Source organism: Gymnoscopelus microlampas (genome assembly GCF_963454915.1).
Source record: "Gymnoscopelus microlampas genome assembly, chromosome: 11".
In the NCBI taxonomy this organism is placed as follows: Eukaryota; Metazoa; Chordata; class Actinopteri; order Myctophiformes; family Myctophidae; genus Gymnoscopelus; species Gymnoscopelus microlampas.
In genome coordinates this window covers 21,410,502-21,554,680 of record NC_139948.1, presented here as the reverse complement: position 1 = coordinate 21,554,680, position 144,179 = coordinate 21,410,502, and the positions used below count along the sequence as shown (strand labels likewise).

At 42.9% G+C, this 144,179-nt stretch overlaps 1 protein-coding gene across 1 annotated transcript; it reads left to right on the top strand.

Moving 5' to 3' along the window:
* Positions 1 to 56,279: 56,279 nt before the first annotated feature.
* Positions 56,280 to 141,413, top strand: LOC311055265 (ras-related protein Rab-26-like; the record flags this gene model as incomplete). Its single annotated transcript, XM_084071390.1, has 9 exons — positions 56,280 to 56,444; positions 60,945 to 61,055; positions 95,088 to 95,129; positions 98,568 to 98,634; positions 113,231 to 113,283; positions 137,652 to 137,717; positions 138,677 to 138,733; positions 140,304 to 140,380; positions 141,314 to 141,413. 9 exons carry the CDS (start codon positions 56,280 to 56,282, stop codon positions 141,411 to 141,413), a joined length of 738 nt encoding a protein of 245 aa, XP_083927516.1.
* Positions 141,414 to 144,179: the final 2,766 nt, after the last annotated feature.

Here is a 144,179-nt window from a genome sequence, read left to right as displayed (position 1 = left end):
ATCTGGTATGTTCTTGGAATGGGTCATCTTTTTTTGAATAGGCCTGTACTTGAAGCATGAAGTGTGTTAAAAACCTTGTTCTTTGCATTATATAAAGTACTATATGTAAATACATTGGTAAAAGTTAGTTTGATATTAAGTTTGACTCTTTTCACAAGAGCCATTTTCTATTTTATAGGGTTGTCCGATATTGGCTTTTTTGCCGATAACCGATATATCGATATTGTCACACTCTCAATTACCGATACCGATATCAACCCATACCAATATATCCGGGGATTACTGTGATTAGGGTAAGCTCAAATTTCATATCACACACACCATACAGTAAGAACCCCTGTAACAAAAAAAAAAAAAAAAATCAAAAAAATCAAAAACCGATACCGATATTTTCCGATATCGATTTTTATGCTAATATCGGCCGATAATATCGGTAGGCCGATAATATCGAACATCCCATATATATTCTGCAAAAGGCTTTTCCCACAAGAACCAAACTTGTAGTTGGCTTGCCACAGCCCTAGCTCCTCCTAACTAATGATCATTGGGTATTACTGTTATAAATCCTGCGTATAGTTTACTTCCAAAAACTGTACATTTAAGTGTTAAAAATCTGTATTTTCTGTGGAAACATCCAGAAGCTCATTACTCATTACTGGATTATACTTTTTTCACCACCCACTTGTAGTGTCTCACCAAAGCACTTCTCTCCCTATCCGTCTGTTTCCCTTGCCAAATGGAAATAGCTTATTTTTTTTTCAAAATACTTCTCCTATTAATAAAACTGCTTCACAATAACAATGCTGGCGTAACTAATTAGCTGCATTTCACATTCTCTTGACTATACTTCCAAACGTCCTGCTTGTTGAGGCGCATTCACTTTGGGTGCAAAGCAGTGTTTGTTTTTTATTTGACATTCAGTCAAAGTGATGGAATCCTGATACGTCAGTCTGTTGCTATCCACCCGTTTGCCAGAGAGATGCTTGCAGCGTACAATGTGAAACCAAAAAGGTACACAGGCATCCCTGCACATGTCTAACCACATCCGGTGGTCTAGAGGAGTGATGTCGACTTCTTAGACGAATGAAGAACAGAAAAAATGACGTGGCACTGCATCTTTTAGTTATTTAGCTCTTCAAAATCTCAAGTGTATAAAAAAAAAGGTCAGCACTTGCCAATTTTAAACTAAAGGCTAATGCTTATCACACATTCCTGCTTGTCAAAATAAATGTAATATACTAATTTGCCACATTGCAATGGATCACTGAGAAATAAATTATAAACCCACACGAAACTGTGCTAACAGAGCCATTTTCAAATAAATCTGCACTTAATCCTGTTTGGGACTAGACGTAAAACAAACAAAAGAGGTAATAACAAAACAAATGAACCAGATTTGGTCTTTTCTCTGCGTCACTCATTTTCTTCTCGTTGTGTGGGATGTGTGTTTGTTGTCTGAAAACACATCTGTATGGTTCAGATGCAGTAGGAGTTGTCTTCTGGACATAATCACGTTTGACACTCATTTCATTTACTCGCCTTTTATCTGTCTAATTTGAATTTGACGATTCCCTTATAAAACAGTCATTCGTGTCTACCTTTACATTTTGTTGTTGTTGTTTTGCAGCGTGTGTGTGCGTGTGTGTGTGTGTGTGTGTGTGTGTGTGTGTGTGTGTGTGTGTGTGTGTGTGTGTGTGTGTGTGTGTGTGTGTGTGCCAGTGCGTGCATGCGTTTGTGTGTGTGTGTGTGTTCTTAAGCCGTTTTTATGCAATCATATAATAATTGACTGCAAGGCAGGCATCATCTGGTTTTTGACCTGACATTTTCCCACAAGGCCGACGATAAATATATGATCAGTGGACGTGTGGGTGGATGTACATGTGTACCGCGGGTGCTGAGAATTCAGATTGGAACATGCCTTCGTGTATTCAGTTTTCCCTTTCATATATTCATGCATGGTCACAATTTACTTTCCTTTTTTTCCTTTTCACAAAACAAAGTGAAACCATAAATGCAAATGTTGAACACAATAATCAGACGTGTAGGCAGTGGTGGAAAAAGTACTCAGATATTTTACTTAAGTAAAAGTATCAATATAGAAATACTCCGCTACAAGTAAAAGCCCGGAATTCTAAATTTACTTGAGTAAAAGTACAAACGTATTGGTATCAAAATGCACTTGAAGTACCAAAAGTAAAAGTAATAAAATGTTTGAAAATAGCAGATCTACAAGCTCACAACGCGTCGCAATGCGACGCGTTGTGAGCTTGTAGATCGGCTATTTTCAAATAGCCTAAGAATAGGGCTAAAGTGGTTAATGTATGTTTTATAATGATAATTGACAATTTCAAAGTAACTAGTAAGTTTTCAAATAGTTGTAGTGGAGTAAAAGTACAATATTTGCCTCTGAGACGTAGTGGAGTAGAAGTAAAAGTACTGAAGATTGGAAATACTCCAGTAAAGTAAAAAATACCTCAAAATTGTACCTAAGTACAGTACTTGAGTAAATGTACTTAGTTACTTTACACCACTGATGCTGGGTTCGATTTGCTATTGGGGGATGGGGTTGGGGGGGTGATCCTCCATGCTTCTGCTTTAATTAATATCCCCTCTCTGGTCATGATTTATTTTTGCACCGTAGGGCATGTGTTTTTATCCCTGCTGCTTCTGGTCAGACTGAATTCAATATATCTCCTTTTTGGAAATGTTTATTTCCTTTTGGAATATGTTGTTGTTTTTTGTGTATCACAACAACAGCTAAATTAGAAATGTATGCTGCCACATTAATCCTGGTGTCTGTAATGTGTCCCTTTTTAAATGAAAAAAAATGGCAAAACAGCAGATCTACAAGCTCACGAGCACACGCAAGTTTGTAGGTCGACAGGTTTGTAGGTCGACAATTTGACGCGATAAGATATACATAGGTCTTGAGTGGTTGCGAAAACGTCTCCCCTCTGTTTATTTGTTTTTTTCCTACCGATCGAACCCTCCCACTGAGCATTTTTCGGGCTATTAGACGTCTAAAATACGTCTAAGGGCTAGGCTAAAACGGGGTTATAATTGGTACTAACAGTGAAAGTTGTTTAGCGGTCTAGGCTTAGCCTAGACGTTGATTAGCTGTTATTTAAGCGTCTATTTATAGACCGTCTATATTATAGCCGTTGAAATCACGTCTATGATATAGACGTCTATATACAGACGCTTAAAAAACAGCTAATCAAGCCTAGACCGCTAAAAAACTTTCACTGTTAGACCAATTATAACCCGGTTTTAGACGGAGGTCTAATAGCCCATTGGTTCTCAAAGTGGGGTCCGGGGACCCCCAGGGGTACTTGAGGGGGTTCCAGGGGGTCCCCAGCTAAATGATGGACAGGGACCAAATGGACCCTTATGGGTCTGTAACTCTGAGAGTGTACAAATGGAACCAAATGGACCCTAACGGGTCCATTTGGTTCCATTTGTACACTCTCAGAGTTAAATTAACATTGATTTTACAATATGAATTGGGGTCCCAGAGACATACATGCCATTAAATGGGGGTCTGTAGCCCTAATGCATGTCAAACTGGGGGTCTTTGAAATTTAAAATGGTTGAAAATCACTGCTAGAGAGCTGTAAAAATCTTCTATTATGGGGGTCCCTGGCTTATCTTTTCAAATGGGGGTCCGCGGGCTAATAAATGTCTATTTGGGGGTCCTTGGCACGAAAAAGTTTGAGAACCACTGTAATAGCCGACTATGGCTCAGTGGGCTGCGTGTACTAAAGGTATAGTCCGGTCAGCGGTTGATCCCTCTCTCGCATGCTCTCTTCTCGTACACGTCTGTGTGACGATACCGCTGGGACGGAGCAGCAGATGGCTTTCAAAAGGCCTGCCTTCCCAAAACAGGATATAGATGATGATGAGTAGGCCTGCCGATCCCCGGAGCAAGGGGATCAAATGGTTGTTCTTCTTCCACCCCCGACTGCTCCCTCCGTCTCTCTGCAGGGTGGGGTCTGGGGCGGAAGGACGGACGGACGGACGGACGGACGGACGGACGGACGGACGGACGGACGAAAGGCAGTGGTGGAAGAAGTACTCAGATGTTTTACTTGAGTAAATGTAGCAACACCACAATATAAAAATACTCTGTAACAAGTACAAGGCCTGTGGTCAAGGTAAAGGTACAAAAGTATTGGCACCAAAATATACTTAGGTACCAAAAGTACTAACATGTTTGAAAATAGCAGATCTACAAGCTCACTTGTAGATCGGCTATTTTCAAATAGGGCTGATGTGGTTAATGTATGTTTTATAAAATAATAATTTGTATCTGCAAAGTAACAACATTTTTTAAATAATTGCAGCGAAGTAAAAGCATAATATTTGCCTCTGAGATGTAGTGGAGTAGAAGTACTGAAAATTGGAAATACTCCAGTAAAGTAAAAAATACCTCAAAATTGTACTTCAGTACAGTACTTGAGTAAATGTACTTAATTACTTTACACCGTTGGGAGAGGGGCGGAGAGAAGAGGAGCTCTAGCTGTGCTCGAGAGAAGCTCGCGACCTCGTGGGAGGGAGACCTTTGTTTGTTTCCAGGTCACTTGAATATCCCCACCTGCGGCATCATCGATGTCATTCGCTTCCTACTGTATCTGGATATGATTAACGTCCCGGATGTTAGCCGATATCGTTTGTTCATTTCACAGAACGCTTTCTGCTGTATCACGACTTGAATTACGGCCCCGATCTTGTCCAAAGCCATCTCTCTCCGTCGCTCTACACCTCATTTTGACCCCTCGATGCAGCGCTCTTTAATTACTGTCACCGTTGCATATATAATGGTGGATCAGAGCCCTGAAACCATGTTCAGGCAAACTGCGGTCGCAAATGCATACTTCTGGTTTAGGGCTTGGAAGAACCCCTCTTCTGCTTTCCCTCAGAAGTCCAGAGCCAACATCAAGCGCGGAAATATATTATTGACATGGATTTGTTTTGCACCGTTCCTTTTTAACATATTTCCCCCATAAATGTGTCAGAAAATGGGGGACATGTGTCTCGGCCGGGAACCCGGATGATGGATCTGTCCTCTCCAGTGCACTCACATGTGTTTCGGCGTACGCACAGCTGTTGTTGTGTTGGAACACAATGGCACTGGAATTAGCATTAACACTAAAGGCCTCGATGGCACGGCCCAGACAGCTCAATATCGAATTCCTCTGCCCATGCGGCGCGTTAGCGAGCGGCCGGGGCAACGCGGCAGGAACACGGCCGATGGGGAAGGGCCCAGTGGGCTTTGACTTGAGGAGGAGTCATTTTCACATTAGCAGAATCACATTTTGAGAGAGCGAGAAGGAGATGCGGCATTCCTGGGCCTCTTTATTCGATTAGCTGTAATGTCATAAATGCAAGAATGTACTCTGATAAATAGTCAAAGTAGCCAATGAATTAGTTATTCCCGTCAGCAAATACCCACGCTGGCTAAGCCCCCCCCCCCCCCCCCCCTCCCCTCCATCCACGCCCTCTCATCCCACAGTCCACATTGCCTCCTCAATCTGCAATATGGAGCATAATTATACTAATTTGTTTCAATTGCATTAGAGAGGGCCTGGCGAAAAGAAAGACTGTCTTTCTGGAGCCACAGCCTTGACCATGCAGTCCGTCTGAGAGAGAGAGAGAGAGAGAGAGAGAGAGAGAAAGAGAGAGAGAGAGAGAGAGAGAGAGAGAGAGAGAGAGAGAGAGAGAGAGAGAGAGAGAGAGAGAGAGAGAGACTCAGGGGGAACAACCTGACCCCTGCTCACCCACTCCTCATTTGCCTACTCTCCTCTCTCCTCCTTCACTCCCTCTAGCTCTGTTCCCCTCTATTCCTATTCCACATTCTCCTCCCACACCCCGTTGCTCGATTTTGATGTATGCCTGTTGAATAATCTCCTCTGGAGAAGGAGTTATGTACCAACCAAACACATTGCCAGCGGTGCTACTGAACACCGATTGTACGATACTGAGAATTGGCATTTCAATCCACTTCACTTTCCCCTTTTTTGTTTCCATTACTCTTTTTTTTTTTGACAGCTTGCATGTAACATGACTTTGCGTGTTCTGACATCAGTTTATAAGTCGCGAGGGACCTTTAAACATCCCTTTCAGCTGTTGCTGAAACACCCCCATACTTCTAACCCCGCTCACCTCTGCAGCGCTCCCAGAGGGAATGTTTGCTCTTTGAATGTCATGCGTGTTCCAGGATTTCACTTGCTGTCATTGTACGGTTAGATTGCACTTTATTTACACGGGTCATGGTTTTTATAGAGCATCAAATGCATGTTAATCACTTGAACCTTAGCGTCCCTGTTCTGGGGGTGAATATTACGTGAACATAGCATACCTACAAGCTCACAACGCATCGCGTGGTAGATTGGCTATTTGCAGCAAAGATATTTTGATGTAGAGGGAAAAAGGATGGGGCGTAGCATAGATCCCCGGAGGACTCCGATTAATGAAGTATAGGGGTTAAACTTAAGTGGTTAAAGGCCTACAGTATGTACTGTACATCAGACTGACCAACAAACCCATCACTCTTGTTAACTTATGTTATTATTTTTATGTGTATATTTCTTACACCTGAGAATATTTACATCTGATATTTACATCTGACTTTGTATGTATGAGTATGGCATAAACAGCTGCAACTGATTGCAACACAAAGCTGCAACTAATTACACTAATTTAAGAGAGAGGGAGAGAGACAGCAGCAGCCTGCCCGGTCTTTAATTAACAGTATTTGCAACACCTGGCTGGGTGTGAGGCACCGCCTATTCACACTGCAGGGTGCGACATATTTTTTGTATTATAATACAGCATGTGTATCTATTCCATTGCATAAGCGCCTGCTGGTCTCTCTTGCATGTTGTTCTGTCCCAAGCAGAGCCACTTTCACCATTCTCCAGGCCACAGCGTTGCCAGTGGATCTTATCAGCATGTCCTGCTGGGTGAGGGACCCGGGGTGGTGGTAGTGTGTGTGTGTGTGTGTGTGTGTGTGTGTGTGTGTGTGTGTGTGTGTGTGTGTGTGTGTGTGTGTGTGTTGTGGGGGGTGAACAGCCTCAGTTATGAATGACACCATTGTCCTGTTCAGCTCGCCAACACACAAAATGAATAAATCAAAAGAGGGGAGACCAGGGATGGAGTGGGGTGCGGTGCAGCGGGGTGCGCTGTGGCGGGGTGGAGTGGAGTGGAGTGGGGGGGCTATCTGACATCTGCATTCTGGGCATTGAGCTATGGAGGAATGCTCTTGTCGCCCACCCTCAAGTCGCAATGTCGCAAAATAATTTTTAATTCATTTATGTAGTGATTTGATCTGACCCGACCTCAGCTCTGATCTACGAGCCACCTCTCTGCGTCACCTCAATCATTCCTGACCTCTTTGTCATATTATCATCAGAGGAATTTGTTTTGGTATTTTGGTGCAGAGACATAGAACAATAACGTGATCACATTTGACATACAGTAGGATAATGAACAGACTAGACAAGCATGACTCACACAGTGACTATAAAGACAAATACTCTGCCACTTCAAAAGAGACTATTACCCGAACAGACGCGAGTCAAAACGTCAGTCAACCCCGCAAATTAATAAAACGTGTAGACCCAGTCGAGTGCTCCGCCATTTTATTTGGGTATAGTGTCTTTTGAAGTGCCCAGGTATTTTCTTTTTATATTCCTTTGTCCCACTGTTGTGCGCCGAGCCCTTCCATACCCACAACTTGCGTGGACTTCTCTTTATGACTCACATAGTGTAACAGAACATTACGTCAACACGCCACACTGTAACGACAGAGTCGACAAGACGACAATGACATATAGGCAACTCTCACAAAGTGATTAGTAGCCTACAATCATTCGGCAAACACAAGCATGAGAATAGATACATCCCTTTGTCCCAAAGATGTGAATCATGGAGTCCTTTTTACCTCTGTTTTTGTTTACAACAAAGACCAATGTGATTGCATGGGCTTCAAACTAATGTGAGCATCAATGAACTGCAAATAAAAGGGGGGGGGGGGTCATTTTCATGACATCTCTGGAAATTGAATCAGGACCGAGTTGGTTTGGGAATCCTGGCCAAACATGACCTCAAGCTGCCTGTGCAGGAGGCAGCTTTTCCCTGACTTTTTATTTCTATGAATTTGTAATAATCAGTTATGTATTGGCTGACAGTTGTTGAGAGAGCTATTTGTTTTCATGTTTGACAACAACATGCAGCTCCACTGGCCACTTACAGGGATGTGGACAGCTCTCCTCTTTCTCTTGATTCAATCAGCGAGTTGATCTCTAATTAGCACTTTGAAAAACAGCAGCTGTCGACGAAGATGTTTTATAAACTGGTTTATAAGGGATTCAAACTGTCTTTCCATATTAGTCCTCTGACCAGAAATAGACTTCTTTTACGTCAGCCAAACATCTGGCTTTGGACAAGACATGGATTCATGCCTCCAAAGTCCTGCTAATATCTTCAGCACTGCACATATTTAACAGAAAATGCATTTGACGTGTTGAGGAATTGCGAACGTGCTCAAAGCATCGTGTCACATGGTCAATGGAGGTCATTATGCAGGCAAAAATGCAGCTAATTTTCCTTGCAAAATAGCATGGCTCTGTGGATTCAGTGACGCACGGCATTGCGGGCATTTCTTTTTCAGACTGGAGGTGCTACATGTACAGGTCAGTCAGCCTCTCTCTCTGACCTCCTCCATCGCGGTCTTTTCAGCCGGTGCACACGCTGGTACCGTTGGCTTTGGTCAGCCAACAGCTAAACAGCAGCTGCCGACCCTGCCACTTAAAAACGCTATTCGGTTCCACATAGTAGCACTTTGCTGCAAAATCTCATCCCAGGTGTGTGTGTGTGTGCGCGCGCGTGCGTGCGTCTATGATTGGTTTCTTCACAATGGCAGGCCTGTGTGACCCCTTGCATCTGTGTTTGCCTGGACAGGCTCTAGTGTCCTTGCTGCTCTTCAGCGCTGACAGCCCTCTACAGGTGCCAAACACATCTGGAGCCTCACACAGCCCATCATCAGTCCCAGCGTGCAACATCTGTTCAGGCCCCTCGTAGGTTACATGAAACGCCACCAGTAGATAGAGGAACGTGAATGCAATACAGTTAAAAGAATCTGCATAATCTTAACAAAGTGACTTAAAGACACCATTCTGAGCATGTATGGCGATTTTAGAGTTTTTTTTTTTTTTGTGGCAGATCCACAACTGTGTTCATTATTCGACGGGGGCCACAAGTTCATGACCAGGGCTCTGGTCATTAATGAAACTCTGTGTCTGGGCATGGAGTCTGAACAGTCATCACACTGTTATTCCATCTAACACACACCCCGGCATCATTCAGTATGAAACGCGTCCCGCGCACATAATCAATGCTCTGTCCCCCAGCAGCTTATCTTTGCTAACTCTGGACGAGCAAAATGTTTGGTTGAATGGACCTATTGAGGGACATTTTGGTAAGCTAAAAAGAACATTTGTGTTTCACTCGGTGACTTCTGAAACAAACGTGTTGTTCTTGCGGTCAGAGTTGTTAATTTGCGTTTATAATTGCGGCTTGCTGCTGAATCCAGTTCCTCAGCAGTACACATACAGAATAGATATGTATGATAGGTATGGAAATAAGAGATACATTCAGGAGTAACATGTAATATTAAAAAGGGGGAAAAAAAGAGTCAGCAGAGAGAAATTACGGAAGGAGTGGCCTGGGATCAATACCATTTTCAGGTTTCTGATCCGGTCAGGCGGCCGGAACCGGCACAAGCCGGAACCAAGGGGGGCGTGTGCATCACCCCAAAATAATTCCTCGCGATCAAGGGCATTTTAATTTGAGGTCTTAACCAATAAAACCCTTGATGCAGCGTATAGTTTAGCTTGTAGAAATAGTTTGTTTGGTATATCCATCCTTTATTCCAACGCGTAGCGACTGGTGAGACTAAACTAGTAGTTATACTCGATTTAGCATTTAAATGCTAACAGGGGGAACCAAAACAATGTGCCACCGAAAAAACGGTACCCGCACACCCGGAACCAGAGGATTTTTTTCCTCTTTTCTTTTCAGTAGACGTGGCCGAGACCGGATCACACAAGCCATTTAATAACGAATACCAGGCTTTCCTCCGAGGTGGAATGTCTGGTGACGCGAGGTTAGGAAAGGAGTAGCAGAAACCAGGTATGCTAGACATCTTACTTGACCCTTCGGCACTTGGACTGCCTGGGAATTAGTGTGAGCTTTAACAGGTGTTGATATGTGTAGTCAAAGTCACTACCAGTATATTAAATAGGTAAAATATATCCAAAATTGACAATCTAGTAGTGTGGTGTAGAACAGAACGGTCAGTCCACAGTGGATAGTGAGAAATATACAATCTATATACCCTTGTACAGTGGTGTAAAATAACTAAGTACATTTACTATAAAAAACATTTTTTTTCAAACATTTTTGTACTTTTACTTTCGGTACTATAAGTACATTTCGATACCAATACCTTTGTACTTTTACTCGAGTCAATTTTGAATTCCGGACTTGTACTTGTAACAGAGTATTTCCACATTGCAGTATTGACACTTTTACTTAAATAAAACATCTGAGTACTTTTTCCACCACTGCCCTTGAACAAATCTGCGTACGTACAATATTGTCATAAATAAGGACATTAAATCATCACACCCTCACTGGGCCATTCGTACACACTCAGAGGTTCAATTATCACTCATGGTTTTATGGTGAAGGGGGGGGGTGGGCTCCAGCCCAGCCCAGGTATGCAAATAAGTCATGTGATCTGGTGTGTGTGTGTGTGTGTGTGTGTGTGTGTGTGTGTGTGTGTGTGTGTGTGTGTGTGTGTGTGTGTGTGTGTGTGTGTGTGTGTGTGCGTGCGTGCGTGCGTGCGTGCGTGCGTGCGTGCGTGCGTGCGTGCGTGCGTGCGTGTAATGCACATGGCGCAGATAGCATTGGCACCTCAGGCACACGACAAAGAAAGAACCCAAGCTCACAGAGTTCAGGCTGACCTGTGTGTGTGTGTGTGTGTGTGTGTGTGTGTGTGTGTGTGTGTGTGTGTGGTGAGTCAGAGACACGGTCGGGCGTGCACGAGGTTAACCGGTTCACAGGTATTACTGTGCACTTCCTCCTTCACCCCGGCGTTGGCTCATTTGCATGAACATCTGAGGAGGAACCACTGACTGGGACTGACAGTTTGCAACAATGCTGACCAATCGGCTGCACTGCAACGTTCCAGTGGTGTTAAAAGTAACTAAGTACATTTACTCAAGTACAATTTTGAGGTCCTTTTTTTTTTACTTTACTGGAGTATTTCCAATTTTCGCCGCTTTTACTCCACTACACCTCATAGGCAAATATTGTACTTTTTACTCCACTTTAATTATTTGAAAACTTTAGCTACTAGTTACTTTGTGATTATTATTACAAAACACACATTAAACACTTCAGACCCTATATTTCGGCCATTTGAAAATAGCCGATCTACAAGCTCACAATGCGTCGCGATGCGACGCATTGTGAGCTTGTAGATCTGCTATTTTCAAGAGATTTGCATACATTTGAAAACTTGTGAAATGGGACATTCTGCATAATGAGTACTTTGTACTTTTGTACTTTAAGTATATTTTGAATTTTTTGATACCAACACTTTTGTAATTTTACTCAAGTACATGTTAGAAATGTGAGTACCACCACTGCAAAGTTCTGATTGTTACCCACTTACACCCTCTAGTCTTTGAGAACCGGACTTGAGTTACACCTGTACTTTTTCCCGTATGCACCGCTATTTTCGCCATACGTGCCCCCCCCCAGAATATTAATGCTGAGGTTCAAGTGGTTCATTTAAATGTGAGAGTGTACAAATCGACCCCTTTTTCCATAAAACAATAACAGCAATAAACAGTTGTTTGTCTTAGTTGTTTGAATGTTTATGGACCACAATGGAAACAAGCCCTTGGATTTTTTGTGATTATCCATTTGGCTTTTTTTTGTTTTCAACAAATCAAAGTATGCCAAAATCAAACTTATTTTGCCATGACATAACCACAAATAAACCTATTATATCAATATGTAAGATGTCCTTAAATGTCCAGATTTTTTTTTATTAAATGCTGGTTAGACCTATAGTCCCTAACGTCAAATGTAGTAATGTAATTGCTGACTTTTCTTTTGTTTATTTTTTTAAATAGTTTTTTTCATCTTTTACATATTTTTGAACAGCCTCGGTAATGTTGTTGGTTGTTGTAACAGCAGCAGGGTGTTCCTTCTTAACCACAGCGCAGTGTGTTTATGTTATAGGGCTGACCATGTTATTCCAGCTTCAGGTCCCAGCTCCAGGTTCTGTGGGTCAGGGCAGAACATGACCGATCACTGGACGAGAGCAGCCGCAACACACGCACACGCACACACACACACACACACACACACACACACACACACACACACACACACACAGACACACACACACACACACACACACACACACACACACCACCTTCCCTCTCGCTGGGTGGCCTGTGTTTACAAGCTCCAGAAGCAGGTCATCGCCGTGCCGAGAACACGGCTGTTGCCGGGGGGACTGTTACTGGGTCAGCCCTGGAGGAGTGACAGTGAATGTTTCTGGTGTGTGTGTGTGTGTGTGTGTGTGTGTGTGTGTGTGTGTGTGTGTGTGTGTGTGTGTGTGTGTGTGTGTGTGTGTGTGTGTGTGTGTGTTGGGACATCCTGTGTGCAACAGTGCGGGGGGAGCATAAATAAGGGTGAGTTGACCGTTGACCCCGACCACATGTCCCGGTCTGTTGGCCGATCATCCGCACTTCCGCCTGCGGGACCTCTGTGCTCCTCTCCCTGGGCTGGAGACCTGCCTGTTGTTCATCAGCACTCTTCCTCCTCATCATCATCATTGATGTTATCATCATCATCATCATTGATGTTATCACCATCACCGTTGTCATCATAGTCACTGTTGCCGTTTTTTTCCCTCCTTATTATCACTAGCCCTGGGTTTTCCGTAACGCACTGTTGCAAAATAAACGGAATAACGGAATAAAAAACCCCAGTTCACGGTCCCATAGTGCGGTTTGGAATTATTCGACAAACATGGACTGGCGCCCATTTTCGATCCCAGTTGTTATGATTCGAAGCGCATACTTCCAAGAATGAGAGGACCCATGAAAACCACGATCGGTATCTTGACCGTCGACAACCATTTGACCCCGGGACTCCCTGGGAACGCCATCATTCCAGTCTTCTCACTCACAGGGCAGTGCACACAGTGAAATCCTCAGTGTTCATTCGTCCCATTTGTACACTCTCAGAGTTAGGTTAATGCTCAGGATTTTTACAGTGTTCTCCCTGGCCCGAGGCACGGATGCCACAAGGCCTTCTTTGACAAAGCCTTAATGAGAGAACTATGGTAAGGAATTGCTACCAACGTGCAGAGGTTCGCTTCCTTTACCCCTTCTCCTTATCAGGCCAGTGAATCACAAATTATTCAATTATATATATCTCCTCTTCTCGAGGATTATGTCCACTCCCGGTAATGCACCCTGTTCTACTAATGTGGTTAAATACAGTTAAATTATATAATCACCGACTCTGCAATTAGTTCATGTGCTCGTCCATAAAGGGCCTTGTATGTGTGTTGGCAGCGAGCGCCCTACTCCAATATCCCCCGATTCCTGTAATTAAACGCAGGGGCCTGCGTTTTGGCTTATTGGATTTATTTTGACTGATTTGGGCCTTGGCATTGACTGATGGGTCGGACAGAGGTGGTGGTGTTTTTTAGTCTTTTTTTTGCAGAGGAAGACGGGGGTTCTGGCGAGACGTGCACGCACATGTGCACGGCCGGGGTGAATCTTGTACTTTCGCTGTGCCACACAGCCTCGGGTCATTCCTGATATATACACAGTAACTCTCCTGGAGATCAAAGGCCATTGATCAACATTTTTTGAATGGATTTTTATATCGGCGGTTGTGATTGGTCGACGGCATGTCATGTGCGACTGGCCTTGTGCGCTCGCCCGGTCCGGCTCCTTAATGTCCTTTAGAGACCACTGTGTAAAGCCAGTGTTAGTCCAGACAAAATGAGTGTGTGTATGTGCGTGTGCGTGCGCGCGCGTGCGTGCGTGCGAGTGTGCGCGTGTGAGTGCGTGTGTGTGAGTGCGTGTGGCATGAGTGCGTGTGTGCGTGTGTGTGTGTGCGCGAGCACGCGTGTGTGTGTGTGTTTGGAATGGCATTAGCAGTGTTTATTTGGTCAGAGGTGTCGGGGGCGGATTAGCTGGTGTGTTACAGGTGCCGTAAATGTTGTTGGTTCGGACACGGCTCATGAACAGCATAATGACTCCAGGTTCTTGTTACTCTCACCATTGGCTGGCTCTGTCATGGAGCGCTGGCCCGGTGCACCGCCAGGCCCGGGCCCAGGGCGAGGTAACCGGAGACTAAGCAGAGAGGAGCAGAGTGTTCCAGCCATACGCCTACTGGCAGGAGCCGGGAAGCAGGCCAGTTATGGATGGGAGGGATGGAGAGAGAGAGAGATGCTGGGTAGGTTTGGAGAGAGAGCGAAGGGATCGGGGCGAACAGGAAGGGAGTTACTGAGCAGTCGGGCTGGGCAATTGACCCAAAATCTATCGAAAACCGATATTTAGAATATAAACCCACTCTTGCTCATGCTGGTTAATAGATTCTTCTTTTTTTGTACGTTTCTTATATAATCAACAAATCAACATTTATAATCAACTATTATAGTCCCGATTAACCACGTAACCTTGTATTATACGTCATTGTAAAATGGAAATGGAAATAGCCAATCTACAAGCCCACAACGCCATACATCGCAACGCATAGTGAGCTTGTAGATCTGCTATTAACGCGTCTAAAAAAATTGCGTTAATAAATCGCAATCGAGGGAAAGGTTTTAAATACTTGTGAATTGGGACGAAGGGAAAGGGAGTTACTGAGGAGACTGAAACACGTTGCTGTATTAAAAACGAGTTCTACTGTGTATGCTCAACCAACAGCACCCCCACGTACACACACACACACACACACACACACACACACACACACACACACACACACACACACGAAAACGCATACACGAACACACGCGCACACAACAAGCCGTGTTTTTGTTTTTTTCATTTCGTACAATACACAGTAAAATGCTCAGTTAACTCAAGTGAAATAAAGCCTGAACCAAATGTGGCCGTAGGGGGATTCGTCTACTTTGTTTACAGAAGAGTAAGGAAGGGAGAGAGGGAACGAGATAAGAGGAAGTGACCAAAGCAACATTATGAAAAAGATTTAGTACAGAGAGGTGGCCAGGAATGAGAACATGAGAGAGAAATGAAAAGACAGCAGAAGTAGAATGGTGTGCTTGTCTCCATGGGGGGTTGGCGGGGGGGGCGGGGGGGGTGTTGTTGAGTCCATGCTGTTTGTTTTATTGCCCCCTGGGGGAGAAGGGGAATGGAACATTTTCTGTTGGATAGAGGGGGAAGCTTTTGCTGTGCAGTCCTCCACCACATGGCCTAGCTGTATTGATTTGTGTGGACGGTCCTTAACACTTTGAATGTACTGTATACGTATATCTCTGCTCCGTGTCTCTCGTTCTCCCCTCTTATGGCTGATAGCACCTCCATGGTCTGTCTGTTCACTTTGTACTTCAGAGTCTGGACTCTCTTCACTGCAACTGTGTCACCTTCAGTGGTGGAAAAAGTACTGAAATTCTTTACTTAAGTAAAAGTACCAATACTACAATATAAAAATGCTCTGTTACAAGTAAAAGTCCAGAATTCAATATTTACTTGAGTAAAAGTACAAAAGTATTAGCATCAAAATGTACTTAAAGTACCAAAAGTAAAAGTACTAAATATTTGAAAATAGCAGATCTACAAGCTCACAACGCGTCGCGATGCGACGCGTGGTGAGCTTGTAGATCGGCTATTTTCAAATAGCCTAGGTATAATATAGGGCTAAAGTGGTTAATGTATGTTTAATTATATCATAATTTATATCTGAAAAGTAACTAGTTATTTTCAAAAAAAATGTAGTGGAGTAAAAGTACAATATTTGCCTCTGAGATGAAGAAGTATTGGAAATCGGAAATACTCAAGTAAAGTACAAATACCTCAAAATTGTACTTAAGTACAGTACTTGAGTAAATGTACTTAGTTACTTTCCACGACTGAATTTCCATAGAATTAGCTGTGCACCGCCATGCTCCCTGAAGATATACCCTGCTGATTTCGGTGACCTCATGACCTTTCCTCTAATAGCAAGTAGCGAGTGGTGAAACTTGCCGAGTTCACTCTTGCTCCCCAGAGGATGAACCTATGTCCCTGTGACCTTTCCTCTAGCACCACTCTCAGGGCAAGATGTAAACTTATTTTGTATGTTCAGCCCTTGTTTTTGTCGCATTCCCTAAGCCAATAATTTGACCAGCAGCGGTTCCGGTATAGGAGACGCAAAGAGTCTCCTTTGTGTCTGCCTACCGGTCCGCTGGTCACCAATGTATTGGCTTAGGAATGCGACAAAAACCTAAAAATATCCATGAATTCAAGTCTCCATGAGGTGACTAATCGATAGGATTTTTTTTTTTTTTTTTTTTGGTGAACTATCCCTTTAAACGCTGCAAGAATACTCCAACTGAATAAGAACTGTTATTAGCTTGGGAAGGGCTTGCTGTCCTCAGAGGTTCTGAGTTCAGAACACCAGACCCTGCCCACTCAGTATATCTGCCTGTATAGCTCAATGAATCTGCGTAGCAACACCGTAGCTCGGTCCGTCGCTTGAGCCACTGGAGCTGTGTGGGAAATCTGGCACAGAGGTTTTGCCATTTCTTGCACTGGTTGTGTTTATGCATGAATCATGATCACTCAGAGGCGGATTACAGAGGGGTTTGCACCTCCTGGAGGTTGGCTCGTGAGACCAGTGGTTGGAAAAGGTACTCACATTGTTTACTCAAGTAAAAGTATCAACACTGCAATGTAGAAATACTCTGTTACAAGTAAAAGTCCAGAATTCAAAATTTACTTGAGTAACAGTACAAGTATCAAAATGTACTTAAAGTACCAAAAGTAGAAAGTACTCGTTAGGCAGAATAATGTCCCATTTCACAACTTCTCAAATGTATAAAATGTTTAAAAAAAAAACATTTTAAAATAGCCGATCTACAAGCTCACAATGTGTCGCATCGCGACGCATTGTGAGCTTGTAGATCGGCTATTTTAAAATGGCCGAAATGTATATAGGACTGAAGTGGTTAATGTATGTTTTGTAATGATAATCAAAAACTACAAAGTAACTAAAGTTTTAAAACAATTATAGTGGAGTAAAAGATACAATACAGACAATATTTGCCTCTGAGATGTAGTGGAGTAGATGTAAAAGTATTGAAAATTGGAAATACTCTTTGGATGTCGGTATAGGGGTACGCTGCAGGCCTTAAGTCGTGTTTCCCTTCCAGGCCTCCCATGCACCTTTACTAAACCTACCTTTTAGGTTCCTTTTCGGTTCCCTTAGGCCTACTCCCATTTCTATTTGAGTAAATCCAACACAAATTGCACATGATGAGCACCGTTCCAGTGCTTCCTGGGTGAGATGTGCCACTTGGCAGGAGGAGAGGCCATGCCTGTATGGCAAGACAGACATGGTTGTCCTATGAGGTATTGCCTCGGGCAAAGCAGACAAGGGGTGAAAAACTCAGGTGCAAGTTTGTAACCGGCGTGTTTATGAGGCACTCTGCCGGGTGTAATCCAACTTTATTTATTACTACAGACCTCAACCTCATGCTATAAGTAATTACTTATGGGTGCCCCTGCCCTGTAAAAAGCCGGTTTCTTTTCCTGTCTGGTTGCCTAATGCCAGCCTCTGCACTCCTCCTCCTCCTACTACAGCGTGTGTGTGTGTTTTAATGCACCTTGTGAGTGATATTATATATAATTGTGGTTCGCAGCACAGTTGTAAAAATGCATACATATATTATTAAGGATCATTAGGGCTTTGATTGCGGAGGTCTATTCCTCGGTGACACCCAGCCCCATAGTCCCCATAAAGCCCTCTCTGGGCCGGGCCGGTGGGGGGGGGGGAGGTTTTTAAGTGTCACACGGCACTCTAATAGCCACTTCCTTAATCAAATGACTGGGCAAAAAAACACTGTAATCATTAGCACCGTGGCGAGCCGAATCTACGACGCGGGCTTAGCACTCATTAGGGCGGGTTAGGAGCTTTAGCGTTGACTCTGACGCGGAGAGCGTGGTAGAGAAGGTGGAGGAGGACGATGGGAGCTGTGATGTAAGAAGTACTCTGGTTGTTTAACTTAAGTAAAAGTAGAAATAGCACAATGTAGAAATACTCTGTATTGAAAATGTTACTTGAGTAAAAGTACAAGTTGAATTGGCATCAAATCAAAATGTAGCCTAAACTCGTTGCGTGAGCTTGTAGACCGGCTATTTTCGAATACACAAAGTATGAAGTAGGGGCTTAAGTGGTCAATGTCTGTTTTGTTTTTAAGAATCAAAATCTAGACGGTAACTAACTTAAAATAACTGTAGTGAGTAAAAAGTACAACAAGTGGAGTAGTAGTATCGCAAAATGGACAAGTACTCTAGTAAAGCAAAAGTACCTCAAAATTGTACTCGTGCACAGTACTTAGAGAGTAGAAACACAACTGTCACACATTCACCTGGGTCTGGTTGCAATCAGGCAGCTGAGGGAGGGCAGTCCAATTAGGGCCCAGCCAAGCACTGCACCAGCTTGCTCCAACAGGGCTTGCGTCATCGCCCACCAGTGTGTACACACACACACACACACCATGTGCAAGCACGTCTCGGTCCCACACATGGCACGCATACACACCAACAATAATAGATGCGTACACGGTAAAATCCTCCATGTTCATTTAACTCTGGAAATGTAACCAAATGGTGCATTTTTCTTTTTACATTTGTACACTCTCAGAGTTACAAATGAATAAATTACCATAGGATTTGACTCTGTATGCAAAATAAATCTATGCTTTTATAGAATTCAGTCTTACCCTCCCACACTAACACACAAAGCAAAATCTGGAAAGAAACTTTGTGAGTTAACTACTATGGAGTAGGGTGTGGGTATGGCTTATTATGCCCCCGAATCACTCGGCGACTTTGTGCCATGTAAATGTATTCACTTATATAGCAACAATAACAGCTGGTATGGGATGAAAACACGGAGATGCTCGTGAAGCCAAGTAAACAAGCACAAATCCCTCCGTATCTCTGCCATGGCAGAGCCGCCGCACATTAGAGGCCAAGCGGTAACTTCTTAGCGGGGCTTTTATTCTCGGTCACTCGTCTCTCATCTGCTTCTGCTTTAATGGCCATTTAAAGTAGCGATCGGGCATTTCGTATCACATCAAGTGGTGAGATCATGTTCACTTATAGTGCTCTTTACTGTAATTGAGGGGGGTCAATACCCAGGTCACCCATTTAACCCACGACACATGGACTGTGATCCAGACTCTCACACACACACACACACACACACACACACACACACACACACACACACACACACACACACACACACACACACACACACACACACACACACACGCACACACACACGCACGCACGCACGCACGCACGCACGCACGCACACGCACGCACACGCACACACGCAATCCTCACACAAATGTGCATAGCTCCACGGCATCCATTTCCATATGCAAGTTTGTATACACATAATGTACACACAGCAAAACAAATACACTGCAATACAGAAGAATAAAAAAAAAACTTGCACATAGACACAAGTCACCCATACTGTACATTAACGCGTTACGCACACATACAGTAAATACCACACGTATGCTGCAGCTGCTGCAGGCCTGAGAGAGCCAAGTGTACATCTGTCCCTGATACATCCATCAGTGCCTCCACATCTGTGTACTTCAGCTCTCAGGGCTTTTGCTCTAGCCCCCCCCCCACCCCACGCACGCCTTGCCTCAAAACTGGGCCTGGCCTCGTGCCGGGCCTCCCCTGGATCTTCCAGCTGAGTGATACATGCTCTAACCTCAGTGTACTTTACGGTGCAGGAGTCCTGTTGCCTATTTAAAGTATTCCTGGAGGGAACGCGATACGGTGGGGCTTTTTATTTTAGACGTGGTTTTTTGATTGAGAGGGAGACATGGCAACTGGCTATACAGCCTCGAACCTCTAATGGCCGTGTCGCGGAATGTCTTTTCATGGCGACACATGTTCCGAGCCTCTTTTTTTTGGCGTGTTCTTCTCCATGAAGCGGCAAATGCCGTCCAATGAATTATCCTGCATCTGTCTTAAGACGTGACTCTCGCTATACTCGCGAGCTTCCTCGCGGAGTGGGGGTTGGGGCGGGGGAGGGGCGGGGTGGGTTGAGGGACTTGCATTGATGTCGAGGTCGACGAAAGGTCCGCGTCTCGGGAAGGTGACTGACGCAACCAGAGCGATGATGCCATTCCAGGACACGAACGGTTTAACCACGTAAAACCCTATATATACTCTAGTAAAGGGGTCTTCAACAGGGGGTCCGTGACCCCTAGGGGGTCCTCAGAGTTACTACTACAGGGGGGCCACCAACTCTTTGTGTGACAGGTTGTTTATGTTTTACATTAACCACTTGAACCCTAGCATCCCTATTCTGAGGAGAACTGTAGCCAAAAATAGAAGATCTACAAGCTCACAAGGCCTCGCGCTGCGAGGCCTTGTGAGCTTGTAGATCGGCTATTTTTGAGGTTTGTTGTAGAGGGGAAAAAAGAGCAGACCAAGTAAAAGCCAAAAAAAAAATACAACATAGAGGGGGTCCCTGCTTCATCTCTCTCTAAGCTAGGGGGTCCTTAGCCTGAAAACGTTGAAGACCCCTGCTCTAGTACTTCCCTCTACACCAAATATCTTTGCTGAAAATAGCCGATCGACAAGCACACAACGCGGCACAACGCGACACGTTGTGAGCTTGTAGATCTACTATTTTCGCATCCCCCCCCAAAAAAATAGAGTGCTGCTATAGGGTTCAAGTGGTTAAAAATTGTTCAAAGGGCAGGGGAACCGACATCTTTTTCCGCTCGGGGTGCACTGCACATGGAGACGAGAGGCAACCGAAACGGAACGATGTGCGACTGTGGATATTTTGTTATGTCTGAAAGTGTTGTGTGTTTTGTGGCTTTTTATACACAGAGGCTTCGTTCGGATCCTGTGGCAATGTTGTTGTCTTGGTGTCCTCAGTGACAGCACACCCTCCCCCCCAACCCCCTCCCCACTCACCCACCCTCACACACACACACACACACACACACACGCACACACACACACATCTTCACCCCTAACTCACCCCCACCCCGAGGTCGTTAGTCATGGGCGGTGGGGCGGGGGGGGGGGGGGGGGGGGGCGGAGTAGAGGCAGTGAGAACACAGCGGAGGGGACAGGGCAAGAATGGAACCTATTGTTAAACCCACGGGCCAGAGGGTGCTGCCTCACCCGGGCCAAGTATCGACCTTCAAACTTCGCCTGCAGTGACGTACGTGTGTGTGTGTGTGTGTGTGTGTGTGTGTGTGTGTGTGTGTGTGTGTGTGTGTGTGTACACATGTGTAACTGTGTGTTGGCATGCATTCATGGTGTGCATATGTATCTGCGTTCGTGTGTGTGCGTGCGCGGGCGCGTGTGTGCGTGCAAGCGTAGCCGTGATGCACCAGTATGACTGCTAATATATCACCACGGGTAATGGCTCGTTTAGCGTCGCTCTGTTCCATCCAGCATGTGACACAGGCTGACACCACCGCATGAGCATGTGGAGCTTGTCACAAGCTCATTTGTAAACTTGTTGTCTTCCTAGCCTGACCATATCATTGCTATTGTCTGTTTATAGGTATTTCCATATGCCTCGGCCTCTCCATATACAGTCTGACGCGTGCATGCATGTGCATATGTGCGCGTGGGCGTGTGTGTGTGTGTGCGTGTGTGTGTGTACCCTAGAGAGGGCTTGTCGTAATCTATATTTATGTACTTGTGGTCAAATTAATACAGATTACCATAATCATATCTGTCTGTGACATGACATTGATTTCCGGCCAGATCTGTTTTTTTTTTCTCTTTCGGCAAACCCCACCACTCCTCCTTGATTCCCCCTTCTTTAAATTGGGCCCAGATTGTCGAGGGCCCATCCAGCGAAGCGAGCACACCTTGTTTCAGAGGAGCCCGAGCCAAGGGTAAAATCAGCCTTTAATAAGTATGTAAGGGAAAAGACGCGCCCTGCCAAAATGGCAGCGATCCCGTCCACTGTTCAGCTGGCAAACAGACAGCCAGGGAAAAGGAGAGAGAGGAAGGGGTTGGAATCCTAGCGAAAGAAAAAGTATACGAAAACGGTTTCCTTTCCCAGACCTCCTGTTGCAGAGGGAGAGAGAGCAAGTGTGAGAACGTGAGGAGAGGAGTGTGAAGAAGGCTTAACTGAACCGTCATATTCTGTCGTCGTTATATCCCTCTTTCTGTCGCATATGGCGCTCCTTAATCCTTAAACGCCATTATTTGCGATGTCGTTATTTACCGCATCAGAGCCGTGCCATCTGCGCACTTCTCATTGGCCGTTCCATATACAGTACAGTACAGTATACACCTCCACACTGAACGTATAGCCAACGGTATATAGCAAACGTCGTATGACAAGTTTAGCCACTTTAAACCGGAGTCCCCCAGGGGTCTATATCTCTATGCCTATAAAACAGCTGATCTACAGCTCACGTGGTGAGCTTGTGGATCGGCTATTAAGGACCCCCGGATGCTAGGGTTCATGTGGTTACGAACTGCATGCCATAAAGCAGTGGTTCTCAAAGTGTGGCAGCGGTGGCCTAGTGGTTAGAGGGGCGGCCTTGATACCGGAAGGTCCCTAGTTCGATTCCCCAATTCATCACATCAATCATGAATCACCGCTGAATAGCCCTTGAGCAAGGCTTCCATGCAGGGTCCGGCTGGAAACAAGCTTCGTGCTTAGTCCGACACCCTGGGTAAACAACAAACTTTGCTTTGCTTTTTGGGGACCCCCAGGGGCACTTGAGGGGGGTTCCAGGGGGTCCACAGGTAAATGACTATAATACTCAGAACCTTATTGGACATTTACGGGGCTGTCACTCTGAGAGAGTCCAAACGGAACCTTAATGGACCCTTACGGGTCCATTAAGGTTCCGTTTGGAGTTATGGGGATCCATGGCGCTAATGCATACCAAACGCAGGGTCTTTGGAATAAATTAAAAAAACACTGGCGTAAAACGCCAAACTGCAGTTGGGCGATTTAGTGCTGTGACCCAGGCCTGTCGCCCTCTCAATTAACCGCCCGCCATTGCTCCACTGTGCTTTACGCCATTGGTTCTCAAAGTGAGGTCCGGGGACCCCCAGGGGTCTTTGGGGATACCAGAGGGTCCCCAGCAAAATGTGTTAATATAGAGTCACAATCATTTTAACCACTTTAAGCATTATGTTATACTTTGGCTATTCAAAAATAGCAGATATACAAGCTCATAGCGTGGCACCGAGTGCCGCGCTATGAGCTTGTAGATCTGCTATTTTTTGTAAATCGTGACAATTTATTCAAATCTTTTAATATATATATATATGTATTTTAAAGCGAACATGTTTAACTCAAATATTTGCTTCTGGGGGGTCACTGTCAAAAAAATATGAGATGGTGGGGGTCCGCAGCCAAATAATTATGTATCATTTTGGGGGTCCTTCACATGAAAAGGTTTGAGAACCACCGTGCTTTACACAGCGACGCTGGTATAGTGTGTGTGTGTGTGTGTTGTGTCATATTGTGGAGATGTGAGTCTGAGCAGTGTGCAGCTTGGCAGAGAGCAGGCGCACTGGAGGCCACAGCCGGACCTGGCGCCAGCTCCAACGAGACATGAGTTACAGCCCCGACTTCCCCGAAATCAAATAAATAATCTGTCTCTTATTTATTTACTTAGGCTCTCGCTGTGATTTATAGCCCTTCAATTATTCTATCGGGGTAAAGAGACTTGCTTGAGCTCTCATCACATTTTGCTCTCCTTCGTTACACACAGAGACACACACTCACACACACACACACACACCCCATATCACTGGTCGTGGTCAGACACACACACACACACACGCGCGCGCACACACACACACACACACACACACACACACACACACACACACACACACACACACACACACACACACACACACACACACACACACACACACACACACACACACACACACACACACACACACACACACACACACACACACACACACACACACACACACACACACACACACACACACACACACACACACACACACACGCTCACCTGTCACCTGGTTTAACACTTTATTATTTAGTCTGGACATTTCACCATTAAAATAATTGCAGTGGGATTGTAATGGTGTAAAAATAATTGTCAGAATATTTATGCATTGCCAGGGTGTGTGCAGCTCTCAGACAGAAACAAAACCAATCTACCAACCTACTTATTACACGCACACACACACACACACACACACACACACACACACACACACACACACACACACACACACACACACACACACACACACACACACACACACACACACACACACACACACACACACACACACACACACGCACACACGCACACACGCGCACACGCGCACACACGCGCACACACACATGGTAGCAGCAGTGGTAGGGCTATCAGAGCCCGTTTGGCCATGTGTTGAGTGTAATAATGGTAAAGGTAACTACGTGGCTCAGCCCATTGCGCTCCAATAAAGGCTCCCCAAGTGCTAGGTGTGGAAAGGCGTCTGGCGCGGTGCCTGACCGCAGCACTCAAAGAGCACTTTGTCTGCCGTGCCTCACACACACCCACCGTACCTGCCCATGTTGTGGAAACAGCCCGACGTTGTCACACAGTTGATTTAATAAAATTGGATCCCTAATATGAGACTTCTTGCGTTACAGGGGTGCAACGGTCGTAATGGAAACACATATACTTTGCTCTCTCTCTCTCTCTCTCTCCTCCTCCCCCTCCTTTTGGCTTTAACAGCCCCCCCCCACCCCTTTCCTAGAGTTAGAAGGAGAAAAGTGAGGGGGAGACCCCGGCCCCCGCCATGGTAAATGGATACTTCCCCACTGTGAGCCCAGTAGTCTGGCCATAATATGGAGCGAGAGCAAGCCCCAACGCAACGCACGTCCATCACATAAGGCCCCCGTATCATGAAGCCCATACAGCCCTGGCTGTTGCCGTGGCTTACAGGGTCGTTAAACGATGATGGGGAAAACAGAGCAGAGTTGGAAAAGGAAAATAAAGGTAGCAGCGTTTTCGGGGGCCGAGGTGCTGCACTGCGGTTTTGTAAGTTGGTTTTGGGATCTGTGGGGAGCCTGTGTAGTCTCCCTGTTAGCTGAGCCTTAAGGTGTTCCAGGATACATGTTTACAATGGTTTGTCACAGGGCAGTGTTGTGTAACGTGTGAATGTGGTGATGTGTGTGTTTTAGCCATTTTTGGCCGACACCTTGCCCCATGTTTCTTTGCGGAAACCTACATAGCCTTAATCCTCAGTGTTAATTTAACTCCATATGGACCCTATTTTGGTTACATTTGTACTCGTCTTTGGAGTTAAATTAACGGTAATTAAACTGTGTATGTGTTATTATTATTTGTCAGTCTTAAACTGCAAAAGTGTTAAAGGGATTTGTTGACCAGCGCGACCGGTAGGAGACACAAAGGAGACGCTTTGTGTCTCCTACCGGAACCGCTGCCGGTCATCAAATTATTGTCTTAAGAATGCGAAAAAACTAAAGAAATATCCATGAATTCAAGTCTCCATGGGGTGACTAATCGATTGAAGAAATGTCATTTTGAGGGTGAACTATCCCTTTAATTGAACTCTGAGGGGGATACCATGGGGTCCACTTTTACACCCTCAGAGTTCAATTAACACTCAGGACTGTGCAGTGTTGATTTCTGCTCCATCAATCAATGAATCCTTTATTTATGGTTCATTTCACACACTCGAATGCAACACATAATGGTTCCAGTGGTGGAAAGTAACTAAGTACATGTATTCAAGTACTGTACTTAAGTACAATTTTAAGGTATTTGTACTTTACTAGTATGTCCAATTTCCAATAATTCTACTTATACTCCACTACATCTCAGAGGCAAATATTGTACTTTTACTCCAGTCCAAGTATTTGAAAACTTTACTTACTAGTTGCTTTGTAAATTTTGATAATTATTACTAAACATACATGAACCACTTCAGCCCTTCCTACTGTACATTTCGGCCATTTGAAAATAGCAGATCTACAAGCTCACAATGCGTCGCATTGTGAGCTTGTAGATCTGCTATTTTCAAAAGATTTTTACACATTTGAAAACTTGTGAAACGGGACATTCTGCATAATGGGTACTTTCTACTTTTCGGTACTTTAAGTACATTTTGATACCACTTACGTAAGTAACAAATGTGAGTACTTTTCCCACCATTGAGTGCTTCATATAATAGAACATGATAAAATGAATCTCTATGTCCTCGTCCTGTGGGTCAGAGACCTACTACTATGTCCTCGTCCTGTGGGTCAGACCTACTACTATGTCCTCGTCCTGTGGGTCAGACCTACTACTATGTCCTCGTCCCGTGGGTCAGAGACCTACTACTATGTCCTCAACCATAACATGGTGTGCATTCAGGAGGTTGAGTGATGCAATCATGCCTCTCCCATGGGACGATGGAAAGGGGAGGGGCCAGTGGACCAGCGGGATAAACAGTAGACGCCCTGGTGACGCGCGTGTGTCCGTGTTTCTGCGTGTGTTTGTTTGTTTACCTGCCAGCTGAGTGTTGACGCTCGGCAGCGGGGCTATTGCCTGGGGACTGTTAAGGCAGAGGGTGCGGTGTCAGTATGGTGGAGAGTGTGTGTGTGTGTTTGGTGTGTTTCCTGGCTACTGAAAGAGCACACACACACTGTGGGTGTGACAAGAGGGCCCTTATTTAGAGAGAAAAAAAAGGAGAATTCCGTCAGGTCGGTCGTGACTCGTGTCGCACAAAGACGCACATTGAGCGGTTGAGAGACGTGTGCGTGTCAGCTAATGCTTTATTTATTATACTTTGTGTAACATCGCGACACGTTTGTGAGCTTCAGCAAGCGACACGTCGTTACTTCAAAGTACTGTAAGAATCAGGCTTAAAGGGATAGTTCACCCCCAAAATGACTTTTTTTTCTATCGATTGATTAGTCACCCCATGGAGACTTGAATTCATGGATATTTTTTAGTTTTTGTTGCATTCCTAAGCCAATAATTTGATGACCGGCAGTGGTTCCGGTAGGAGACACAAAGAGAAACCGGAAACGCATGCCTATACCGGTCCGCTGGTCATCAAATTATTGGCTTAGGAATGCAACAAAAACAAAATAAACATCCCTGAATTCAAGTGTCCATGGGGTGACTAATCGATAGTAAAACATTTTAGGTGAAAACTATCCCTTTAATGGTAAAGCATTTACACTGGTAAATGGTACATTTATATATATAGCACCTTTATCCAGAGCGTCTGGCTCAAGGACAGTTGAACCGGGGATCGAACCCAGGAACCTTCCCATCATTACTCTAACCCCCCCCCCCCACACACACACACACACACACACACACTGATAGCTGCAGGTGATGAAGGAGATGACTTGCATCACGCTTCTCTCATCGCGTGTGTGTTTCGAGGCAAACACGATTATACGGCTTGGCTCTCGATTTGGTATGTTTACCTATAGTCCAGGGGCCAACACTGATATTTTCACAAATTGGTACCACCTAAGGTGACCGTAAAGTTTTTGTATTTTTGTCTTCCTACATGTCTCTAGTTTAGATTTTGGTATGATAACCCTTCCAATCTTGTAGCTTAATGGCAGTTATCACTACCTACCGGCTAATGTATCCGGTAGGAGACACAAAGTAGAATCTTTGTGTCTCCTACCCCGGGCATCAAATTATTGTGACAAAAAACAAAATATATCCATGTATTCAAGGCTTCATGGGGTGTGCAATTGATAACTTCTCAGATTTTTGGTGTTTGCAAAAAGACTGCTTTCCATAAGCTTGTAAAAGTTGACCCTCCTTTGGTCTAGGGTGGTCATAGCTGAATGGGTAGAGAGTCCCCCTGGGAAACTTAAAGGAGGAGTTCACCCAAAAAAATATTTATTTTCTATCAATTGCACACCCCATGAAGCCTTGAATACATGTATATATTTTGGTTTTTGTCACAATAATTTGATGCCCGGGGTAGGAGACACAAAGATTCTACTTTGTGTCTCCTACCGGATACATTAGCCGGTAGGTAGTGATAACTGCCATTAAGCTACAAGATTGGAAGGGTTATCATACCAAAATATAAACTAGAGACATGTAGGAAGACAAAAATACAAAAACTTTACGGTCACCTTAGGTGGTACCAAAATATGGCTTGGCCCCTGGACTACTAGGTCTACGGGAACCATAGCCACCAAAAAAACGTTGCGAGTTTTGCCCAATTTATACCGTGATGTCGACGTAGGCCTTGGCTTTGAGTTCCAATGAGCCGAAGGAGTGGAAGCCGTGGGGGAAAGGACATAGCATTGGTTCCGGCGGGGGACAACACATGCGCTACGGTCATTTACGCCATGACATGATTACAATGTGGTGGAGGAGGCTTCAGGCATGCTATAGTTCCATAAATGCCCCTAGAGCTCCCCACACGCTGCACTATCTTTAAAATGGACTCCTCTAAAGTGATAGTCACTACAGCCAGACCACTCCATGGGGCCCTGTTGTTTGCCTCTGCGTGTGGTGGTGTGTGTGTGTGTGTGTGTGTGTGTGTGTGTGTGTGTGTGTGTGTGTGTGTGTGTGTGTGTGTGTGTGTGTGTGTGTGTGTGTGTGTGTGTGTGTGTGTGTGCGCGTGCGTATATATACTGTATGTGTGCTTGTGTGCGATTCTGTGAATGGCTCTGCAAAGCAAAGTAAAGCAAAGTTTGTTGTTTACCCAGGGTGTCGGACTAAGCACGAAGCTTGTTTCCAGCCGGACCCTGCATGGAAGCCTTGCTCAAGGGCTATTCAGCGGTGATTCATGATTGATGTGATGAATTGGGGAATCGAACTAGGGACCTTCCGGTATCAAGGCCGCCCCTCTAACCACTAGGCCACCGCTGCCACGCGAGTGCGTGCATGTAGGTGTGTCTTATGTGTGACTGCATGCGTGTGCTTGTGTGTGTGTGTGTGTCGTGTTCAGCGTACGTGCATGCGTGTACGTGCATGCGTATACGTGCGCGGGCGTGTGTCCATACATCATGCATTGCATTGCACACATCTCCTGCCTCGGGTTCCAGAAAAAAAAGGGTTCCTGGAGGTTACAGACCTTGCGGCTCGCTACTTGGAGGTTCACTTCCATAATTACGTTCTGCAGGGTTATTCGTGTACTTTATGAGTCTGAACTTGTGACCCCTGGATGCATCGTGGAACAATTTATGATTTCTTCTCCCTCCACCCCGCCCCCACCCTCCTCCCACCCCCTTGTACATGATAAACATCTGCAAATCTGCCTGGGGGCTGACGACGATGACAGCTTACAGCTAAGGAGTTAAAAAATGAAACAGCAAAATCTTCCCCTTTCCTTTCCTTTCGCCCCCCCCACCCCCACCCCACCCCTCTTATCCCACTCTACTTCACTCCCATGTGTTTCTTTAGTCTTTTTTTTTCTTTTTTTGGAAGTGGGGGGGGGGGGGGGGGGGGGTGGTGTTGGAGGGGGGGGGGACCGATCCCGCTGCACATCTGAGGTTTATTTGCCCCCCCACCCCCACCCCCCCCCCCCCCCCCTGGGGAGTGCGGTGAGGCTCCGCGTCTCGAGGAAATTGCCAGCGCTTTCTGGTCGGCTTGGCATACACTCAAACACACACACACACACACACACACACACACGAACGCGCGCTCGCACGCTCGCGTATACACTCCTCATCTGGCTTCACCTCCTCTCTCTCTCTCTCTGTCACAGTGGCAAAGTTTGTCCACTTCTCTAACTCTCGACACCCCGCTCCGTCCTTTGGGCTTGCGGCACGTTCTTTTTTTTCTCCCACCGCCCGTTAGTTGGGAGCCGCGCGAGGCACGCACGATTAACAGAAAAAGGCATTATCATGTAGCTGTACACTTATACATCGCATCTCAGGGTCAACACTATGTCTCGTGTGCTCTGGAAACCCCCTTTGCACTGAATGCTCCGTCTCAATTCCCTGTGTTTGTGTGATCGCTGCTTTCCTAAACACGCCTGGACGCGCACGGGCGGCATCTATGACTTTACAGCTGAAGGTGGCCTGTAAACCATTGGTTCTCATAGTGGGGTCCGGGGACCCCCAGGGGTCCTTGAGGGAGTTCCAGGGGGTCCCCAGCTAAATGATAGATTAGGCACCAAATGGACCCTTATGGGTCTGTAACTCTGAGAGTGTACAAATGGAACCAAATGGACCCTAACGGGTCCATTTGGTTCCATTTGTACACTCTCAGAGTTAAATTGACATAGATTTTACAATATAAATTGTGGTCCAAGTGATAGAAATGCCATTAGATGGGGGTCCGTAGCCTAATGCATGTCAAACTGGGGGTCCTTGAAATTAAAATGGTTGAGAATCATTGCTAGAGCTGTAAAGAATATTCTCTTATGGGGGTCCCTGGCATATCTTTTGAAACGGGTGTCCGCGGGCTAATAAGTGTCAATTTGGGGGTCCTTGACATGAAAAAGATTGAGAACCACTGCTGTAAACACCCCCCCCCCCCACACACACACACACACACACTCTCACACACACACACACACACAAACTCGCACGCATGCATGCACAGATGCATGTTTGGAAAAGAAAAGATTGGGAAAATGGTGACCATATGTAAAGGTCTCACAGGGCGTCCCTCTGTGAGCTGAACCAAACCCAAAAGGTCAACGCTGAGGAGGTCAGTGGCTTCATAGGGAAAAAAATACCCAGACGTGTAACACAAACACACACACACACACACACGCGCGCACGTGTACAGGTTGTCACTCCCGTACCACACAGCACGGCGGAATTGTCTTTGTTTGAAATGGCAGTGAGCAGACAGACACCGCGAAGAGTAGACGGGTTGAGAGTTTTTTGCCTTCTCCTTGTCAGATGGGCACATTGGCATGTTGCCAGTCTTAGCACCTCACTCCCTCGTCCTCTCTCTCTCTCTCTCTCTCTCACACGGCACACACACACACACACACACACACACACACACACACACACACACACACACACACACACACACACACACACACACACACACACACACACACACACACACACACACACACACACACACTCTCTCCTCTACTTCAATCACATGACTCCCAGATGGCGAAGGAGAGACACAGAATGACGCCACCCCCACAACCCCATCCCTTTTTCCCAACTCCCCAGAGCCCCCTCAGCCCCCCCCCCCCCCCCGGACACACACACACACACACACACACGGCACACACACACACACACACACACACACACACACACACACACACACAAGTAGCTCCTTCTATCTATTTACCACCTGGCCATATTTGGGGTCAAGAAAGCCACTTGGGGGGGGGTGGGGAGGTCTGGGGCTGACTGAGTGAGGGTGGAGGAGGGTTATCAGGGGGGGGTGGGGGGTGACCCCCAAGACAGGTGGCTCCCTCCGGGTGACCCGGAAGTACTTATCCCCTGATCCCTGACGACCCCCTGGCAGGAAGTGAGTCGGTGGACGAGTGACCCCTCCCCCCCCCTCCCCCCACACACAAGCGGTCCTTCCTGTCCCCTCGTTGCATTGCAGGAAGGAAGGAAGGATGCGGTCTGTTGTCCTCAGGCGCCGCTCACTAGCTCCCCTCCGCAAGCCCAACAAGAAAAACGCTGTTATTGATTCCAGGCTCGTCTCTCTCCTCGCAACCCCCCCCCACCCCCACCCTCTCTTATTTTTTTTCATCCCTCTCCTCTCCTCTCATCTTTTCTCTCTTCTCTCAGCTCGCCCCGCCGCTCTTTTTTTCCCCCCCTCTCCCGCTCCCGTAGACGTCGTCGTCTATGCCTTTCTAGTCGTATGTCTTCTCGTCTGTGCCCGTGTGAGACGTAAGTAAACAATGTGGACACTGGCAGACCACAGTTGTCCCCCCCCGTCCGTCCCCCCCCGTTCCATTACACCCCGGAGACTGACGAGAACTCTCGGTTTTTATAGCCGCTCGTTTTCATTGTTGCCATCCCCCCTGACATTGATTTGTTTATTTGTTTGTTTGTTGCGTTATTGGCCATACGTTAAAGAGACATTAAAATATGCCAAGAGCCATTTCATGTGGTGCAGAAACCCCACGGTCAGGCTTCTGGGTTTTTGTCTGCCTTCAAATGATGCACATGCACACATGAATTACAGGACGCCATTTGGTGGCAGTTAGCTTGAAGGGGGACTTCCAGTTCGGAGAGACATCACTAACGACATCAAATGCTTTTTCTTGTTTTGTTTTGGCTTCAAGTCGTCTGAGAGCAGGAACCGCTCGGAGAGGGGGGAAAAAGAGACAAGGTGAGGAGGTCACGACGAACCTCTCTCTCTCTCCCACACCGTACATCGACTGTCGAGGGTCCGAGGGTGAAGGTGAGAGGTTCACCTCCCTTTTAGGTGTGACTTTGCGTTCACTCTGGCCCTTTGAACATTTTGAACACAGGCCTTTCACTTGTAACAGAGTATTTCTACATTGCAGTATTGATACTTTTACTTAAGTAGAAAATGTGAGTACTTTTTCCACCACTGCGCACACACACACACGCGCACCGGTTACCTGCAAACAGCACGGGTGAATTACTTGTATCATTACTGTCGTTGGTGTCGAGCAGAAACCTTGTATCTCCATATTTCAACTTTTCTGTAAATGAATGCCCTACCGCCTCACACAAGAGTGTCGTGCAAAAGTAGTGAAAATAGCGGCTCACAGCGCGTTGTGAGCTTGTACATCGGCTATTTTCACTATTTTAAGATGTATTTTTTTCAATAATAATAAAGAAGGTTATGTTTTTACACTCGCACTCTTAGCTCTTCCACAGGAAAAATTGGATTCTAGAGCAGTGGTGCATTATATGCAACTATATACAACAAGTTCAGTTTATAATTTACTACAGCCTATCAGTACAGCCCTAATACAGAGAGAAATTAGATACCCTAAATCTTATTTGATGTTAGTAAATGAAAAATGAACATTTACAGAGTGATAGAGTAGTGATAGAGGCAACATTGCACACACAGTGTGCCTTGAGCACACAGCGTTTGAAAACAACTGCTGTAGACAATAAACTACCCATCAGAGTCCTTGACAGGCAAACTAATGAAACAACAACATATTTATCATGATGTAATAAATATGATCAACTCTGATAATATAGTTGACGATAAAATACGAGGCACATAGGAATTATGCAGACGCATGAGAGATGATGCAGAATGTCCCGTTTCACAAGTTTTCAAATGTATAAAATTTATACAAATCTTTTGAAAATAGCAGATCTACAAGCTCACAATGTGTTGCATTGCGACGCATCGTGAGCTTGTAGATCTGCTATTTTCAAAAGATTTTTAGGCCGAAATATACAGTATATAGGCTGAAGTGGTTAATGTATGTTTTGTAATAATAATCAAATCTACAAAGTAACTAGTAAAGTTTTCAAATAATTGTAGTGGAGTAAAAGTACAATATCTTTCTCTGAGATATAGTGGGAGACTGGGAGTAAACGTATTGAAAATTGTAAATACTGATGAAAGTAAAAACGAGCAAAATGTTTTACTTAAGTATAGTACTTGAGTGGGTACATGCACTTAGTATTTTAAAGTATCAAAGTAAAAGTTTAAACGTTTTTTTCAAAATGTGTCAAACGTTTTTTTGAAAATAGCAGGTCTGCAAGCTCACACTCACAGTCACGATGCACTGTGAGCTTGTAGATCAGCCGATCTACATCTACTTTCGAATAGACAAATTATAAAATAGGGCTCAATTGGTTAATGTATGTTTTGAAATAATAATCTAAATCTACAAAGTAGCTTAAAGTTTTCAAATAGTTGTGGAGTAAAATTAAAGCCTCTCTGAGATGTAGAAGTATAAAGGCCTATTGAAAAATGGACACACTCAAGTAAATTAAAAGTACCTCAAATTTGTGCTTACTCCTTAAGTACAGTAATTGAGTAAATGTACTTAGTTACTTTCCACCACCAAAGGTGCACTAAAGCCACAGGTGTTGTCCTCCCGTCCACACTGTGTCTTTGCAGCTGCATTGCCCCCTAGTGGGCCTGAAACAGTACTGATCTCAGACCAGCTTAACTTGGTCTCATGCATAACGTTGGGTAACAAGCTGTACTTGTTTCATGCTGTGTAGCACTTAATGATGTGAAGCATGGAATCGTGCAACGCACTGTATAGCAGGGGGTCTCAAAGTGGGACCCGGGGACCCCCAGGTGTCCCTGAAGGGGCTCCAGGGGGTCCCCAGTTTAACGGTGCCAAATACCAGTGGTGGACAAAGTGCTCAACCCCAGTCAAAGTATAGAGACTCCTGGTCAAATATTACTCAACTAAAGTGAAAGATTCTCAGTTAAATTTGTACTTGAATGTAATTAAATGTTATGTTATGTTTATTTTATTTGACATGGACATCACAACCAGATGCATTAAGTGTGCTAATCTTCAACACCTGTCCACAGGAGCATTTTCTAAATAGAAACTCTATAAACCGAATTAAATAAATACACTTTTTTTTTTAACATCATTATAATCTAAATCATATTATAATCTAATCTAAATCACACATTACCATCTCTACTTTTAGATCCGTGGAAATGTGAAATGTAGTAGAGTATCCAAAAATACAAATACTCAAGTAAAGTACAGATACTCGAAAATAATTACTTAAGCACAGCACTCAAGTAAACATACTTTGTTACTCTCCAGCCCTGCCAAATACAATTTGGGGGTCTTTGACATGAAAAACGTTTGAGAACCACAGCTGTATACAGTAGTATAGAGACCTGCAGAATAACTAAAAGGAATTCAAACCAGCGGCATATATATGGCAGTTTCCCTTGTTAGTTGGTTGTGTCAGCCCAGACTGCTTATGCCCTGTTATTACAGCCCATGTAGCCCATAAAATACAGCAAGGGTTTCAATAGCGAGCTCCTCCGTCCAATTCCTCCACCCCTCAAGCACCAATACAGAACCAATTGTCCCGCCATCAGTTTCACATCTGGAACGTATGTCTGACATTGAAATCATCTCTAATATGTTTAGGCCTTTAAGGCCCGAGGCAGAGACTGAGTCGAGTGTCCTCACAGATGCAAAGCATGAAGGACGGTCATAATGCATTAATCACTAGAGATCCAACCCAGACAAGGCAGAGCGTGCAAAGCTGTACTGCAGGGTGCAGCAACTGGTGCCACGGAGAGAGAGAGAGAGAGAGAGAGAGAGAGAGAGAGAGAGAGAGAGAGAGAGAGAGAGACTGAGACTGAGACTGAGACTGACTGGATGGGGGGAGGTGGAGGACCATGTCATAAAAGCAGAGGGAAGGTTTGTTTAGCCACGTTTTGCTAATTGGTCTCAGTGGACCAACTAATGGTTTTAAGTTTATGGCCGTGTGTCGCTGAAAAATAAGTGGCAACCAACACCGGTGCTAGCTGCTGTGTTTCATGTATGTTTTATTCATTTGTGACAAAACTAAAAAGTTAAAATTAGAGCAGTGAAAATCCTGAATTTGGCTAATTTTGAAAACCAAGCTCGGTGCTCCACGTGTTCACAGATGTATGTAAAAGGTTTGGTTGTGTTTAATCCACAGCTTGGGATGTACAGTATGTTTTGGGGTTAGCCCTACAGTACTGTATGTTTCTCAGTACTTAATATCCCCTCCAAATCAGGCTCTAAGTTCCCTCAGCCTCATGTTCCCTCAGCATCCTTCCATCATCCACACTCATCATATTGTGACACTTGGGCAGAAGTCCCAGCATCACTATGTCTACCATGTTGATGCCGAAGGAATGTGGATCTGAGGAAACATGACTCAATGAAAACATTGGCGTTGAAAGCAAGGCAGGCGCGCCGACAGAAGCGGCCTTGAGCCCTGTGAGACGCACCCGAGCAAGGTGCTAGCCGAGCGAGTGCGCTAGCCGCGCTGTAAACTCAACGCCATCTGAGTTGCATACCTCAGAACATAGGGCTGAGGGAACATGGGGAAGAGGGAACATAGGATTGAGTGAACATAGGGCTGAGGGAACATAGGGTTGAGGGAACGTGGGGTTGAGGAGGGACCTTATAGGGCTGTCTGGGGAACATAGGGTTGTGACACATAAGGTTGAGGAACATTGGGCTGAGGGAACATAGACAACACGTTTTATCATCAGCGAATTTCATATCAGTGTCTGCCCCTATTGGTCTCTTTAGCCCCATGGGGCAATAAGTGGTCCTTTTCCTGACGCTCACCAGTCCGTGTTGTCAGTCTTTCATCGGCTCTCGGAGGGCCATGTGGCAACAAAGCTCTGCCGTGGTCATGTGGCATCTGTCCCCACAATAAGCCTGGCGTTACCGCTACCCATCAAAGCAAGCCAAGCCTTTCATAATTGAGTTAACGAGTGTGTTTGGTGGGTAACCTGATCCCTCATTCCCCCTGAGGACTGTGGTCAGAGTGTGTGACCGCAAAGAGAGAGAGAGAGACAGAGAGGGAGAGAGAGATACAGAGAGGACCAGAGAGAGAGAGAGAGAGAGAGAGAGAGAGAGAGAGAGAGAGAGAGAAAGACAATAATACAAGTTGGAGAGAGATGGAGAGTGAGGAAACCTCTAAAACCCTGCAACAACTGCAGGCCCTTTGCCGCGGGCCTGGCATGCCGCGCCGTACCGTGGGCTGGTACCCAGCTAATGAAAAGACAACAGCAGGGGTAAGGCTGGCGTGGAGCGTACAGCTCCGTGCCCATGCTGCACAACTGCCCCGCGGCCGACGCTGGCATTGGCCACAGCGCCAGTTGTCACGGGCTTAATCCTGCATGCTGAATGACCTCATCATCTCCTGCCTGCTTCTCCACAGCGGCTGCCATGACTCGTTACTGCAGCAACCATGGACTGACCTCAGCTCAGACACACACACACACACACACACACAACGCACGCGCACACACACACACGCACACGCACACGCACACGCACACGCACACGCACACGCACACACGCACACACACACACACACACACACACACACACGCACACAAATGTGAAAGTATACAATGTGAACACAGCAAAATCCTGAATGTTATCCACTTGAGCCCTATTTTAAATTTGCATTTACATTTGAAAGAATGTCAAAAATAGCAGATCTACAAGCTCACAACACATCAAGATGCGATGTATTGTGAGCTTGTAGATCTGCTATGTTCTAAAATAATTGTATATTTACATATAAAAAAACACATTTTGCCGATAAAGACTAAATACTAAAAACTAATAGGGACCTCGGGGGAAAACGAACGTTATTTTTAATTAAATTGTTTAAATCTTTGAACTTTTAGATTTAAGTTTTTTTACATGATTTTCCTGTGCACATGTAAACACAAAATGCATATCCTGTATATACGGGAATGTTGTATCGTGTATAGCTGATTTCCATACTGAATTATGCTTGTGTACAAAATGAGAGGAAACACAGATGTACATACTGTGCATCCACTCACTCACTCACTCACACAGACACACATTGCGTGTGATGAAAATAAAGAGACACTTGCTGGCTTGGCACCTCCTATCACACACGTCGCCCCCACTCCCTCTTCCCAGCTGTCACAACTGCAAAAGCCCTGCTCACACACACGCACGCACGCACGCACATGCACACACACGCACACACACACACACACACACACGCTCGCATATTCACACTCACCCACACACACGCAGTCACACACACACACACACACACACACACACACACACGCACACACACACACACACACACACACACACACACACAGCTTCTCCAACTCGTACTGCAACTCTTTCTAACTTCATTTCTATTCCATGTCAGCTGCCATCTGTTTTAGACCCAACTATTACTATAAACCCATCTGCAGTATGTTGAGTGTTAGGTCTCTAGCAAACAAATATTGTCGTAATTATAACACAATACATGTTAAGCTTGATGTTAAATATGCACAGACATGCATAGCATTGCAATACTTATTCAAGGAAAGGTCGTCATTAGAAAGGAAAAAAGAGGGGGTGGAATTGCTACTATCTACCAGTTTACAATAGCTGTCAAAAGGTCGACATGGGTAGATTCTCCTCCTCTCAATATCTTGCCCTCATGGCTGTACCAGCTGTATATCTATTATGATATACAGGCCTCTGTTGTATCACTCCCAGAATTCTCCCAGCTGACTGCTCTCATTATCACCAAATATGACGGAATAATTTTGAATGAGGGGTTAGGGTTACAACATTCATCATCCATATTGCTGAATCTTGCTATGGGATTCAAGAATGTACTTAGTCAACGTATAACTGAAGTCACTCATCAGCATGGCAATATATCCTTAACCAGGGTCATTGAGATATAAAGAGTTGCGTCATCTCCTTTTACGCCATCGGCCTGATTATTTTACAGTAATTGCGAATCGTTGTGAGCCCTTGGAGTCCGATCAACTAAATATAGGGTTTGACCCGGACTGACTCAAAGTAATTAGACTCTGAGCCAGGTGTGACTACACACCTGTTGTGCATCAAGCTCATGTACAGTATATGTACTGTACAGGATAAGTCAGCCATTCACATACACACATTGAGAGTGAGAAGTACCCTCTTATTTCCATGTGGTTGACTACAGTACGGTTACATCTAAGAATCTCTCTTACCACTGAGCCTGTCACAGTCTCATATCCCTGTCTTTGATCATTACCGTGTGTGTGTGTGTGTGTGTGTGTGTGTGTGTGTGTGTGTGTGTGTGTGTGTGTGTGTGTGTGTGTGTGTGTGTGTGTGTGTGTGTGTGTGTGTGTGTGTGTGTGTGTGTGTGTGTGTGTGTGTGTGTGTGTGTGTGTGTGTGTGTGCGCGCGCGCGTGTGTTTTTACAAACACAAAAGAGTGTGGTTCTTAGATGCCGCTGCAGAGAGTTCACTGAGCTTGTAAGTTCTTTTGATCCATATAGTATGAGCTGCTTGCTAGACAAAATGGTTAGAGCCCTGAAGAAAGAAAAAAAAAGTGGCACAACTCAAGGTGTTTTAAAAAAAGTCATGTAAAGCGCTCGGGTGGCGCAGTGGTAAAGTCACTGCCCACCACCACGGAGGTTGTGGGTTCGAATCCACCGTGGTGCATCTGGCTTTGTCGAGCGTCTACACAAACACAGTTGGCCCGTGTTCGTGGGAGGGGAGCCAGGCGGGGAAGGTGATATTGGTCATTGCACGTACTCCTACTACTACGGGCTGTGGTGGCACCTGTTGTTGGGCTGGATGAGTAGCACGAAAACTTTACGTCCTCCCGGTGGGGGCTCCTCACTGGCAGGTCGGTAGGATACAACAGCGGTGAAACACAGAAATGTGTGTGGGAGGAATCAATTGGCATAACGACTAAATTAGTGAGAAAAGGGCTAAAACAAATGTTTTGGCTACTCTAAATAAAAATATATATAAAAAAATAAGACATGTAAAAAAATCAATAATATTTTTTGAAAAAAGGCAAAATCGCTAAAGACAGTATGATTTGTAGTGGTTTCGTAGAGCAGCTAGGATAGTTACCTATAATAACATTGTATGCAATGCAAGAAGGCCTTATTGACCTACTTAGGCAAGCCTCTTCCCCTAATTGTGAGGAATTGTAAATAAAATTGCAACTACTAAAGCGGAAATTGTTACAACTGCTAGTGACCTCTGCAGGCAACCTTGTGAAAGGCAGGCAACACAATTCACACCTCAAAATTTGAACTGTGCACAGTTTTGCAGGATTGTAGTTGTGAGCAAATCTTCCAGTTGCTGACTTGACCCTGTTCCTTCTATACTAATTAAGAGGGTATTAGTATTTAAAACATGGTTAGTTCTAAACAATTACAGACCCATATGAAACATCCCCTTTCTTAGCAAGATAAGCCTACTTGATACTTTCCAACCGAATAAACAACTTTCTAAATTAAAACAGGTTGTTCTAATTTAGACAACTTGACTAAAGGTTATGTCATATTTCTCTGACACATGTTTTCCAAGACTAATGAAAAACGGTCTTCCTGTAATGTGGCTATGTTCAGTGATTTCATAACCAGAAAAGTTCTCAAATCACACCACTGAAGGTTATAGCTTATTCAGAACTGCTGCTAGACTGGTAAGCAGTCTTAGCTAGACTACACTGTCATCAACAGTTCTTTTTTTATTTTATACTTTATTAACAGTTTGTAAAAAGTACAGAGGTACAGTTATACAATAATGCTAAAAAGATAACACAAAAAGCCCCGAGGTCCTGTGTATTCAATTCGTCAAGACATAATATACAGACACACAATACAGTACTATACAAGAAATCATCAACACTAGGAGCAGAACAAGCATATTTGCAGACAAACAGTGGGGGGTAATTTCTTTTGGCAAGCTAGAAAACTTGTCTAGGTCCAGTTGCAAATTGCAGACAGGTGCTATTTTATGGCGGTTTTGAAGGAGGGTAGGGAGTCGCACTTTTTGATGGCTGGTGGTAGGGCATTCCACATTTTGGTGGCATAATAGCAGAATGAATTCATCCCCATGTTTGTGCCGAATCTGGGGGGAATGAGATCAGTGGAGCGCCCTCTGGTGTTGTGCCTGCGGGCGTTACTCACTCTTTTGAAGTACACTGGTTCCTTGAGTATCTTGAAAACCAGGCTCATTGTACTGTAAGTTGCTGTCCTCTGTGCCATCCCACCCTAGCATAATGAGCAGGGGTTAGGTGGGTCCTAGGTGTGAGGTTAAGTACAGTAGTAACCTGATCACTATGTTTTGAGAGGTCTGGTATGTTTTGATTTCCTTCTACTTGTTCATAAAGCTCCCAATGCTTGAGGGCCAATACATCGCAGTGTATGTTCCTTCACAAGCCATTGCAAGTAGACAGTTACTACTTGACAGTAAATCTTTTACAGCTGAATCTTAGGAGAAATGAGCGGAAGGGAAATCCTGAGGCCTCTGGTCCGAGACCAAGTCAAAATGTGGTCTTCAGACCAGACCAGACTCGAGAGGAGAGAGGTGACTGTCATACAACAGCCTTAAGCCCTATTCATACTTCACCATGTGATGGTCTCTAGAATAGCAGATCTAGAAGCTCACAATACGTTGTGTTTTTAAATGACGCTTCAAAACATATCGTCAGCACCATTTCTCATTGTATTGCATTGTATTTTATTCATTTTCCATTCAAGTTATTCTTGTATTCTTTTTTATGCACACCATTGTTTCTCTTGTTTGCTTCCTTTAAATCTCTGTTTCCTGTTTTTTTCTTATCTTTATAATGTAAGGCTCTTTTTGAGCTGCATGTTTTGTATGATAGGTGCTATAGACAGGTTTCCGCGCGACGTCATCACAGAGCAGAATGCACAATCTGCGCATGCCCGGGGTAGAACGAACCCGGAAGTGCCCTTCACTCTGTTGTTGTGTTGGGGAGTTAGATAGGCATAATGCTGCTATTATAGGCATAATAGGCATAATGCTGCTATTGTATACAAATAAAAGACGAACAGATCCAACTTCCGACAAATAATTTTTATAGAGTAAACAAGATATTACAAACTGCATAATTTAATCTACTTTTATTAAACCCGAATGAAGACCATTTCTTTTATGAATGTAGATTGAATGTAGGGGCTCACCCCTCCACTGCGTGCGCATATCCTCTCATGTTTACAAACAGGAAACCTGTCTATTGAAATGTGTGTGTGTGTGTGTGTGTGTGTGTGTGTGTGTGTGTGTGTGTGTGTGTGTGTGTGTGTGTGTGTGTGTGTGTGTGTGTGTGTGTGTGTGTGCCAATGATGATTCGCCCGAATTTCTTCTATTAAATGAAGACAATATTGAAGTAATTGTTTTTGGAGCCAAGGAAGAACGATTAAAGTTCAGTGTTCAGTTGCAATGGGTAATGTTAAAAGCCACAACCCAATCCAGAAATCTGGGACAGGTCTGCTTTCAGAGCCGAAACTAAACATGGAGAAGCAGAACCGTTTTTATGCTCCACATATCTGGAATAAACTTCCAGAAAACTGCAGGTCTGCTACAACACTCAGCTATTTTCAATCACAGCTGAAGACCATTCTGTTTGCTGTCCGTTGCCTTTTAATATGCTGTATATCATTTCACGCATACTTTCTTCTGCACTGTAATTTTATTCTCTTGTTTTATTTTAACCTTCTTTTTTTTTCAATTGAGTTCAAATGTTCTTTTCTGATGTGTTTTAATGCTCTGTGTCATAATGTATTTCTGCTTTCAGGTTTTGAGTACAACGCTTTTGATTACCTTCTTGTTCAAATGTGCTATACAGTTCAACTAAACTCACCTTGCTTTTCCTTCTCAACCCATTAAGACCTGGAACGCATCTGTGTCACTTTAGATGTCTTTGGCTATTCAAAAATAGCAGATATACAAGCTCATAGCGCGGCACTCTGTGCTTGTAGATCTGCTATTTTTGAAAAATCGGATTTAGAAAACATTTTTAAGAATCACCTCAGGTCTTAATGGGTTAATGTGTGCGTGTGTGTGTGTGTGTGTGTGTGTGTGTGTGTGTGTGTGTGTGTGTGTGTGTGTGTGTGTGTGTGTGTGTGTGTGTGTGTGTGTGTGTACACATAGCGTGGCAGTGGCTCAGGAGATAAAATGGTCCTTGTCGGGAACGTGAGGACACCGGTTTGACCCCTGGCTTCATGTCAAAGTGTCCTGGAGCGAGACACTGACCCCAAAATGCTACAGGTGAGCAGGTTGGTGCTGCCTTGGTATGGTTTCCTCTGTGCGAACAACGTGTGTGTGAATGGGTGAATGTTAACGCACTCTGTAAAGTAGTTTGGATAAAGTCACTATAGAAATGCAGACCATTGACCATTTACTTGTGTGCATACAGCAAATGGCCCCCACATCCACTGCCATGCCTTCAGCTGAGCAGAGAGAAGCACTGTGTAACGTTACCTCTGGCCTAGCTGCCTAGCAGATAGCAGTGGTGGAAAAAGTGCTCACACTTTTTACTCAAGTAAAAGTATCAATACTGCAATGTAGAAATACATTTACAGTAATACAGTTTCAAGTAAAAGTCCGGAATTCAAAATGTACTTCAGTAAAAGTATAAAAGTACTGGTATCAAAATGTACTTAAAGTACCAAAAGTAGTAAGTACTCATTATGCTGAATGTCTTTAGAAAATAGCAGATCTACAAGCTCACAATGCGTCGCATTGCGACGCATTGTGAGCTTGTAGATCGGCTTGTAAATCTACAAAGTATAACTAGTAACTAAAGTTTTCAAATAATTGTAGTGGAGTAAAAGTATTATATTTGTGTCTGAGATGTAGTGGAGTGGAAGTAAAAGTACTGAACATTGGAAATACTCCAGTAAAGTAAAAACACATACACTACTTGAGTAAATGTACTTAGTTACTTTACACCACTGGCAGACAAACAGACAGACAGACAGACAGACAGACAGACAGACAGACAGACAGACAGACAGACAGACAGACAGAGACCGAGAGAGAGAGAGAGAGAGAGAGAGAGAGAGAGTGAGTCATGGTGTTACGCTGCAGCCTTCTGTAAGCTGTGAAATATTACTACCACCTAAAGCCCAATCTGTTCTGCATCTCCAAGCGGTGGGGAAGATTGAAATGGCAGGGGGAATTTCAGCATGCCTCCAACATTGTCCCTGCTTTCTCTCCGCGTTGTTTCCCGTGCCCTTCCCCTCTCTGACTCAATCCATCTCACACAGAGCCCGGCGGGCCCTCGTGTTAGGCTAGGATAGTGTTGGTGTAACCATATCATTCTGCTCATTGCTCAAACGTAATCTACCGTGTACCCCGTGGTATAGATTACCGTTCATTCCCCCCAAACAAGACTCTAGGGTGCGTTCCAGGGGGTCCCGAGCAAAATGAGTTAATAGTGTCAAAATCACTGTAACCACTAATAGCCGATGGACGAGCTCACAACGCGTCACGATGGGAGACATTGTAAACTTGTAGATGTGCTATTTAAAAAAGAAAATATTAGACAAAATGTTTGAAACGTTTGGAATATCCTTGAAACATTTTAGCGCAACAAGACTAATCTAATCTTGCATGGGGGTCCCTGGCACAAGATATTTTCAGATGGGGGTCCGCTGCGAAATAAATTTAGAGGTCCTTGAAAATGTTCGAGAACCACTGATCTATACTACATCGCGCGAGGGTGTCGGTTGGGCATTGTGACACCGGCGTCGCATTACAAAGTTTCTTTGTCGGATCTACACGCTAACAGCTCTATAAGCTAGTAATAACGCATTGCATTGTGATGCATTGTTAGCTTTACTTTACTTTATTTGTTTATTAATGAACATTACATAACAATGCAACGTAAACCAGATTTAGCAAATATGCTAATATACATCCGCAGTCCCCACAGAAAAACATATAAAAACAAATACAGGCAGACAGTGGAGTACATTACACAGGGAAACGGAACATAAAACAGTACAAGAACAAAAGGTACAAAGGTGCAAAGTATATCAATTAAAAGCTAAGACTAAATCAACTTCCACTTGGCTTGTGTAGTATTGCACTGGGAAATAAGCAGCGTTTTAGAGGGCAATATGTATTTGTATACTAAAGTGAATTGTGTATAAAGTGCAGTATTGCTTTCAAGTAGTACAGGATACGTTGTCAAATAAAGTGCATGATTATAAATGGACGGAAGTTTGGTTATCAAGTAACCATTTATTTTAGCTTAGATCCGTTCTTTTTGGCAAGCGACAAGGTCACGGGTCAAGGCCTTTGACCCATGACCTCTTGAGCACCTACTGTCGCGTTGTAGTCCAAAGAGTGGCTGTGAGGGTGCATCATTATTTCAACTGAACCAGGTTCCATTCCAGTGTTTTCTCTCGGATGCGTTAAAAACTGACTGACCAACAAAAATCATACTTGCAGTAGGCCTACATGACATTCTAACAGGCTCATTACTCTGCGAGTTTACATTTGTGCTTGAATGTGTGCGTGTGCGCGCGCATAATATACTCCCCGACAACACATCCCTCCTCTTGGACAGCAGAGCCACTTGTGAGGCTGTAAATCTTATCAGCGCACAGCAACAGACTGTTTCAGGAAGTGTCTTGCGCGAACAGACGGGATTTACTGCCAGACCGCGGGGAATAGGGCTCTCATTCCTTGTGATTGTACCGAATGCCCTGCATCACATCCATCTGTTTGTGAGTTAGATAACAAGTTGCAAACAGGCATTGCCCTGCATGTCACATCAAATGGTCTGAAGCAACAGAAAACCCATTTAGATTTCAATGTAATTGAATTAAACCACTTCAGCCCCCCGATATAGTTCATCGTACAACAAATAGCTGATCTACAAGCTCACAACCGGTGTGACTCATTGTAGACCCAAAATTTTGCTGTTTAAAAAAAAAAAAAAGTACATCACTTTAACTTCTTTACACCAGGGTGGAAGAAGTTAAAGTGCCTCAACGCAAATAAACAAGTAGACCAAAATAGGGAGCAGATACAGGGGGAAAATCCGGCCCCTGGTACTGATTATTGCCCCACGGTGGAGTTTTTCCAGTCTAGTACCCTGGCTCAGAGTCTTATAGTTGGGACTTTTAAAGGGTCCAGGGAGGATTGGGCATGTATTATTTTCAACACTTCAGATTAAGCCCTGCTATGACTCTCTCAGGCCACACTAATGTGGACCTCCTGCTGGGTTACAGCAAAATTAAAAATGAAATAGACCCTCACTGTGAATATTATATAGGTGGAAAAGGCGAGTGGGACACTGAGATGCCGTGGTGACGTGGGCCCTTGGAAAAGTAATAATGACCGGTGTCACCTTTTTATTTTTACAACTTGGTGGAGCGAGAACTTTAACTTTTTTATGGTGATAGATTTGAAGTCAAGCTTTTACTGCGTTGGATGAACAGAGCATTGCTACATGGCAGGGAGAAGAACAATCATGCCGAGGCCATTTACAGCAAGCAAAGTGCTTTCCTGTGGCTCAAAAAGACTCTTTCACTCTCCTTGTCTTTACTTCACTGCGGCTTGTCTCCTGTGCATCACTCTGTCTCTTTACATCTACCCCCCACCCCAACAATTACATTACTCAAGAATAATAACATAAAATAAAATAAAATAGAAATAAATTATACAAATTATACAAAGATTATGATTTCCCTGCCTATCCTTCCACGGTCATTCATTCTTATCGCTGGTGTTCATTGATGTTTTTATGTTTATTTCCTGCTTATGTTCAGACTGAATTAAATGCAAACATTTCATTTTAGCCGATGTAGACTGTCTGACATGTTTGATAATATCAGGTTTTGCCTGTAGTACCAAGGGGTTAATGTCAATAATGCATTTTGGCAGAGCCTACAGTAGGTACGATTAAATAGACAGACTACATTTTTTTTGCACCTTAATCCAATTGGATGGAATTGTTCACATAGTATATCGTCTCTGTGGAAACCTCACATGTCCATAACTGTTTTTGTGTGACGCTGTAGTATGATCAAGTAGGGCGTTCATTTACGATAAACACAAAAACTTAGAATACGGCGATAAGTGGTTTCTGCCCGACAGCAACGATATTTAGGATAGGCCTACTCCCCCCCTAAACATTTCAATTCTCCTCACATCGTTGAAACTTTGACACATAGAAGACATTTACATGAATCCCAGACAGTGAGCTCCATAATATCTTTTTCATGAATTATTCACATGTTTTTGGGGACAACTCTTTTGCCTCAAAGTAAGTGAATTTAATGAAATTGGCTCACTTTGGTATTGATAGGCTACTCAGCAAAATCCTCAGTGTTAATTTAACTCAGAGAGTATACAAATGCAACCAAATGATTTGTGAGTTAAAGTAGCGCTGGTGATTTGACTGTGTAGAAGAGCAAACACGTTTTGATAAACCTTGTAATTTTACCTACACGGGCGGATTCTGCCAATGCTTTTCAATGGGAACGGAGCAATTTGTTGACATTTGCGGATTTCTGCAAAAAAACGCACTGTTCCCATTGAAAAGCATTGGCAGAAACCGCCCTCATAGGCTGAATTAAACTTCGGCGTGACTGCACCCAAGGGCGCGGTCGTGCGGTAGAATTAAACGCCGAAGTCTAATTCTACCTATGATGAGGGCGGATTTTGCCAATATTTTTCAATGGGAACGGAGCGGTTTGTTGCCATTCACGGATTTCTGCGACAGCCAGCTTTGTTCCCATTCAATTGGCAGAATCCGCCCTCATAGGTAGAATTAAACTTTGGTGTGACCTAAACCTATATTTTATTTATGTTGGCAACATTTCTTACAAAACAAAATGACATGCAGGCTTTCTATTACAGGTTACCCTATTTTTCACAGGTGGTGACTGCAGGTGAAATGGCCCAGTTGAGTTGGTAAAGTGGAACATTTATTTTCAGTCCACATAACTTTCTGTTCAATGACTTAATTGCCTTATGCCTACACCTGCCCTTTCATTTTCACTTTCTCCTCTCTCTGCCATCTGACTCCAAGCTGGTGCCATTTCTGTAAAATAAATGTTTGCAATACCGTTACAGTATTCTCAACATCACAACATGTGTCTATTCACAGTAGAAGAGCCTCCCATTTTCTGAATGCACGAGTCAGATTTTACTTTTGATATAAAATGATATAGACCCAAACATATTTCCTCCTAAATTATATAAATATAAGTCATTCTAATATACTTCTGAAATATATTTATAGTTTTAACACCATCATTATTTTTAAGTAGCACATTTTGGCACTCGACTTAACCATATTTCCATTATTTTAACCTTAACTCACCCAAAATGTAGCCTTTGGAGTTTAGGCCAATAAAAATCTATGACCACTAAATAAGTTTTACAACTATCATTTATTGTTGGATTTCAATTTAAGTGCAGTACAGCTTGAATTTTATTTGTCTCAATTTAGCTGATGCCCCACAGTTGGTGAACATTACAGTACATGAATATTGCTCGTCTCAAATCCCTTCTCAATTATGGTAATTCAGCACAAAATATTTATTATTTTCCACCTCGTGTGAGATAATGTAATCTCTTTTTCTGGTCTTCGGATGACAAAAAAAAGTAAATGTAAAAAAGTAATGTAATTTCTATTCAAACATAAGTATAAGCAGCAATAATGCTACAGTAAATGCACAGTCAATGATATTCCCAAAAATGTATTAAGCTCTGATGTATTACAACGTGTCTGTCCGATATAACTGGTACGTTCAACAAGTAAAATCTCTGTTTTATGCAAAGTCACCCTCTTCCCCCCACTATCCCTTAGGACTGACGATGCCTCAGAGAGAGCCAGAGAGTGCCGTGCAGTACCAGTCTATTTGGTGGGTCACTCTTGCCAAAAGGCTGAAAAACAGGGGGGGGGGGGGGGTGCGGGCTGGCAGAACGCCCCCCCCTCCCCCCCCCCCGCCCCCGGCCCCTCCTCACACCACTTGGCCTGTGGGGCAGCTGAAGAGATAGCGGCGGGCCCAACAAGCTGACAGTTGCTTGCTTGCATGGGGGCCTTTGGTCATGCAGGCTATAGGCCAGGCTTTTTCTGCCGCACACCATCCAGCCCCACCACGTTCAGGCCAGAGCACCTGACCCTGGGTAAACTGACAAAATGCCTGGGCCGTGGGGGCCCGCCAAAACGCATGGTGTGTGTGACCCCCAGGTTTATAGTTCTGACCTTTGAGCAGTGGGTGCACACGCATGCCGTCCAAACATAACCAACACACTCTGTCTGCCTTGTGTCACCGTCACTTGCACTCGAGTTGACCGGGTTTTGTTTTTGAAGCACTTGACTCTTATAAGCAGTGGTGTAAGGTAACTAAGTACATTTACTCAAGTACTGTGCCTAACTACGATTTTGAGGTACTTTTACTTTACTGGAGTATTTCCAATTGTCTATACTTTTACTTCTACTCCACTACATCTCGGAGGCAAATATTGTACTTTTACTCCACTACAATTATTTGAACACTTTAGTTACTACTTACTTTGCAGATATAAATTATTACGTTATAAAACATACATTAACCACTTTAGCCCTATTCTATACCTAGGCTATTTGAAAATAGCCGATCTATAAGCTCACAACGCGTCGCATCGCGACGCGTTGTGAGCTTGTAGATCTGCTATTTTCAAACGTTTTTAGTACTTTTACTTTTGGTACTGCAAGTACATTTTGATACCAATACTTTTGTACTTTTACTCAAGTACATTTTGAATTCCGGACTTTTACTTGTAACAGAGTACTTCCACATGGCAGTATTGATGCTTTTACTTAAGTAAAACATTTGAGTACCTTTTCCACCACCGCCTATAAGTCAGCGAGTCCCAACCTGCGGGCCGGGGCCCACTCGGTGGGCCGTGAGGATATGGAAAGTGGGCCCCAAATAACTGGCAAAACACTAAGACTTTATTGAGAACGTCAACATAAAATAAATACATAATAAATGTTTTTCTATAAAACCCTGAAAAATGAGTTTTCATTGTAAAGTACACTGCATTTAGTTCCATTGACCCAAGCCAGAACACAATCGATTTGATTGATCGTTGAAATAAAGATGCTCTGAAAAATGCACACGGGCCCACCCATATGACCGCTTAACACGGCAGCTGAAAGGCTGGTCGGTCAGACAGACGGGGTGGGTCGCGAATGCTTTCAAGATTTTGGAAGTGGGCCCTGATCCATATAAAAAGGTTGGGAACCAGTGCCCTAAGAGCTTTGCTCTCACATACGCCCTCACGTCGCTCTGAGGCTGTTTGACTCATTGTCATGGAAATGGCACGGATAACACTTGGCGCTCGAGGCGTGGCCCACGGAACACTGTGTGTTGTAATTCACTCCTAATTAACATGTTGAAATCATGCAATTTCAATCGTTCTCCTGTATCGTTGAATCACCAAGTTGCCTTACTCTACAACGCACACGCCACACCGTACAATCCTGAACGTTCGTTCAACTGAGAGTGCACTAAGTGGGCCCGTGAGGATTTTCGCAGCGTCAAGCAGGAGTCTTTTCCATTAATATGTTGAATTCAGACACTTAAACGCTCAACACTTTGATCTTTGGCTCACTACCTGGTCTGGCCCCCTGTGCACCAGATCTCTTCGCCAAAGACAGCCAATCTCCAAGCTCAGAACGCCGGTCTTGTAGATCGGCTATTTTCTGAATGTTCCCCCCTAGGGTTCAAGTATGTGGTTCATTAAAAGAAAAAGGTGCTTAACACATAAAAGATTTGGCGGATACTCTGTAGTAACTCTAAGGACCCCCTAGTGGTCCCGGAAGCCCTGTTGAAGACCCATGGCATAAAGCATATAAGGACTGTTACATTACATTTCAGCAAATGAAGATCAGTAGATATACAGTTGATTGGAATTCTCTCAATGTGTATGCGTAGACACCTACAGCATGCAGACCATACTGTATATTAACCTATTTTATCATTTGTCATACAACGGTGTCAAAAATAGCTCATCTACAAGCTCACAATGTGATGTGCTGTGAGTGAGCTTGTAGATCTGCTATATTCGCTATCTTTGAACATTTTTTACCATGCAGTAATAACATGCCCAAAACATAGATTTGTTATGGATGGTTAAAACACATTATTGCTGTTGGGCAGAAATCCCTGTATCTCTAACTTTTTTATGTTTCCTGGTAAATAAACAAGATTGTCACGCTACAGTAGTGGAAATTGTTGATCTACAATGTGAAAAAAAAATAAAAAGTGCATCATGGTCTTATGCTGGGCAACACTCTCACTACTACGCATATTAAATTCATCTTGACAAGGCTGTTAATTTCTCTGAAACGAGGGCTGGATTCCAGGGCTCTCTCTCCACTACCCTTGTCCCCTATTCCCTCCAAAATGCCCAGCTGTTGCCACGGGAGACAGCTGCGTCGGGAGCAAAACGAATCTCAGCTGTCGAGGAGGGGATGTTGGCGGGGTGTTTGGCATGAGTTTTAGGGTCTGCAGTCCCTCAGGCCAACCACGGTGTCTGAAAATGCTGACGGACAGCAGTTTTAAGGATGAAGACGAGAGAGTCTTCAGCTGTCTGCATGTTTACAACCAAAACCCCGCTAACTTGACCACTGAACAGGGGTCATCGCTGAGGTCAACAGGAGAGGGGTAGCCTACACCCCAGTGGTGGAACAAGTACTCAAATGATTTACTTAAAGGGGAATACCACTCATTTTCAACATTGAACTGTCTTTAATACACCTCCAGGGTTGTGTTAATACAGTGTTAATACAGCATCGCAATCATTTTTAACCACTTTATCCGTTTATACGTTGGCTATTCAAAAAATAGCAGATATACAAGCTCACAGCGCGTCTCTTCGTGCCGCGCTGCAATATTGTCTATTATCTGCTATTTTTGATTAATCTTTGCATTTTCTAAACATACATCTTCTCTTCTGAGGGTCCCTGGCACAAAACATTTTCAGTTGGGGGTCCGCGGCTAAATACATATCAATGTGGGGGTCCTTGGCACGAAAACGTTTGAGAACCACTGGCTTAGAGTCTATAGACTACAATGTGTGAGCATATTCTATAGTGAGCCCGGGGCAGCCTGGCACCAGCACTGACAGGCAGTTGTATCATGCTAATTTCATATTGCATCATATAACACCCAGAATTATAAAATGGAAAACAAAAACACGGCCCCATTGACGTCAGTCTAATCAGAATATCATACAATTCTGTGTTGCATATAGTCATGACAGATTGAACACTATTAAAATAATGCCAGACCGGGGCACCGTCCTACACAGAGACCATGCAATGCAAAGTCAGGAACGAAGCAAGTTGGGAATGCATTCCCCCACCCGGTCATGCAGTAGCTAGGCCTACCCCGTTGTACCCGTTAGAGTTCTCATTGTACCCGTTGTCAGAGCGGTACCCGTTACCACAGCTCTAGTAATGTTAGATGTTACAATCATCAGGTTACGTATTTATAAATGGACACCGGCCTACTCCTGGACAATGCAAAGTCCATCCCTGATAGAAGCCTATCAGGGAGATGTCTACCACACCCAGACCCCCCTCCCCCCCCACACACACACACACACACACACACACACACACACACACACACACACACACACACACACACACACACACACACACACACACACACACACACACACACACACACACACACACACACACACACACACACACGCACGCACGCACGCACGCACGCACACACGTTTCTTGAATGTATAGATACAAGATGGAGGGAATAGTAGGATCCTTGTGTTGGTTGGTAACTAGTTGTCAAGAATCAAGAGGGATTTATTTGTCATTTACTAATGCAGGTGCAAGCAGCACAATGTCAGTGGTCCACAGAGACATGTGCTTACACAACAATGCAATATAACAAGCATAAACAAATAAATACAATTACATTAATAATACCGGCTGAGATAGAAATAACAGATTGTGAGGTGGAAAGCTACAGTATATATACAATGACCTCATTGTAAGTGTGACATTAATCCACTGCATAACCAGCCTGATCAGATAGCCCAGGTCATTTAACTGTGATAATAATTCTCTGATGAACCGATTAAGATGTCGTGTCTGTCCAAAACAGTTACTTTTCAGGATTCAAATTCAAAAATATCAAAAGTAGCAGATCTGCAAGCTCAAAGCGCGTCGTTCGCACAGCGTTTCGAGCTTGTAGATCTGCTACTTTTGAAACTTTTGTGTGACGCTGTAGTATGATCAAGTAGGAGATGAGATATGGAGAAAATATGGAGATGAGAGGTTTCTGCCCGATAGCAATGATATTAGACACAGATCATTGCATAAAATGTAGCGACATGGGGGGGGGGGGGGGGGGGGACTCAACAGCAGAACACCACAGAAGACTGTATGCATTAGGGCCAGGGTATGACCACTAACTACACTTTGTTCATGACTGAATTTAAAATGATCTCCATTTGCTGTTCCCCCTACATCCCAGTTATGACTTTCTATCTAATGTCTCCCTCTTGTGGAGATCTAGGTAAATCACACCCCACTGGGCCACAGGTGACTTCGAGTCATGGGGAGCACGCGTCTTGTTGCAGGTTTACATGAACCAGTTGAAGGGGGAATATTCGCCAAACATATAGCAGATCTACTGTGATCTTGTAGAGCTGCTATTTCTGGCAAAGACATTTGGCGTGACATAATGTCACATCCATTATCACACATTCCCTGAAATGTTTGGTTTGGTTTATAATTCTTTGTGTTCCTATTTTTCGTCTCTATTCCCTGTTTGCTTGGTTGCTCTATGGATTTGACATCCTGTAAAATCGGATATGTCAACTATGTTGGCTAATTATTATCAGTAATCTATAACCTGCAATCATGTTTTTTTTGTGGAAATTCTATATATATTTATATTCTGTTGTTTACAAATCATGTTCTATAAATATTTGTTTGTATAAGCGTATAAGCCCTTTAATTCTTGCCTCCTCCTGGCACTTTTTTATATTCTGTGCACTGTTCTTTTGTATTGTTTTTACATTGTGCTGAATAAATCAAATCAAATCAAAATCTAAATCAAATCAGGTGTAAGTAGCCTACAGTTTGTAACTCAAAGTCACCGGTTGAGCTTTTGCGGTTCCAATCCTTAAGAAAAAATCTGGGAGCCTAGCCTGCTCTACCATGGTAGTCTACCAGTGGTGTAGAGCAGTGGTTCTCAAACTTTTTCATGTCAAGGACCCCCAAATTGACACGTATTAGCCCGCGGACCCCCATTTCAAAAGATATGCCAGGGACCCCCATAAGAGAAGTTTTTTTTTACTGCTCTAGCAGTGATTCTCAACCATTTTAATTTCAAGGACCCCCAGTTTGACATGCATTAGGGCTACATACCCCCATTGAATGGCATTTCTATCACTTGGACCGCAATTTATATTGTAAAATCTATGTCAATTTAACTCTGAGTGTACAAATGGAACCAAATGAACCCATGTGTACACTCTCAAGAGTTACAGACCCATAAGGGTCCATTTGGTGCCTAATCTATCATTTAGCTGGGGACCCCATGGAACTCCCTCAAGGACCCCTGGGGGTCCCCGGACCCCACTTTGAGAACCAATGGTGTAGAGTAACTAAGTATACTCACGTAATGTACTTGAGTGCAATTTTGAGGTACTTTTACTTTACTGGAGTATTTCCAATTTTCAGTACTTTTACTTCTACTCCATCTCAGAGGCAAATATATTGTACTTTTGAAAACTTTAGTTACTAGTTACTTTGTAGATTTAGATTATTATTACAAAACATACATTAACCACCATTTGAAAATAGCCGATCTACAGGCTCACAATGCCTGAGCTGGCAAAAAAATCAAAAACATGTATTACATTTTATGCATTTTTGAAAACTTGTGAAATGGGACATTCTGCATAATGAGTAGGCCTACGTCCTACTTTTGGTACTTTAAGTACATTTTGATATACCAATACTTTTGTACTTTTACTCAAGTACATTTTGAATTCCAGACTTTTACCTGTAATATTTCTACATTGCAGTATTGATACTTTTTCTTAAGTAAACAAAATTGAGTTTTTTCTACACCACTGTCTACCATGATTAAAAAGTAGCCAAGCGCATGCATTTCAGCACCACGAGGAGTGAACAGCGACGCACACGTTAGTTTTGCACATACCTTCCCTAGTTGCGATGTAGGCCTATAGCTTGAACTGGAAATGTATTTGGAATCTTCCATATAAATATCTCACCAATAAAGTGAGGGAGGTTTCGTTTAAAATCTTGCATCCTACAAGTCATTATCTTCTTAAGTTGAAGAAAGACATCTGTGTGAACTGTTCATTGTGTGAAATGTAGAGGCAATGCTGCACTTATTTTGGAAATGTACCCTCACTAACACGTTTTGGAAGGCTGTATCTCGGTGTATTGTTGATTATGTTGACTCTGACTTTTGTCTTTACTGGCAAAATAAACTGTTTGGCTTCAATAATAATAGTATTAGAAACATTGGGAAATGCAGACCTGCACGGTGTTTGAGCGCAGCGCTCCGACGTTTCAATACTAAACCCGAACCAAACCCGCACCCTAACCGCACGCGGATGCCACATAGTCGGAGAAAAGGTCTGTCGGACTCGGATTAACGCTTTGCTCCCTGGTAGAACACAACTACCGCTCTAAAAGAGCACTTAGGTGGCTGCAATTCGAAACTGGTCCTTGTAAAAAGTCAAAGCCTTTTTAAAGAATATATATAATTAAAAACAAAAATGTAGGAAATGAAACGAATAAAGGGGACATTTACTCGCGACCCATAAAAAAGGACCCGCGACCCACAAATGGGTCCCGACCCACAGGTTGAGAACCCGTGGTTTAGGCTACTATAGCTGCGCTCCGCGCGCGTTTGCAAAATGTGGAGATGGTTGAAACTGAAAGCCAGTTGCAGCTGATGATGATTCCTGATTCCTGCCGCTACTGATATAGTTGAGGCTTCGGCTACATGTGGTCCTGAAGGGAGCGACCTGTCAACAGAGAGACCAAAGAGAACCAGACTATCGACCGATAGAAGGAGACGACGGCACAATAAAAAACATTTTGGCGATTTGATCGGTACCCTGAAGACTCGCCCCAAAACACGCTCACCCCCCATTTCTTTCGCGGACAGCGGTTCTTGTATTCTTGTATTTGCATCACCTGATAAGGTTCGAAATCAGTTTAGGGTTAGGCATAGTTTACTGAGGATAAGTTTAGGTTTAGGCATAGTAGTTTAGTGAGGTTACGTTGTGGAATACCAGGTGAACACCGCCGGATTTGCCCCGGGGCGACTGTGTTTTGGGGCGAGAAAAGGTACGAGGACTATTAATTCACATGCAGGTGAAAAGGTAGCAGTCTACAGTTTGAGTTCTCCTCTGCAGCTCAACTTCTCGACCCCCGAGACTTAAATTTCAATTGTTGGGGGGGTTTTCTATACTGTGAGGGTTTCATCCATCTCTCTGACCAGCGTTCATAATCTGTATTGTGTGAAGAAATGTCTCGTAAGAAGACAGTCAGAGGCAAGCATGCCAACAGCAGCCCGACGACGGCAGGTAAAGCTAACGGCCGGGTGAAGAGCGTCGTTCAAGCCAACGGTGTGGTCCATCCCAGCAGACCTTCACTCAGCAACAGCAGCGAGTTCTATGACATCGCTTTCAAGGCAAGTACCAGTGGTGGAAAAAGTAATGTCAATTTAACTCTGAGAGTGTTCAAATGGAACCAAATGATTTTGTACACTGTCAGAGTTAAGGGGAGACCTTGAAATGTAAAAAGTCCATTTGTACACTCTCAGAGTTACAGACCCATAAGGGTCCATTTGGTGCCTAATCTATAATTTAGTTGGGGACCCCCTGGAACTCCCTCAAGGACCCCTGGGGGTCCCCGGACCCCACTTTGAGAACAAATGAATTAAAGCACAAAAGTATTGATATCAAAATGTAGGCTACTTAAAGTAGCCTACCAAAAGTAGAAAGTAGGTACTCATTATGCAGAATGTCCCATTTCTCAAGTTTTCAAATATATAAAATGTCAAAAAATCTTTGGAAAATAGCAGATCTACAAGCTCACTGTGAGCTTGTAGATCGGCTATTTTCAAATGGCCGAAATGTATATACAGTAGGGCTGAAGTGGATAATGCATGTGTTGTAGGCTAATAATAATTAAAATCTACAAAGTTACTAGTAACTAAAGTTTTCAAATAATTGTAGTGGAGTAAAAAGTACAATATGTTGCCTTTGAGATGTAGTGGAGTATAAGTAAAAGTACTAAAAATTGGAAATACTCCAGTAAAGTAAAAGTACCTCAATATTGTACTTACTGTAAGTACAGTACTTGAGTAAATGTACTTAGTTACTTTACACCACTGGCAAGTACACGATTCTAAACCTTTTTAATTGCACACCATTAACCACACTAAAGGGATAGTTCACCCCCAAAAAAAAAAATTCCCTAACGATTAGTCACCCGATGGAGACTTGGATATTTTTGAGTTTTTGTCGCATTCCTAAGCCAATCATTTGATGACCGGCAAAGGTTCCGGTAGGACACACAAAGAGTCTCCTTTGCATCTCCTACCGGAACCGCTGCCATGAAAAATAAATATCCATGAATTCAAGTCTCAATGGGGTGATTAATGGATATAGAAAAAAGGCATTTTTGGGGTGAACTATCCCTTTAAACCCTCTATTCTTGGTAAATGGACATGATCATTGATGAGTTGCCTATACTGTAGCCTACTGGGTGTGCTCTTTTTGCGCTCTACGCAAAATCTCTTAGTCAAAAACAGCCCACACTTTTTGAGCTTGTAGATCTGCTATTTTTGGCGAAGGTTACCCCCAGAGCATGAATGCTGGGGTTCAAGTGCTTAAAGGGCAAGACCGCTTTGTTAGAGGTTTGGGTTGTGTATTTACCTTGCCATTATATAACTCCAAAGGTGGACAAGAAATCAAAAATAATTGCTCCATTGATTAGAAATTGATAATTCAAAATATGCTCCTCATTGACTTACATTGTACACTGAAACAGCTCTCAAAGTCACTCTTTTAGCACATAAATGGACGCAAACAAAGTTGATTCAGACAATATAGAACCTCACCAAACCCAGTACTGTTTTTTTTTTAATAAAAAGGTTAGCTTCCTGTTGATTTTGCTATTTTTATTTAAAAGAAACCCGGACTGGATCCGCGGATCCGGATCCGGATCTTCAAATAGTAAAATCAACAGGAAGTTCACATTTTTATTAAAAAAACAAACAGTACTGGGTTTGGTGATGTTCTATATTCTCTGAATCAGCTTTGTTTGTGTTAGTTTATATGCTAAAAGAGTGACTTTGAGAGCTGTTTCACCATACAATGTAAGTCAATGAGGAGCATATTTTGAATTATCAATTTCTACTCAATGGAGCTATTATTTTTGATTTGTTGTCCACCTTTGGAATTACACCATGGCAAGGTAAATACACAACCCAAACCTCTACCAAAGTGGTCTTGCCCTTTAAGCCAAGAAGGACCCAGAGTCTGATCATTTTTATTATTATCTGGGACCCCAATCTATACTATAAGATCCTCAGTGTGAATTTAACTATAATGGGAGTAGCCTACAAAGTGTCCATGTGGTTCCATTTGTAGAGTGGAGATACACATCTGTAGGCCATCCATTGGTTCCTTGCAATGAATCATTTATCTGGGGACCCCCACGTGGGGAACGAGTGCTGTATGCATTACCTTCCTGTTTCAACCCCCTCTGTCACTATCTTTCAGATATCATACTATAGTGCAGCTTTTTTGTTCACCCACCTTGCTGTGTGGTGTAGTCCAGTGGTTTGTCAAGGACCCCCAAAATGATATGCATTTGGCTGTGGACCCCCATCTCAAATGTTTTGTTCCAGGGACCCCCCCAGAAGCAAAGATTTGAGTTACAAATGTTCGCTTTAAAAAAAATATATATATATTCAAAGGTTTGCACACATTTTCAAGATTTTTCAAAAATAGCAGATCTACAAGCTCATAGCGCGGCACTCGGTGCCGCGCTATGAGCTTGTATATCTGCTATTTTTGAATAGCCAAAGAATAAAATGTTAAAAGTATTGTGATGCTATAATAACACATTTTGCTAGGCACCCCCTGGAACCCCCCCCAAGGACCCCTGGGGGTCCCCGGACCCCACTTTGAGAATCAATGGTGTAGTCGATTTGAATCTTGCCAGTGAATTTGGCTGTCAATAGTTTGTCTAATAACATGTTTACAGAAGCTCAGAGATCCATTATTTCCACACGCATGGAATTGGTTGAATGCACTTGTTGCTTGACAGAAATCATGTAGTGAATACAGTTTTAATTTGACATGGAAATTAAACGTAAGCACTTAAGGATCCAAATTCTAAACTAAACCAAAATAACAAAAGTGCTAGGTTAGACTCTCTCTCTCTCTCTCTCTCTGACAGCAGTACATGATGAAAAGGCGTAAACCAATCAAGGCGTCAATATTTTTGCCTCTCATTGTCCAGAGAGGAGCTTACAACCGCCATAGATCAGACCGGAGAAAACGCAGCCTGTTTCCCTAAATGCCTTACATTCCCAAGAGAGAAGCACAAAGACTTTGATTTGTAGGACATTACGCCAGACGCCAGTGATGGATGAGGATTGTGTTTGGGCGAGAGGGTGGTCTGTACAGTGTTTATTTTATTGCCGCTCTTATACACGGTCTGTATATCATTCCCACATCGGCCAGCCAGCGGCGGCGGCGGCGCAACGCAAGCTTAGTGATTAACAAGGACAGACACTTCCTCCCTACATCCTCCTCCTGCCAGCGAAAAGAGAGAGAGAGAGAGAGAGAGAGAGAGAGAGAGGGCAAAGAAAGTAAAAGAGACGAGAAGCTTGAAGGGAATTGGAGGAAGCAAGCGAGGAAGCAAGTGGCCTCAGATGTTCAACATCTGCTTTATCTCTCTGGCAGAAAATTGCCGATCTAGAAGTGCTTTACAAGCTTGTAGATCGGCTATTTTCGGTGCATGACACACCGGCCCGGCGCACAACTAAGTGTAACTCAGGCTTTATTCCCCTGGTCGTGTTTGTATCTCAGCTAACCTCATAATAACAGTAATCATATCAGGTCTTTATCCACATGAACGATAGCATCCCTATTCAATCTGGACATGTCATAATAAGCAAACGTGCAGTACAGTAGGTGAACACTCGATTTGCAACAACCGATGGCTATTTTGGCCAAAGAGATTTGGTGTAGAAGGAAAAAAGGAGGGGACCAAATGGGTAACTTCATCACAGCATAAAATAAAATGCTCCCCAGCATCCCTATTCCCCATTCTGGGGGGGACGTTCGTCAGAAATTGCAGATCTACAAGCTCACAGTAGATCGGCTATTTATGGCGAAGAGATTTGGTGTAGAGTGAAAAAAGAACGTACCAAGTACAGCTGCAACTCGGGTCCGTTTTACGAAGTATCAAGGGTTTAAGTTGTTAAATACATGCAGTTATTCGTGTGATGCACGTGGCTCTGTGCAAATGCATTTATGCACCTCTACATCCATGTCTGCGCACACACACACACACACACACACACACACAACGAGCAGCAACTTCTCCTCGCTTCAACAACAACAACATATCAGGACTAATTCTGCTTTATGGTCCAAACGATCTAGTTTTAATGAGGTTATGATAACGAGATAGTGATATCAAAGCATTAAGCAAAAGACCAGATGCTTGATAAGGTCTTATTAACTTACATAGGCTGCACTTGTAGTAGAGTTTGTTTGTCTGTCAGTGTTGTTTTTATTTTCCACTTTGATTTGACACCTAACTACCTCAATCAACCACTGTGTACACAGTGAATCCCCACTGTTTATTTAACCCAGTGTTAAAATGGACCCAAATAATGGACCCGTAAGGGAGCTAAATGAACACAGATAGTCTAGTTAGGCTCAGTCAAGGACCCAAAAGTATATTTTTGAGAATTTGTGCATGTAGACTTGAGGTCTGATGTGTAATTTGTCGTACATGCCAAACATTTTGCAGGCTAATTTATAGGCTATTTTGTCAAAATGACATGATACATTTTGTCAACGACATTGACTCAACGTGACTGTACTATATGCTCTGCTGGCTGCTGTACCCAACTGATTTATTTTGTTTGTTCTTTGCGGTCCAGGTGATGCTGGTTGGAGACTCTGGCGTGGGAAAGACATGTCTCCTAGTGCGCTTCAAAGATGGAGCCTTCCTGGCTGGGAGCTTCATCTCCACTGTGGGCATTGACTTCAGGGTGAGTTTAAACAGGTGACACATACACTCAAGCGCGTGCGCACACACACACGCACACGCACGCACGCGCGTGCACGCACGCGTTTGCACATGCATTTGCAGGCTTTGCACTTTTAAGTGGGCCATAACTAAGTTCTAATGGGATTTTTGCGCAAACTTGTTCACTGTCCTAATGCCCCAAGGCTATGGGTATTTCATGTGTTAGAGGTCTCAGAAGATGGAATATTGATTTCTTAAATTAGTTCGACATGCTCTCGTTTTGGACGGCTCCCTTGCTGATAGCCATGGCTATCATGTGCCAGTTACTGATATCCCATGGGAAACTAGGATGTGTGTGTGTGTGTGTGTGTGTGTGTGTGTGTGTGTGTGTGTGTGTGTGTGTGTGTGTGTGTGTGTGTGTGTGTGTGTGTGTGTGTGTGTGTGTGTGTGTGTGTGTGTGTGTGTGTGATAGATGAATGAATAGGTAGTTTCATTACCTATTCAATATTCCTCGTAACACTGTGACTTTGGTGCAATATCGCAGTGGTTCTCAAACTGTGGGAATGATTAATGTGCAACATTGTTTTCTCACTCAACAGTAAACAAACCAACATACAGTATAAGTCTATACATGGTATCTGCACATTTCTAAAGTGACAATAAAAGTACTGTATTCGGGCACTCAATGAGAGTGCCCGAATTATTTCTGGCTATTTCTGGCCAGTACGATTTTTATTTTTTTAAAGGAAGCGAGATACAGCCTTTTTCAGTAATAAGTTAAACAAGGAGTGGATGGAGCTGCAAATCTTCCGATAATGATATCTTGGGTTAAAAAAAAAAAAAAAAAACTTTTAAAATTAGGAAAATATGTCCATTCCTGTGTAGACTTAATCAACAAACTATACAATAAAAATGATCAAACATTGGCCACATTTTCAAATATTACCTAAGAAAGAGGCAAAAATAGGCAGAAAAAAAGGCCTAATTTTCACATTATTTACCTGTGAAACTGAGTCAAACTAAATGTAATACCTCAACTCGTACAATTCCAAACTTGTCAGGTTCAAATATGATTATTTTGGGGGGTCGTGGCCTGAAAAGTTTGAGAACCCCTGCAATATCGTACAATACAAATTAGAACTATCTAAGCAATATGGGCCAGCCGGAGCATTTTCTGTATAATCAAACGCTGGGACGCGATAGCAAACATAAGGTTTACTGCCTAGTCTGCAGTTTTGTCATATTGACTTATTATTTAATTGCACTGTGGCGCTGCACTGTATGACATAACATATCACCCATAAGTTTCCCATCCTCCACTCCAGGATTTCTCGGCGAAATGCAATGTTTGAGCTTTATCTGACTGGTTCAAAAGAAGGTTATGGACATCCATTTTGCAGCTGGTGCAGGACAAAATAAGATACAACATGAAAGGAAAAAGTCTGCACAACACCTTGCTTCTCCAATACTTTTACTGCGCACGCACGCACGCACACGCACACACACACACACACACACACACACACACACACACCTTTAATTCTGCCTATGAGGGAGGATTCTGCCAATACTTTTCAATGTTTTTTTTTTGCGGAAATCCTCAAATAACAACAAACCGCTCCGTTCCCATTGAAAAGCATGGGCAGAATCCACCCGCATAGGCAGAATTAAAGTTCGGTGTGACTGCACCCTAACTGGGTTAATGAACAATACATAAAACGCACTCTTAATACATAGGATTTTGCAAGAGATGCTAATTTTCATCCTTTTCCCCTAAAAAAACAAGTAACATACAAACAGCGCATCAGAATGGGAAGAGTGAGGTGAGGGAAGATGGGTAGAGAAGGAGACAGGGATGGTAGGATGTTAGACAGGGGTGACAGAGGATGCAGGGAAGGAGACAGGGATGGCATGAGACAGCAGTGAGGGAGGATGGTAGGGAAGGAGACAGGATTGAAGGAGAGAGAGACATTGACATGAGGGTGAGTTTTATTGGAGCTTTATTAGGAGTCATTTTAGGTGATGGGGGAAAAACAAGGCAATGGGAAACTGAGCAGATTTCCACATCAAAGAAATAGTCATGTTTTCTTTCAGCTTTAAATTACAGCACCGAACAGATTGCATTTGATTACAAGTAAAACCACAGGTTCACTCATTCCACGGAGATGAAGGCTGGTCTGAGGCAGGGAAGGATTAACCCCCGCAAGGGCCCTGGGGCCGCCAATTTTTTAGGGCCCCCCCCTAAAAAAATGTGGGGGGAAAAAATGTTTTTCTGAAAATAAATATGTTTTTTTTTTTTTTTTTTTTGCAATTTTCTTTTTGGTGGGCTAGTGAAAGTTACAGGTATGGTGTTTATGATATGAAATCCTTAATCGTATTCCATCATATATGGAAGGTCCGCAGGAGCCCTTGTCAGGGCCTCAAACCCAGCGAGAATCACTGCTGTAAATACATAGGAGGGGCCCACACATTTGATATTTTATTATAGATACATTTAATTTTAGTAAATTGTCAATGGCCGCGCGGTCCAGTTCCATCGAAGGGCCCCTAAGAGCCCAGGGCCCTGGGGCCCCGGCGGCCCAATGGCTAATACAGCCCTGGTCTGAGGTCTGCCCTCTGTCGTAAAGGGAAATCCTCTTATCATACTGTACATGGCTTTCATTAAGGTTAACAATGCCATGACTGAGTCTTATTCCCCGGAGGTGGAACGCAGCAGGCATTAGCATGGTGCTTGACCGAGGAAGTGGGGTTCACTGTATGAAGGTCAGTGCAGACACACAGTGACTATTGGCTGGGGGGTGGATTAAAGAAAGAGTTGTCAGATAATTAGATCGCTGGTTCTCGATATTTATTCATGGGGTCCACAGTTAGGAACCAATTTGGACCCTTATACTGTAGGTCCGTAACTCCAAATTTGTAGTGTGCAAACATGTTTCCATTTGAACACTCTCAGGTATGTAACTCGAGTCTGTAACTCTGAACAAATGGACTCTTACAGGTCCCTTTGTACAGAGTTAAATGAACACAGGATTTGACAGTGTAGATTGGGCTCCCACCGTCCCAGAGATAAAACATTTTAATGCATTAGGTCCATGGCCTAATGCATATCAAACTACGGGTCCTTGAACTTAAAAACATTGAGAATATTCTGGTGTAGCTTTTCGCAAGTTCTGACTTGCCTGAATGAATAACAAGCCACTACAGCGTACTCTCTACACACAACTCTAATGGGGAAGAGAATGTCCATCAGTTTCCATGGTAATGTAGGTGCTAACGGAAGCAGGTGACCAGGGGGTCTGCTTAAAACATAATCGTTGCCGTCGGGCAGAAACCTTGTATCTCCATATTTCAACCTTTTTATGTTTTTCCTCGTCATACTACAGCAAAAAAATAGCCGTTCTACAAGCTCACAACGTGTCGCAATGTGACCCGTTGTGAGCTTGTAGATTGGGTATTTTTGCTGTATAAAAATAAATACATTGAAACTATAACTGAAAGTGGTCTGTGGGCTAAATTAGTTAACATAGCGTCACAATCATTTTAACCACTTAGCATTGGCTATTGAAAAATCTTGAAAATGTGTGCATATCTTTGAATATATACTGTATATTTTTAAAATTTGAACTCAAATCTTTGCTTCAGGGGGTCCCTGGCACAAAACATTTGCCAAATGTATATCAATTTAGGGGTCCTTGGCATAAAAAAAGGTTGAAAACCACTGCATTAGAACACAGCCCCCCCCCCCCCCCCCGCCCCAGTAACGTGACAGTAAAGTTTCTGGACATACAAGGTTTCTGCCGACAGCGACGATATCCTGTGATTGGCCAAGGAGCGGAGAATGCCTCTGTTGCCTGATTGCCTGCAGGCTCGTGAAGCACTCCACTCATAACAGATGGAGCCCTGAGTGATTTTCTGCCTCCATCAGAAGGGCATAAGCAGCAGTTGAATGGCAGAGGGTGGGCGTTAATGGCCACCGAGGCTTCTCTATGCTGCCATTGACATTTTTTTTAGCAAACGGCGTTGCGAGGGAAACAGGACCTGTGAGGATTTCTTTACCCTGTAGCTCAACACTTGATGCTTCTTCATGACGATGACGTCACATGTTTAAATTAAGCTTCCTCCAAACACATGGCATAAGATTTGGAGGCAGATACAGAATCACATCCATTCACATCCTAGAGTTTATTTAAGGCTCCGCAATTGTTGTGAGCTTATAGATCAGCTATTTTTGTCGCTAATGTTAAACCCTATATACTTAGTTGGCCGGGGCCAGGGGTCCATACTCTGTCCCTTCATTTTTTTCCCTCTACACCAAATCTCTTTGGCCAAAATAGCCGATCTACAAGATTGGCTGTTACAGAGCTTGTCACCAAATGTTCACCTACTTTTGCAGAATGTTCGGCAATTGTCTATTCTCCTTTATTGCCTGCATTTCCCTCAAAATGCCACATCTCTCTGACAACTCTAACCAGTCATTTTGCTCTCTTTTTACGGGGCTTCATTTGAAAGACTGTCTATTAAAAAAAAAACGCCCAGGGTAGGAGATAAACTCTTCTTAATTAATGAAAGTCATGGTACACTGCTGTGTCTTCATGGAGTAGAATGTCATGGGAAACAGAATGAACCCTGGAGAACTAGAAGAGCATTGATTCCCAACCTGTGGGCCAGGGCCCACTGGTGGGCCGTGAGGATATTACAAGTGGGCCCCCAAATAATTAGGAAAACACTAAGATTTGTGTGGTTATATAACATTAATTCATTAACAACTGAAAATCATGGTATTTTTCCTTTAAAACCTTGAAAAATGAACTTTCATTGTGACACTGATAAATAGGCCCTTCAAGTATACTAGTACCATATTGATCCAAGACAGAACACAATCGATTGATTGATAATGAAAATAAACATGCTCTGAAAATGCATTTCGGCCCACCCATCTGACCACTTGAACACGGCAGCTGACGACAGAGAATAAATTAAGCATAACTATCAGCTAGGAGAAGTCTGTAGAGGTAGTTTCCACTGTTAAACTAAGTCAAACAGAGTTATCTATGTTAACACAACATTAATTACCTAAGCAGCCTGGAGTGTCATATCGTCTTTAAAAACGCACCAATGTTCAGCCAAAATTAAACAGTACTGGGTTTATTTATCCGGTATTCACAAAGCCTATTTCTGTGAATACGTGCTAGTTTTCTTTTTTCGATTAATTCCAGAACTTGTCACAGATTATATCACTTTAAACAGACAACATTGAAGTAAAACATAATTGAGACATTTCTCTTATATTGTTATATTTGCATGATAGCTTCAGTGTGCAGTACATTTTTGCATAATTAGTCTTAGTAATACACTGATTTAGTCATTTATTTTTAAATGTTAAATCTATTCATGGTTAAGATTATCTTTCCACTCAAACAGAGAGCGTCTCCTTTCAAACCCCAATGGTTCTAATCAGCCCCCCGCCCACAGGAGTGGCCCAATTCTCTCACAACTTGCTACAAAAATCCCTCATGAAAAACTATATAATCTCCTACCTTTCATTTTCCACCTTCACATGTGTCTCCTTCTCTAATAATCAAAAAGTGCTACATATTTCATCTCGCAATCTACTTCCGGATGGTTCGTTTTGCACCTTCTCTTGCCACATCGGTCACGGGAAAGAAATAAGCACTGCCGTGGTCTATGGAAACGACGAGCCCAAAAGTGCACCCAAATAAGCCCACAAACAGTCAGACCTGGCAACGCAGCCTACGCCAATCATGCGTGAGAGATCTACAAGCTATGGGGCAGAGACGCCACCGTATCTTAGCAACAACTACAGCGCTCACTGTCATTGGTCGTGTCACGCTAAGAGCAGTCTCCAGACAATGGCATCTCAGAGAGCTTGCTGTAGTGTTTATACATCTATGGCTGTAACCATCACAGTCTAGCCTGGGTGCCAGCCTGCTTCGCTGCGTTCGGCGGACTTTTTTTCTCTCTCCAGACAGAAAAAAATATCCGCCGAACGTAGCGAAGCAGGCTGGCACCCAGGCTAATCACAGTCAGTCGCAGCGACGACGGACAGGGCGCTGTGATAGCTGCCATGTCGCTAACGCTAACGTGGTTGTCATGCCTGCAGCGGCTGTGCAATCACTTTGTCAACAATGCACGTTCGTGTGGTGAATGTCAATATTGCTGCTCAGTTAGTCCATTGTAGATGGTGTATGTTTGTGTGTGTGTGTCTTCTGGAGAACTATGTAGCTCCACAGCAACTACAGTAACTAACGTAATGGCAGGACCGCCCCGTGCTACGCATGTTAGGCTGCATTATGGTCATGTAGTAAATTCAGATAATTTCGCTCAGATTAGAGCAGTGCTTATCAACCCTTTCAGGCCGCCCCCCCCCCCCAAATAAACGTACTTGATCTGGGGACCCCCCCATTCTGTTTGACTCCGTTCCACAAGTAAATATTGTGAAAATAGCCGATCTACAAGTTCGAAACGCCTCACGTTGAGAGGCTTTGTAAGCTTGTAGATCGGCTATTTTCTACATGATTGCCTCTTTCTTAGATTATTTGACAATGTGCCCCATGTTTTTATAGTATAGTTTGTTGACTACTTTTGTTGCAGAAATGGTCATTTCCTTTACTTTCGTTTTTTTATTGTCTCCGCCAGGCCGAAAGGCATGGCGCAAGACTATGTTTCACCCCCTGTCCGTCCGTCTGTGATAGCTAATCTCTCACATCGTTGACTTGATCGCAGCGAAACTGTGCACACACACTCCCTGGATGCCAATTCAGAACCTCTGCCCTATTTCTTTCACATGGCCCTGTTACAGTGCCACCAGGAGGCCGCTTTTTGCTAAACACATTTTCTCACAGTACTCCTACATATTTTGCCCAAACATCACGCAAATCGGTACACAGTATCTCCACAGTCATTGAAAAAAAGGCTCTTTCAGATCTTTCATATTCCATCCTGATTGGCTAAAATGGCTTCCAAAGTCTGCAGGACTGCTCCGTTTGGACCAAAATGCCTCACATTATGAACACAGCATGCACTTTCCGTGCAACTTTGCACCCACATTCCCACTATGCCGAGGAAGAAATTCCACTTGAGATTTCTCTAAGCAGCCTCATGGTGGCGCTATAACAGCCCGATGTGGAGAGTCAGTGAGAGCTGGATAAACGAGGTAAAATGTGTCAAAAGGAGTCTGTACGGCTGTCGATACATGAACACATGACGTCGGTCGGAGAGGAGATATTGTGTCTTTTGGACAAACAGCAGCGTGGTGCTGATGTTTGTTGTGTGAAGCAGCTTAATGTCAGAGTGTTTGTGTTGGAGCGCCTCAGTGCGGCTGCAGAGTTCATGTGCAACCTCTTCCAGAGAGAGACAGAGACACTAGAAACTGGACATATGGACATTGATCTACACACTGCAGGTATATCTGCTACACACACAACATCAAACTAAACACTACAGGTATGATGCAGCGTTTGCATTCCAGCCAGCATGCCAGCGTAGTTCCCATATGGTTTCAAGGTGGGCTAAACCATATGGACCCCATGTCAGCAATGTCAGCGGCATCCACTTCAGTCCCAACTGCGATGCCCATGCAGGCTATAAGTAGCTTCTACCTGGCCCTTAGGTGGGCCCCAACTAGCCATGTTTATGTGGGACCAAGGCGGGTCCTAACTGGGTTTGCCCATGCAGGCTTTAACTGGGTTCTACCTGAGCCCTAGGTGTACCCTAACCAACCAGAGTGCAGTGCCCATCGCTCCAATTGTTGTGACGTCAGGGCTCTCAATACTGCACATTGGTGGAGGAGGAGGGGCCGCAGGGCGACCGCACACATCGCTGAACCACTGGTAGCCCACGGATGTTTCCTCTGGGGATTTACAATCTGCCCCTCTATGCCACATATCATCCGCACTACAGGGTCTTCACTGACCGAGCCACGGCCCCACTGGCCCTCATGACGCTACGCCACTTATATGAGTTGCCAAGTGGCCGCGGGCGCTACGTGGGCGTGGCCGCGGGCTAGACGCGAGCCCCCGCATAGCGGGGGCGAGCTTCTAGTTGGAACAAAAGGAACTCGCTGTTTGCTGCATATACTGTACTCATCAGGACCTGTTGAGTCCCCTATCCCCTTGAGAATTCTTACTGCAGTGTGATGAGTTCCCATTACCCCGTCACAGTTACTAGTACTAAACCTAACACTGATACTTTAACCGATCTACAAGCTACACAATGCATCGCGATGCAACACTTTGTGAGCTTGTAGATCGGCCATTTTCGGCATGCGACTTGTCGCATGCATGACTGTAATATACAGTACATTATAACACAGATCTTACAGTGTAGGATTACGCATCAGAATCTCTACAATAACCCGGCACTCTTTGCTGAACGGTAAAATAGCCTTACCAATCCATCACCCCTAATGTGACACCTTCAGAGCCCGTCCAGATGTTTTGAATTACATAGTCCATCAACGCTTCAACACATTTCAAGCACCCCATCTCAATATGCTGCATGCCTTACTGAATCTTGAAATTTCAGTGACCATTTGAAAACTTCCACAGCATAATTGCTCCCATCCATCATAGTTTGAGATTGATAAATGCTCCTGTCATTTAGCTTTTAAGCCTGTTATTTGGTATTTTAAACATATATCGTTTTTGTTATTTCCATAAGAGAAAGGGAAGAAGAAGAGGCGGGGCAAGGGGAAGAGGGGGAGAGAGATCAATACAAATAATCAAATTATCTACATATTTACACATTCATTTTACACATATTTACCATTCACAATGGTGAGGATAGCAGTCCTACAGTGTACTCCTATAGCTCCTAGATGTCACCATTGTGCCCCCCCCCCCCCGCCCTGAGTGACAGGCTTCCAGTGTGACCAGCGGTTTAATTCCAGTCACCCACGGGAGAGAATGAATAATTCCTGTTTGACTCGAGAAGCCAGATGTCAAAAGATTTCTGTGGCATTGGTAATCAGGTGGCTTGTCTGTTTCCGTTTAATACCTGAGGAGGGATGTCAAATGCTCTCATAAAGCTTTCATAATCTCTAAAAACAAAAAGGTTTTATATTTATCCTTATCCTGATTCAAAGGATAATGATAAATATAATCTTTGTGAATTATTGCCATGCCACCTTTTATGCATTAAGTGGAGAATGAACTCCCCACTGATGTCAGGACAGCAGAGTCACTGCCCATCTTTCGCCGCAGGCTGAAAACCCACCTCTTCAGGAAACACTATCCTTCCTCTTTGCCTGGCCTACTTGTTGCTAACTAGTTGTACAAGCTCTTGTTTTATTGTTTCATTGGATCTTGTTTATTCGATACACTTATTTGTTTTAGCTCTTGCTCATTTGATTTCCCTATTTGTCTCATCTGTTTAAGAAAGTAGGTAGCTGATATATTGCACTTTTATTTTAGTGCTAGGTATACTCTTAGTTGCTTGTTTTAGAAGATAATGCACTTAATACTTCTGGTGATTAGTAGTTTCGTTGCCTACCTATGTTGAATGCACGTATTGTAAGTCGCTTTGGATAAAAACGTCTGCTAAATGACTGTAATGTAATGTATGCATTTATAGTATATACCTTATGGTTGCCTGTGTTTGATGGTGACTCAATGTGGACCCTAACCCAGAAGATCCTAAACAGATGCTGACAGTAGAGCCACACACACACACTTGAGTATCGTCCCATCGATAAAGTGCGTGCCATTTTTTCTCAATCCACAGGCTGTGTAGACTACTACAGCCTCAAAACACTGTAACATACAGACAAGATGATGGGGAAAACGCTGAAAATTGAACTATGAACATTTTTTAACCCATTAAGACCTGGAACGCATCTGTGTCATTTTTTGATTTGACCACAAGCTCATAGCGCGGCACCGAGTGCCGCGCTACGAGCTTGTAGATCTGCTATTTTTGAAAAATCGAGAAAATGTGTGCAAATTCATATATTTATATTCTTTTAAAGCGAACATTTTTAACTCAAATCTTTGCTTCTGGGCCGTCCCTGGAACTAAATATTTTGAGATGGGGGTAGGCGGCCAAATACATATCATTTTGGGGGTCCTTGACATGGAAAAGATATAGAAACATACGTTTTTCAGAAAACTGTTGGAATTTAGATGACATTAGTAAGAATCGGCCTCAGGTCTTCACGGGTTAATAATAATAGTACATGTCGGAGGCAGTGGGTGAACGTGACACAACGTGAGGTCTCAGGGTCAGTATGTGGACGCCAGAGGTACCTGGCAAGTGTCAAAATATGAGTAGGGATATCTCGGATTTAGATGCATAATTACTACTGACTTCAGTAACTGTTCTCGCTCCAGCCTGCCTGGAAACAGCAATAACTCAATTCATATTGACATGTTTGCTGCACTATTGAATTTGTGCTCATGACCCGATCGATCACAGATCGCACACTAAAACTCCCCTGAAGTAATGTAAATACTGTACGATTACATCTTATATACCTATATATCTTATGGAGACTCTTTGTGTCTCCTACCGAAGCCGCTGTCGGTCATCACATTATTGGCTTAGGAATGGGACAAAAAACAAAAATAATCTGTGAATTCAAGGCTGGGGATGAGCATGGGATGAGTAATCGATAGGAAAAAAAGGCATCTTGGAGGTGAACTATCCCTTTAAGATTCCTACTAAATAATTAACACTGGCCTCTAGAGCTGATCTCCGAGGCTGATTGGCTCTGTACGTAAACCTATTTACGGAACCCTCAGTCAGCTCAGACACAACACAACAATGTCCCAACAAAATATTTTGAAATTGAAATTTCCCATAAAATCCTGTGTTAATGTATCCATTTGTAAGTGTACAAATGTATGCCCATACCTGGGTCTATTTGGTTAAATTTGTACACACAGGACTTTACAATGTGGACCAAAAACATCCCTGGAAAACCTGCTATTTTTGTCGTCCACATCCCTAACCGCTCACACCAACCACCTGAGGCTCGCTCACCAGATAGGTTGCACTTGATGTGCCTGTTTACGCTGTAAGGGCACAGAGGCCTTGGCCTGTCTTTACTTGTGCCGGTGGCGGTTTCACACCTCACTGAAGGTGAGGTGCTGAGGCGAGTACTAATAGCCGAGATGCCATTTTGGCTAACAGCGGGGCAGCTTCAGACATCAGAGAGTGGCTCAGCGGGGATGGCTGCAGACCGGAGGAGGTGCCGCTGGCATTGCTATTTTCTCCTTTTTAGCCCTGCTGCCGACGGGCCTCTAAGGATGGCTATCGGTTGTGTCCGTCCCCTTTAATAAAAACCCTCAGACTGTATACTTCGTTGTTCGGGGTCCTCCAGGGCTTTATACTTGGTCGGCTCCCCTTTTCCCTCAACACCAAATTTCCCATACACATACTGTTCCCTGCTATAACTCACTACCATCAATAACAGAAACAACGCACACCGTAGATTCACATCAGCCTTCAAATCAAGAGCAGGAAACTCACTGACTGAAAATAGAGCAACTCAATAGAACTTGAACTACATGTGTATACACAGCATGCAACAAGCAGCAGAGAAAGCAAGAAAGCAAGAAAGAAAGAGAAACATGAGGAATAGGCCAAATCTTTTTTGGCACCAAGCTAGTCATGAACCAATACAGCTACCCTGTCACATACTCACAACCTTCCAGAGCCAGAAACAGTCACAGAACATGTTTCATTAATTGCCACCCTGTTTCGGTCCCAAAATGACAGCAATAGTACAACAGCTTGAATCCCATTAGTATACGCACAACAAACAACGCAAGCAGCAGCAGCAGCAAAAAAAAAAAAAAAGGTTCCTACTTCCTACCTTGAGCCGTCTTCTACTTGACTTCATCAGTTGTGTAAGTTGTGATGGCCAGGGTCAAACTTTGGAACTCATGGATGGAGAGATAGAGCCCCCCTCTCTCTAGTTCATTCCCAGTTGGGCCCTCCAGCTGCGTCTCCAGTCAAACTCTCTGTTGATGTCTGGGGTCTTCACCTTGGCTCTGGTAGGCTCCTATGGTCCGGAGTAGATTGGGAGGGACACTATAGTCCAGGGATCTTCAACCTTTTCAGGCCAAGGACCCCCTAGCTGAGAGAGAGATGAAGCAGGGACCCCCTCTATATTATAAATTGTGTTTCAGATTAAACTTTTTTTTTGTTTACTTGGTCTGCTCTTTTTTCCCTCAACACCTATACCTCTTTGCCAAAAATAGCCGATCTACAAGCTCACGTTGTGAGCTTGTAGATCTGCTATTTTTGGCTAAGGTTCTCCTTAGAAAAAGGGATGCTAGGGTTCAAGTGGTTAAGGTAAAAAAAAAAGAAATTATATCACACAAAGATTTGGCAGACCCCCTGTAGTAACTCTGAGGACCCCCTAGGGGTCCCGGACCCCCTGTTGAAGACCCCTGCTATAGCCTAAGCCTTGAGTGTCTGGCTGTCTGAATGAATGAAATGTAAGATCAAGAGTCACATACATAATATAATGCACCCTGTCACAACAATTCACTATTCAATATCAGCCACAACACAACATACACAGCCTAGTACGTACACATACAACACTGTATTCCTGAGCCAGGTACAGTCAATGAACATGATTCATTGCTAGCCAGAATGGGGCTATATTGGATAATTGACAGTTTTATAGTTAGTTTTATATTGGATAGTTGATATTCAACCAAAGAGCTACTTAAGGCCATCAACAAAGTACTCAACTTTATTTGTAATTTGTAATTTCAATTGCTTCTAAACCAAATGAGGTATTGGCGCTCGACACAATTGTGCAGAGGGATCAAAATAAATGAAAAGTATAATAGTAAACATGTTTCTCTTCCCTACAAATATATTGATTTATTTTGTCCCTACTATCTGGTGGCATTTTGTGTCAGCATTACTAACTATGACACACAGCTCACTTCACAGCACACAACAGTGCTTTATCCTGACTATGCTTTTTGTTTTACCAAGTAATATAATAATAGTAATTGCATTGACAACTTAATGCTAAGCAGCTAGCTGTAGGTAGCTAAGCTAACTCACCTGGAGAACTCAGTTGGAAAGCAAAGTTTGTCATGACTGTCACACATGTGATGAGGCAGTTTTCACTGACAACTCCACTCAGCTTCCATGAGGTGGAATGTTGCCTTGTTGTTTGTTGTTTAACTCTCTCTTTTAGCCTACTTCTAAACATACTGGAGCTTGAGTCAAACACCTGTCTGTCTGTCTGTCTGTCTGTCTGTTTGCAGCAGCCTGCTTAGGGAGTGTCCAACAATAGCCTTCACAGAGTGCCTAGCTTCTAGGGAGTATCTGACAATGACACATTCTTATTCTATATTGATCTTTTGGATGTTGCCCCAGATTTTAAGCAAGCACAGTTTAGATGAATACATAACTAAGAGAAACAAAGAGAATACAGTCAATGTGAAATGAGAGACATTTTTTAAGCCATCACACTATTGTAGTGTGTGTTATTGGCAAGTCAAACAGTAGGTCTGCTATTACCTTATATTATTTTGAGTTAGCTGTAACTTTGTTTCAACAGGATATATGCTTACTTGATAAAACATTTTTTAGCTTGCATGCTTACTGTACCTTTGAATGGAATGACTTATCTTTGTGGATCTCCTCTCCACTGGCCCTTCCCTAACATTTTAGTTTATTTTTTATTTGTTGACAACATTGACAATATATTTAGTCATAGTTTTAGTCATCATAGTTTAGATCTTTTGTGAAAAAAGGTAGTCAAAGATTTTTCGTTATAGTTTTAGCCAAGACACAAATAGCAAGACATTTTAATCAGACTTTCCACATTGGCATGCATGCACTGTCTACATTTATATCAGTGGTCTTTAGTGGCATCAGTGACAGTTTTTTTTTTGTATATTCTTATTTCATTTGTAGTAGATTCCATATACCATATTCCATATACATATCCATATACACAAAATAAGAAAATAAGCTCTCAAGCTTGTTTTGTTTTAGGCCATCATTTTGATAGATATAGGCCTAGTACAAATATACGTGCATGCATGCATGGATAAAGGCGCTACAGTATATCCATGCGCCATTTATTACCAGCATGCAATGCGGGTCTACAAAGAGACTCAGCACAAGTCATTTCTCAACAAATTCTCGCCATGTTTTCGTTCATTGGCTGTCCTTTAAGCCAATGGGGATGCTTTCCCATACTCTGAACGGGCGGTCTCGTCCTCCCAAGCTATGGTACTAGACACGCCTCTCGCCTCTAAGGCTACTACACACGCCTGCCGTCGGTTCAAATCACCGTGACACAGAGTAATAATATATAGGACAAAATTTAAGTAAAGTACTTGAGTAAATGTACTTAGTACATCTCTGCATACGCGCTGCGTAGCATCCGTTCTGCATGCTGGTTTACATGACTGAGTCATGTCTTGTTTTAATATAAATGCCTCCAGCCTACAGTCACTGTCTGCGCCAAAGCTGACCTTCACCACATAACCTCCCTGGTCAAGCCCCATGGGCTGTCTGCTATGTTCCACCTCCAGGGAGTAAGACTCAGTCACAGCATTATGAAACAAATAACAAACGCCTGGGTACCGAGGCTAGAGCATTATTAACCTTGATCAAAGCCATGTATGCTAGGAGGCTTTCCCTTTACAATAGAGGGCAGATCAGCCTTCATCTCCACTCCATGGAATGGGATCCGTGTTTGGCCTTCCTTTTAACCTTACAAAGCCATGTCTCCTTAACCTTTCACAGAATGCCCATTTATCCACCATGTTAGAAGAAACAACGGTTGCTAAAACCTTTGCTATGCATTGATGTAAACAAGTCGAAGTGGAACTTTGAAGTTGGTCAAACGGCCAAGGTTCCAAGAAGTAGACAAAAGTATATTGCAGTTTTCGGTATATTTTTCCCCCCCCCAAAAGACCAACACCAATAGTCCTGTGCAGTATTTACAGTGCACAAATTATTTTATAATAAATAGGATATCAAAAATAAGGCTTGAAAATAATCTCACAGATTATTTTCTGACAAAATCTCAGCCAATCAGGAGAGAGTACCCATTTATCAGCTTCATTTTGATAGTGATCCAGTTACAATTTTGTCTGCTCATTTCTTAGTGTCATCACTTCCAATGTCATTGTTTAATCTGTATCCTGACTGAGTTCTCTATCCTGATTGGATAAAATTGGTATCCTGACCTGAAAATGCATTTTCTGTTTATTAAAGAGGTGGAGAGACAAGGAGACTCCTGTTACTGAACAAACACTCTATAGCAATGAGTACTATCAGAATATAGAGCTATTTAACACTTATTTTAACCAAAGAAAATCACTCACCCTACCTTTCATTTATTAGTTTCAAATCTAGAAAAGCTTAAAACCCATAAATAGTCCTTGTGATCTTCAACAATGCATCAAGATGTACAGATGATTTTAAGGAAACATTCAATACAGAACTCTAAGACACTTCCAAGCCGGCTTGATGTTAACTGGAAGCAGCTGTGTAGTTTGTCTGCATGCATATCCCTGTTATTGTCAATAGGGCACAGGTTGCCCTGTGACAGGAATAGTATGCTTTTCCCATGTTTTACCTAATATATCACTGCACAGAAATTAAGACAATTCCTTTTGAAATCACTGTAGTTACCAATGCAGGAAAGAGTAATATACAAACGTTCTGTGCAAGGCCTCTATACATGTGTATCTAAGTGATACCGCAGCACCTGAGGCTATCACTGTCCAGGTATCCTTCATTGGCTAGAGTGAATAACTGCACAAAACTGCATGAAGCATGTTGTTAGCCACGCAGAAGCCATCCTTGGTGCAAGTGTGTTTGTGTGCGTGTGTGTGCGCGCGCGCATGTGTGTGTGTGTGTGTGTGTGTGTGTGTGTGCAACGAGCTTGCAACGAGAATTGGTGTAAAGAGCTATGGCAGAGAACGTCTCATTAACTGAACTACAGATAGGAAGGAGCAGCTGTCTGTTCTGGTCTCATAATTAGGGTTGGAGACTGTCCAGTTGGTGTAGGGAAAACACTTACTTACACGCACACACATACGCATACGTACGCCATGCACCATGCACACATGCACATGCACACGCACACGCACACGCACACGCACACGCACACGCACACGCACACGCACACACACACACACACACACACACACGTGTGTGCATGCAGAAACACACACATGCTTGCTATACTTCCTCAACATTATAATGAGGAGTTTGGGGTGTATTGGGTGCATTACACCAGGAATTGATAGGAAGCTATGTATAGAATCAGGTGACAATGTTTCTGTCCGCATCCAATCTGCTGTGACTTGCTTAGTTATGGAGAAGGTCTTCACACCTCCAGAACACCTGGAGATGTGTCATTGTTCTAGTTATCAACACCTGCATTTTCAGAGTATGCTCATTTTGATGATCAATCAATCGATTGTGTTCCTGCTTGGATCAATGGAACTAACGTAGAACACTATATTTATTGGTATAACTAAGAAAACTAATTTGTCAAGGTTTTAAAGAAAGAATACCATGACTTTTTTTACATTATTATTTTAATATTAACGTTAAAATCTTAACGTTTTTCCAATTAGTTAGGGCCCTTAATCATTGGATAAAAAGAGTGTGTGGTGTGTAAAAAAAAAGGAGACCAAAACAAGATTAAATGTACAAACGGTGCTATTTTGTTGTTTGTTGTTGCTGGTAGGACAACTTGGCATTGCACAACTTGAGCACCATCTGCAGGGTTTGTTATTGTTGTCATCTGCAAGTTAATTCACTATGGCTATAAGAAACGTTTTTTTCTTTCTTTTTTTCAATAAAAATGATGACGGCATGTTAGGCAACGAGGCACAGACAAGGCTAGATGAGAACATTTATCTTGAATATTGGCACATGGCTGCATCCAATAGTGTTGCTGTGTTATGTGATTGTGAGCCCAGGTGGAATTATAAGCATTGCTAACTATTCAGCCTCTCATGGAATAATGCATTAATTGTTTGTTTTTGTGTAATTTGATATTGGTTGGTGTGTGGTTGGCAAAAAGTCTGTATGTATAAAATCGAGTGATGAATAACATCAAAAACAAAACGGTTAGATTTCGGTTGGCATGCCAATGCTGATTGGATCCTATTTATGAGCAGAGGGGGAGAAAGCAGACAAGATGAGGATCGCGACAGGCACGACGCTCATCAACATCAAGGCTCTCGTTTCTCCTTAATACATTTTTATTCCTGCTCCTGAAAATTAAGATAACCACAGTCATTTGAACTCAGTCACTCAACACTCATTTGGTTTATTTTGATTTCATGTTGTGAAAGCCAGCCCACTCACCTGACAGGAACGTTTAGGTAGAGTGGCACAGTCTCTCACATCTTATAATGATTTGATTCTGAAATAACTTGAAAATGCAAACATTTCTGGGCTGGGCTAAGATGTCTCAAGATTCCAACAACACCCCTGCCGTTAATCAGAGAACTACAGGTAGGGACATTGCTTGTTACTGGCTCTGGTTTTAAGCAAAGCACAAGCACACACACAAACAAACGGCGGGAGCAGATAATGATGGACAGCAGGAACAGGGAATGGAATGATTAAGCACGAGGGGTAGAGTCACCAGTGGTGTGAAGCAGGATAATGATTGACAGCAGAGCTGCAGAAAGGAAGGTCGACTATGGCCCTCCTGCTGAGAGAGAGAAAAAGAAAGACAAGAAAGGACGGCGGTTCTCAACGTCGGGACTGGGGACCACCAGGGGCCTCAAAAATGTACCCGTGATCCATTTGGTTCCATTTGTACACTCCACAGAGTTAAATGAACACAACAGGATTTTATGGTGTAGATTGAGGTCCCAGAGATAAAACATGTACTGTAATAAACTGGGGATCCGCGTGGCCTGATGCATATTTAAACTGGGCGTCCTTGACATGAGAAAAAGGTGGAGAATCACGTTGCACAAGAAGAATTTTGTGTTTTGTTTTGTCTCTTCCTACAATATAGTTGGGAGAGGCTCTTTAACCCTTTAAGACCGGGAACGCATCTGTGTCATTTTTTTTATTTCTTTGGCTAGCAGATATACAAGATATACAAGCTCAGATATACAAGCTCATAGCGTGGCACTCGGTGCCACGTTATGAGCTTGTATATCTGCTATTTTTGAATAGCCAAAGTATAGCCCTACTGTATGTGGGTTTCCTTTCTCACCTGCACTTTCAGTATTTCTGTCTTTTTTGTAATTGTTACCTTATGTTCAGTTTTTATTGTGCAAATAAATACAACAAAACAAAGCGTGCAACTAAGTATAATTCAGGCCTTAGATTCCATCTTGATTAAAAGTGTGCAGGTGTGAAGAGTTCAATTTCTCACTGTGTTTTAAGTAAGTAATTAAAGGAGTTGTTTACCCATTGGAACACAAATCGCTTGCCTCCCCCAGTCCCTCATGCAAGATGTTATTGATGGAGTGACTCATGCCACAAAGTGGATGTTAGTCAGTGTATAAACCAGTGCTACTCATTCAAGTAGCCTGCTCCTGCACGCACAAAAGCGAGCTTCACCTCACCTTGAGCTCCAGGTATTCACAAATGCGATCAATGCTGGGATAGTGGTTTAAATAGAGATGAGCGAGAAGAAAGCATCTTTTGATACATTTGATTATCTCAACTTCAACTCTGTTGTCGCATCACAGGTTTACTGGTTTATAAAACGTGGGAGGAATTCTTTGTCGCACACGCTCCCATCAATTGCAGTTTTCAACGGTGGTGTAAAGTAACTAAGTACATTTACTCAAGAACTGTTCTCAAGTACAATTTTGAGGCATTTTTTACTTTACTGGAGTATTTCCAATGTTCTGTACTTTTACTTCTACTCTACATCTCAGAGGCAAATATTGTACTTTTTACTCCACTACAATTATTTGAAAACTTTAGTTACTAGTTACTTTGTAGATTTGGATTACTATCACAAAACATACTTACTCATTTCAGCCCTATATATACATTTTGGCCATTTGAAAATAGCCGATCTACAAGCTCACAATGCGTTGCATGGCGACGCATTGTGAACTTGTAGATCTGCTATTTTCATAAGATTTTTATACATTTTAAACATTTGAAAGCTTGCGAAATGGGACATTCTGCATAATGAGAACTTTCTACTTTTGGTACTTTAAGTGCATTTTGATACTAATACTTTTGTACTTTTACTCAAGTAAGTTTTGGTTACCGGACTTTTACTTCTAACAGAGTATTTCTGTATTGCAGTATTGATACTTTTAAAGTAAAAAAAAAAATAGAATACTTTTTCCACCACTGGCGGCCCAAACTCTAGATGTGCTTTGCGATCAGACTGATGAAAGGAGCATGGTAGGATTTTGGGTAATACATTGAACTCAAACTAAAAGACCAGGTGAAATTGCTGAGTCATTGATGAACGTCTTGTATCCGGCTATGAGGACCAGACTGAATGTCACGTCGTAACAAAAAGTAATGAAAAATAATAATAAATAAATAAAACGACAAAGACAGTTGAATCATCTTTCTTTTTAGCGTCTATTGTTAACTATGTCCCATTATGTCCTATTCACTAAAAGTATGAAAACCCTGGTAATTCTTCGCCCGTAATTTGACAGTGGTTGTGCCTAGAAAATATTGGATGGGCCCTGAACCATTGTTTGGCGGTATTCATGTCTGTTTAATTGAGTCTGTCTGTCTTGTCTGTCTTGTCTGTCTGTCTGTCTGTCTGTCTGTCTGTCTGTCTGTCTGTACGTGCGTAGTGTGGAGCAAAGAACCAAAAGATATGAAAAACTGACAAGCAGCAGCTCCAGCATGTGGGCGAATGATAAGACTCCATCAGAAAACAGAACAGACTGTGTGACTACAAGCTGATTAATCTGAAAACGTCCACTACCCCTTTGATGCCTGTTCTTTTGCCCATCATTGTGCCTGTCATTGACAGTCATTGCCGGTGTCACAGAGACTCGCGTACGCATCGTTTAGTCAGACGAGGGGCCTTACGCGCAGATCTTTGACACCACAGCTCTCAGCCATTGCTGTTGTAGGCCATTGGTTCTCAAAGTGGGGTCCGGGGACCCCCAGGGGTCCTTGGGGGGGACCCCTGAACTCAAATCTTTGCTTCTGGGGGTCTCTGGCACAACATGTATTCAGGTGGGGGTCCGCGGCCAAATACATATCAATTTGGGTGTCCTTTGGCACGAAAATGTTTGAGAACCACTGCTGTAGGCAGCAGAAAGCACCATAGCTGATGACTGACTCTCATCTTACCATTATTTGCTCTCCTGCGTGCCTGTCTCCCTGCCTCTCTGAGTGTGTGCAATTAAAATGCCAAGCATAAACACTCCAGTGAGCAACAGTAATGTTTTTTCCCTGAAAGTGAAATGAATTGGATTAAGATGAGGTAGAGGCTTTCAAACCATGGTATTGGATGGAGTCCCTTTATCTCGAGGCCACATTGCCAGATTTGCATTGGCATCGACTGCTCTGTTTTACCGTATTAGGCTAATTGAGAATGTTTTAGGCTATTTATGGAGGAAAACTAAAACCGAAAAACTGAAGGCGCAGAACAAACACACCCCAAACTTGAAGTAGTCGAATTAAGTGGTGTAAGTTTACAGACGTAAAGGCTTCCACAAAGGAAAATGGCAATTAACGGAATTAATGGAATGAACAATATCAAACACAGTACACCTCTTGTGCAAGTAAGAGACATCGCTTAGCAGAAGATATCAAACATGTCCAAATGCTATCAAAATATGTCCAAATGAAATATGTGAGAATGGAGTTCAGTCATATTTATACAGTATACTGTGCATAAAGTGATGGTGTCAGTTGAATTACAATTGGGTGCACTCAAAGTCATACTCTATCTATCTATCTCTCTCTCTCTTTGTTGTCGGGCAGAAACCTTGTATCTCATTCTCCACATTTCAACTTTGTTCGTTTTTTGGTAAATGAACGCTCCACTTCATCATAGGAGAGCGTCACGCACAAGTAGTGGAAAATAGCCGATCTACAAGCCGATAGCATTGTGACGGTTGTGAGCTTGTTTTGCATGGGCATTGGCTCATGCTGTATTTTTTTTAAGTCATCTCTGAGGCAGTAAGTTGTTGAGCCTTTTTCACCACGTGTGTGGTGTGTGCGGCCCAGGTACGGTCCTTGAGGAACTTGAAGTCACAGACCCTCTCTCCACTGTGACGCTGTCGATATTGATGCAGGCGCGCGCGCTCTCTTCTCTGCTTTCAGTCAACAATCATGACTGGAATTAATTTGGTCGTTTTGATGCTGGGTGCAATGTTGTTGTCATGGCACCATTGTGCAGTGGTGTAAAAGTAACTAAGTACATGTACTCAAGTACTGTACTTAAGTACAGTTTTGAGGTACTTACTTTACTTTACTTTACTGGAGTATTTCCAATTTGCAATACTTTTACTTCTACTCCACTACATCTCAGAGGCAAATATTGTACTTTTACTCAATCTCAAACTACAATTATTTGAAAACTGTAGTTACTAGTTACTTTGTAGATTTTGATTATTATTACAAAACCACTTAAGCCCTATTTAAACTTTGGCGATTTGAAAATAGCCGATCTACAAGCTCTCAACGCATGTCGAAGCAACGCGTTGTGAGCTTGTAGATCTGCTATTTTCAAAGGAGTTTTATACATTTTATATTTTACTTTTGGTACTTTAAGTACATTTTGATACTAATACTTTTAACTCAAATTTTGAATTCCGGACTTTTACTTGTAACAGAGTATTTCTACATTGCAGTATTGGCACTTTTACTTAAGTACTTTTTTCCACCACTGCCATTTTGTCAGTGATCTGACCTCGTCCCTAGGCCTTCTCGTCATTGTTGAAGATGAGGCCCGTCCGTCAGCATACAGTAGTTGATGATGACGTTGGAGCTGTGCATAGACATGGAGTCGAGCTGTGGTTGGCAAATGGGGGGGGGGGGTATGAAACAAATGGACACGTACGCGCAGCTCCAAGAGTGTACACATGGAAATTAAGTGTTGTGTACACTCTTGACGATTTAAACAGTGTAGATTGTTAGGGTCCCAGAGATGTAAAACATTGTTTACTAATCATATCAATAATATGGCATATCAAACTGAGGGTCCTTGAAATAAAAACGTTTGAGAATCACTGGTTGAGTGTAGGAGTGAGCTCAGCACCCGTGTTGAGGGTCAGTGAATCTGATGCCCAGTCTCACCACCTGGCGACGGCCTGACAGGAAGTCCAATGCAGACTCAGATCTCTGAGCGTTGTGCCAAGCTTGGCAGGAATGATTGTGTAGAAACAGTGTTCCCCAAACACTGGGTCGGGACCCATTTTTGGGTCGCCGGCCCATGTTTATGGGTTGTGTATCTTTGTGTCTCTGCGGTACAGTGTCTGTGTGCTTGTGCATGTCTGTGTTTATTCATTGACCATACTGGTGAATACTTTGCGTAATCTAGTTTTGCATTGATATCAAGAGTCACTTGAGACTTCATGTTTGGAAATGATTTTAATCAGAACATTAAGTTACTCTGCCACTAGCAGTGGCTGACAAAATACAAACATCTTCTATCACAATTTTAAAAGAAAACATTGAAATGTTATCAATTAAAATCAGCATGTATGTTTTAACTTTTTCTTATGTTGTATTTAATTGTGTTGGATATTTGACCATGTGTTATTATGTTTTTACTGCTGCGCAACCAATTGCCCCATTAGAGAGGCAAATTGCATAGGGCAGCTGACATCAGTATTTGAACACAGTGAGCAGGAAATGCCAACGGTCTCGGTATGGTCAGAGGTGAACAAAGGTCAAATAAAAGGAAACGGTGTCTACCTTGTGGTTTCCTAGTTGTCTCTGTATCAGCTACGGATTCAGAGCAAAGCCTTTGATTTATTTTAAAAGCCAAGCCATAAAAAAAAGTGAAACTAATCTGGAGTTTATATATCAAATACAAAGCTGTATTCCCCCATAACGTTCTGCTGGTTTAAGAATTAATATTTTAGATGTTGTGTCGGCTTCCTAGCCAGCAAAATTGCGGAGGGGTGATTCAACATACCCCATCAGAGACCTAACGCCTGCCTCACATCAGCATTGCCTCGCTGTGGTAGAAACATAAGTGTGTCCCATGTTAGAACCAAAATATGTCTGGAACGAATTGATGTGCATCCCGTCTGAGGACTACTGATGGTCGCTTTGAAGAAGGATTAAGCCATTAAGACCCAGAAAGCGTAATTTTATAGATTTCTTTGGGCTATTAAAAAAAATAGCAGATATACAAGCTCATAGTGCGGCACCGAGTGCCGTGCTATGAGCTTATATATTTGCTTTTTTTTTTTATCTTGAAAATGTGTGCAAATCTTTGAATATATATATGTATTTTTTTTTAAAGAATGTTTTTAACTCAAATCTAATCTTTGCTTCTGTGGATTCTACAAATGTCTTCTAAATCCTGAACATTTTTTTTTTTAAACTTATGTTGATATTATCAGTGGTTCTTTTTTCATGTCAAACCCTCAACATGATATGTATTTGGCCGCGGACCCCCATCTGAAAATATGTTGTTCCAGGGACCTCCGCAGAAGAAAAGATTTGAGTTACGAAAATGTTTGTTAAAATATATATATTATATATATATATTCAAACTAAGATTTGCACACATTTTCACGTTTTTTTTTCTTTCGAATAGCCAAAGAAATCTAAAAATGACACAGATGCGTTCCCGTTCTTAATGGATTAAAGGATTGTTTTGCGCGTTTCATCATCAACGCGTACGCGCTCACTGATGATGAAACTGCAAGCAGGGGGAGTACCGGTAGCAAGAGGCCTAAGGATCATCATGCACTCACACACACATGCATGCTAGTCATGTACGTACTTGTTTACATAACTATTTAATTAGATGGTAAGCCAAAATGTGTGTGTGTGTGTGTGTGTGTGTGTGTGTGTGTGTGTGTGTGTGTGTGTGTGTGTGTGTGTGTGTGTGTGTGTGTGTGTGTGTGTGTGTGTGTGTGTGTGTGTGTGTGTACACATGTATTGCTATACACTTTATGATGGTTAAATGTCCCCACAAGCAGTGTTTGGGTTAGAGTTACACCTGATTTGTACTTGGTTCCATGCCGGTGTGTTGTGCACCGAACCAAGGCCGATGCGACAAGCTGCGAGTTTGTAGATCGACTGTTGTCGACCTAAATGTTAGAAATGGCACAACATGGCATGAAATATCGACGTCCTCACAAGTATAATAATACAAACGGGTGTGAGTGTGTGTGAGTGTGTGTGTGTGTGTGTGTGTGTGTGTGTGTGTGTGTGTGTGTGTGTGTGTGTGTGTGTGTGTGTGTGTGTGTGTGTGTGTGTGTGTGTGTGTGTGCGTGTGCGTGCTGGGCTCACCTCAGCTTGGGGCTGCATTTGTAGTTAATGAAATGCAGCCCTGCCACCTGCTGCCATAATGTCAGGAGGATGTAGGGAAGCCGACCCCGAGGAGAGAAGCATGAATATTTAACCACAGAGAGAATCAGTCGGGGGGGGGGGGACTATGGGAACAGGTGAGCATGGCAAGTGGAGGACAGAGCCACGCGGTGGGGAGAGAGCTGTTTACCACAGAGGAATAGAGATAGAGAGAGGGAGGGAGACAGAGAGAGAGAGAGAGTGGAGCTGAGCGATATGACTTCAAATTAGGGATGTCGTGTTAACAATTAATCTATAATCGATCAACTTCCGTTAAGAATTTAGTCGATTTTGAAGTTATGGATAACTTTTTGGGCTAGTGAAAGTTGCAGGTATGGTGTGTGTGATATGAAATGCGAGTTTACCATAATCACAGTAATCCTTAATCATACTCCATCATATTCAAGGGCTTTTGGAGAGAAATGAGACAGACTCCGTAGAGCACTTCAGAGGGGAGGCGTGTGTGTCTGTGACCAGCTGATGCTCGTTGACGCTCGTTAATGTTATATACAACAAGGCAATTATTACTCCTTTAAGTTAAAGGAGTAGTTCACCCAAGAAATGACTTATTTCCTATCAATTGCACACCCCATGAAGCCGAGAATCCATGGATTTATTTTTGTTTTTGTGGCATTCCTAAGCCAATAATTTGATTCCCGTCTCCTACCCGCTAATGTATCCGGTAGGAGACAAAAAGTAGATTATTTGTGTCTCCTACCGGATACACACCCGGTCATCAAATTATTGGCTTAGGAATTTCGTGGGGTGTGCAATTGATAGAAAATAAGTCATTTTTTGGGTGAACTCCTCCTTTAAAGAAAGTTCAGAGGAAGGAAATTGAAAAGCAGTAAACTGGGAGGCCAGGCTGACAGCTTGCTTGTGCCATGGTTCTGCCCTGCAAGTCACAGTCACTGATGATTCACTGTCTGGAGCACAGCCACACTGCACAGGTTCATATCACTGTCTGGTGGTAATAATGTCCAAAACTTCTTCTTTTTAGGAAATGGAGAGAAAAAATAACCTGTTCCAGTGGAGCCAAAGGTGCTTGTTATGAGTGGTGTAAAGTAACTAAGTACAATTACGTACTGCACTTAAGTACAATTTTCAGTACTTTTACTTCTACTCCACTACATCTCAGAGGCAAATATTGTACTTTTACTCCCCTACACTTATTTGAAAACTTTAGTTACTAGTTACTTTGTAGATTTAGATTATTATTACAAAACATACATTAACAACTTCAGCCCTATATACATTTCGGCTCACAATGCGTCGCGATGCGACGCATTGTGAGCTTGTAGATCTGCTATTTTCAAAAGATTGTTAAACATTTGAAAACATGAAATTTGGCATTTTGCATAATGAGTACTTTCTGCTTTTCTACCAATACTTTTGTACTTTTACTGAACTAAATGTTTTTTTTTTTTTACTTTCTTGTAACTGAGTATTTCTATATTCCAGCATTGATACTTTTACTTAACAAAAAAATGTGAGTACTTTTTCCACCACTGCTTGTTATTTAGTCACACGCTCTTGTTAATACTTTTCACGGGACATTTTCAAATGTCCAAAATATCAGATCTACAAGCACACCACGCATTGCGGCGCGACGCGTCGTGAGCTTGTAGATTGGCTTGTTTTGCTGCTATTGTGTGACGCTGTAGTATGACGAAATAGGGCATTAATTTACGAAAAACTAAAAACATGAATGGTTGAAATGTGAAGATATGAGGTTTCTGCCACAGCACAGATTCATATACACCTTAAACTGCTGCTATTTCTATCGATTTGAGCATCACCGCCGTCTTTAAGGAGTCCAGGAAGGCCAAGCCACCCCCTCACAGCATTGAGCCAAATAATGTAATGTACACAGCAAACTCCCAGGTGTTATGGGTTCATTTGGTTACATTTGTACACTCTAAATGGATACATTAACTCTGATCATTTCACTACTTAACCACTTAAACGCCATATCCACTTAACCACTTAAACGCCATATGGGTAACCGGAGACCCGGTTACCCATATAGTATGTGTCTTTTCTGTTTTCTGTTATTGTGGGGAAAGCTTTCGCTGAAAATAGCCGAGCGACAGATTTTTATTCTGCATAATGAGTACTTTCTGCTTTTGGTACTTTAACTACATTTTGGTACCAATACTTTTGTACTTTTACTCAAGTAAATTTGTAATTCCGGAATTTTACTTGTAACAGAGTATTTCTACATTGCAGTATTGATACTTTTACTTAAGTAAGAAATATGAGTACTTTTCCCACCACTGATTCTGTGTCATATTAGTTGTAGGCTACTACAGTCTCCAGTATGATGAATCCAAAACATTGTGGCTGTGACACATCCTAATACAAAATGAATACAAAGTGGCGTGTGCGCCGCATGCACTGTTTTTAGTTCCTGATGGTTTATCTCGGAGCCACTTTCATCCCTGTTTAGGAAACAGGGTTCTTTCATGCTATTTCACACAAATGACAGATTGGGTATCGGCATGACCAAAAGTTTCAGTTGTGAGACTCTTTTTTTGCTTTATAATCCCTGCTGTGTGTGTGTGTGTGTGTGTGTGTGTGTGTGTGTGTGTGTGTGTGTGTGTGTGTGTGTGTGTGTGTGTGTGTGTGTGTGTGTGTGTGTGTGTGTGTGTGTGTGTGTGTGTGTGTGTGTGTGTGTGTGTGTGTGTGTGTGTGTGCGTGCGTGCGTGCGTGTGTGTGTGTGTCTGCGTGTGAGTGTGCGTGCGTGCGTGCGTGTGTGTGTTGAATTTATAAGGCCCATTGCTTTTTCTATTCCTCCCTGTCCTCAGATTCACCGGTTCACCAGACCGAATAAGTCGATAGCAGGAATGTTCTGGCTCTCTGTACGGCTGACTGTGCAGTCAATAGCCATTTTGGACACTGATCTGGGGCTTTATTAAATGGAGAACAGCCACTAAGGAGTGAAAATTATTCTTGGGTTCATTTTTGGATACATTTTTTTTAATAAAAAAAAACATTTGAAATTATGTGGATTTTGAGGATCCAGACAGAAATAGCGTGGCTCCAATGTGGATCTGAGAATCCATGTGACCAGCTGCAGCCTGTGACATCAGTCATTCGTATGATTCCAAATAGGCTCTATGCACAGCAGCCATATTGGACAGAAATTGGGCCCCTTCCTTGCTTCCTTCACAGGTGTTACCAATGACACTAATGAAGGCTCTGTTCCGTTTAGTGTAGCACAGTGGTTCTCAAACCTTTTAATTTCAAGGACCCCCATAACTCTCAGAGTTACACCCTCTCAAGGAACCATGAGGGTCCCTGGACCACTCTTTGAGACCCACTAGTATTTCTAGTGAGCCAACATGCACAATATCAGCACCCTGACTCGAATGGAACAGAGCCTTGATTAGTATCATTGGTAACACCTGTGAAGGAAGTCAGAAGAGGCCCAATCTTTCTCCAAAATGGCTGCTGTGCATAGAGCCTATTGGGGCAAGGTTTCAGCCCCCTTGACTTTCATTATCCTGTATTGAAATTGGCTAATGGAGGGCTTGGCGGACCTCAGACGCCATTCTGACTCGGTCATAAACAAACCACGGCCACGTCACTATGACATCATAAACAAACCACCGCCACGTCACCATGACAGCATAACCATAAACAAACCACATCACAAAAGGAACATCAAAGACGCTTAGGGGTTTCTGCAAAGAGTCTTTCTCAGAGTCTGTTTTCCGTTACTATATCAGTATATCAGTCGTTCTCAAACTTTTTCATGTCAAGGACCCCAAAATGTATATGTATATGGCCACGGACCCCCATCTCAAAATATGTTGTTCCAGGGACCCCCAGAAGCAAAGATTTGAGTTACAAATGTTTGCTTTAAAAATATATATAATCAAAGATTTGCTCAAATTTTTACTTTTTAATTTCCCAGAATTGCGAAAATTCTAGTTTATTACTCCTTGGCTTTCTGTGCCTCAGATCCATTTCCAGTGACACGCCATGCCTGCCCTGCCAGACTGCAGTGCTTTGTTTTTTTTTGACAAAACAAACTATTCAACTCATTCAGAATGTTCGTTCACACAACAACGTTCTGCTGCTTAGACCTTAGTGGAAATTCTTATTTTGGATTCGGGTCAACAATGTGAAAGACAGATTGGCTTTCTGAGTTCTGCTTTTCCAAAACACAACTAGTCTTAATAACTGAGTCAAAAGTGACATCTGGTGGAAATGCATGCATGGGTATTGGCACATGTAGTGCTCTAGACATGTATTTGACGACTCCATTGCTGATGATATTGATTTCTGATACAATAAACAAGATTTGTAGATCCAAATGAATTCATACTCTGGCTGTGTTTGCGTTGTAGCCTATAAGAAAGAAATAAACAATATTGTTTATATAGCCATAGCTTAGTGGTAGAGAGGCTGTCTGGTAATCAGAAGGTCAGCAGTTAGCCTCCCAGGGTCTGGGGATAATTTGTATGTTCAATTTGAACCAAACATATAAAAAAAACAGACCCCCCAGGCCTACCAGTATGTGTCACTGCCACTGGTGCAAGATGGGTGAAGCTGAAAATGAATTTCTCCCGCAGGATTAATAAAGATCTACCTTACTGTATATTTAATCCATATACTTTGGTTGTGTTTACATTGTAAATGCAAATCCTCCTGTCTCTCTAAAAGTCACACAGATAAACAAGTGTTGTGTGTGAGAACATTATATCTTCTAGAAAACAAAACAAAACAAACCAAAAGAGGTTATTTGAGTGTTAGGCATCAGGCCCCTTCCTATACATATGTCCTTTGGGATACTTAAGACCAGTGTAGTGAATGAAAAGAAAGAGAGAATGACTGTGTTTTCCCTTTCAATGTGAAATTCTCTGTTTGCAGGTTTTAAAGTGAATTCCATATACCACGCTGTAATTCCAAGACCATTGTGGCGTTGCAAACATGGCATGCCCACCACAGCATAGTCTGTGGTCTATCTATCTATCTATCTTGGACGCGCAACAAACCCCCCCCCCTGACTCGACCTCTCTGAAATTATTTTTTCCAGGGTGGGATGGTCTGGGAGGGTGATATTTGTCACCACACGTAATCCTACAGGCTGGGACGGTGCGTGTCAGCTGGGAATGTTGAGCGGGAGGAGTAGCACGAATGCTCCACATTCTCCCGGTGGGGCTCCTCAGGTGAGCCAGTAGGCAAGCAGTGGGAGGAATTAATTGGCATAATGACGAGAAAGGGGTAAATCTAATTGGCTTCTCTAAAGAAAGGCCAAGAGAGAGTAAGGAAAGGAGGCGACGGATAGACAGAGAATGATTTTGAACAGGCTAGAAGGGACATCTTACATAATCAAAACAACTGGTTGAAACTGGCTGAGTGTGTGCGCGTGCATGTCTATCAGCCATACTGACAGGGGGCTGAGAGTTGGGCTGAGTATTGTGCTGGGTTGAGGCACATCCCAAATGGACCCTTACTTACGGGTCAGTTTTTTCCCCCTCCAAATTAAAACACTCCAGATTTTATTTTGCAGCCTAGTGTCACGTGAATCTGCACATGCAAGTAGAACATTTCTTATGCAGCCTGAATCACAAAGTCCAGCCTCGTTCTCATCACACAGTAAAATGTTAATTTATCAATTTTGAGTGTACGATGGTTCTACTCGAACACACTGAGTAAAATTAACTCTTTACTGTGCAGTAATTATTGCAGTGAATAGGCTACCTCCTCTATAAACAGTTGAAACTGTTGACTTTTTTTCTCCCTCTTTTCCAGTTGTCCGTCCCTTCAGATATCAATGTTTTATTGGCTGTCTAACACTCCCAGGGCCCTTCTGAAATCTCTTCACATTCTTCTCGCTGAAAGCTCTTCATACATTAAAATGCAAACATTTTGTGGCACCTCTGAGGTACCATTTGGATCAAATTGCTCCTTGTAGTACCTCCGGGGAAATAATGGAGGGAGGGGGGGGGCTGCTATTTGCTATTTGTGAGTAACAATGTTGTATATACTGTACATGGTGTCGTGTTCTGTCTGAATCTAGTCTTAGACACAGCATGAGAAATGAAGATAATTACTTAATAAGTATTGGTATTATGGGTCTCACTTAGCCCATTTTCATGGCAAAAGTGTAACTACAAACACTGAAGTGCTAATTTCACAAATGTTTGCTTTCATGCTGTTAAGGAGTGTCTATGGTGTGTGTTCTGATTGATTGATCACAGTACTATCAAAACTCTTAATAGTAGCTGCGGGGCCTTTAATTGAAGACCAATAAGGCGCATAGGAAAGAGGTAGGAGACAGTTTTAGAAGAAATCTCGAGTATGGGCTGTTTGATGATGCTAGAGAATCACAATTCAGCAAGTTCTCAAGCTGGCAATTCAGCCATGGGACGAATTGTTCCTACTATGTTGTCATCATATGCTATATTAAACGGAGTAGTTCACCCAGAAAATTACTTATTTTCGATCAATTACACACCTCATGAAGTATTGAATTCATGGATTTTTTTTAATTGAATTTTGTCGCTTTCCTAAGCCAATAATTGTATGACCGGCGGTCTCTCCGGTAGGAGACTCAAAGGAGACTAGCGATACATTAGCATCTTTCCGCCGGTCATCAAATTATTGGCTTAGAAATGCGACAAAAACGAAAGAAAATCTCCATGAATTCAATGCTTCATGGGGTGTGTAATTCATAGAAAATAAGTAATGTTTTGGGTGAACTACTCCTATGAAAATCAGCCCAGGAGATGCTAAAGTCATTTCTTTGCTGCCATGTACTCCGCGATAAAATGAGAGTTGGCCTTGGCTGTGTATGTAATCAGGCTAATTTCTGCCAACGGCTCTCAGCGATAAACTTGACACATCTTTCAGCATAAGTCTGCTGAACCTCCCCAAGAGAGCCCATCAATAGCCACTTTTCTGGGTGAGTGAACACTTGAGGTCTTCTAACACACCATAACACTGGTGGAGTAATCAGTATTTTCATTGGCAGGAGGGCACAGAGGAACAACTTCATATCTGCCATGCTCCAGCAGTTGCAGAGAGACAGGACACTGTGTGTGGTGAAATGTTGAGGCTGTGAATAGATGGGGCAAACAGGGCCAAGTGGATGTTGTGTGCAATTAACCTTTTCTCCCTCTACCCAAATCTCTTTACTTTACTGGAGCATTTCCAATTTTCAGTACTTTTACTTCTACTCCTCCACATCTCAGAGGCTAATATTATTGGCTTATTAGAAAACTTTAGCTACTAGTTATTATTACAAAACATACATTACCCACTTCAGCCCTATATACATTTCTGCCATTTGAAAATAGCCGATCTACAAGCTCACAATGCGTCGCGATGCGACGCATTGTGAGCTTGTAGATCTGCTATTTTAAAAAGATTTTTAAACATTTCAAAACGTGTGGAATGGGACATTCTGCATAATGAATACTTTCTACATTTGGTACCTAAATACATTTTGATACCAATACTTTTGTACTTTTACTCATGTAAATATTAAATTCCGTACTACTTGTATCAGAGTATGTCTACATTGCAGTATTGATAATTTTACTTAAGTAAAGCATTTGAGTACTTTTCACTAAATTACCACTGCATACAGTACTACTCTCTCTCACACACGCACAGGTGCACAATCCTGGTGGATGCGATTCAGAACGAATGCTAGTCTTGTTTGCAGGGCAGTCGGCCATTTAACAAGCGTGTCCCAGCTAGGGCGGCATTGTGTTGATGAATCAATAAATGTAATGGTCCTCTCACTCTGTTGTGAAGAGTGATGTTGGACTCCCCCATGAACACACACACACACACACACACACACACACACACACACACACACACAGAGAGAGAAAGTGAAGAGGACATTGCTTTCCTTCTAAAAAACATTCTAAATAGACATATACGTCTATAAATGCACGTACCGTCTGACCGATCGACTTCAAAGTCGAACCAGGCGTGCGTACCACAGAGGAGTGGGAAGTCGGTCGGATAGTTCATAAAATATCATATGTGCAGACAGTACCCTGATGTCATCAATATGACGTCATAGTACTGATGTCATAGACTGGGCTGGACTCCACAATAATTCTAATAGAACCCATTAAGACTTGAGACCGATTCTTCTAAATCCTAATGTTGCTCTCAGTGGTTCTCCAATCTTTCATGTGAAGGACCCTCGAAATTACTGTATTTAGGCCGCGGACCCCCGTCTCAAAATATTTTTGCTCCAGGGACCCCCAGAAGCAAATATTTCAGTTACAAATGTTTGCTTTTAAAAATATATATATTCAAAGATTTGCACACATTTTCACGATAAAGCAGGTGCCGCGCTACGAGCTCGTATGTCTGCTATTTTTGAATAGCCAAAGAAATCTAAAATGACACAGATTCCCAGTCTTAATCGGTAAATCCCAGTTACAGCCCAGATATTATAATGGCCATACAATCGACAATTCTGTCAATAGTTCCAGACCACAAACAAATCTATTGGACTCCCTTCTGAGACTAGGCTCCTGTAACAGGGCTAACATTGGCCTATCCACAGCCAACACTAATGTACTGTACTACTTCCCGCAGCACGTTTTCTCAAGTTGGAAGTTGAGTTCTTGTAGGCTGAAATGTCCAGTGGTGTTGCAGTTCAACGTGCCAGTTCTAGGTGGGAGAAGGGAGAGAAACCCTACTATTTGTGAGGGGTTTCCAAAGAGGAACTGCTTTATTTGGCTCTGATTTCCTTCCATATATTTTTGGACTTCTTATCATTTCTATATTAGGCCTGTTTTGTTTCAGTATATCCGCAGTTATTTGTTTGTATAGTCAGTGCAATCATCCTTTTGTTGTTTATATTAAAAATGTTGTGTCTTTAGGCTGTCAAGGTGATATTTATAAATGTACCTGGTTAATACATGGCTGAGGAGAGACACATCACCGGTGTAGAAGCATCTGAATCTGTATTTGTGCCCTTTAAGTGTTTCTTAAAGGTCTTGTTATTCTATAAACTGGTATTCTTAAATGTTAAGGGTCCATTTGGTTACATTTGTACACTATCAGAGTTACAAATGGATAAATAACACAGTTTGTTTTCTAACATGGAAAACTGTCGTCCTGTACAATCCAGAATAAGGCCATGCCACCAGTTTCGTTGTCATCAGTCAAGCTGAACTGTAATCGATGACAGAATGGGCTCGTTCGTTGTATTCCCACTGGAGAGATTAACCTCTGTGTATCAGGCCGTCAATGCAGACCCACCTCTGCCCTGAGAAACTGTAAAGGGGGTGGGGGGGGTAGGGAATGTCCCTGTAGGAGGGACATGAAATATTGATGCAATGAAGCAGTGGAAAGTGTGGAAGGTAGATGAGAGAGTGTGGGTGATCAGGCAGTGTTGATGAAAGTCGGTTTCTGATCAGTATAAATTATCTGTGAAAACGAAGGAGTGTTTACACCACAGGTGCACAGACTTCGCTGTATGCATATAGTCATTTTGAACCGAATGGATGTTTTATTGTGAATCAGGGATTGCTAATCCAGAATGAATCACTGATGTTTTCTCTTGCACTTCATTTCTGTTCTGTGTCATTGTTTTCTCATTTTCTAGAATAAAGTCATGAACATTGACGAAGTCAAGGTGAAGCTGCAGGTAAGAGATCTTATGATCATTTTTTATCCTGTCGATCATTTTCAAAAGATTGCGTTGCTTCACTTGCTGGCATGCTATCTGTAAGAGCAAACAGAAGGGGAAAGTCCAGGCCTAATCAGACAGATCACATGCCTTCTAAAGCCATCCTTCAGATCCTGTTTTCAAATCCCTCCTGTCTCCTTAAGAACCCCCAGAAACCCAGAGGACACAATGTTGCCCTATGGTTCTAAAAGTACAGTCCGGGGACCCCCAGGGGTCGGGTCCCCAGCTAAATGACTGATAGTTAGAAACCAAATGGACCCTTACCGGTTTGTAACTCTGACAGTGTACACATTGGACTCTCTCAGAGTTATGGGGATAATGCGTACCAGTCTGAGGGTCCTTGAAATTAAAAAGTTTGAGAACCCTTGAATTGTAGCCTAGTCTGACTTACCTATCCAATCACACTAGATGAAGTGCTGCTCCTATGTCCGCTTTATTATTCTGTAACGACGATCAATATTCTTGTTTAGAGACAATGCAGCCCCTAAAAGTTAATTAGGCTTTGTTGATCCTGGACCAATCTTCGTTTCGGGCCGCATGCTCTCTCCCCCGGCTCACACCGCATTCAACACGGCCCACTTGCGTGTCACACTGTCGTTTGTTTGTGTATTTGTGCCTAACTGAGCTGGTAATTATGTCAATAGTTCCTAATGAACTTAATTAGGAGCTGACAGAGGTTGGTGGAGCGACTTCTCCTCTTTATGATTAGGTCTGTCACAAATTACAATCATTACATTTTAGATTAACTGATTGATTTAGATTAATTCATTGATTAGGGCTGTCACGATTATGACATTTTAGATTAATTGTCGTAATATTTGCGATTAACAATTTCATTGTTTTGGCATTGAACATCGGAATAAATCTAGATGACTTTTGTTTGCCTTTTAGGCTTTCCAAACACAAATTGCACTGGGCAGACGAATAATCCATTCTACACTGGCAATGCTCAAACTACTATTGACAATGTTAGATTGGGCCATAGAAAACCTTTCATGTGAGGGTAGTAGACTACAGAGAGCCAAGGTCCAGTGAATCATTAATCTTGGCAACCTAAACCAACCCTACTGTCTCTGAGGGTTTTCAAAGAGGAACTTAATTATTGTGCTTTATTTGACTCTTGATTTCATTCCATATTTTTCAGAGGACACAATGATGATGTACAAAAGTGCAAAGAAATGACTGACAATGGCCGGCGCCAATAATCAAAATAAATACGGAAATAGGCGATCTACAAACTTGTAGATTGTCTATTTGCGCTATTTTTCAACAGATGAATGGATACGAGTCTGGCCATGGCATGGACGTGTCTGTGATTTCCAAGGTGGTGGGGGGACCATTTCTTTTTGACAGGCCCACAGCGCAGGGCCACAACTTTATGGACACATAGATGGATTATGTGTCCCAAAAAAATCGAATTATTGGACAATGGACACATCCATACTTTCACACCAGGAGGACATTATAATGACCATTAGACTCAGAGCAGCTTCTGGAGTTTCAGCGGCCACGTGGTCCTAGTGCCTGCCTTATATCAGGCGTACGGGTATGTGTCTGTAGTTCACGGACCTCGAGAATGGACGGGTCGAACGGGCACTCTCAACGGTAACGGGTTACGGGTATAGGCCTATGTCCATTCTCAAATAATAATTGCTATTATCTCAAATCATTGTGATCAGGCGATTATGTAAGAATTGTGACAGCCCTACTTGTGACGTGTTCATTTGGGCTTAATTGGTATAGTCAATGTGTGGCGCGACATGCAGAGAACAAATGGGGGAGAGATATGTTTCCTCTCCTTTAAATGCCATTCCTCATTACTGCCACAGGGGTCCTCGTTTGGGCAGTAGGGGGGGGGGGGTTCTGAGGGAGAGTCAGGAAGAAGAACTGACATCAAAGCTGAGAGAGAGAGAGAGAGAGAGAGAGAGAGAGAGAGAGAGAGAGAGAGAGAGAGAGAGAGAGAGAGAGAGAGAGAGAGAGGAGAGAGAGAGAGAGAGAGAGAGGCTGATGCACCAGAGAGAGAGAGAGAGAGAGAGTTGACACGTTTCATATAGACAGGTGAGGTCTCATGGCAATTCTAACCCAAAAGCTAGTGCAGTCAGCTCTCTCGCGCTCGCTCGCTCTCTCTGACGGGAGAGAAGGCTTTAATGTGCGTTCCACTGTGCGTTGAAGTGTTGATTCAAAGAGTGATTGACCGCAGCTGAGCTGACTGATATAATATTCATATTTAAGATTGTGTACCCACTGGCCTACGGCGAGATGGGGAAAACATTAAGGACACAGGCGCTGAGAATGTGAAACACTCTGCAGAGTCAGCTCTCATTTCAAGTCACAGGGTGTGCACAACATTTCTAGGTTTCTTTATATCCAGTGTCCTATATATCGTCGCTGTCAGGCAGAAACCTTTTTTTTTTGTTTGGTAAATGAATGCTTTACTTTGCCATGCAAGGCAAGGCTGTTGCATTAAAGTAGCGAAAATAGCCTGGTTAGAGAGTGAGAAGAGTGTGGTCTAAAATATGTATATATATATATATATATATATATATATATATATATATATATCTATATATACAATTTGAATCCTGCGCCATGTCGGTTGTCAGTATGTACGTTGTAACGTTGTATGTACGTTGCATCACTCCGAATATGGACACAACGCCAGTGTGACGTAATCTCACGACAGCATGACATCACGCATGACATCACATCCTACCTATAAATTCTAGGATGCCGTCAGATCGCACCAGTTCGACGGCTTCCATAGTGGGTTTTGGTCATTGGAGAGGTGATGCACGTCACCTCTTTCTGAAGTGGGTAGGAGAGCACAAAACTCTCTCTCACACTGTGAGGTGCCTGTAAGGTGGCACTGCAAAGTGAACGACGCGTCACGCTAGACGTTTGGGCCGCGTAGCGGCCCGAACTTCTAGCATATATATATATATATATATGTGTCTGTGTCCCTTTTGTGCCCATATATGGAGATGTCTGTTTTCTGTCCTTGTCCCTTTCATGCTCATATCCTGATGAAGTCCGCCTGCCTGCATGCAGGCCGGCCCATTAGACGATTTTAATATAGGAAATTAAATGAATGATTGTGTTGAAGGAGCACTTCACCTATTTTTCATCTACCTGCCTACCAATGACATCATCGATGGGGATTCCAAGCTAATAGAAACTACAGCTTTTCTCTTCCTGGCAAGTTAGTGTCTCGTTTGAAATGAGTGACCAAAGCTGCCTACCGATGATGTCACTGGTAGGTAGGTGTCTGAACTGTCCACAGTGCTCCTCTGAGATACAGAGATAGGTTGAAAATGGGTGAAGTGCTCCTTTAACACAAAAGATAGGAAAGTGCACTACTCTATTAAGACAGTATCTTTCTTCTGGCCTTCTGTGCAGATCTGGGACACGGCTGGACAGGAGCGCTTCCGTAGTGTTACTCACGCCTACTACCGTGACGCCCATGGTGAGAGACACACACACACACACACACACACACACAGACCCCCGTGTACACACAGAAGCGCTGTCTTCCACATTAACACATCCACCGCCAGAGGTTAATCTCATAATGTACTCACCAGTGCCAAGGTTTTATTGTTGTTTTTTGTTTTTTTCACGTCGCCATAGACCCCGTTAAAATCCTTAAGAATGCGCGATGCACTGTTTGTAGACATCGTGCAGATGTCCCTGTGTCTACCAGTGCAGACCACGTGTCAAACGGAGCCGCCATGTTGTAGTTAGAACGGTTTATGTTAAACAGTGATGACCGAGGAGAAAAAACTACAAGGGAGAAAATGGAGTTTTAGTGTGCGCTTTAGAATGGAGGCCGACGGGAACGGCAAAACCGGATCGCAAATAGTTCCGTTTCCGGTGGTGTTACACTGAAAATGGTCCGTGTCGAAAATTGGAAAGAAAAATAAAAAAATCGAAAAAAAGGAAAAAGCACCCGGACCGTAGGGCTACGGTCTCGGCGCTTAACAGTTGGATTTAATGGACCGTAGGACTACAGTACGTTCTTGGCGGTTAATGTGTTAAAAGGCATTCCATGTCTTCCATGAAACATGCACTATGCAGATAAGCATTACTTTAAATTGGACCATGTACACATGTCAAGGTACATCATCATTCATTGTATGCCTTTGTTTTTTTGTCCCTTTGTTGCACATGCATTGGATTCAAGTGTGAACAGCCTCATAGAAGTATACGTCAAATGTTCCCTTGCATGTTCCCTGTTTCATTTTAGGCATGGATAACCATAATTTCTGATGTGTTGAGTGGTTGCGTGAGAGGCACAGATGACACAATAAAAGGTATAATATACAGTGCATTTGTCTTTTCGCCCATAAAGCCACTACTGAAATCGAGTATGGAGGCGCTTAAGTGTATACTCACTGCTCTGCGATGAAAAGAAAATGGCTATGCTGATCATAAGTCACCGTTTTAATGTCTAGGTGTTGACTATATCAGCTATGCTTCCACACGGACTGGCCCTCATGGAGCCCTGGCCTCAACTCATGCTGTCTGGAGTTAAGGCAATAACACACCTGTAAATCCGGAATTACTCATAACAGTGGGATAGGTGTGTGTGTGTGTGTGTGTGTGTGTGTGTGTGTGTGTGTGTGTGTGTGTGTGTGTGTGTGTGTGTGTGTGTGTGTGTGCGTGCGTGCGTGCGTGCGTGCGTGCGTGCGTGCGTGCGTGCGTGCGTGCGTGCGTGCGTGCGTGCGTGCGTGTGTGTGTGCGTTGGGGGTAGAATGAGAAATACGTGGTCTTTTGGTCAGTATTTACCCATTTAATGTATGTGTGTGTGCCTGCTCACTCTGGCTTGTTATTTAATTTTTTATATCAGTGTTAATTTAGTTAAAGTGGCTCAGTTCAATTAGAAGGTTGCTGGTTCGATCCTGGGTTCCTCCTGCATGGCATTGTGTTGACGTGTCCCTGACCAAGACACTGAACCCCTAAAGCCTCCCAATGTGCAGGTATAGATTCCAGGCCAGGCCAGCAAATGTGTCGATGAAATGAAATTTGTCCCTGAGCAAGACTCTTAACCCCTAATTGCTCACAGGCCCTCATTGGAAACAAGACCGCAAGGACTTTCATGAACGGACCTGTTAAAGGAATTATCCTTATCCTATAGGCACCCTCGGATGGCTTGCCTGCACTTGCCAGACGCGCGCGCAGACCCTCTTCTTGACAGCGTCTGCAGCTGTTTCGCGGCAGCGGGATGGCGTGTATCCTGTCGGCGCGTTGCGCTGGGTGATGGAGAGAATAGTCGCTCGTGCTCAATCACTGCCATCCTCCTCTAACATGAGACAAGCCAGCAGGGTGCTGAGGCGAGACTGCTAGGTGTCACCAGTCACCACATCACAGGGAGGGGCAGATGGATATATTGTGAAATGCTTGCGCTTTGACAATAACAAGGTGGGACGTTTGATTTTGGGACATCTAGTTCGTGAAAAGAAACGCAGATTGCTTTTTCAGAAGCCCTGAAGCCAAGTTTCTGTCTGTGCCTCTGGTGGTTTGGGTTGGCGTGTGGGATGCGACTGTGCACACACGTACTGTACGAACCTGGCACGCTTGATTATGTCTGCATCCTGAACTGAAATACCGGGCTGTTGGGAAACTGGGGCGATTCCAGCAAACTAAGAACATTAAATTAAATGAATGCCCCCCCTAGTTCATCAGAGTGTCGCGCAAAAAAAGTTGTGAAAATCGCAGATCTCTAAGCTCACAACGCACACACAATGAGACCCGTTGTGAGCTTGTAGATCGGCTATTTTGACAATGTCAAAATGTTTTTGATGTAATAACAAAAAAGGAACAGTTTTGGACATACAAGGTTTCCACCTGACAGCAACGATACACTATATGTACTGTATATCTGGGGAGACACGGAGGTAAACGACAACTAGGTGGCGGAGGCATATATAATGTCTGTGAGAACCAAATAACCAGGCAGTGGTAAGGTAAGTTTGTCTTTACTGTTCAACTGGTAACGTTACAGATAGGAGCTCCATCCTACTGTATACAGGCAGCACACTCAAAGTAGACACTCCCCCCCAGCCCAGCACTTAAAGGAACAGAGACTACTTACACAAATAGCCAACAACAATAACTGTGTGTAGTTAATACACAACACCCCTTTACCCCAGTTAGACCCCAATAAACAAATGTCAAAAAACAGTAACTGTGTTAGTAAATGCACAATACCCCTTCCCCACAGTTAGACCCCAACAGTCAGTACTCAAAACGTTTAGGACGGATCTTAGCTCGTTTAGGGCGCTGTGGCACTGACACTACTGGGGTACTGCCAACAGTTCCTGGTGGAGGCTCTGCAGCTGATGCTGAAGCTTCCATAGGCAACTCCTCCCCTCGACTGTCTGTCTCTGGATGTTGACATGGTCCATCCTCTTCACCCTCCAGAGCTTGTTGAGGGCCGTCTGGGACGGCTGCTTCAGGCTTTCTCGGTGTGCGTCCACGCAGCTGATCCACATGCCGTTTGTGTCTTTGTCCATCTGGAGTCTGGACAGTGTATGACAATGGCCCTGTGACCTGCTCCACCACTGCTGACATCCATTTATCTCCTCCTGTGTAGCTCCGGGCAAACACAGTGTCTTTTTGATGAAAAAGGCGCACTGTGCCCTGGCGCTTCTCAGCCAGCTCCTCTTGCTTTGTGCGCATCTCATTGTGAAAATCTGGATGTAGATGATCCAGTGCAATAGTCAGCCTCCGGCCCATCAGCATCTCTGCAGGACTTTTCCCGGTTGCTGAGTTTGGCGTTGTGTGCTGTGCCAACAGGAACCTGGCAAGGCGTGTCTGCCAGTCCCCGGTCACCAGCCTTTGTAGTGCGTCTTTTGTAGTCTGCACCATCCTCTCAGCCTGCCCATTTGATGAGGGATGATATGGTGCCATCGTGACATGGCGAATGCCATTTCTGCTTGCAAATGCCTTGAACTCACTTGAAGTGAACGCTGCGCCATTGTCCGACGCCAGAATTTCAGGGACCCCGTGAGTCGCGAACAACAGTCGTAATGTGTTGATCACTGCACTGGATGACATAGAGCTCATAAGCGACACTTCCAGCCACTTAGAATGAGAGTCCACAACTATCAGAAAAACCTTTCCTTGAAATGGCCCTGCAAAGTCAATATGGAGCCTTGACCATTTCCTTGTAGTCCATTCCCACGGGTGAAGAGGGGCTTTGGGTGGACTATGTCTCGTTTTTTGGCATGTCTCACAGGTTCTGACCACCTCCTCTATCTCCATATCCATCCCAGGCCACCAGACATAACTTCTTGCTAAGGCCTTCATGTGCACAATTCCAGGATGTGCATCATGTAACATTTTCAGTACTTCCGCTTTTGCTGCCCCAGGAATCACTACACGACTCCCCCAAAGGACACAGTTCTTGTGTGCTGACAGTTCATGTTGTCTCTGAACAAAAGGCTTAAAGTGCTCCTCCACTACTTCAGAGGGCCATCCATGCAGTAGCCAGTGGAGCACACGTGACAAAATAGGATCCTTCAGGGTGAGATTCCCAATCCGCTGGGCCTGTATCGGGCCCTCAGGCACCTCTTCTAGTAGCAACACCTCCAGGGGTGGTGGTGTTTCAGCCACTGGATGAGTTAGGGGCATCTGCATTAGCTAGCATTTTCCCAGGTCTGTAGTGGAGTTCATAACTATAAGCCCCCAACATCAGGCTCCATCTTAGCATACGTGGAGAAATCATCTGGGGCATGGGCTTAGAGTGATGCAGCAATCCCAGCAACGGTTTGTGGTCAGTGTAAACAGCAAATCTCCTTCCCAACAAGTATTGGTTGAACTTTTTCACTCCGAATACAATGGCCAGGGCTTCTTTGTCAATTTGGGCATAGTTACGCTCTGTTGATGTGAGTGTTCTTGAGGCAAAACAGACAGGTGCTTCTCTACCATCAGAGTCTACATGACTCAGTAAAGCCCCCAGGCCATAGGGTGAGGCATCACACACTAAAACCAATGGCTTGTTCTCATCATAGTGCACCAACACAGCTTCATCCAGCAGCAGCCCCTTAGCCTCGTTATAAGCTCTGTCATGAATGGCAGTCCACTGCCATGCTGCATTGTGATCAAGAAGCCTGTGTAGTGGCTCTAAGATTGTAGCCTTGTTGTTTAGGAAACAACTGTAGAAATTCAATAGCCCCAAGAATGCCTGAAGTTCCACTTTTGACTTTGGGGTAGGGGCGTTTCTGATAGCTTCTACCTTTTCTGCGGTTGGGTGCACCCCATCTTTATCCACCCTGAACCCCAAAAACTGCACTCCACTTGCAGCAAACACACATTTCTCTCTCTGAAGGCGCAGTTTCATCTCAGACAATCTGCACAGCACTTCCCGTAATCGTGTGTCATGGTCTTCCTGAGACTTGCCAGCTATCAGGATATCATCTAAGTACGGCTGTACTCCAGGAATGCCTGCCAGCAGAGTGTCCATGAACCTTTGAAAAATGGAAACAGCAGTTGACACTCCAAACTGCAACCTTGTAGGACGGAAAAGTCCCCTGTGAGTATTGAGTGTTAGCAGCTCTGCTGATTCTTCATCCAGTACCAGTTGTTGGTATGCTTGTTTGAGATCTAAAGTGGTAAACACAGTCCCCCCTGCCAGTGTTGAAAACACCTCTGACACAGTAGGCAAAGGATACACATCGGGTGCGACAGCTGTGTTCACGGTGCCTTTGTAATCTCCGCAGATTCGAATGGTTCCATCTTTTTTTGAAATGGGCACAATGGGGGTGGCCCACTTGGAGCTCTTCACAGGAATGAGGACTCCTTGGTCCACCAGCTTATCCAAGCATGCACCTGATTCGGATGCTATCAATGCATAGAATGGGAGATTATCACGTTCTATCAGACCATTGAATGGGCGAAGTAGGCGACCTACCGTCTACCCCGCGATTTATCAGACCATTCAGTGGGCGTAATCAGGAGCTACTGACCTACCGACGGAGATGACTTAAATACTTTAGTTTCGGTTTTGGTTTTGGTTGTTTCGGTTTCGGACCATGACGGAGGCGCGCAGTCTCAGGCGAGGTGGAGCCCCGCGACGGGCCACCGAAGGAGCTAAGGCGACTGAGTTGCCGTCCGGAGCGGTGCGACCCTCGCCTGTGCCTACTCAGCGCCGTTCGAGTTATGTACCGATATGGACAGAATCGTAAATATTGTTGTGGGGACTGCTCCGCCTCCGTCGGTAGGTCAGTAGCTCCTGATTACGCCCAATGAATGGTCTGACAAATCGCGGGGTAGACGGTAGTTCGCCTACTTCGCCCATTCAATGGTCTGATAAAACGTGATAATCTCCCATTCAATGCATTGATAGCATTCGAAGCCGGTGATCCAAGGCCTCATCCACCCTTTTACGCAAAGCAAAAGGCACAGGTCGCGATTTGAAAAATTTGGGGGAAACATCAGGGTCCACTTCAATGGAAACGAGTGGCCCGCGGCAGGCCTCTAATTCCCCAAACACCTCTTCATAATGTTCTACCCAAGGCAGGCTGTCCCGCACTCTATGTACCCCACACATTTGAATACCTAGGGCATTGAACCAATTCCTGCCCAACAGACTGACGCCCTGCCCCTCCACCACAAACAGTGGGAGTGTTTTTTTGAATGCCAAATATTCAACACTCACAAAGATTTTGCCCAGCACCTGGAGCCTGGCCTGGGACCACTGACGTAGCACATTGTTGACCCGGTGGATTTTTGGAGGCTCCTCTGGCCAGAGCTTATTGTAAGTTTCCTGACTTATCAGTGACTTCCCCGATCCTGAATCAACTTCCATGCACAATGGAGCCTTGTTCAACAGTACCTTGGCCATGAAAGGCTCTTGATCTTCAGACAGTGGTCCAGTCTGCATGCAGTTCACCATGTATTCATCATTGTCCTCTAGTGACATGGCATGTGTGTGCTGTTCTAGAATAGTGTTTGCAGCAGCCCCCTGTTGACTTTTCTTCATGCAGACGCGAGCGATATGGCCTTTTTTCTTGCAGTAGTGGCAAACAGCTGAGATGAACTTGCATGTGGCAGGAATATGCAGACCACCACAACGGAAACATTTCCTCTCTGTGTCCGCTTCGACCTTCCTCTCTTTACCTGCTGTGTGACTTGTCTTGTGTACCTCCTCGAGGCCCTGTGGTAGTGCTGACTCTGTGCGCAACGCGCGTGCATTCTTCAAAGCAGTCTCTGCCACTAAAGCTTTCTGCTCAGCCATTTGAAACGTCAAGTCCTTTTCTGCTAACAGCTGCCTCTGTAAGGACTCATCTATCACCCCACAAACAATACGATCACGGAGCATATTTGTCAGTTGATCTCCAAATTTACAGTGCACAGATAATTTTCTCAGCTCTCCAATATAAGCGGTTATTGACTGTCCAGGCTTCTGCTTACAGTTGTGGAAATGAAAGCGCTGCACAATCTCAGAAGGTGTTGGACTAAAATGTTCATTCAGGGTTTTCAGCAGGTCAGCATAGGCCACTTCTTTAGGCTTGAGAGGGGCCACCAATGAGCGCAAAGTGGAATATGTAGCAGCCCCACAAACACTGAGCAATATTGAACGTTTTTTTTCCTCCCCATCAATGTCATTTGCATCAAAAAAACATTCCAGTCTCTCTGCATACTCCTCCCATGAGTTGTTATTATCACCTGAGAATTCTTCAATGCGTCCCAAGGAAGCCATTGTCTTTGTGCTTTGCTCCAGAAAGATCCAAACTTCAAAGTCTTGATACTTTGTTCTCACTCTTCAAATGCCTTGTGCACCCCCAGCAGATCCTCTTCTGTTGTGATGCTAGTTAGCCTAGTTAGCCTTCATGCAAGTTGTCTGACTTGCTCATTGCAAAACAAAACACAAAAAACAGCGGGCTCATTCTTCTGTCAGTACAAAAAATATCCGCCTCGTCGCCAGTATAATGTCTGTGAGAACCAAATAACCAGGCAGTGGTAAGGTAAGTTTGTCTTTACTGTTCAACTGGTAACGTTACAGATAGGAGCTCCATCCTACTGTATACAGGCAGCACACTCAAAGTAGACACTCCCCCCCAGCCCAGCACTTAAAGGAACAGAGACTACTTACACAAATAGCCAACAACAATAACTGTGTGTAGTTAATACACAACAGCATACATCTGCAGTATTTCTAGTTAAAATGTGTTTTTTTTTATGTTTCATTAATCCTATGAATAAGTATTAAAACAAAATGCTGACGGCATCATGTGTCTCCAAAGAAAGACGAGTGGTGTGGAGAGGGAGAGGGAGAAAAACGGAGAGAAAAATAAATGCATGTTTTAATTGTTTTCGTAAGTAGCATTAAGTGGTCAGATGGGAGGGGTCGCAAACGTTTTCAAAATGCTCAAGTGGTCCCTGATTGGGGAAAAGGTTGTTCTACATCAATTGAAGTATGTTCCGGGTTAAGTCCCAGTGGTTGCTGCTGCCTGCATTAAGCTCCATTGAACTTCAGCCGGCAACAAACTGCTCCCATGAAACGCCTCTTGCCGCTGGGCATCGCTGCACTTTGATGAAAAGATGACGTGACCATCAACTAAAGAGCATTTTCTTTTCTTCTTTGTGGTCATTTTTCAACCGTACGTGAAGACGGAACAGCTATTCATGTATATGACCGAGGAGAGATGAGTGATGGGAAATAGAGGGAGAACATGTCCCGAGGCTAACCAGAGGAAGAAGGGACTAACACACTTACGCACGTCCACCATTTTGTCCACGTACTCATCCGAGGCCACTCTATCAGCACCAACAACAAAAGCATTGCAGTACAGAGAACACCGCGAGCATACACAAGTTCTCTCTCACTTGTATCTCTCTCTCCCTGTCTCTCGTCATCTCTCTCTCCCTGTCTCTCGTCACCTCTCTCTCTCTCTCTCTCTCTCTCTCTCTCTTTCTCTCTCTCTCTCCCTCGCTCTCTCTCTCTCTCTCTCTCCCTCGCTCTCCCGTCCTCATTATCACGTGCACTGCACTCACTTGCGCACGAATAACGCTTGCTACCAGATTGCGCCCCACCGTTTCATGCTCACACTCTCTCCTACACACAGTGGTGGAAAGTAACTTAGTACATTTACTTAAGTAATGTACGTAAGTACAATCTTTAGGTATTTTTACTTTACTTGAGTATTTCCAATTTTTAGTACCTTAATTTCTACCCCACTACATCTCAGAGGCAAATATTGTACTTTTACTCCACTACAATTATTTGAAAACCTTAGGTGCTAGTTACTTTTCAGATATAAATGATGATATTATGAAACATACATTAACCACTTTAGCCCTATTTTATACCTAGGCTATTTGAAAATAGCCGATCTACAAGCTCACAACGCGTCGCATCGCAACGCGTTGTGAGCTTGTAGATCTGCTATTTTCAAACACTTTAGTACTTTTACTTTTGGTACTTTAAGTACATTTTGATGCCAATACTTTTGTACTTTTACTCAAGTAGATTTTGAATTCTGGAATTTTACATGTAACAGAGCATTTCTACATTGCAGTATTGGTACTTTTACTTAAGTAAAGAAGTTAAGTACTTTTTCCACCACTGCCTACACAACACACAATGAAGAATGATAAATTGAGCCGAGCATTGTTATTCTGTGGACAGAGATGGACCCTCTATCACTATCCACAGCTGATCAGCGTGGGAGGGTGGAGGGACTCGGATCGGATGTGCTCTGGCACTCGGAGAGGGATGATTAGAGTGTTTATTTGTGTAAAGATTATATGATCACATACAGTATCATCACATGGGGGTATAACAAAGTATCAATTAAACCTTATTATCCCATTAAGACCTGGGACGCATCTGTGTAATTTTTTGATTATTTTACACTTTGGCTATTCAAAAATAGCAGATATACAAGCTCATAGCGCGGCACCGAGTGCCGCGCTATGAGCTTGTATATCTGCAAATTTTTTTTGAAATCGTGAAAATGTGTGCAAATCTTTGTATATATATATTTTAAAGTGAACATTTGTAACTCAAATCTTTGCTTCTGGGGGTCCCTGGAAAGAAATGTTATGAGATTGGGGGGTCCGCGGCCAAATACATATAATTTTGGGGGTCCTTAACAATTATGAAAAAGTTTGAGAACCACTGATATAGAAACATACGTTTTTTTTTTTAGAAAACTGTTGGGATTTAGAATCGAACATTTGTAGAATCGGCTTCAGGTCTTAATGGGTTATTTTGATTGTGTCATTGTTCTTTGTCGTTCTACTGTCCTTACACACACGTCTACATTGGGTCTCCATTTTCATTTCTCCCCCTTCCCTCCCCTACGGCTCTCCCATTTCATATCAGTATCTTTGTTGCTGTTCGTATCCATTTCTGTTCTCTCTCACTTTCCCATTCTGTTTCACGTATGCCGCGACCATATTCTACCCTCCACTTCCGCACGTTGTTGTCCCTAAGGAGCCAGTCGCATGCCTCCAGCGAGGTTTTTAGATTATGAGTCTATTAATACAGCGATTTGGAAAAATTGTCAGCTGCAGATGCACACAACAACATCTGCAGGTGATCATTACCGATAAGAGAATGATTATCACTCTTATGTAATGATTTTCTTTCTTTTTTTTTGCTGCATTGATTCCACGCTGAGCTGCCTTAAAGGGAAACTCCACTCTGGGTCTCTGTGGCATTCTTTTTGAAAAGTTCCTTCAGAGTCAACTGAGGTTATTGTCAATCCAGAAGACATACTGTAATACAACCTAAACCTACTCTATGGTGGTTCTCAAGGGCGCCGATACTGTGGGTGCCTCGGGGGCTAAAGCACCCAGGGGACATGACGAGCACCCATCACAAACTCATCACAAAAAAAGAAAAAGAAAAAATGTACTTCATGGAGTACATTTTATGTACCAAATTAACCAAATTAACCGCATTAAAGTAAGAGAACTCCCCCAAAAAGGTAACAAACCCGGAAAATAACCGCAAATTTTCACTGGCCGGGCATACCCAATAGACGGGTTTCATGTTTGTAAACATTGAGAGGATATGACCGCGCAGAGGAGGGGGTAAGCCAACTAAGCCTATAGAGGGCGCCATTACCCGCAGCAGCTCTGGTCAAATGTCCATTCATAAAAGAAATGATCTTCACCGGGTTTAATGAAAGTAGATTAAATTATGCAGTTTGTAATACCTTGTTTACTCAATAAAAATGATTTGTTGGAAGTTGGATCTGTTTGTATATAATAGCAGCATTATGCCTATTATGCCTATAATAGCAGAATTATGGCTAGCTAACTCCCGAACATAACAACAGAGTGAACGGCGCAACAATTCGTTTCCCCCGAGCATGCGCAGATTGCGCATTCTGCTCTGTGATGACGTCGCGCGGAAATCCGTCTATAGCGCGGACATAATATCGCGGACATAAATCGCCGCCCCTGGTGGTTCTGAAACATTTGCGGGTGAAGGACCCCCAAATTGATATGTATTTGGCCACAGACCCCCATTTGAAAGGATTTTGTGCCAGGGCCCCACATGAGAGGAGATTATATATTTTCTTATTGTATACAATTCCACATTTTACCAACTTTTCAAGTTAAGTCAAAATATTTTCTGATATACAATAGGGATAAATGCTGGGGACTCCTGGGAACCCCCTTGAGGGTCCCTTGAGCTCACTTTGAGAACCAATGCTCCATAGTACTTAAAGCAGTAGGTAGAATACCTACTGCTTTAAGTACTAGTAGTAAAGTAGTAAAACCAAAGGGCCCGGCGTCGGATCAAAGATAACTGAACAAAGAAATCAGTGGGTTTCTCCACAAACATGTTTTGTATGCAGGCCTGTAAATGTAATGCCTCGTCTTAATAATTAAACGCTGCCACTGCTTCTGTGCAGAGGTGGCTTTGGTCACGCAGGGAGACTTGAGCAGTTATGCCTCGATCTGACCAATGATTTAATGTTCCACTGCAGTGGAATTTCACTTATAAACAGACAAATATACACACATACTGTACACACACACACACACACACACACACACACACACACACACACACACACACACACACACACACACACACACACACACACACACACACTCACTGTGCCATCAGCAACAGCCGTTTATTATGATCTCTCCTGTCTTGATATAAGATAAGACCTTTAAGATACATACATTAGCGATACAGTCTGACGGTGGCATTCGTTAGCAACATGTTCAAAAGTATTGTGAACATTCGTTATGGACTAAAAGAAAGAGCAGCCGGTGTTTGCATTTGAACACAGAAGCAGTATCTTCTGTGTTCCTTAATTTGGAAAGATGATTGCTTCTGCTCTGTTACACTGATCAGGCCTTCTAAGGATACTAACACCAAGGTATTTTTAGCGGTGCCAGCCGCCTACACCTGACTATGTCCGTCCGTATGTCCGTTTGAGCCCGGACGCTTTACACAGCTATAACTCCAGTTCGCATGCCAGCAAGTCCAAATTTGGTATGTGGACTTAGACCACCAATAGGGACGAGCATTGATTGCTGAAGCCCCGCCCCGCCCTATTATAGCGCCACCAGGAGGCCACTACACTTGACTATGTCCCTCCGTATGTCCGTTTGAGCCCGGATGTCCGTTTGAGCACGGGCTTTAAACAGCTATAACTCCAGTTCGCAGCATGCCAGCAAGTCCAAATTTGGTATGTGTACTTACACCACCAATTGGGACGAGCATTGATTGCTGAAGCCCCGCCCCGCCCTATTATAGCGCCACCAGGAGGCCACTGGCTTTAAACAGCACTTTACACAGCTATAACTGCAGTGCGCATGGCAGCAAGTCCACATTTGGTATGTGGACTTACACCACCAATTGGGACGAGCATTGATTGCTGAAGCCCCGCCCCGCCCTATTATAGCGCCACCAGGAGGCCACTGGCTTTAAACAGCGCTTTACACAGCTATAACTCCAGTTCGCAGCATGCCAGCAAGTCCAAATTTGGTATGTGGACTTAGACCACCAATAGGGACGAGCATTGATTGCTGAAGCCCCGCCCCGCCCTATTATAGCGCCACCAGGAGGCCACTGGCTTTAAACAGCTATAACTCCAGTTTGCAGCATATGCCACCAAGTCCAACTAATACCACCAATAGGGACCAACTGTAATTACATAAGCCCCGCCCCCTCTGTCTTCCCATTGGCTGGGCTTTAAACAGCCATAACTCCAGTTCACAGCATGCTACTGAGTACAAATTTGGTACGTGGACTCAGACCACCAATAGGGACGAACTGAAATGTAGCAAGCCCCGCCCCCTCTGTCTTCCTATTGGCTGGGCTTTAAACAGCCATAAGTCCACTTTGCAGCATGCTACCAAATACACATTTACCACGTGAACTTTGACCACCAATAGGGACAAGCTTTAATTGCTGAAGCCCCGCCCCCTCTGTATTGCCATTGGCTGGGCTACAAACAGCCATAACTCCAGTTAGCAGCATGCCACCAAGTCCGAATTTGGTTTGTGGACTTACACCACCACTAGGGACGAGCATTAATTGCTGAAGCCCCGCCCCGCCCTATTATAGCGCCACCAGGAGGCCACTCATCAAAGGCACCGCTTCCTTCACACAGGGTGCTATTTTTTTTAATGAGCTCAGGCTGCAGTGATTTCAGCAGGGCCCTATCAGGCCAAGAGAGAAGACAGCAGACCAGCAATAAATGGATCCTTTTATTTCCACAGGGTGGTCAATGTCTCAGGATGAAGAGCAGTGGTTCTCAAAGTGCGGTCCGGGGTCCTTGAGGGGGTTCCAGGGGGTCCCCATTCAAATGATTGATAGTTACTGTAGGAGCCAAATGTATACCTTTATGTGTCTGTAACTCTGAGAGCGTACGAATGGAACCTAATGGACCCGTTAGGGTCCGTCAGTGTTAAACTAACACTGATGGTACTACAGTGTAGATTGGGGGTCCCGGAGATCAAAACGGTATCAAACTGGGGGTCCTTGAAATGAAAATGGTTGAGAATCACAGCTATAGCCATGAAAATTCTCTTCTCTTATGGGGGTCCCTGGCACAAAACCACTGATGTATAGAGCAGTCTGGGAATCAGACGGTTTCCGGTTCAATCTCTGCTCCTCCTGGCGTCACGTCAACGTCTGTGAGCAAGAAACTGAATGTTGAAAGCATTATTTTACACTTTGGCTATTGAAAAATAGCAGATCTACAAGCTCGTAGCGCTGCACTGAGTGCCGCGCTACGAGCTTCTAGATCTGCTATTTTAGAAAAATCGAGATTTTTTTTTTTAGAAAGATTTTTAAAGCGAACATTTGTAACTCAAATCTTTGCTTCTGGGGATCTCTGGAACAACATATCTTTAAATGTTTTTTATATTTTTCTTATACATTTTATTCAAATGTTTTTATTGAATTTTTCAAGACAAATACATATACCAACATATAACAAACTTCTATATTTTTTATTTTTTATATTTTACATATGTTCATATTTTTTTATGTTTAAATAAAAAACTGTCGGGATTTAGAAAACATTTTGTAGAATCGGCCTCAGGTCTTAATGGGTTAACATGCTTCATTGTGTGTTGTGTAGGAGAGAGTGTGAGCATGAAACGATGGGGCACAATCTGGTAGCAAGCGTATTCGTGCGCAAGTGAGTGCAAGTTGGAGCGTCGCACGACTGACTGGTGTGTGAATGGGTATGAAATGCAACGCATATTGTGAAGTGCTTTGGAATTAAAAAAAAAAGCCCTATACTGTATAAATGCAGACCCATTTACCAAAACAGTTTTCACATTAACTCGGAATGCATAAACGAGAGTTGATGACTGACAATGGGAGCAAATCACTGTCAAGGGTTTTCAAGAATTGCATAATAGTAACGCCCGGGATTTAAACCCCGGTCTGTGGTGAGGAAAGCCAACATCTTATAACCAATATAGACTAAAGGGAATTCTCCGTCGACTGGGAGAGATATTAGTGTTTTTTATCTCATCAGGCAGAGCCTCTGAGCCACTACTGCTACATGGTAATAATATGTAATGCTTTTCTCTCAATGTCTTTGTTTTTCCTCTTCTTTTCTTAGCTCTACTGCTGCTATACGATGTCACCAACAAAGCATCTTTTGACAACATCCAGGTAGGATCATTGTCAGTAATAATCACCACAAACACAAAGCTCTGTTGCTGGGTGAACATTTGTATCAAAGCTGCATTCCGTACCCAGGTGTGACACACGCACACGCACACGCACACACACACACACACACACACACACACACACACACACACACACACACACAAAAAGTTATGGCTCTCGGAAAATGACATTGACTTTTATTATATTATAAAACATACATTAACCACTTTAGCCCTATTTTATACATCGGCTATTTTCAAATATTTTAGTACTTTTACATTTGGTACTTTAAGTATATTTTGAAGCCAATACCTTTGTACTTTTTACTCAAGTAACATTTGAAACACATGCCTTTTGGTAACGGAGGATTTTTTTTTATTGTGGTATTGCTACTTTTTACTTAAGTAAAATATCTTGAGTACTTCTTCCACCCACTGCCCACTTTATCCTGCGGTGACCCTGGACTCACTCTGGTCTAAAACACAGTGTGATGAATATGAAGCAGCCTGCGGGGGGGGGGGGGGGGGGCACAGTCCAGGGAAGCGAGAGGAGGAACACAGCAGGGAGGGAGAAGAAAAAGCCCTCGATGCATACGCTTGGTTGCGCGCCGGTGTCGCACGCCCAAATGTTATGAAGATTAGCTTATGGGTGCTGCCTTTAGGGGGTGAATATTGTCCTCCTCAAATCCTCAATGTCAGATGGTTAACAAACATTTACTTGAGTAAAAGTACCAAAGTATTGACATCAAAATACTTTAAGTACCAAAAGTAAAAGTACTAAAATGTTTGAAAATAGCCTAGGTATAAAATAGGGCTAAAGTGGTTAATGTATGTTTTATGATGTAATAATGTACATCTGTAACTAGTAACTAAAGTTTTCAAATAATTGTAAAAGGACAAATTTTGCAAATATATGTGGTAAAAAAAAAAGGTATGGTGCTCAGGTATGCAGAATAATGATAATAGGATAAGATTCCGAGAGTAATCGTGGGGAAATAATAAGGAGAACATAGCCGGCCTGTGCAACGGAGCATACATTTAGGCCAAAAGAGAGGAGAGGGAGAGGGAAGAACCGCCTGGCGAGTTCAACTGAATGAGCGACGATGATGGCGCCGGGCTTTTAACAGAGACCTTTAACCACTTCAGCCACAGCATCCGTATCGCGGGGAAAGATTTCGCCGAAAATAGCACAAATCGACAAGCTTGCAACGCGAAAAAACAGAAAATAATGAAGTGGTTAACCTGGTGTGTCAGCAGTTGGCATGGCAACTCTTGTTCCTGGGGGTGGGGAGGGTTGTGTGTGTGTGTGTGGGGGGGGGGGGGGGGGTGGAGACAAGCTTTTAGAGCTTGTTCCTACTGTGGCCCTGAGGGACGGACGGTTGATCCGTCCGTCCATTTTTGCGGACGTCCGGTCCATTCTGCCTTGTTTTTTCTCTTTCTCTCCTCCTCTCTCCCTCCTCTCCAGACTCCCTCTCTCTCCTCTATCTCTCTCTCCTCTAATGGTGTGTGTAGGCCTCCAGGGCGAGGGGACAAAACATACAGTAGTTCACTGGTTCTCAAAGTGGGGTCCGGGTCACCCCCAGGGGTCCTTCAGTCCCCCGGCCACATAGTATGAGAACCACTGAGTATAGTTGTCCATGAGCACCTATCTGTACACTACAGCAGTAGTTCTCAAACCTTTTCATGTCAAGGACCCCCAAAAATGTAGGGTTTTTTTGGGCTGCGGACCCCCTGTCTTAAATATATTTTGTGCCAGGATTTTTCAGAAATAGCAGATCTGCAAGCTCATAGCGCGGCACTCGGTTCCGCGCTATGAGCTTGTAGAAGTATAAAAGGTTAAAGTTGTTACAATTATTGTGACGCTATATTAACACATGTTGCTGGGGACCCCCTGGTACACCCCCAAGGGGTCTCCAGATCCCACTTTGAGAACCAATGCACTGCAGGGCTTCCCCAAACCTTTACATGCCCTTACTTTTTTTTGTACCCCTCTCCCTACCAATTGGCCCCCCCATGCACCCCCTGACGGCCCCCCACTTCACAAACATGTGCATCAGTACACTATACACTCAGACGTCCCTCCATTCTGGAATAGCTGTGTTATTGTGAGCAGTGTGCAAAAACACATACAGTGAGCATTTTATTGAAATGTGATTAAATCATCTCTTTCAACCGTGACGTCCTGTTGCAGCATTCACTGCACTGGGCTTTGGAGCCATCCTCATGGAGTGCCGCTCACTTTCAGATGTGGGTTAGATTAAGATGGAAGAAAGAACGCAGCAGACAGGGGGGGAATTGCTTTTACTGAAGCTAATCCATGTGCAGCTGCAGTATGATTAATATCCGCCCGGTCATAACACACTCTGACAGCACCGACACTGGTTCCAGATTAGAGGATATTATGACAGAAGTGTATGAGAATTACCTGGCTACTCATGAAAAGGAAACCATTCATTAGAGCCAGTTTAATTTGATTTCCTTCTCTGCAGGATCACGTCCCATCTCTTGTGCGGGTGTAGGACAATGTTAGATTTCCTACCGAACCCACTGCTTCGACCAGCACAGTGAACTTAGCTTCATCATAAAGCTTTGATGTTCCGGTCTTCTGCTTTATATGGCAATATACTTTTGCTTTATTTTAATGTGGTCCCTATAGGGGGCGAGCTGCCTAGAAGAGAGTTTGCGAGTCCGTCCGTCCGTCCGTCCGTCCTCCCACCTCTGTCTGTCTGCCGAAAAGGAGACTAATACATTATATCGTCTCTGTCGGGTGGAAACCTCATATGTCCAAAACTGATGCTTTCCAGGATTCAAATTAAAAAATACCAAAAGAAGCCGATCTACAAGCTCAAAACGTGCCGCTTCGTGCCGCGTTTCGAGCTTGCAGATCTGCTACTTTTGATACTTTTGTGTGACACTGTAGTGGTGTGATCAAGTAGACAGCGAAGTCAAATATACCAGCAAACCAAAGCTTTGCATTAGTCTTAGACTAACATCATTACACTTTTGTTCATACAGTTGAGAGAGTGCTGGTGAGCATGCGTTTCTGTGCACTTGGAAACTGCAAATGTTTGCCCTGAAAGCGACTATACAAATTTAAATCAATAGGAGGAGCTCTGTGTCCCCTCCCACCCACTCACACAATGTTGTAAGCCCTTTTTATACCCTGCCACGTATTGTCATTTCATGAATAAAGAACATGTCAGTCACATGTCACTCATGACAGTAAAATAGATGGTTAAGAGCTGCGGCAGAGCGTGAAATGGCAGCTTTTTAAAAACATCTCTTTTGATATTATCCCCATGCCCACGTACGCATGCACGCACTCACACACTCTCTCTCTCTCTCTCTCACACACACACATACACGCACACACACGCACGCACGCACGCTCGCTCGCTCGCTCACACACACACACACACACACACACACACACACACACACACACACACACACACACACACACACACACACACACACACACACACACACACACACACACACACACACGTACCCATCAGAGCAGAGGCGTCATTTCAGAAAAAAGGGACCACTTAAAGTTTAAGTGGTCCCTTTTTTCTGAAATGACGCCTCTGCGTCTTAAACCCTATTTCAAACGGGTGAGAAATAGGCAATCTGAAAGCTCACAACGCGTTGAGATGCGATATGTTCTGAGCTTGTAGATCTGCCATTTTTCACCATTTTAACCCATTAAAACCGGGAAAACCTCTTTGTCATTTTTGATTTTTGCATTGGCTATTCAAAAATAGCAGATGTACAAGATCACAAACATTTTTTCAAAATCTTGAAAGAACTACTGGTTTAGAAGGTATTTGTAGAATCGGCCTCAGGTCTTGATGAGTTAAAGAAATGTTTCAAAGTGGTACATGGCCAACCCAGGTTGAAAGTGGTTAATTAATGTTTGGTTACGCACAAGAAAACATGTCTATAAATGTGTGTCACTTGTCCCTTGTAGATGGATGGGCATGGACTGAGATCATAGGGCCTCATTCAGCAATAAATTCGTAAGTTGTCTTCTTAAATTTCTTCCTAAGTGAATTCCTAAGAGAAGTCGAGTCAGATTCATGAAATGTTCTAGGCTCTGCCTGCAGTCACACCTGTGTGTGATTGCTGCACACAGAAATCACAGGAAATCACACAGAGAAATAAAGTTGAGAGAATGAAGTAAAGAATACCTTAACTAAAGCCTAAAGATGGTGGAACACCAGACTCCAAACATACAAATAAATAAATATTTCTGTGGAGGTACTTCTGTAGTGAACAGCAAATTATTTAATTTAATTAATGAATGTATTTTATTATTTCTCTCACATTAATCAACATATCACCACTCGATATCAATGTAAATTTGCTGAAATTAGCTGTTAAAAATGTTATCCATATTTCATGTTCAGGAGTAGCGTTAGTAGTGTATATAAAACATTTTAGTACTGAAAGCTGGTGGGTGGATATAGAGGGTCTTTAAGGTAGCAGCTGCTTGGTATGTAATGGGGTGGAAATAGGGGTGTGGTGGGTGATATGGTGGTGCAAGGAGGGGTGTAGGGGGCTGTGTGGGGTATGGGGATGGGTGTGACGGGTGGGTATAGGGGGGCTTTCAGGTAGGAAGGGGACTTGAAAATGGGGGTGTGGCGAATGTCGGGATATGGGGGTGGGGGTATGGGGGGGCGATGAGGGTGGGTTGGGTGGGGGGTTATGGGGTGGGTATGGGGCTTGGGCTTCAACTCAACCGGGTCTGTTTGGGTTAGATGCATTTGGCTGCAGACCCCCACCTGAAAATATTTTCTGCTAGGGAAATGTTTTCAAGATTTATCAAAATGTTTCGAAAATAGCCGATCTACAAGTTCAAAATTGCCAGTAATGGGACGCGTTGTGAGCTTGTAGATCAGCTATTTTCAAACAAAGTATAAAATAGGGTTAAAGTGATTAAACTGTTCCTCGTTTGCTGTGGACCCCCTGGAACAGCTTCAAGGACCCCTGGGGGTCCCCAGACCACACCTTTGAGAACCTTTTTTGCTCTAAAGATATGATAAAAATATTATTGTAATTTAAATCCTATATTATACAACTGTAGAATTGAAGAAACTTCGAGAATTAATTATTTTTGCACAAACATATCACACTTAAGAACTCAAAGGCCACCCTAAGAGTGCTCTCTAGTATGCGTAGATTTCTTCTTAACTTAAGAACAAATCACAGCTAAGAAAACATTTGTGAATGCCAAAATCTCTTAAAAAACTTCTTAAGTGGGTCTAAGAACAAATTTGTTCGTAAGTACGGTTCATGAATCGGGCCCAATGATTGTAAAAAAAAAAAGAATATACACATAAAATAACTGAATATGAGGTCAAATGCAAACTCTAGGGGGTGGCAATTGCTATCCCCTGGCACCCAAATATGACACCCCCTGCATCAGAGGGACTGAAGCTTTGCCAACGATGGTCATGCTGTTACCTCTGGCCCTGGGTTAGCCTGCAGGGGACAGTCATTCTCTGCTGCCTTGATCAATAAGGGACCTTTAGAACAAAAGGCTCTTTGAGAGGAGCAGCGGGGCCTCCACAGAGGAAAGACTGTTTATCCTCACTCACTTCAAAGTCACTATCTGCTCTGATAGATAATATAAAGGACGACAGGTGCTCAGATGATGATGCTGGCTTGGAGAGCAGTGGCTCTCAAAGTGGGGACAAAATGTGTTGATATAGCTTCAAAATCAGTGTAACCACTTTAATCACATTTAATACTTATAGGCAGTGGTGGAAAGTAACTAAGTACATTTACTTAAGTACTGTACTTAAGTACAATTTTGAGGTATTTGTACTTTACTTGAGTACTTCCAATTTCCAATACTTTTACTTCTACTCCACTACATCTCGGGTCCAAATATTGTACTTTTACTCCACTACAATTATTTGAAAACTTTAGTTACTAGTTACTTTTCAGATATAAATTATATCATTATAACATACATTAACCACTTTAGCCCTATTTTATACCTAGGCTATTTGAAAATAGCCGATCTACAAGCTCACAGCTCGTCGCACTGCGACACTGTGTGAGCTTGTAGATCTGCTATTTTCAAATATTGTAGTACTTTTACTTTTGGTACTGTTACGATCCTTAGTTTAGGGAATGAAAGGACCGTGACATAAAGTTGGCAAGTGAAATGTAGTTTTATTGTTATGACCTTTTTTGGGTTTCTTTTAGGTTTGAAAGGATATTTACATACCATGAATTTACAAATGGACAATTTTCAAGATAAGAAATTTAACTTAAGACATACACAAAAAATAAGCCCCGGCACCAAGCAATAACCAAATAAACCAAGCTAAACCTATACTTACTTTTAAACCTCTTACTAACCTTATCTACACCAAATGAAAATTACAAGAGAACTCTACTCTAATGTAACTACTCTAAATCTAAACTATCAAAAGTTGGCTTCGTACAAGAAACTGGCGCTGGTAGCTCTTTGTGGTATTATGGAGGAATCAAATCAAACTGCTTAACAAGTAATCTAAAAATCAGTCAGCCAAAGGCTGCCCCGAAACTCTTCATTTTAACATGTCTTCTTAGCAAGTTCAACATTTTCACAAACAGAATGTACCAAAACAGAGCATGAGCGGGTTCAACAATTCCAGGAGGGTGCATGTCAAGAACGTGGTATTAGCAAACTTTTGGACACCACATTTAGACCAAACTTTCCCTGCCCATCTCCAGGAACAGTGTGTAACACCATAGCCAGCATGCCACGCACTGCCAATACACACAGCTGCTGACAGCTATTAAGTAGGAGGCCTTCTTCAGTGATTGGACCAGCTCCTGATTGACGGTCTCCTCCCAGCCAGGTCTTCTCCCATGCAGGTCCTGAGCTGAATGCATGAGTCAGTGGACTACCAGAACTGTGCAATACATAAAATACTATAAAAAGAACCCTCACATGTAACAGGTACTTTAAATACATTTTGATGCCAATACTTTTGTACTTTTACTCAAATAAATTTTAAATTCTGGACTTTTACTTGTAACAGAGTATTTCTATATTGCAGGATTCTTATTATTAAGTAAAGAATTTGAGTACTTTTTCCACCACTGTCATTCGAAAATAGCTTATCATAGATCATTATCAGCTTTTTAAAATGTATTTAGAAAACACAAGCTCTTTTCCAATGGGAGGGGGGGGTCCTTGACATAAACTGTTTGAGAAGCACTGTTATAAAGACAGTGGAGGAGGGATGAGGAGAGAGGTCAGGCTAAACTGTTCATTTCCCCTTGGAGGCAAACCAACCACAACTCTACGAGTGCGGACAGACACACGTCGTTTGTCATCTTTGGCCCCTTTTCCTCTGTTCATTCTCACTGCAGCATCCTTCCGCCTTTGCATTCAGTCAGTGTCCACTCTACTACTGCCTATTACTGCAAGGAGACACACTGGCAGGCTACAGATCTGCCTCTCCCGGTGCACCGCCGGCTAACAAGCACTAATACATGTTAATGAACGCTAATGGTGATGAACGCCCCTCTGAAGCTGTAGCAGCAAATCTTTCACTTCGCCGCTATACTCCCCAGATCGCTTCCGCCCCCTCCCTCCCATGGTGGGGGAATCTGTCGCCACGCAACAAGTGGTGGTGGAAACAAACAAACAAAAACATCAGATCTACAAAAGGAATTTTCTCAACCATATTTTATGGCGGGTATAGCAGTCAGTTTCTCAATGCATGCCTTGAGTGACATTATAGTTTTGGGTGGATATGGTGCTAATTAAATAACCCATTAGAGCTTGAGGTTACCCCGCTTAACCCAAGACCTGGAACGCATCTGTGTCATTTTTTGATTTGAGCTAAAAAAATGCATATTATTTTACACTTTGGCTATTCAAAAATAGCAGATATACAAGCTCATAGTGCGGCACCGAGTGCCACGCTACGAGCTTGTAGATCTGCTATATATTTTTTAATTGTGAGAATGTGTGCAAATCTTTGAATATATACATGAACAACATGAACATTTTTACTCAAATCTTTGCTTCTGGACGGTCCCTGGAACAAATTATTTTGAGATGGGGGTCCGCGGCCAAATGCATATCATTTTGGAGGTCCTTGACATGAAAAGGTTTGAGCACCACTGATATAGAAACATACGTTTTTCAGAATACTGTTGGGATTTAGAAGACATTTGTAGAATCGGCTTCAGGTCTTAATGGGTTAACTACAAACACATTAACATGCCCACATGCTTAACTGCATGGCTTACAGTACAAGTGTAACTTACGACCCCTTTTTGTGGTCTAGGGGAAAACACGGCAGTAACATGTGATAACTTACAGTAAATGAGCACAAACAACTAAAGAAAATGACACATTTATTGACAATGATGAAGTTAAGGTTACAGAAACTGAATAGAAATGTAAAGAACGGAAGCATAAGACAGGGTGGCCCAGGGCCAAAACAACAAATCAAAGACCACACTAAACAATACATAAACGAATCTACACCAAGTCAATGAGAATACACTATTGTCTCCCTCCCCTACCAGAAGCTTCCCAATAATAATAAACTTTATTTGTATAGCACCTTTCGTGACATGAAATGCAGCTCAAAGTGCTTCACAGAGCAAGAATAAAGCACAAGTGCTTTAACCACGCCATATAAATCTGCATAAGCGTGAACATAATCTACATGATGGCAGGTAATCCAACTTGTCGGCAAGCAGTGTTCATGCCTTCAACTGTCATAATGTAAAGTTTCTTTGAACCCAGGTGCAAACACTGAGACAGACAGCCTTTGTAAACTTTGTTGAGGTGTGAATTTAAAGTTGTTTTAAATCTATGGTTGTGCCTGCGCGTGCTCCTGGTCAAATAGGTTCCTGCACGGCTTGCAAGGCCGTCCCATGAGCAATGCAACCCTGATGGAGTTATAGAATAAAGGTTTATTCAGATAGTGAGTGGAGCAGTAGTGGATCAGGTCAGGTCTGGTCACAGCAGTGATAGCAGAGGCAGACTTCCAGGTTTCAGGTGGTCACCGCAAGCTGCAGGAGAGAAAATATAAGTATTCAGAATACACACTGAGAATGTTGCTAGCCCAGGTGGAAAACGACTGACCAGGTCAAACAGAGACTGATGATCTGGCAGAGCATGAACCGTTGACCTAGGCTTTATAGACTTCCTGATTAGTCGCCTCCACCTCCTGTCTTGCACCCCTGTCTCCACTCCTATAATTAGATGAGAGAACTAGAAAGAGGGGGAGAAAGGTAGAGTGGGTGTGTGGAAGTCGTGACATCAACAGTCTGATTGTGTACCGATTTGCGTTAGGTTTAGGCAAAATCTGTAGGAGTAGTAGCAAAAACTGTGTTTTGCACGATCCAAGGAATCTATGGAATGTTCCTTTTTGACTCAACGACTTACGGTTGTAGAGTCACCTTACTCACAAACTGTACCACACACAACAGGCCGACTCAGACCTCCTTCACACTCTGCCATAGAATGACTTTAGAGCAATTTATTAAAGCCTGGATGCCAGGACAGATGCATACCGACCCGCAATTTGACAGCTATTGTGGGAAATATGACAGCTGAATGTGAAAAATAGCGTATAAAACCAATAAGACTATTTATTAGTCGAAGCAAATAAGCTTACAGGCTAAAATTCATAGAATAATCCATACATTATTCATTTTATTGGGCACATAGTGCAATACCGCTGTCAAAAGGCTTTATTTACCTTTGTTGTCTAGAAGACGGAACATCCCAGTATCACCCCAATCCATCATCTCAGTGCTCTTTGTTTGCTCTTTGATATTATCACACTGAGTTTCTTACAACTGTTCATTACATGGCTTGGTTGAATGCTTGATTCTGATTGGTTAATTACGGCATTCGACGGTATGTTATATCCTGATAGCAGACCGCTGCTCTGATGAACAGACCAGCGCTGGGCGTGGGTCTAATGTGGGTCTCCGTGTACCCCCAGGGGTCCTTCAGGGGGTTCCAGGGGGTCCCCAGCAAAATTGGTTCAGATATAATCAGAATCAGTTTAACCACCTCAAACCTATTTTATACTTCGGCTATTCAAAAATAGCCGATCTACAAGCTCACAACGCATCATAAAAGTGTTTTGGTAAATGTTGGCTTGGGTCAAAAAACTTGCACATTTGTTAAGAATAATGAATTGTTTTCACTTCTTTATTTACATTTCAGTTAACTAGATGAAAAATGCCAGTTTATCGGTTTATGGTGCCATTTAAGATTTACCCCAGCCCATAGTTTCTGCCCATAATAAATTGAAAGCTTTGAATGACTGATGTCCTCTTCTATATTCATGCTTTCACAAAAAAAAAAACAGGAATCCATCAGCTGAAATACATTTATTGAATTCCCTGCCTTGAACTGCCTAGGACAGAGAAACTAGCCCCTGCATGCCTTTTCTCGGGGGGTGGGGGGGGGGACATTCGCCTGAAATAGCCGATCTACAAGCTCACAAAGAGATTTGGTGTAGACTGAAGAAAGCGGTGAAAGTACAGTTGTAACTCAAGTCTGGTTCTTTAAGACGAGAGGGCCTAACCACTTAAACCCCATATGGTTGAGCGGAGTCCCTCAGGGCTCCATACTGTGTATTTTCTGTTTAGTCACGCTTCGACACGTTGTGAGCTTGTCGATCTACTATTTTCTGCAAAAGCTTTCCCCACAACACGGAGGCTGGGAGTTAAGTGGTTAGGAAGTGAGCTAATTCTTTCCCGTCATGGAGCTATAACACCTCACACCAGCTCTGCTAGGGCCAATGGTGGAAAGAAACCAAGTACATTTACTCAATGTCAGGGACAGAGTTGGTCGGAAGGAGAGGCACAGGGAAACTTTGTTGGTTTTAAAATATTGTTCTCTTTTTTTCTTCTTTCTTTATTTCTTTCTTTCTTTGTCTTTGTTGCAAATACATGATTTAGCAGATAACAGAAATAAATGTGCTCAAAATAAATGAAATCAAACTAAATAACTAAACAGAAACTAGACTGATCAACGTAATTGAACTGAAAACTGAAGTAACTAAAGTAACACGAGGTGGACATATATAGGGCGGTTCAGACCACTGTTAACACAAAAGGGGGAAAAGACAAAGACTACCATTGAAACACACTCTAGTAACCCCTGCCCCACCCCATGGTGCAGAGGGACTGTGGTGCAGTCCAATTGTCCAGATGAGCTCCAGATCTGGAGCAGCTGATCCCCATTACTTTGGCCAGCCCATCATGTCCATTTATGTCTGCAGCCTCCCACAGAACTGGTGACTCAAAGAAAACTCAGTCAACTCAAATGTAAATAAACTCATAGAAAAACAACTAAATAAATGATGTTATTTCAACTGGTTAATAATGTACAACTGAAAATAAACACACTAAATATATAAACCAAAAGGAAGAGTTACCATACATTATAGTCTCAATATGTGGCTGCTGAGTCAGCCATCACACTCAAGTACTGTGAGTTCCCAATTGTCGATACTTTTACTTCTACTCAGAGGCAAATATTGTACTTTTTACTCCACTACAATTATTTGAAAACTTTAGTTAGTTACTAGTTACTTTGCAGATTTATATTAGGCCTATTTTTTTCCAAAACATACATTAACTAGTCATGTCCTATTTTATTATTCGAAAAATAGCAGAGCTACATGTTCACAACACGTCGCTTATATATCACATTGGTACTGTAAGTTGATGCCAATACTCTTGTACTTTTACTCAACTAAATTGTATACAGGCTTTTTACTTGTAACAGAGTAGTTTTATATTGTGGTATTGGGACTTTTACTTAAGTAAAAAATTGAATTAGGAGTATAAAAAGAACACACACCACAGATGAGCCACAGGAAGACACTGATTTGAGTCTGTGTAGCTAATGGCAATTAATTAGCACAAATGTTAGTCTTGCACCTTCTCATTACCATTTCCCCTGGGGTTTTTGGAGAGACAAATGTGACATTGTGTGAAAACACAACAAAATGGGTTTCCCATTTAGCTAAACTGCTACTTTTTGAACACTGGACTAAAAAAGAAGACCTTTCTGTTAAACATTGCTGTGCTTCAGTGGTTTCAAAGACAAGTCTTTCACTTTCACTTTGTCTTCTGGGGCTGTCCTTAAGCTAGAGAGTACTGTACAGTTTACCCTCTTCAGTGGTTTTAATTGCCTCAGCTCTTGAGCGGGTGTATTTAACATTTTGATTTTAGCAATTCGATTTTCTATCCTCTGAGGGTGCAGTCACACAAAACTTTAATTCTGCCTCTGCGGGTGGATTCTGACAATGTTTCTTTTTTGCGGAAAATGGCATCGAATGGCAACAAACTGCTCTGTTTCCATTGAAAAGCATTGGCAGAATCCGCCTGCATAGGCAGAATTAAAGTTCGGTGTGACCGCACCGTTACTCGTCAATCTCTGCACTCATTGTAAGCTATGACAGGTTAGCTTCAAAAGGTCAAGCTGCGTTGCATTTGTATGGAGGACAGATTTAGGATGATTGCATATATGAGTTTCCTCGAGCTACAGAAATGTCATTGTATTATCGTGTCCATGTTATCAGCATATTCCCCATACTGATATGTATTACCGGCTGTCAGGTTCACTACTATGCCAATACCTGTACCATTGTAAGTCTTTTAAACCACATCGGGTGAACAAGAAGGGCATTCTATGCAATCAAAAGAAACATCAAAATAGACATCCCAATTAAAACCTGGCTTAATATACTGGACTCTGTGATAGAACCAATTTCCCTCTATGGTTGTGAGATCTGGGGACCATTAGCAAACCATGACCTTGAAAAATGGGACAAACACCAAACCGAGACCCTACACACAGAATTCTGCAAATCCATTCTCCGTACCCAGCGAAAAACACCAAATAATGCATGCAGGGCAGAATTAGGACGATACCCACTCACAATCAAAATAAAAAAGTGAGCACTTAAGTTCTACAACCACCTAAAAGAAAGCGACCTAGATGCACTCCATAACAAGGCACTCACACACAGCGAAACTCTAGAGAGATGCCCCCTCAGCCAGCTGGCCCGGGAACTCCGGGCACAAACACAAACAGAGCCACAAGATAGGAAACCCATTGGAATAAACCAAATTATAAAACAACAAAAGGAAAACTACCTGACACACTGGAAAGAAGCAACACAAAAGCAGAGTAAACTAGAAAGCTATCTGGCCCTAAACAGAGAATACGCAGTGGCAGAATACCTGAGCACCGTGACCGACCCAAAACAAAGAAAAATCTTAACTAGGTACAGACTCAGTGAGCACAGTCTTGCGATCGAGAAAGGTCGTCACAGGCAGACCTGTATCCCGAGAGAAGACACTGCAAACAAAATGAAGTGGAAACCGAGCTACACTTCCTAACCGTCTGTCCATGGTACAAGACATCAGAGACACATACTTCCCACAGATTACAACCACACACAGAGATTTTGAAAACATGACCAATAACAAAAAACTCCTATATCTGCTGGGCGAAGTACAACAATGTGCAAACACAGCAGCAAGATTCGTGAGTTGCTGTGATAGGAGAAGGATATCAAACGGAACACAACCACCCTAAAGACTAATCATTGGGTATATTCCTGCACTATACCTGCACCCAGTGATCTTGATACATAGAAATTGATCTATGGAAGATTCTGACTTTCAAATGTACATATTTTTTGTTTTGATTGTATTGCTGTATTGTTGTATTGTGCTATCTGCTTTGGCAATGTAAACGTATGTTTTCTCATGCCAATAAAGCCCTTTGAATTGAATTGAATTGAACACTTTAATCTAAATTCAAACCTTTGGCAAAACATGGGGAAGATCACGCTGGTGCTCATGTGGATTAAAAAGTAGAAAGAAGTTACAATGGGTAAATGAAGTATTGAAGCATCAACTTTTTTCCCAGTAAATATATTTCCAATGACACTATTAACATGATTTATTTTACCAGACATTGGTATGAACTCAAGAATTCCACACATGTAAAAACATTACAAAAGTAAAGTCCACAAATAATTGTATGTGGTATAAAGTGGAATAGCACAAGAAAAAGGTATTGAACACACCACGAAAAAGCAGTATACTTAGGCAAGGAAAGGCAATGCACCATCTAATGTCCAAGTAATTAGTATTTCTACCTCCAATTTGTGAGAAAAACATTAGCTGGGTTAGTGCAAATTGATGGGCTATAAAAAAGGTTTCTTGTGTGACAAGCAGTCACACAAGAAACATCTGATGATGGATAAAAGCAAAGAGGACTCTCAAGACATTCGCAACCAAATTCTTGCTCAGCATCAGAATGAAGCTGGGTACAGAAGAATTTCAAAGCATCTGAATATTCCAGTAAACACCGTTGGGACCATTGGAAGTATCACTTCACCATCAGCAGGAGCTCGAGCTCCTGGCAAGATTTCTGACAAGGGAGTCAGAGGGATGGTCAGAAGTGTACTCAAAGTGTACACAACGATCCAAAGCACACAGCAAAGGAGACTCTCAACTGGTTTCAGAGAAAGAAAGTCCAGGTGTTAGAATGGCCCAGTCAATCACCTGACTTAAATCTGATTTGAGGAAAGAACTAAAGAAAAGGGTTCACCAGATGGCACTAAAGAATCTCTGAGATTTAAAGACAATCTGTGCAGCGGAATGGGACAAAATCACACCTGAGCAGTGTGGGCGATTAGTTACTACATACAAGAAGTGTCTACAAACAAAGGCTTCTCCATAAAGTATTAAATTAATTTCAGTTAGCGTGTTCAATACTTTTTTCCAGTGTTATGGCACTTAATTACACATAATTATTATTTATGGACTTGTATGTTGTGATTTCTTTTCATGTGTGGATTACTTGAGTTAATGTCTGGTAGAAATATCCTCTGAATTGCATCTTTGGAAATATATACTGAGAAAAAAGATGATGCGTTCAATACTTATTTTCCCCATTGTAAGTAGTAGTAAGAAGAGTTCTCAAGTTCGGGTGCTCATTGGAAACAGGAACACGTATGCAGAAGCCAAATAACTGAGGTGTTCACTCTGATAATAAACGCCATGGACCCCCGTTTGATACAATATTGTTGATCTCTGGAACCCAATAGGCCTATACACTGAAAAATCCTTAACACTCTCAGAATTGCAGACTCGTAACTATCAATAAATTAGCTGGGGACCCCCTGGGACCTACTTAAGGACCCCTGACCCCACATTGAGAACCATTGAGAACTCTAATAATTTACATTATTCTATTGCAAAACAAAGGAGGAATCCGCTGTGGTTCTGTAGAGATGTTGCTGTATTTTAGCATTGCAAACATTTCTCCTGTTGATATTGATTAGAAGCTCATTGTGGAAAGAATTGAGCAATCTTTCACACTGACATTTTTCTGCAAACACAATTATGGGCTCCGGAGAAACAGAAATCACAGATGCTTTCGATATAATGGGAATTGGGAAGGAGATTAGTTTGACTGGGTTTTATGGAGTTTTAAGTCTGGGTTTCACTGGGTGGTATATGACTTATGAATCTAAAGGATGATTACATCTCTTTTTTGCAGTGGTGGACAGTAACAAAGTATATTTACTTGAGTACTGTACTTAAGTAAATTGTTTGAGAATCTGTATCTATTGTATGTTGAGTATTTGTGTTTTTCAAGTGTTTTTTGTTTACTCCACTACATTTAAGGACCGTCCCAAGAGCTCGCCAAACTGATTCTGCGTCACTCTAAAATATAATCTGAACCGTCCACCATCAAAGCAAAGCTCTTGGACCAGTCGCCAGTAATCGCCTTCTTGTTTCAGGAATATCGACTCAGGTACTGGGGTTGAGTATTTTTCCACCACTTTTTTTTTTGCAGATGTCCGCAAATGGCAACAAATCGCTCCGTTCCCATTGAAAAGCATTGGCAGAATCCGCCCACATAGGTAAAAATCCAGTTTGGTGTAACCACACCCTATAATGAATGAAAATGACATCTGCATCTCTTTTTGCTGCAGCATTTGGTAGTGTGAGGCAAAGTGAATGGGCAGAGAGATAGATTGCTTTTATTTTCACCATAACACGCTGCCAGTGGCATTTGGCTACCAAATAACATTCTTGAATAAAAGATGAGCCTAGGCTGGATCCCTCGCTCGTGGTGGTTTCAATTGCTCTAAGCCAGGCTTATCTCTGCTCTAAACCCTGCTGTTCTACAGGGCTGGCCCTTGGCCCCCGTGGGCCAGATTGCAACTTATCATATCGTCTCTGTTGGGTAGAAACCTTGTATGTTCAAAACTATTCATTTGTCTGTATTTGTGATGTTTTTAATGTTGTTTGTTATATCTATTGCACTTTATAATTAAAATTGTATTGTTTTATATGCTGTGGTCACGTTGTGATCAGGGTATCCTTGAAAAAGAGAGCTTGCTCTTCCCTGAATAAATAATATAGCTCAAATCTAAAATGACACAGATGCGTTCCCGGATTGAATGGGCTAATAACAGGTTGGTATGCAGAGGATGGTAAAAAAAAAGAAAAAAGACTGTAAGCAGAGACAGGAAGCAGAGATATATGAAGGGCAGTGATGATGGGAGATTTCAGAAATGGACAGATAGAAAGAACGAGAGGGAGATTAAGAGGAGAGACATTTTCCTGAATGCCATAAAGAGGTTGTCACTTACAATGTTTTGCATGGGTTTAAAAGTGAGATGACTTCAGATGTAACAGTAGTAACTGTATAATTATGAGGGACTACACTGATTTGGAGAGTGGGATTATGCTTGTGGCAGTGAGATAAGAGATCGAGATCGATTTCCGATTAATTATCGGTATTTTATGTTTCGTTTCATTCAATTAAACGGGCAACGGGTAGCCTAAGTAAGTCTTATAAGGGCCCCCAATATAAATCAGGTCATTTGTCACGTGAGGATAGCAAGCATACAGTAGCAAGATGTCCAAATGACAGCGTTTGGTTTAGCATTCATTGAGCCATATGGTGCAGCACTGGTGATTCATAAAGGGCTGTTAATCGCTCCACCTTTATTCATACGAGGCCTGCTATTATGGGCCCACTGCGTGGGGCGCATAAAGGAAATGTTAATTAACATGTCTGTTCATTCATGCATATTATTGTGCCCCCTCGTATCTACTCTTTTGCTTTTACACAAAGACATATATGACAGTCTGTATGTCTGTCATTGTCTGAGTCATAGTGTCGGGGGCTTTTTGTCAGATTAGATGTTGTACCTGTCTGTCTGTGTCACAGTCACAGACTTTGCCTGTCTTGTCCAGGTCTTGTATTTCTATGTTATGTTCCTGTTCTAGTTGTCTTGGTTCTATGTTCATGTATTCCCCACCTGTTTCTCATGTGTAATCAGTCCTCATGTGTACATTATTAGTCTTGTTCCCCAGTCAGTACTTGTCGGGTCATTGTTCGGTGTCACGCCATGCTCAGTGATGTATCATGTTAGTTTGTGATTGTGACGTAATCTCTGTTATTTTGTATTGAATCCACAAATCCTGTCTTGCTGTCCTGCCTTTTTGTGCAGGAGATCAAGGAGATCTCTCTATCTGTCTGTCTACCTGTGTGTGTCCCTTTTATGCCCATATTTGGAGATCCCTGATGTCATCAATATACGCCCATATATTGGCATGCCCATATATTGGCATATCAGTTGGATCGGATTCGGCTGTTCTGAACAACCGTATGGGGTTTGTTTATGGTTATGTTGATGGTTATGGTTGACTTGCAGGTTTTACCGAAGCCTGTAGCTTTTGGTTCTTCCTCGCGGAAGAAGTGGTTTGGGCTGCCAACCCTCTCCACCCCGGGTCGCCGTCTCTCCGGCCGTCCTCTCTCTCTCTTAGTATTTTGTTAAAAAGTTAATTCTATATTCTGAGTATATAGACTGGTCTACGGATCTTTGATAAACAGAAAATATATTTTCAGGTGCGTTGCCAATAATAGCCAATCAGGCGAGAGTGCCCATTTATCGGCTTTATTTTTTACAGTGTTCCAGTTCCAATTTTGTCCGCTTGCTTATTTGTGTCATCACTTCCAATGTCACTTGTTTATCCTGTATTCTGTGTGAGTCCTCTCTTCTCCTGAGAGAGAACACCTTTTGAGAACACCTTGTTAGTGTGCTTTACTAGTTAGACCCTGTCTTGTTTATATTTATATCTGTTTGCTGTCTATTCAACTTAGGGCACATTCTCCAGCAATGAAAGGATGATAGAAGAGCTCTGTTCCGCAGCGTTGAGATGACAAGAGTTGACATCTGGAAATAATCAGTCTCTATTAAGTCACCCATGAGGGGATCGTTGCTAACAGCTGATTGATGTCTAATTACAAGTTATGGTTCATTAACAGCAAATGCCACGTGTTGAGACATTCAGAGGCAATCAGTTGAATTCAGGGAGAACAATTTATCCTGCAGTGGTTCCTTTGGAGTTCTTGAGGGAGAATTAAAGTCCTAGTCACGATGAGTGAAGGTTGCCAGGTTGGGGGTCATGATAACAGAAATAAGTTCTCTGTCACTGAAGTGGTGCTTCAGAACTCTTCTGCCTGATTTATACTTGGTTGTGTGCCATGTTATACGCACCAAAAATAGTCATTTTACAAGCTTGTAGATCGGTATAGATGACCCTTTCTACTAACCTTCATGTTAATGGTTTTGTTTTACATGGGAAGCTTTGTGTTGTCTGTGAGTGGAAGCCATTTTGGATTTGATGGTCAAGAGCCTTGTTTGAATCCATATGTTTTTGAGCCTAACGCCACTCAATCAGAAAGCCCATACTGATACATCAGTGCATTTCAACACATTTGACAAATGCATAATATGAAAAAGATGAACTCATAATCTCCACATCTCCAACCATATTCTCAACACACTGAGCCACAAAGACCGAAGTAAAAGTGTACATTATCTCTAAGAGTGTTTCAACCTGACACCACATATCGTCATGTCGGGTGGAAACCTTCAGGAAATGGAAACCTGTATTCCAATGGATCCAATATAGTTATTTAATCACAAGCTGTTCAGATTTTTCATTAGTTCAATATTTATAAAACCCACACACTTAAAGGCATTGACGGCGAGTCAGAGATAAACAAACACCGCGCCCCCAGCAGTTCATTTCCCCGACCACCAGGGGGTGACGCAGGAGGGACTTCCATAGAGCTAAGGGAACTTCTGAAGGGGCCATGCCGAAAATAGGTTGCTTTATTCGGATATAATTCGCGGAACTGCCCGCCCCTGCTGGTTCTCTGATTCTTTTTTTTTAAATAGGCTCTTTCATGATAAATTGACCACATATATGAAGTTAAACAACTAAATTCTATCCAAACGCTATTTTAAAAGTAAATTCTGTGCCTCATAAACGAAGTTTGAGAGCGTTTTAAAACCGAAAGTAAAAAGTTCACACGGACACGGACGCGCACATGCGTGCGTTAATTTACGACCCGGACAAACAAACAGTAGGGAAAATACAGATTTCAGAAAGAGGACTGTGTTTCAATGCAGGAAAACACCCCAGCATCATTATATAGTGGCTGATAGAGGGGAAAAAATGCAAAATATATGTAGCAGGGCTATGTAAAGCAATGACTACGCCACCCACACATATAGGAGTGAGGGATCCTTTAAACACATTAACCATATACTGTATATATATATAGATATATAGGACTGAACAAGGTAAGGTTCCCCAGGAAGGTACGGGTTCAGAATTAACAGAACCAGAGGCTGATGTATCAAATGTGTCAAGTTTATTCAACAGTTGGTATAAAAATAGTCAAGTTAAAATACAGAAAGGAATAAAGCGGTTAGTATTAGAGTTCTGCAAAAGGGACTAAATTCAAGAAGCAAAGGGGCAATAAGGGTAAGGGCTTCGGGGCCTCTAAACTAAATATACAGAAATTAAACAAATCAAATCCAAATAATGCAAAACCAAAAGAAAATAAAGTAAATAAGTAACCAAAAGCGAATCAGCAAATAAGCAAATCAAAACAAACTACAAATAAGCAAAATCATGCAATGCTACTTAATGGCCCAGTATAGCTCTGTCCTCAGTCAACCCTATTGCACTCAGTCTAAATAGTATATATATATAAGGCACGGTGGGAAAAACAGTGATTAGTTAGTTCAGCTCCTACAAAAATCAAATAATAAAACATTAGACCAACCCTCCAACAATTCATCAATTCATTAGGCTCCTATAGCAAGATGACAAAATACAGAAAAATAACAAACATACCCAAATAGTCAATGTATGCTCATGGCTCCAATTGATAAAGGCCTGCACAGCCACAGAGTACTGCTACTCAAAGGACCTGGAGGCTTCTGGAAGTACAGATATATATTAGTATAATTAACAACAGGCCTAATATTGTCAGCCTATCTAAACTCTTATATATACTATTGTTACAATGAGTTATAAAAACCTTGTCATTCGTTTCAGATTGTCTTACCGAGAATTAGTCTGTACCCCTCATGCCTCCAGGTCTCTCTCACAAACAATCAAACCAGGCTTCTGGCTAGACAGGAGGCCACAAACCTGGCCACCCCTCTTTATGCACTTTCCTTAAAGGGCCAGTGCTACATATATATAATATATATATATTTTAAATTTAGGCTTAATGTTGCCTAGAATCCCTTTAACCAGTTTCACTTTCAAAATGTCTCAAAAATAGCTGATCTACAAGCGTAACACTGTGTTACGATGATGTAAAGTTGGCTGACAACAACGATAAACTGTTTATAAACTGTTTCTTTTTTATTTTGCAGACAACACAAAGCTCCCAATGTAACACAAAACCATTAACATGAAGGTTAGTGGACAGGGTCATCTATACTTAGTTGTTTGCCGATCTGTGCCGAAGTTTGTAGAAAGTGTACGTTTGTCTCCTCCAATAAAACAGGAATGACTGCAGAGACACTTGCATGAACAGAGGCAAATGATTTGGTGCACCTCACCATTGTGCCATTGTGCCCCATAATACCAGCTGTTGGACAGGGCTGCCAACCTTTCAGAAAACCATGGAGTGAGATGTGGAAAATTATGTTTGCGGTTGCCATGACTATTTACTGCCATAGTAAGAAGTTTCATAACTTCTAATCCATAGCCCAACCCAGCGGTTCGGTTCCCAAACTTTTTGTGGATCAGCGCCCACTTGAAAATCTCGAAAGCAATTTGAGCAATTAACACGGCCGCCGAGTGACCAGATGGGCGGTATTTTCAGAGCATGTTTATTTTAATGAGCAATCATTTGATTGTGTTCCACCTTGGATAAATGGAACTATGGCAAGGCTTTGTGGGGCTTTCAACCACACACCTCTTGAGGGAGGCAGGAGTATTCTCATTCCTCAAGAAATACATAAATAAATTCATACCATGACTTCAATATTAACCCATTAAGACCTGGAACGCATCTGTGTCACTTTAGAACTCTTTGGCTATTCAAAAATAGCAAATATACAAGCTCATAGCGCGGCACCGAGTGCCGCGCTATGAGCTTGTAGATCTGCTATTTTTGAAAAATCGTGAAAAAAAATTGTTTTGATTTTTTTTCCAAAAACTGTTAGGATTTTGATTTTTTTTTAAGAATCGCCTCATTTTATATTATGGATAAACTCAATATCCTCATGGCCCACACGTGGGCCCCCGGTCCACAGGTTGGGAATCATTGCCCCAATCATAAAGAAAACGAAAAAAATAGAAATACATTTTTGGCCACCAAGATCCATTGACCTGGTGGCCAACTGCTGCAGCCTCAGTATTTGCAACAATGTGAACAGGATGGATTGAGTGAGCGAGCGAGTGAGACAGACATGTCAACGTTACACAGATTATGAAAACAAATGTTTTAAGAGCTACCTGTACCGGCACAGTCACCCCCCCCCTCTTGTTGTTATAAAAAATGATCAATAATTATGTACAGTATGAAAACAAGCGTTGCCATTTCGACCCACTGACTGTCCACCCATGATGACCTATACATTTCCGACCACACCCGTACCTGCTGTGTGTGTGTGTGTGCGTGCGTGCGTGCGTGCATTCGTGTGTGCGCATGTTGTGAACTTGTGGACCATGCAACGTTCCCTTAGAGATGTGGACCGGTGGGAGCTGACTCGGCAGAAGCGGATCCTGTGTTTTACATTAGACGGGTCAGAGAGGTACAGAGGGCCTAAGGGGAAGTGTGAAGGAGGGGCTGGTTAGTGGGAAAGGCTGAGGTTAGGGTGACACATTATTACACCCTCACTCCAGTGGGTTATATGCTTAGAGTTTGATTGGTATGTGGACGATTAGCTTTGTCAGTGATATATGGTCACTATTATGCAATTAGAGATAACTGAGTGTTATTGCACCCTAGACAGCAACAGCTTTCCTCTACTATTACAGCACTGTAGAGAGTTACACAGTGCACATATTTCACACATGCACTCGCACACGCACGCACACGCACGCACACACACACACACACACACACACACACACACACACACACACACACACACACACACACACACACACACACACACACACACACACACACACACGTTCCCTGTCCCATCTCTTGCTATCGATGGGACCCTAGGCTGGAGGTGACTCTTGTTAACACTGCCAAGTCATCAACAGATGCACTTACGAGAGATCTGTCGCAGCTCTGAAGCTGCGGTGCTGAAGCAAATCACAACTGATCCCTAAATGTGTCCAAGAAATCCAATGCAGACTTAAAAATCATTGTGAAGACAATAATTATGCATTGTGCTGAGATGAGAGATAATATTGTGGCAGAGCTCTCTGTCCCTGTTGATGAGGTACTTATTTACAGTAGATGGATGGATGGAGCGTTGTTGTTGTCACAAAGCCAGCCATGGTCGTCATGATGGAGGTCAACTGCGGTGGATGAGATGCCATATCACACTGTTTCTCAACATTGGGTCTGGGGACTACCAGGGCTCCAAATTGGACCCTACGGGTCCATTTGGTTACATTGTGTACATTCTCAGAGTTAAATGAACACCGAGAATTTGACAGTGTAGATTGGGGTCCCAAATATACACGGTTCCACTTGTACACTTGAGTTACGGGAAAAAATTGCTGTGTTCCAATGGATCCAAAGTAGTTTAATCACAAGCCCTTGTAAATACTTTTCTTTGGTTCAATATTTATAAAACCCACAGACAGACTAAGAGAAAGAAAATAGGGAAAATAGACAAATTAAATTGAAATTTGGCGACACTCAGGTATGATGAAATAGGGCATACATTTTTGAAAAAACATAACAAGTTGAGATAATGAGATACAGTTGCCCGATAGCAACACTTTCTTGTTTTCTCTCTCTCTCTCTCTCTCTCTCTCTCTCTCTCTCTCTCTCTCTCTCTCTCATTGATTCTCTGGCAGTGTCCTTTTCCCATCTCCTTGGCCTCCCGGCAATTTCTCCTCAGCCCTATCACCTGTCTGCAGTCTTATCTCCTCACCTTCACCTCTTCTTTCGTTCCTGTTCGTCTTCTAAATGCCTGTGTCACTTTCACCCTCTGTCCCTTCATATTATTGAATTTAATGTCCCCACACGAACCAGTCAAGTCCAGTCTTCTTTTTTCCCATCCATTCTTTGAGTTCTGCATATTTCATCTTCGCTTACAATGTACTTTATTATCCCTGCCAGGCCGGAACGGCCGAAGGCGAAGGATTATGTTTTCGCTCCTGTGAGTCATTCCGTTCGTCCGTCTAGCCGTCTGTCTGTCTGTCTGATTGTCTGTGAACAGCTCATCTGGGAGCAGTGGTGGAAAGTAACTAAGTACATGTACTTAAGTACTGTACTTAAGTACAATTTTGAGGTATTTGCACTTTACTTGAGTATTTCCAATTCCCAATACTTTTACTTCTACTCCACTACATCTCAGAGGCAAATATTGTACTTTTACTCCACTGCAATGATTTGAAAACTTTAGTTACTAGTTACTTTTCAGATACAAATTATGATATTATGAAACATACATTAACCACTTTAGTCCTATTACCTAGGCTATTTGAAAATAGCCGATCTACAAGCTCACAACGCGCCGCGGTGCGACGCGTTCTGAGCTTGTAGATCTGCTATTTTCAAACATTTTAGTACTTTTACTTTTGGTACTATAAGTACATTTTGATACCAATACTTTTGTACTTTTACTAAAGTAAATTTTGAATTCCGGACTTTTACTTGGAACAGAGTACTTCTACATTGCAGCATTGATACTTTTACTTAAAGTAAAATATTTGAGTACTTTTTCCACCACTGCCAGTAGGGCACGGAAGAGCCAAATTCCTCACACATTCTAATCTTTTCTAATAAAACCTCCCATCCTGTGTTTACTGTGTTGTCTCCAGGCATGGCTGACCGAGATCCATGAATACGCACAGCAGGATGTGGTGCTGATGCTTCTGGCCAACAAGGCAAGCAAGGCATGATGGGAAATGTCTGTGATTTGGGGACGCAGACTCAATGAAAGCACAAACATAGAGTTTCTGTAGGAGACGGGTGACAGAGCAGTGTCACACACTTCAACTGAATACCCTTCATGTCTCTACACAGCATTATCCTCACAGTTAAATGACTGTGTGGCTCTCAGTTGATTACAGATGACTTGAAAATGCCAACTGCATACTTAAAGTTTTATAAGCCCCTAATTAACATGCTAATACCTGCTTAATCCATGACACATTAAATATTCCGCATGCTTATCGGTCCTTAAAGGACAACTTTAGTTTTTTACAACCAAGGTTTATATTTTAGATTGTAATTTCTATAGTGTTAGCAATTTTCGCTATCTTTTTTTACAGTGGGCGGGGGCATTCTGTCCGGTGGCTAAATATGTCTTTTTTTACACAATAACTTGGCGTTTTCTTTATTATTATTTACAGTAGCTCTTCTAGCCCCCAATAACTCACATCTGGCCATCAAAGACCACAGGACCTTTTTTTATTGTGTAAAAAAAATAATATTTAGCCACCGGACAGAATGCCCCCGCCCACTGTAAAAAAGATCGCGAAAATTGCTACAACTATAGAAAGCAGTAAATGAAAAAAAAATAACACTCATCTTTTATTTACTTTAATTACAAGCTAAAATATAAACCTTGGTTGTAAAAAACTAAAGTTGTCCTTTAACATTAGAGCAGATTTAGGAGCATTAACCCATTAAGAGCGGGAAGGGAACGCATCTGTGTCGTTTTAAGATTTCTTTGGCTATTAAAAAAATAGCAGATCTACACGTATGAATAGCCAAAGAAATCTAAAGTGACACATGCGTTCCCGGTGTTAATGGGTTAATAGCAATGTAAAGTGAGGACAAATGACATAGTAACATTAACGTTGGTGTACGTGGATGAACGTGTGTTCCCTTTCTCATCCAGGCCGATGCCACGCATGAGAGGGCCGTGAAGAGAGAGGATGGCGAGAGGCTCGCCAAGGTGAGGCCATGAGGACTGAGCCATTTTCAGAGCTCTAGCTGCAATGGTTATGAAACAAACTAAGGTTTTGGGGTTTTGGCATAGACTCTGTACACTATACCTATAACTATAATTAGAATTATGAGTAGAACTAACCATAACTATATTATTCACCACTGTTGTCGTTATAGTTGTTGTGTGAGCTCTGCCTTCCACTTGAGTTATAATGATTTTTTAAAGTACATCTTGATAGGGTTAGTTTATAGGGCTGTAGTGTGTTATAGAACTTGGTGTGGACAGCCCACTGTATAGGTTAACAATACAAACTGTTCTGCTGCCATTGCAGTGCAAGTGTTATTTGGCCACTGTCAGCACAGGGCCATGATTCATTTTGTGCCACTTGCCATGCTTCAATCTCTCTGGGGACCCCTCACCCTGACAAGCACTTGGAATTGTAAGAGTTAAGGCATTCAATTTTGTTGGACTCTGTTCCACAAATACATATTGTGAAAATAGCAGATCTACAAGCTCTGCTATTAGATCGGCTATTTGCTTGTAGATCGGCTATTTTCAAGATCATGTGGGGACCCCCCTGGGGGTCCCGACCCACATGTTGAGAACCACTGCTGTATGCGACCACAGGGGAAACGATGCATTCCATTTTTCACGTGTTTTCCAAAGAGATTCATATGACTGAAGGGGGTTTCCTGTGAGCGCGAACAGATTATGGATATTACACAGGGCAGCAGAAAGTCTATTCCTTCCACCCTGTCAAAATCGCTATTTGATTGTGTGTGTCTTAATACTATTACCATTGATTTTATGCCTTTCCAGGAATATGCAACGTTGGCAAAAGTAGTAGTAGATAAATGTGAATCCCAAAGGCCATACATCTCAGATGTTTCGCCGGGCTGGAGATAACGGGGTTTTTGACATCTTGCTGTGTGGAACCTGAGTTTTAAGAGCTTTCACGGGATGTACCGTGCGCCGCTGCCATCTGTCCCAGTCCATTTCTTAGTCGTAGACTCACAGATAAATCTCAGTGCAAAGCATAAATGCAATCAGCAGAGCAGGGTAGACGTTTCTTTTACCTTTATTCCTCGCCGGCTGTTGTCACATAACTCAATATACGCAACCCATATAGTGCATAGCCGAGCACCCCCCCCCCCCCCCCCCCCCCCCCCGGCGGCAACAGATGCTTTAAGTCATACTAAGTTACTTTAAGGCACAGTGCCGGCACAAGAGAAATATCACATTGGCTTTGTTATTGCTGCAGGTTCAGACAAATCCCCCCCATAGAGCAGGCCATGGGAGTCACTTTATCACGTTCTAAGTTTGATTTAACCTAAATAAACAATCCACTGCATTTCTCTCGTGAAGGTCTGCAACAGGCTACCATTACCCACAGTCCTCGTCTCACAAAGAAATGCATTTCTTTGGTTTCACTGCCTGATAATTAAAATGCATTTGGGAGTCAGCAGTCTAATGAAAGCTATTCATCATAATAAGTACGCCGGTGTGTTTTTTTTGGAGGTAAAAGCGCGAGGTTTAATTGTATCTCCCTTAACGAGCATCGTTACGACTTCCACAGGAGTGTGGGATTCCCTTCATGGAAACCAGTGCCAAGTCAGGCCTTAATGTGGAGCTCGCCTTCACTGCTGTGGCCAAGTGAGTATCTGTCCCGAAAGGCAACGTTCCTCTTTGTGCAGCTGTTAACTCTGCAGTCAGACACACAGCGACATCTTCTCAGTTATATTAGTGGTGTCAAAAATGATCGATTCATAGATTATGAATCGATTCACAAATGTCAAAAATCAATGTAGTTATTATTGTTATTATTATTATTTATTTTATTTTTTTCACAGTCCACAGTCAATGCAAATCTATACTTTGCAAAGTCAGCCAATCACATTACAGCTAGTGTCATCACCACTAGCTGTAATGTGATTGGCTGACTTTGCAAATTCAGGACTGTGATTGGCTAGCGAAACACATGACACATGTGCAGCCCTATGAATAGCAGTATGGACTTAAAAAAAACACTTTATGGTTTTCTTTAAGTGAATCACTTCCATCACTGTGATGACCACTGTGACCACACCGCCCACTTCACACTGGGTGTGATTTTTTAAAATCCTATTGCTAATTGCACGGAGAAGCAGCCAGATGTATATGTTGTTCAGTATATCTGACTGCTTGTATTGACTGATTGCCATTGAAGTTGCCATGTTGTGCAGTAATATAGAAAAGTGTGATGCATGGCGATGCATCGTAGAATTGAATCGAATCGTTACCTGGCGAATCGTAATCGAATTGAATCGTGAGGATAGTGCCAATGCACACCTCTAATATATATATAAAATACAGTAGCTGGTCTACAAGCTCACATCACAACGGCTATTTTCACTATTTCTGAGAATATTTGAATTTCTTTTGAAGATTTTCACCTGTTAAGACATGCCCAAAGATAATGACGCCAGGTTGAAAGTGGTTGATACTCAGGGTTTTACTGTGCCTCCTCTGCCTTGAATAGTGCAAGTAAGATTATTTCCATCTCACTACTAAATCTCATTAATTGTTCTCTTTATTTTTACCTCCCAGGGAGTTGAAGCACAGGTCCATGAAGGATCCCAGTGAGAAATTTAAACTCCAGGAGTACGTAAACAAGGAAATGAAGGGCGCAGGCTGCTGCAGATCCTAGACCTGTTCCGGTCGCCATCTGGGCCTGTGTTCGCATTAGGATGAGTGCGAGCGTGTGTTTGTGTGTGTTTGTTTGTATGTCTCTTTCGTATTCAGACATGTTCCCTTCCTTTGATGATGCTGTCTGCATCTGGCCTGAGATTGATAAGGAGTCAGCGAGGTATTCAGTATTTGTGCGTCTTTGGTCTGTTCCACCCATTCTCCATCTACTGATATGTCTGGTGACATCTAAACTCAGTGAATGGGCTAAAAAACAGGTGGAAACAATTAATTAATAAATAATAATAATAACATCATTGCAGAACCAATGCAAAGACTTTTGGGGCGGTCCTTCATATTGGTTTTCAAAACATTAGGCGTAGGTCCAGTGGTAGAAAAAGTACTACATTTTTTTACTTAAGTAAAAGTATCAATACTGCAATATAGAAATACTCTGTTACAAGTAAAAGTCCGGAATTCAAAATGTACTTGAGTAAAAGTACAAAAGCATTGTCATCAAAATGTACTTAAAGTACCAAAAGTAAAAGTACTCATTATGCAGAATGTCCCATTTCAAGTTTTCAAATGTATAAAAGTCTATACAGCAGATCTACAAGCTCACAATGCGACGCATCGCAACGCATTGTGAGCTTGTAGATCGGCTGTTTTCCAATGGCCGAAATGTATACAGAACTGAAGTGGTTAATGAACGTTTTGTAATAATAATCAAAATCTACAAAGTAACTAAAGTCCTGAAATAAAGGTAGCGTAGTAAAAGTACAATATTTGGATCCAAGATGTTGTGGAGTAGAAGTAAAAGCATTGGAATTCGGAAATACTCAAGTAAAGTACAAATACCTCAAAATTGTACTTAAGTAAATGTACTTAGTTACTTTCCACCACTGGCGTAGGTTTATTAGCACTGGTTTTCTCTGCCATCCAATGAATTCAGATTTCCCCAGACCTGTGTGGAGATCTCTGATCGCCTGTCTACACCGGACTGCACATTGCATAAACCAGGGGTCTTCAACGTTTTCAGGCCAAGGACCCCCTAGCTGAGAGAGAGATGAAGCAGGGACCCCCTCTATATTGCGAGGCGTTGAGAGCTTGTAGATCTGCTATTTTCGGCTAATGTTCCCCTCAGAAAAGGAATTCTAGGGTTCAAGTGGTTAATGTAAAAAAAACTAAATCCTATCACAAAAAGATTCGGCGGACCCCCTATAGTAGCTCTGAGGACCCCCTAGGGGTCCCGGACCCCCTGTTGAAGACCCCTGGCATAAACTGCACCGATGTATGTTCTGCTCTCTCATCTTGTTGCCCCCCCCCACCCCCAACCTGACTGTCTTGCTCTTCCTGACGGACCCACCTCCTTCTGCAGTTGTGAATGTACCTCCAGGTACAGAGACTGACTGTAGGAGACAATTTACTTAATAGCAACCCTGGTCGTTCCACAGTCTGGTGATTGTATTTAAACCTTTACACGTAAACATGTTGCATAATGTATTTTGCGTCATTGACCATCAGTCAATATGAGGGATGAATGAACGTGCACACACGGCATTGTGTTATACAGTATAGTCTGTACAGTTACAGTACATGGTTCAGTATTTTGTCAGTCATTCAAAAGGCTCCTCCGAGCCGCCTCAGCTCACCAGCATCGCAGCTCTAACAAGCATTTTCATGATGAATTTCTTAATTATGTGTGAAATAAATGTACATGGCTGTTTTCTATATAAAGACTGTACATAAGTGATGTTACCATTTGATGTAAACAAGCCCGGTGGCACTCTAGATTTGAATTCATTTCAACCCAAGATTGAGTGTTAGTTGTAAAAGCAACTTTGAAATATGTCCTTATCTCATCGAGAGGCAGCAGTGTCTAGGTTCATGTAGTGTTCAGAGCCATAGTTGGGCTGTAGATTCACACAGGTTCAGGTATGTTCATTAGCCAGGGAAAAGACTATGAGGCTGGGGGCACGGTATCTCATGCAATCTCCCTTCCTGGCTAGAATCTTGGTTATATTAGTAAGAATTCAAACGTAAACAACATACCAATGTGGTTTAACTACAGTATGTACTTTGAAGATAGTATGTGTATATTTTGGGGGGGAATGGTCATTTCAAATAACACAATGTAAAAATACTACTACTAATAATAATAACAACATATTTTGTTCGGCAAATATATGAATGCTTTATCTGGAGGAATCATTGTTGATTACATGTTGTAGTCACGTTGTATAAGAGCAGATACAGAGCTGGAAATCTGCAAACATCCATTATGAGAAGACCACAGGATAAGCATAATTGGTTCACCATGCCATGAGAAGTAAACTAAATAAATTAGTTAATTGATTCTTGTTTGTAATATATTAAATGTTGTGTTGTTTGTATTGTACTAAGTTGTACAAAGCATTGGTAGACTTAATTTCTTGCTGCTTATTTTCGGCTTCTCTGTTTTTAATATTTGGAAGGGTTGTATAGTACTTTGTTTTGCTGTCTTTGTCCAGTGTTTGTACCTGTGAAGAGTATTTTCTGTTATAAAACAGACAGGTTACGTGTAGGGTTGCCAACCGTCCCTTGAAATACGGAACCGTCCCTTATTTGGAAACTAAAAGACGTTTCCCTTATTGAACTGATAAGGGACACACTTTGTTCTTTGGGAATCAGTCACACACACACATCTTACAAGTTCAAACAGCTCATACACATATACTATATTACAGGTTGTTAATATAATATACAAATAAATAATAAATAATAAATAATAAACTGTACATATTCTGTT